At 40.8% G+C, this 144,179-nt stretch overlaps 1 protein-coding gene, 1 long non-coding RNA gene and 1 pseudogene across 4 annotated transcripts; 2 read left to right on the top strand and 1 right to left on the bottom strand.

The window, feature by feature from the left end:
• Nucleotides 1-23,802: 23,802 nt before the first annotated feature.
• LOC119243729 (aldo-keto reductase family 1 member B15-like) lies at nt 23,803-48,586 on the top strand (annotated as a pseudogene).
• Nucleotides 48,587-57,750: 9,164 nt separating this feature from the next.
• Nucleotides 57,751-124,161, top strand: GRAMD2B (GRAM domain containing 2B). Its single transcript, XM_037509436.2, has 14 exons — nt 57,751-57,932; nt 93,170-93,289; nt 96,689-96,800; nt 99,335-99,401; nt 101,018-101,121; nt 104,569-104,664; nt 106,713-106,784; nt 106,882-106,962; nt 109,434-109,545; nt 110,021-110,143; nt 111,213-111,300; nt 112,122-112,226; nt 120,658-120,751; nt 122,914-124,161. Exons 1-14 carry the CDS (start codon nt 57,850-57,852, stop codon nt 122,953-122,955), a joined length of 1,299 nt encoding a protein of 432 aa, XP_037365333.1. The 5' UTR covers nt 57,751-57,849; the 3' UTR covers nt 122,956-124,161.
• On the bottom strand, nt 104,049-122,360 carry LOC119243535 (uncharacterized). 3 transcript variants are annotated; one of them, XR_008551488.1, is made up of 4 exons: nt 122,325-122,360; nt 109,998-110,134; nt 107,025-107,153; nt 104,049-104,595 (listed from the first exon to the last, which is right to left on the bottom strand). It is a non-coding gene; the product is annotated as an uncharacterized LOC119243535 (long non-coding RNA). The 3 variants fall into 3 exon arrangements; XR_005124740.2 differs by having other exon boundaries at nt 122,298-122,333; XR_005124741.2 differs by lacking the exon at nt 122,325-122,360 and adding an exon at nt 113,023-113,169.
• Nucleotides 124,162-144,179: the final 20,018 nt, after the last annotated feature.

Raw genomic sequence — 144,179 nt, 5'->3', positions numbered from 1 at the left:
TTAGTGGAGCATGACAATTCATTTTTTCAGTAAAAATACATCCTACAGAACTGCAGGACTAATCTTGTTATCTTCTCCTTTGCTTTGTACTGTTTTTGCCTGTTTCTGATTGCCACTGATTTATTGGATGTTTTGGCTTATTAAAATTGGTTTATATGGAGATGGAACCCAGTAAAATCAAAATCAACACTGCAGTACAGTAGGTCTGACAAAATGAATTAGTATTTCAACTTAATAATTCTTTCCTTAATATACCTCTCACAATGTCTAATAAGAAATTTCCCCTGAGAGTTAATGACAACCATTTTTTCTATTGTCCCACTTTTAAAAAAACTGTAACAAAGTAAAAGAAAAAAATACACAAATCTTAAGTACACTAATTCGACAAATATTCCCATAGCAAGCCCACAATGTAACCAGTATCTACATCATAAGTAGCAACCCCAAAACCCCACTCATGTCTATTCCCAGTCTACCCCCTTAACCTGTTCTAATTATAGATGAGCTTTGCCTGTTTTCAAATTTTACATAATGGACTGATACCATGTACAGTATATTCTTTTGTGTCTAGTTTCTTTTGTCCAAATACTATTTGTCAGATTCTTTGATTTTACATATGATGACAGCTTGTTCATTGCCACAACTGTGTAGCATTCCCTGTTTTGTTTGTTTCAGAAGCATCTAAACAAAACAAGTGTTCTAAGGAAAGACACTTTGAGACACACAGATCCAAAGTTAGACTATAAAAGCTTTAATCAAAAGAGAACACAGTGAATAAGATGACCTTTTGAAATAATCTGAAGTCAGTTGTTAAGAAGCAACTGCTTGAGAAGTGAAATAGTAAAAAGGAGCTCTGTGAGATAAGGCAGAAAAGCAGTCTTGGCAAGAAATGCCCAGAACTGAGTCAGGGATTTTAGTTTAAAAGAAAATAAAATATGGCCTTCTGAACAGATTTTGATTCAGGCTGTCTTTGCTCTCATCTCTACAGAAATATCTTTCCTTTCTGCCTGTCTAGCTCTACCTTTAGAGCCTCAATTGTCGGGAAGGCAGCACCTCTGATAGAGATCAGGTTTTTGACACGCCATTTTATATGTTTTATGATATTTGACCATATAATTGCGCACCAAAAAAGGCATATTTTTTTTCAGGTTCAGAATCTCTGAGTGCAGACTTCCACAGAGCAGGGAGGTTTTTCTGATGACTCAAGCCAAACACATATAATCACAATATGAATTTCTTGGAAGGGTGAAATCTATATTACAGTAACATAAGCATACTGTTCATGCTTATGAAAATATGGGGCAAAAATGGGGAGAAGGTTACACACCTCTTGGCAGAGCTTTGGAGAGTATCCACACAGTAGTGAGGGCCTGCAGGGGAGGTCCTGGCACAGCCTCTCTGCAGGGAGAAGAAGGCTGCTTCTCTTCTCCCAGCGAGAATCCTAGAGTTTCTTAACAAATGCTGGAGAAGGCATCAGGTCTATGGGTGTGGAGTCCATAAACATCATGAATTGCCTTAAATTTGGTGCTGTATTTGCATCACTTCAGAGGCATGTTTTCAGGACCACTTGTTAATTTTCACTTATGTGGGGCTTCTCACCACAGCCACTTGCCATTTTCAAGTCCATTCATCAGTGTCTTAATAAACAGGTGATTGCTTCTTAATTAACAACTTAAGTCACTCTATCTCAAGTGCCCAGCCTCCCTATCAGTCAGGAGCAATACAATATCAATACATATGATAGCATTTACATTCTATTTCTACTTCTTAAGCGCAGGTAATCAAATCTCTTCTAACTATTTCATATTAATAGTTAATAAACTATTGTTACTAGCTAATTCTAATATTAAGATACTGGAATGTTTACTAGTACTTCATAAAACTACCTGAAAGTAAATTATCAATTATTTTTATTGTTTTACAGATGTTAACCAGAGCAGTTATCAAAATGGTCCCATAAATATGGATGCTATATTCTGAAAAAAATAAATATCCTTTTCTTCCCACTTAAAAAGAAAACAAATTCACAAAAAAAATGTAGGTAGTTTTATGAAAACAATTCATTTGAAGTACATTTAACATAGTTTTTAAAGTATTAATTAATTGATTCCAGTGAATATGGAAAATATTTACTAGGAGAATTTAAGCTTTCTCCCTAATTCCTTATACTTTCAGAATTTTAGTCAAACAGATTCTTGAGAGTATTTGGAACATTTACCAAAGATGTTAGAGAGAGGAGTGATTTGTCAAAAATAAATAGTTTAAATTCTAGTTTTAAAACCAAATCCAGATTTAACAGGACACCCAAAGTTCATTTGAATGCCTTCCAAAATAAACTAGTAAATTACAAGTGGTCATAAATTACGTTGGCTCCTTCCATCGAGAGATTTCATTCTACTTTCCCACTATGTGGATTTGAGTTAGTTTTGTGATTGCTTTTGACTGCAATAGAATGAGGCAGAAATTACATGTGACTTTTGAGCTTAGGCTTCAAGAGGTCTTGCAACTTTGCTCTCAAATCTCCTGGACCCATTTGCCTTCGTGGGAAAGGGTTAAGGTAGCTCCCTGGAAGAGAGCAAAGACAGGTTATCTGAGCTGAAGTCCCTGGTTGTGGTGTTACTTTTTTTTTTTTTTAAGATTTAATTTATTTATACAAGAGCCTGGGAACAGGCCAGACGCATGGGAGGCTGAGAGGATTCACCAGAGACAGAGTGGGAAATAGAACGGGCAGACTGACCGAAATACACTGCTGAGGGGAGCAGCGGGCGAGACAGGAGAGGTCTGCTCGCCATGTGGGCCACTCTGAGGCCAGCGGAGATCAAACCGGAGCTGCAGAGGCTGCGGACAGCCTCACAGCGCCACGCCCAACCGCCTGCGCCACCAGGGAGTCCCTGTGGTGTAACTTTTATGTGTCATTTGTACTGACCTAAGGGATGCCCCCATAGTAAAGCATTTCTGGATATGAGTGGGAGGGCCTTTCTGGAAGAGATTAGCATTTCATTCAGTAGACTGAGTGAGGAGACCTGAGTTCACCAATGTGGGCAGGCATCAGGCAATCTACTGGGAGTCTGAATAGAACAAAATGCTGATAAAAAGGAAATTCCCCTTGAGCTGTGACATCCATCTTCTCTTGCCCTTGGATATGGAGGGTCTTTGGACTGAGAAATTACACCAGGATTGAATTGTACCACTGATTTTCATGGTTCTATGGTGCACGCATAGCAAATTGTGGGGTTTCTTGGCCTCCCTAACTGCATAGGCAAAATCTTATTTGTGTTATATATATTCTTTCTGTATATATATATATATATATATATATATATAGACACACACATTCAATTGATTTCTGTTTCTTTGGAGAACCCTGACTAATGCATTGACCAACAAGCTCCCAGAGGACAACCACTTAAATGTACCCTAGGTAAGAGCAGCAACTGAAACCACCCAGCTGAACTCAGCCCAACTGCATGAACAAGTAAACTGTTTACTTAAACCACTAAGTTTGGAAAGATTTGTTACACAAGAAATAGCTGAAACAGGCCCCAAGTACCCTTTTCATTATGTAACATAGCAACTCAGTAAGGGAAACAGGCTAAGGTAATTGGTGTTCTAACAAGTTTTCCTTCTTCAAATTTCTACAGCATCACCCTGACTAGTTTCTAATCAGGACAAGTATAATTGACTCCTGATATTAGTCTCTGTCCCCATTTACTCCCCACATCAATCATACCTTCTGTTATCACCAAAATATTTTAAGATCCTAATTAAAATTCTCCCCACCCCCACTCTCCCTTTCAAAAGCACTTCAACCTGTGGGATACAATCCAGAACCTAGTCTTGTTTTGTTAAGATTTATTTATTTATGCATACAAGAACTGGGGTACAGGCCAGTGGTGTGGGGGGTGAGAGGATTCACCAGAGACAGAGTGGGGAACAGAACAGGCAGAGCTGATGAAATACACTGCTGAGGGGAGCAACAAGTGAGACAGGAGAGGTCTGCTGCGCCATGTGGGTAGCTCCCTGGACAACTGGGGCTCAAACTCATGCTACAGTGGCTGCAGATAGCTTCATAGGTTGTGTCTTAACCCCTTGCACCACCAGGGAGGCCCCCAGAACCTAATCTTCATAACACTTTTTTAATAAGACCCTGTGTGAAGTAGGAGAGGGAAAAGGATTTACCAGCGGCAACCTTGCCCCCCCTAATCAAGGGTTGTGCCCAGCCTCCCATAAGCTCCATGCTGGGTATATGCATGACCTGTGAAGTTCCATACAGCATCTGTGGCACCAAAGGAACCCCTGGGGAAGTAGGTAACACATTTAAAAGGAGAATATCAACTTAAATTTAGTGAAGCCTGCATGGAATTATCCAGTACATCCTCACTGAAAGCAAAGGGCAGCCAAGCACCTGTAAATCAGTATGCCTGCTCTAGCTGCTCTTCCATGTCTGAGGTCATATATAAAGGTTTGTTTCCTTGGGACGCCTTATATGAAAGGCCTCCTGAGAAATGCCTGGAACCACTTGATGTATGATTAGTTTTTTAAACAACAGACAAACTTTAATTGGTTGGGGTAAGGAACCTCCATAATTTCAAGTGACCAAAATTAATGTCATCAGTAATGGGACAAATTGACATCATGAGTTTCTTGATCTGTTGCACCGAGAACAGAAACATCACTTCTTGACAAAAATACAGAAGCTGAGTTTAATTGAGAAAAAAAATAACAGAAAGCCCAAATTGAAGTACATTTTTAAAATAATTATTCAATATTCTTTGAAAGAGTCAAATCAAATTTAATGAAAGACAAAGAAAGATTAAGCAGCGAGTCACAAATTGGAGACTCAAGAGACATGCTAATTAAATACACTGTGAGATTCAGGATTGGGTTGCAGACCAGAAAAAAGAAAATTTATGGAACTATTAGAAAAGCCAACTAAAGTCTAAGTATCAGTTAAGTAGTACTACATCAATGTTAGGTTTCTGATTTTGATAGTTATGTTATGATTATGTAAGGCATCATCATTTGAGGAAACTGAGTGAAAGATATATAAAATCTATTGCTATGTTTTCAACTATTTTGTAAGCCTGAGATGACTTTTGTCAGTCTCCTAAATGAAAAGTTTAAGAATGTTCATTATTAAAAATCAGTAAGACAGAAGATGATGCACCATTGAAAAGGATCCTTGTAATTATATATAATGCAGATGTCATCTGTCACATTTAGTTGGATAGTAACATATTAAACCAATCATTTGTGAAACTGATTTGGGGCTTATCTACTCTGTCACACACACACACACCCCCACACACACACACACAGAGACACACACACATTTGAACAAGTCACACAATCCTCACAAAATTTCAAAATAGCATTACTCAAAATTCACTTTGGTTTGACAGTGTAAAATATCCTCTATAAATACATTTTACAAGGGAGAAAGGAAAGGAGAGGGAAAATCATACAAACAAGAGGTTAATTTCCAGAAAGGTAGTTCTGAGTTTTAAAGGCCTCAGCTAAAGCAGAATCACCCAGGAAACTGGTTTTAGAAAGCTTCACGCTAAAATGTGTCACCAAATCTATAGGATCAGAGGGCCTCCCCGGTGGCGCAGTGGGTTGAGCGCAGCACTGTGAAGCTGTCTGCAGCCTCTGCAGCACCAGTTGGATTCCCAGCCAGCCAGGGAGATTCCCACATGGCGTGGCAGACCTCTCCTGTCTCGCCCTCTGCTCCCCTCAGCAGTGTTTTTGGTCATCTGCCTGTCCTGTTCCCCAATGTGTCTCTGGTGAATTCTGTCACCCTCCCGTGCCTCTGGCCTATACCCCAGTGCTTATATAAATAAATAAATCTTTTTAAAAAAAGTCTATAGGATCAGAATATGTACTTGTGGTGTTTATATGTATTTATATAAGCTTTCTGAGTGATTCTGAGCTGTACTGGCAAGATTGGAGAACCACCATTTTAGAAAGTGACTGGTTTCTAAAGCAAGATGCATTAACCACTAGGTGGTGCCAGGATTTTAAAGATGGAACTTCCTGGTACAGCTTCCATTTCCCCTGAGTAAACAAACTGTATATCTATTTCCTTCTTATCCTCATTTGTCCACACCTTCCCAACATTTAAGAAAGAAATGTAGCCCCCTGGAATTAATATTTCACTTAGTATTAGTGTGGTACGTTCTCCCTGAACTTACTTCGTTTGGGACAGACAGGCCGTTTGGAGGAGATCTTTCAGACCACTTGAAACTTCCTTTCCCTTCTTACTTTCCGAATGTGAGTGTTTGAGAAAAGGAACTCCACTGCAAGTAGTGACCTCATCAGCAATGAGTGGTTGGAAACTAAAGAATTATGTGACAAGTTCCTGAAAGCCATATTGAACAATTTGTAGTTTTGATCCTTATCCTTCCCCCAAAAAACGTAACTTTAAAAAATATTCCAAAATCATCAGTTTATTTTTTTCCTAACTCCTGTTGCTGCTTCAATGCTAAATCATTTTATAATGGTTTTAATAGTTTTATGCTTTTTTTCTTTCTCAGATTGTTTGCACATTAAAAACTCCTGTGCAGATCAGATCAGTTCAAGGATCCAAGTATGAACAGGGAGCACAAAGGATGCTGAGCCATAGAGAAGAGTTGGGACTGGTGTAGCTCATTCTATGCCAAGAATACTTGGTTGGCATTCAGCAAAAAATGCCACCTTTCTTCAATTAAATCACTTCTTAGAAGCCTTAGGTAGCTCACTCTTTCCAAGGAGAGGTAGTATGGTCAGTTCTAGTGGAATGGAACTTGCTCTTTAGTAATTGATAATTAATATCCAAAAACAAAAGAAAAAATAGATCTAAAAGAAGCTGTCCACAGCCTCTGCAGTGCCAGTTCAACGTCTTACTAGTACTTCTAAGAAGTACTAGTCTTAGTAAGAAGTCTTACTAGTACTTCTTAATTATTAAGACATGAGAAGAACTAGCAGAGTGTTCCATAAAGGGCTCTGGCCTGTATTGAACTCTTTCAATGTGCAAGTTTGTAACTTGCATGCACCACTCTATTGTCAATACATATCAGAGCATTAAAACTGCTAACAAGTCCTACAGGGAATAAATTCACTTAATTTCAAAAATAAATTATGAGTATGGCCCACACCCAAAAGATCAGAAACAACAAATGTTGACAAGAATATGGAGGAAAAAGGATCCCTCATACATTGTTGGTGGAAATATAGACTGGTCCAGACACTGTGGAAGACATGTTTCTCAAAATATTAAAAGTAGATCTACCACATGATCTAGCAATTCTTCTCCTAGGTATCTATCTACCCAAAGAATGCAAAAACATTAATTCAAAGAGATCTTTGCACTCCTATGTTAATTGCAACACTATTTAAAATAATCACTTTATGGAAACAACCTAAATGTCCAGTGACAGATGAATGGATAACCAAACACACACACACACACACACACACAGAGAGAGCACTGGAGTATTAGCTGCGAACAACAACAACAAACAACAACAAAACATGAAGTTTTGCCATTTGCAACAACATGAATGATACTGGAGGGGATTATGCTAAGTGAAATGAGTCAGAAGAAGAAAGACAAATGCTGAAATATTTCACTTATACGTGGAATTTTTAAAAAAGACAAAGTAATAGACAAAAACAAACTCTTGGAATCTGACAATAGAAAAGAAGCTACCAGAAGGGAAGGGTGGGGAACAGTGGAGCAAATGAGGAAGTGTGTTGAGTAGACTATAGTAGAGAATTATTGGTGCCTTGGTGGTGGGTGTGGTGTGAGATAACATACATGAGTAGAGGTATGGACCTATTAACTTAAAATATATGCAGTGTGCAAACCAATGTTACTTCAATAAGGATTATTTTTTAAGCGATAAATAAGTAAAAATATTTTTATAATCCTCTGCAAAAACAAGCCAATAAAATAAACATTCCTGTGCGGATGATAAGATTCTTCATACAGGGAGTTTTCAAGATCCCTATTCGGTTAAGCTGAAATTTAGAAATCTGTCCCCATTTCTTGAATGCAGACCTTCTCAATAGGCACAGAACTTGTCCACAGCATTTTCCAGCTTTCATACAAGCTAGAGAAATTGTCCACAAACCACAATTTAGGAAAAGACTGATTTACGCCAAGCCAACATTTTATAGTTGAGAATATTGAGAACAAGGGAAATTAAGTCCCCTAGTTGGGACATGTTATCATGGCATATACCACTATTATGATATTGATTGTTCTTAAGGTCACCCCAACTTTCCTATCAGCCTTAACTAGTTAACAATCTGTTCCTCCTCTTTTCCTGAAAGCTGAATTTATGAGGTGTCAATAGTAGGCTTTGAAATGCCTATGGAAGGAATCAAATTCCTTAATTTGTGTGAAATAGAATCAAGTGGTTCATGAGAAATTGCCTAAGAATGACTTTACTACATGTTCATAATAAAGAGTAGGAAGTAAAATTTTTTCTAATTTAAGCACAAATTAGATAAACTATTCTGTACTTATGATCATCTCTAATCATTTGTGACTTTGGATCTCCCATAACATGTAAATTCTCTGACCTTTAATTTCTTTTCTTGTTAATAATAAAGGCAGTAAAATAGGGGTTAATATTTGCTAAATCTTTGAACCATGATTCAAAGTTTCTAAATCAGCAGAAAGTATCTGGGGACAAAAAGAACCTTGGACTAACTTTTTAAAAAACAATAGCTTCTGTTTTTACCTAATTCCTTTCTTTAACTATATGCCCAAGCAGCAGAGAGAAAGAACAGCTTTGCTGAGAGCCTTTTTCCATCGCTGTTTTGCTGAGGAAACTGGAGCACTCAGCTGCTAAACCCTTAGCATGCCTGAGGGCTTTCAGCACGTTAGGCATGAGGCAGGGCTGGAAGCTAGCTTTGTCTACATGAAAGGGGTGTTACCACTTCAGTGCAAAAACCTGAATGCAATCATTAGAGGGTGAGAAGAACTCCTATTTCAGACCTGAGAATAGTGAGTAGTGGGTATTGCCCTTGGCTTTTCCTAGGAAGTTAAGGAGGGCGAGGACTGAGAGAGGGACTGGGAGGATACAATGGCCACAGTTTGTAGGTCTATCAGATGTGATTTTGAGATCTTTAACAGATGTCATCTACACTACACTAAACTACTTTTTCTAATTTGTAATGATGATAGGTCTCTGACAGGTATTAGATTATTATCTGGGAAGATTCCATAAAAGCCCCCATGTTCACCTACTGAAACTGAAGACACTCTCAAAGTCACATTAATTTAACTCAACCGTTAACAGTAGTTAAACTGCAGTTGCCCCTGGGAGAAACTATTATTATCTTACCCCAGGAATATGACTATAGGCTCTGAAGTAGTTAGCTACTGCTGCATAACAAACCACCTCAAAACATGGATTTGAAACAACCATCTATTATTTCTCATGCATTTATAGGTTGGCAGGAGGTTCTGCTGATCTCGATCAGTTGGATGTTGACTGGGTTTACCTGAGTCTGTGGTTGGATGGCAGCTCAACTGGGAGCCGAGGGGGAAAGCTGAAATGATTCAGCCCTGCTCCATATGGCTGCAAGGAGAGTATGCCCTAATTCATCTTATCACAATGACCACCAAGAAAGCAGAAACATGCAAGGTTCATTGACTCAGACTGTCCCAATTTCACTTCTGCCATATTATACTGATCAAGCAAGTTACAAAGCCAGTCCAAGTTACAGTGATGACTACAAAGAGATCGGGCAAAGAGCATGAAAACATGGAAGCCCTTAATTTAATGGGTCAGATGGTAATTTTTGATTGAAAGAGGAGGAAAAGGAAAGGCAAAGAATAAAAATTATTTACATTCTTAATAATCTCATGAATGAAAATTTGTTCTGTTTATTATCTAGTCTTGAACTCAAGCAAATTGTATTCTTCCTTCTTATTCATAAATACATGCACACACACACGTATTCTGATTACAGAATGAACAGAAAAGGCACATGGGTGGTAAAATATTGATAATATTATTTAATAATGAAAGTCAAAAAGTTGTGTTGGGTATGTTTAATGTAAATAATGTGTGGTTATGACCTTTCAGCATTAAAGAGAAGAACATTTAGGGAAAATTAGGAGGAAATCTGATATACTCACTATCTTTTTTTTTTTTTTTTTCAAAAATCAAACAATTGATTTTTATTGTGGGTTGTTATGTCACAATAGTTATTGTTATTGGTAGGTTCTTAATGCATGACAAAACACAATTTGAATATGGGTTTCTCACCAATCCTTGTAGTTTTTCTGGCCCTTCTTTTTTTTTTTGTGGGTAAAATTCTACATTCCACTTTGACCTTTATGTAGCATTTTCTTTTTTTTTTTAACTTTAATTTTTTTAATTTAAATATTTTATTTTATATAATTCTTACATCTTTTTTCATCTTTGCACAATGTATGCATTTTCGTTTTGGTTATATTCCCCATACAATTGTACCCCTCCTTATTTTGACTCTAGTCTTTCCTTTCCCTGCCCCTCCCTGCCCCCCTGCCCCGTCGTGTGTCTCTGGTTTATAGTTGCATATTGATTTTGATTTTTACTTTGTATTGATTAGTCTTTTTCCTGGTCTCTTATTTAGGTTTTCTAAATTCCTGCTATGAGTGAGACCATCCGGTATTACTATCTTCTAAAATGAGGAAAGAGGGCCTCCCTGGTGGCGCAGGCAGTTGAGCGCCGCACTGTGAAGCTGTTCGCAGCCTCTGCAGTGCGGGTTCGATCCCGGCCAGCCGGTGAGAATCTCACATGGCAAAGCAGACCTCTACTACCTCGCCTGCTGCTCCCCTCGGCAGTGTGTTTTGTCAGTCTGCCTGTTCTGTTCCCCGCTCTGTCTCTGGTGAAACTTCTCACCCTCCTGAGCATCTGGCCTGTACCCAGGTTCTTATAAATAAATAAATAAATAAATAAATAAATAAATAAATAAATAAATAAATAAATAAAATGAGGAAAGACCTCAGGTTTGGGGCAGAACATAGGTCATTGTGAATAAGACATCAGTAATAGCAACTTCATACCAACATCAAGATGAGATAAAGCTCTAGAGGCAAGGAGGTATTAGGTCTCCTATAGAATGTTTCCATAGCGCATTCTGACACACAGATGTTCATTCAGGTATGACTGTTTAAATCTCTCTGAGATCCTTTACCTCTTCTGTTAGGTTTATTCCCAATTTGATTTTTTTGTTTGTTTCATTAATAAAAGGGATGGTTTTTTTGGATTTCTTCTTCACATTTATTGTTTGTGTATAGGAAGGCTACTGAGTTTTGCATGTTGATTTTGTATCCTGCCACTTTACTGAACTGATTAATTAGTTGAATTATTTTTTCTGTGGAGTTTTTGGGGTTCTCTCTGTATATTATTATATCATCTGCAAATAGTTATAGTTTGACTTCTTCCTTCCCTATTTGGATTCCTTGTATGTCTTTCTCTTGTCCTGTTGCTCTGGCTAGGACTTCCAGTATTATATTGAAAAGCAGTGGTGAGAGTGGACATCCTTGTCTTGTTTCAGATCTTAATGGAAATGCTTTCAGCTTTTCACCATTGAGAATGATACTGGCTATGGGCTTGTCATATATGGCCTTTATGATTTTGAGGTATGTTCCTTGTATCCTGAGAAATTCAAGGCCTTTGTCATAAATGGGTGTTGTACTTTGTCGAAAACTTTCTCAGCATCTGTTGATAAAATTCTGAAAGAGAAACCTGATGTGGTAAATTGTGAGACACAAGCAGGCCACTGATGAAAGTTCTCATTGGTTAGATCAGAAGCAAATTCAATGTTCCTTACTGTTACACCACAGAGTTTCTTGAATATCAGCTGGTCTCTAGAAGAATCAGCAGACGCTACCAGTGAAGAAGATATCCAGCAGACAATGAAAGCCTGGCTCATGTCTTGGATATGGAAGAATATATTCTGGGGGGAAAGGAAGCCAATGAATCCACACTTAGAATTGTAAGTGACAGGTCTTAGACCTGAAAAATACCACTTGAGACTCATGTATTGCCTCTTTGTTGTATAAATAGTCATTTCGGTATCTCAAAGGCAGGAAGTCTCCACATGGAGGAGGAGGTCTCTGGTTACCCATTGGAGTATTTTCCTTTCTCATCATCAAGAACTTGAGGAAAAGAGAGGCAATCCCACAAGTCTTTTTTTTTTTTTTAATATTTATTTATTTATTTATGCATACAAGAACCGGGGTACAGGCCAGAGGTGGGGGCAGAGGACTCACCAAAGACAGAATGGGGAGCAGAACAGGCAGAGTGACTGAAGTACACTGCTGAGAGGAGCAGCGGGTGAGTCAGGAGAGGTCTGCTGTGCCATATGGGTAGCTCACTGGCCGGGGATTGAACTCGTGCTGCAGTGGCTGTGGACAGCTTCATAGGTTGTATCTTAACCCCTTGCGCTACCAGGGAGACCCGATCCCATGAGTCTTAATGTCCTCAAGAACCTGTGAAGTAGTGCAATTTGCAAATAGGGTGATTGCAGAGCAGAACTAGCAGTTTGAGGTTTTTTGTGTTATTCAAGCTGAAAAAAGACATTACAAGAAGAGGAGGATGGTAAGCAATACTAGAAAAGTCTTGAAAAACACAGTTGCAATCTAAGACTCAATTTTCAGGATAACTCAGTATTTCACACTTTCATTAAGGTAAAATGGTATCATAAGATACACTGTCACGCTTGCCATATCAACTCTATAAGTATTGGTTTCAAGTTCCTTTTAATCTGGACAGATGAGTTTGGTTTTAGGTTAAATATCTTGGACTTCCTTGTAAATGGGTGCTATGGGTTAGGCTTTGGGGCTTTTAGCCAATGCTTTGTTTTCTATTTTAAGTTTTGTGAAACTGGTAGTGGAGCACCAAGTATGAGGTATTTAATTTTTTTAATTCCTTTTAGAATTCTAACTACAATTTAAAAATCCCTCAAAGAATCCTATCTTCAAAAGAAAGGGAATTTTGCACAAAGGTTTTAGGTTCAGCCCAGATCTGTGGCAATAAAGAGAACAGCTCCAGACAGATACTCGCAGGCATTACCATGGGGATAGGTATACTGAGAAAGCAAACACTGCACTTGAAGCATGGCAGGAACAAAAGCACAATATAGAATATAAGTGAGTTGAGGAAACTAGAATACAAGTACTTTATTTTTTTAAAATATTTATTTATTTTATTTTTATACAAGCACTGGGTACAGTCAGAAGCACAGAGGGTGAGAGAATTCACCAGAGCCAGAGCAAGGAACAGAACAGGCAGACCGACGAAATACACTGCTGAGGGGAGCAGTGGGTGTGGCAGGAGAGGTCTGCTTGCCATGTGGGACCCTCACCGGCAGCCGGGGATCGAACCGCCGCTGCAGAGGCTGCGGGCAGCTGCGCAGCCCGGCGCTCAACCGCTGCGCCACCAGGGGAGGCCCAGAATCCAAGTACTTTTATTTTCCTTTCCGGGAAACTCTGCAAAATAGTGATAAGACATAGAACTATGGATTCTGTAGACCTGCATTTGAATCCCAGTTTCTGTTGCTGCTAGGCTGAATGCATAAATTAGGAGACGAAGCTATCTTGGGCTTGACTTTCTATCTCCAAAATGGTGAAAAATGTATCTATTCCCTAGCACTATTAGAAGATTAAATAAGTTTCTATATGTAAACTGCCAGATATAAGGAAAAACACAATGAACATGTTTCCTTCCGTTCTTCATCTTCCTTCCCTGAAACCCTAACAAGAAATACTAGAACATGGTTGCTTGGAGAAACAGCCTATATCTTGACAGCCCCCATGTTGGCACAACCCAGTCATCAAATCCCTCCTTATTTTGTCATTTTCACCAGTACATAGAGTGAATGTGGGACTTAAACTATGGTACCAGAAATCTCAAAAAGACATCTGACCTGTCTGCTCGGTGTGGCTGTGGAGCAGGTGATGAGCATCTATATCTGTGTTTCAGTTTCAGCTTTGTACTCACAAGCTGTGAGACATGAATTCATTAAATCTTTAAATCTCAGCTTTTCCCTCTGCAAAATGAAGATAACTCCCTTTATCATTTCCACATGGCATATAAGCCTGTTAAGAAGCATACCACCATCACCACAAATCTAGGGACTTTTAAAAAATTCAGCCTGTTTATTACTTAATTGGGTAATCTGATTTTTTTGACAGTTACTATCCTACAGTATGTTTTTCTTTATTTGCCATGTTCATTTCTTCTTCATTTTTTTGGTAAGATTTATTTATTTATGCATACATGAGCCAAAGATGCAGTGGGGTGAAAGGATCCACCAGAGACAGAGTAGGGAACAGAACAGGCAGACTGACTTAAATACACTGCCGAGGGGAGCAGCGGGCAAGACAGGAGAGATAAGCCTCACCATGTGAGTTGCTCCCTGGCCAGCTGGGGATCGAACTCATGCTGCTGAGGCTGCAGATTGCTTCATAGTGTGGTGCTTTAACCCCTTGCACCACCAGGGAGATCCCACTTCTAATTTTTTTTAAAGATTTATTTATTTGTGCATACAAGAACTGGGGTACAGGCCAGAGGTGTGGGTGGTGAGAAGATTTACCAGAGTCAGAGTGGGGAGAAGAGCAGGCAGATCTACTGAAATACACTGCTGAGGGGAGCAGCAGGCAAGTCAGGAGAGGTCTGCTGCACCATGTGGGCAGTTCCCTGGTTGGCCGGGGATCAAACTTGTGCTGCAGGGGCTGTGGACAGCTTCATCAGTTGCATCTGAACTCCTTTTGCCACCAGGGAAGTCCTGTGCTCATTTCTTCTGTAAATTGTGTGCGTATGAGCTGGCTCACATCTTAAAAGATGGTATGAGCTACATTCTCAAAATGAAACTATCCCAGACAGCACCATGTCAGCTACCTAAATTCAGTCCGACCTCATTGTTCTTCATTGTTTTTAAAAAATCACAGGATGAACGCTACAACTGAAGAGATGTAATCAACAGTAAAGTAGATATGTACTAGTATATGAATCTCTTTGTTTTTATCTATCTTTAAGAGCTGACAGCTCATGCTCTTCTAAATAGCTGAAGACTTTGTAAAGAATCATCATTATTAGTATTCTTTGTTATTACCATGGTTTCAAATAGGTAAAATAAACAGCCACCTAAACAACATGATTTGAGGATTATCAAAAAAGAATAAAGAGGAAATGGCAAATGGCAAAGCCTGGATTTATGTAGGTGGACATAAAAAGGATAAAAAAGCATGGTTCTTCAAAAGGAACAATGATGATCAAATTCAGCAATTGTGAATGCTTTTCAAATTTTATTGTTTAATATAATTACTCAAAAATAAACTCTAACATTTATGGTCAATTCATCTTCAACAAAGCAGAAAAGATAATTCAATGGGAAAAAAATAGTCTTTTCAACAATAATACTAAGGAAACTGACAAAAGAATAAAGTATAAGGACAATATACAAAAGGATGAGTTGGACCTCTATCTCACAGGACACACAAAAATTAACTCCAAATGGATGAAAGCCCTTATACCTAAGAAAATGCTAAAACGAGGGGCCTCCTCTGGTGGTGCAGGGGGTTGGGCGTGGCGCTGTGAGGCTGTCCGCAGCCTCTGCAGCTCCAGTTTGATCCCCACTGGCCTCAGAGCAACCCACATGGCACACAGACCTCTCCTGCCACCCGCTGCTCCCCTCAGCAGTGTACTTCGTCAGTCTGCCTGTTCTGCTCTCTGCTCTGGCTCTGGTGAATTCTCTCACCCTCCTGCGCTTCTGACTGCACCCAGTGCTTGTATAAATAAATAAATAAATAAATAAATAAATAAATAAATAAATAAATAAATCTTTAAAAAAATATATAATGCTAAAACTATAAAACCTTAGAAGAAAAACATAGGAGTAAATCCTCATGACTTTTCATTAGGTATTTCTTAATTACAAGTGATAAAAGAAAAGATTAACAAATTGGGTGTTATCAAAATTTTTTGTGTGCTTCAAAAAACACCATCAAAAAGTGAAGAGACAATACACAAAATGGGAGAAAATATTTGAAAATTGTATATCTGATAAAGAGACTTGCATCCAGAATTTATAAAGAATTAATAATAAAGACAACCCAATTTGAATGATTTTAATATTTTTTCTCCAAAAATGGTATATAAAGTAGCTAATAAGCACATGAAAAGATGCTCTATCTCATTATTCATTAGGAAAACACAAACCAAAAACACAATGAGATGTCATTTCATATGCACTAGAGTGGCTATAATCAAAAAGAAGGAAAATACTGGATTAGCAAGCATATGGAAATATTAAACCCTCATCCATTATTGGTTAGAATTTAAAATGGTACTACAAATTGAAAATTGTTTGACAGTTCTTCAAAGAGTTAAAGCAATTTCACTCCTAGATATATAAGCAAGACAATTAAAAATATGTCTACACAAAACTGACATGTTTTCATAGCAGCATTATTCATAGTAGCCAAAAAATAGAATTTATCCAAATATTTATCAGCTGAAGAATGGATAAATAAAAATGGTGTGTGTGTGTGTCTATTACATATATAAGACTATAATACATGCATATATAAGACTATTATTGGGTCATAAATGAAGTATTGATACATGCTATAGCATGAATGAACCTCAAAATGTTATGCTAGGTTAAATAAGTTAGTAGCAAAAGGTTGCATACTATTTATGTGATCATTCCATTTATATGAAAGAGTAAAGGACTTTCTCTCTATAGGTGAGATATGAATGACTTATGTGTAGAGGCAGAAACTACATGAATAGATTAGTGACTGGCTGCAGCAGGGTAGAGATGTGGGGTGGATGAAGAGTAACTGTTTATAGGTACAAGGTTTGTTTATGGAGTAATGAAAAGGTTCTAAAATTAGATCGTGGTGATTGTGTAACTCTGTAAATATACAAAAAAATTACCAAATTACACTCTTTAAACAGACAGACTTTATGTTATATAAATTATATCTTAAGCTGTTTATTAAGGCCTTCAAACACAGATAATTACCCACTTTAAATAAAGCCCTGTGGGGGCCTCCCCTAGTGGCTCAGTGGTTGAATGCTGGGTTGCAAAGCTGCCCGCAGCCTCTGCAGCGCCGGTTCTTCACCCGGTTCAATCCCCAGCCGCAGGTCGAGGGTTCCATATGGTGCGCAGGCCTCTCCTGGGCGCCCACTGCTCCCCTCAGCAGCATATTTCATCAGTCTGTCTGTTCTGCTCCACGCTCTGTCACTGGTGAATTCTCTCACCCTCCCATGCTTCTGACTATACCCAGTGCTTGTATAAATAAATAAATAAATATTTTTTAAAAAATAAATAAATAAAGCCCTATGATTTTATTATAAATTTTGGTAAAAGTAATTATAAATATTGATAATAATAATAATGATAAGAGCTTATTGAGTGTTTATTATGTACCAACAATATTTAAAGCTATTTTCAGTATAAACTAATTTACCTTCCTAACATGCATTTAAATGAATATTTTTATTATTCCCATTTTACAGATCAGAAAACTAAAACCGTTAAGTGCTATTAGACACAGAGAGTCTGTGTTTTAGAGTATGTATCCAATCACAAAATTTGAAGAGTAAATCCCTTCAATTCAGAGAACTGGAATTTTTTTTTAATATTTTAATTCATGATAGAGACAAGTAAAGGTAATGCCTATGAGTTAAAAAAAAATTTTGTTAACTTCACACAGTTGCAGTGGGAAATGAAAAGCTCAGGATTGTGTGATGGTGTCCCTTTCTTGGCCTGTATAATCACAGTACTAAGCAGAGAGTGCCTGGTATGTTTTCATTCTCCCAAGAGCTACAGGAGTAGGAACACATGGTACACAGGGATAGGTTACCAAGCCTGGAGTGAAGAGTCAGGAGGCAGCCCTGGTTTTGCCCCTAATTATCTGTGTGACCTTGGGTATCCGCTCTAACCCCTCAGGACACAAAAGATCTGTAACACAATGTATTTTTAGTAGATTCTTTCTAAGACCCCTATTTGCTTTTAAATCTCATCATCAACCATCTATTTTCTTAGTGTTATGTTGACATCTAAAGAAATCTTCCTCAAATCTGTCTCTTAGAATTTACCTCAAGTATCTTTCTGGTTCTGTGTCAACTCTAGCCCAAGTTGCTCCGACTGTAGCAAGTAAACTGGGATATGTCCCTTTGTTCCTCATTTTGATTGGTAAGACCTCTTAAAAGTAATTAAAATCTATGTAGTAAATGTTGGACACACTTTCAGGATTGCCAAACTACTTTAGGTAACCCTGAAATCCTTTCTAGAAAAACATAATTTTCATGATGTTGAAATGTTAGTTTTGATTTACATTGTGGTATTTTGTCTTAAAACAGAATATAGTGAATGTGTTGGACTGTTTCATCTGTTGCTGATTTCAGTTCTCTTTGCCATTATGGGTTCATCCTTTTGAGAACTACAGGCTTTTACTTATTCATATTTGATCAGAGGTAAATATGGATGTTCTCTTTTCCCCATCTTAAACCTATGGTTTTTAAATTTCTTTAAATAAATCCTCATAACTGTAGTTGTCATTAAAAAAAAAAACAGAATATAGTATACTTGAAAAACTTTGTGCAACTCTACCCTTTAAAATAATTAAGACAGTTAATTTTATGTTATGCATATTTTACACAATGTAAATAATACCCAAAACTCCCTTATGGAGATACTAAAAATCATGCAATGTTTACAAATATTTCTCCAGAAATAATTGCCAATTTGTATAAAATCCAACAGAGGCAAAATATGAAATAACTAGTATGCAGTTTGTCAGATGATAATGCTATTTAAATCAAAGAACACAGATTTTTAAAATCACGTTACTCTGGGGCCATAGTTTTGCCAGACACTCTAATTATTAGAATGTTTAAAAGCTTACAATTGTGTAAAGGGGTCAGTTTAAACTGGCACATAAGCACTAATTGTCAGCACCCCTTTTCAAATCGAAGTTCAGTGGTCTCATTTGACAGCTGAAAATCAACCACAGTGGGAATATTAACACTCTGGAACTTGGCAAATCCTGGAAATAGTAGCTATCTTTTTTTCCCTTGAAAAATCAGTTTACCACAATATTAAGATTTAATAATATATACATCAGTGGACAGAAATGTATACTAACAGAATGTTTAAAATCAACTATTTCAACTTATTTTTATAAATTTAAGCAAGTACAATAAGAGCAATGAAAAGACTTGCCCAAGTGGGTGATAAACCTAGAATAAAAATTTGTATTTTTAACCTTAGTTGAAAACTCTTCTCGGTACCAGACATCTATTGCCATTCTTTCTGACATATTTCTTATATGAAATATACAAGACATTTTTTAAAAATTCATAAAAGAGGGCCTCCCCGGTGGCGCAGTGATTGAGCGCTGGGTTGCGAAGCTGCTGCAGCCTCTGCAGTGCTGGCTCGATCCCAGGCCGCCAGGCGAAGGTCCCACATAGCGCACAGACCTCTCCTGCTGCGCCCACTGCTCCTCTCAGCAGTGTATTTCTTCGTCAGTCTGCCTGTTCTGTTCCCCGCTCTGGCTCTGGTGAATTCTCTCACCCTCCCGCACTTCTGACTGTACCCAGTGCTTGTATAAATAACTAAATAAATCTTAAAAAAAAAAAAAAAAAAGGAAATGACCAAAAAAAAATTCATGAAAGAAATTTCTACTTAGAAAACTTGGTATAGGCCATTCTAGCCTAATATCTCACCAGTTGGAAGAAAAAAAAGCGTGCAGAGATGTTGACTGCATTTACCAAGTAGGAGTGTCCAAATTCATTGCTTTCTTTTCTATGTTTGACTATCTTTTATAATCGCTATAAATATATTAGTGTGACTTTCTGGAGTGCATCAGAAAAATAAGATAATTAAATCACTGGTGGTCTTAGAACTGCTAATTGTCAGTTTTTGTCTTGGTTTTGTTTGTTAATCTCAATTTCCCTGGCAGTGTATAAAAGGGTCTTTGCTATCTTTATTTCAGTCTATTTATTATCATAGATTTTTTTTCTAATTTTTTGTCAGTGCAAACATAACTGAATCCTACCGCGAGGCAGGGTGAGGTGGCTCCTCCTACCAGCATAATTTGCACTTAAAACGTGAATGCCCCTAGGAAGCATTAGGTAGAGGGCTCTACTCCATTTTCTGTCACTCCCTGTGGGTTTCTGTCCCCACCTCATTGGTTTATTTATCTTTCTGGTTCTTGAGGTCATCAGAGTTCACTACCCCTGCACTATACTTTCAGCAAATCGCATCTTTGGTACAATTTCTTATGATAAGGAATTAACTCAGCATCTTACATGAGTAGAGTCAGTATCATTTCCATTGCTTCTGAACTGTTCCCCATAGCCAGACAGGCGCTGTCTAAATGAAATCACCCTGCCATGAGTTGCAGTAATGGTCGTCTTCTGCTTCCAAACCATCCTGCACATGGCCATCCAACTAAATCTTTTGTTATTTTATTCCCATTATCTACAAGATAAAACATGAACTGCCCACTGGCATCCAGGGTCCTTCATCTTTCAGCCACCAGCTGAATGGTAGCTAGTCCCCTGCCTCTCAAACTCTCCACTCAGGTATGCACACACCTGATTGTACCCATTTATATGCTCATGAGCTCTACTCCCCTCTCTTTCTGCCTTTTCAATTTCTTCTCTTCTTCAGAGCTCACCTCAAACAACTGTACCTTCTCACCCCAGTCTCTTCTGAGATCGACTTCTTCAAAGGTAAATAAATGCTCAGTAAACATTTGTTGAATTAATGAATTCTGGCATGACCACATTCTGTGATCACTAGATTATGGCCAAGTTGTTTAGCCTTTTAAAGATAGTTTCATCATCTGCAAAAATGCGGTTTGGGCAAGGATTACATTGAATGTTATTATGAAGTTATATAGCAGAGATGCTACATAGATTCATAAGATGTTAGGCAGTACAAAGATATGACCCTGATTTACTGTCTTCCTCACTCTTTTTTTTTACTTTTCAAATAAATATATCATCTCTTCCTACATACTTAATTGGAGCAAGGACCTGTTTCTTAAAATAACATATCGTTCACTGAAGCTAGCATACGGCCTTGCTAACAAATATGTGTTAATTGATTACTAGGAGAACTTCTCTATTAAAAATATGTCCAACACATACTGCAGGGGAGGAGGAGGGAGAGGGGTGAGAGGGAGGGAGGGAGGAGCACAGGGGACTGAGGTGATGGTGCACGGGTGCCTTGGTGAGGGAAACTCTATGGGGACTGCACCTGAGGGGGTGGGGGGCGCAAATATTATTTAAAAATGAACCATGAGGGCCTCCCCAGTAGCGCAGTGGTTGAGCGCTGGGTTGCGAAGCTGCCCACGGCCTCTGCGGCGCCGGTTCGATCCCCGGCTGCTCCCCGGCCACGGAAGGAGGGTCCCACGTGGCGCGCAGACCTCTCCTGCCGCCCGCTGCTCCCCTCAGCAGTGTACTTCGGTCCTTCTGCCTGCTCTGCGCCCCGCTCTGGCTCTGGTGAATTCTCTCACCCTCCCACGCTTCTGACTGTGCCCAGTGCTTGTATAAATAAATAAATCTTTAAAATAAATAAATAAATAAAATATAAATAAATACATAAAATGAACAATGATGTAAAAAAATTAAAAAATAATATAAAAATAATAATAAAATAAATAAAATTTAAAAAGGTAAAAAAATTTAAAATATGTCCAACATGGGTAGAACTGGGGGGGATTATGTGAAGTATAATAAGTCAGAAGGAGAAAGACAAGAACCAAATGGTTTTACTCATGTGGAATAGAGAAAGCAAAGGAACTAACAAAACTAAACCAAAACAACCCCCAGAAATATGACTGCAGAATTAAGGCTTCCAGAGGCGGGGGGGATAGGGTGGGAATAAAGTGGAAGGGGACCCAATGGCCCAGGGCAAAGGATTGTGGTGCTTTGGTGGTGAGATCCATCTGAGGATGTGTGAGCCTAGTCCCCTAAATCATGTACAATGTTGTAAACCAGTGTTACCTCAGTAAAGAAAATAAATCCAAAGATGAAACAAAAACACTGAAATTCCTGCTCTAGAGACATTTTATTCTAAGTTAAACACTGTCCCCAGTTAAAATACAAAATTATGAGAAAGATAGTAACACATTAGTTATTAATATCTGTACAGATTATTTTGTTTACAAGGAACAGAAACTATTTTACAGGCCTGTGCTATTATATGAGCTTCAACGATAGATTTCATACAACAGTGGTGATGCTTAGCTTAATTAATGTCTTTCCAGCACAATTGCAACATAGAGTTAAGTAATAATAGAGAAACACAGATATCATATCGCACTGTAGAGGAAGGACTCGGAGGTCAGCTGGGTGCAGTGAGCCACTGGAACTGTAGCATTGACAGCCCTGGGAGCTCAGGTGAGCACCCGTCACAGTTAGCCCAGCCCTAAAGGATAAGGGGCATTCAGTGTGGAAATAGAAAGTCAGATAAACTAGAACAAGCTAGTGACCCTGTTGTATACCCATAAAATCCCACTGAATGACACGTTTTGTCTAATTTCATTTTCTTGTCTCCCCTCAAATGCCAGTGCCTTTAGACTTAGGCTGCACAAACCTCCCTCTGGCTGGTTATCAGCTTGTTGAGGCAAAGTGCTAATGAGGCCAAGGCTAAAGGTTTGATTTCTCTGGAAACTTTGCTCTTGTCTACAATCCAAATACATGTGTTTCATCTAAGCCTGTCATTCTCCAATGCCACTGATTCATCACAAAGGGAAGAGGAAGCGAGTATAGCTACCCGGGACTCCATCCTTCACTGCTGCTGCTAGCATGGGTTGGAAGGACACTAATGTTTACCTAATGTGTGAATATTGAGTAATTGAAAGTCCACACAAGGAAATTCATTTTCTGAACTTCCTGCTCTGGGTTAAAATGGTTCTAAATGATAAGAATGACCCCTAGATAATCCGTCGCTTAATGGGAAACTTCCATAGCATATTCTTCTGCATGATTTCATTCTAATTTTATGAGATTGGTATGGCAGATATGAAGCTCAGCTAGGTTGGGATCACCTGTGGTTACCTAGAAACTAAACAGCGAGATGGAGCTGGGGCCCTCGCCTCCTAGAATTTTTTATTTGTTTTTGTGTGTGTGTGTGATAGTGGTGGTGATGGTTTCGACATAGCTCACACCTCCCGTAAGCAGCAAATATATAAACATAATGCTGAGGCTCCCCTGACTTTGTACATACCCCCTCCTTAGGAATTCCAGAACTCTTCAGGTACCAAGGACCAAGCAGTGCAGCCTGGAAGCCTCTGTGTTCCTTGCCATACATTGGCTGCCACCTGAGGTGGACAGGTGATTTCCTGTATATGTAAAGGCATAAAGCATCCACATTCCTCACCTTAGTGTACAGGCTCAGGGGGGTAGAAAAACTATCCCTGTGTTTAATGTTTAGTTACTGCCAGTCTCTGCACCTCATTATTTTAAAGCTTTGCTTTAGACTCTTCCACCTAAATCCAGAGTTAGGGGGTATTCCTATGAGTAAACTAAAAGCTAAATTTCCCAAATACATTATTTTCCCTCTAGAGAAAATGCTGGTAGGATGAAAATCACCTGTGTCTTACTTATATGTTACTCATTAACTGATTTTAAAAAAAATAGCCTCGGCCAGATTAGGAGTCATGTGAACCAAATGCTTCCTGCAGTGCAGAAACTGTGTAAAGCTAAAACGCAGAGATTTTCACATTATTGGGAAGATTGAGCCAATGAGTTTTTGATCGTATTTCTTGACTGGGTGATTGGCGAGTACACAATGGTGAAGAAATTAGTGCTTTCCAATGACTCTGTGTTCCAGTTTGAGGTTCCAGGCAGCCCGAAGAAGGTAGGCGCTGAGACTCCACACAGCTCCACAGACAGCCCGGGCTCTGTGTTTCTCAGGTACGTCCATCCTGTCTACCCCCCATGTCCTTGGCCGTCCCACAGTATTTCTTGGAGTGTTTCTTCCTCATCCCCAAGGTAGCAATCTGCCACAAGGAAAAAGAAGGCATAACCTAGGCGTCTGGGCTGGTGGATTTGTTAAGGGTACATAGCAGGAGATGTGATCATCTTTTATTTTTATTTTAAAGATTTATTTATTTATGCATACAAGAACTGGGGTACAGGCCAGAGGTGCAGGAGGTGACAGGATTCTCCAGAGACAGAGTGGGGAACTGTCTGTCTCGGGTAAGTCAGGCAGACTGACTGAAATACCCAGCTGAGGGGAGCAGCGGGCTGGGGATCAAACTCATGCTGCAGTAGCTGTGGATTGCTTCACAGTGTTGACACTTAGCCCCTTCTGCCACCAGGGGGTTCCCCTGAGATGTGATCATCTTTTAAGGAAAAATCATTATCAGTGTTTTCTTTAATATTTTTTAGTAGTAGATAGTCAGCTATGCATTTGCTCAATTCCTGACTCCATCTCAAGTTCATAGGAAAAAAAGTCAATTAGTTAAAACAACTCTATTCATTTTGTCTCATAAGCATTATCTAGCTCCTTATATATTGTAGAAGTCAAGTGCCAGTGGATGTCACTTATAGGAAAAAGCTTGTGATCCAATTTTGATGTAAACTTTAATGTAAGTTTCATGTACAGTTCTCAAGTGAAGACAGAGGCAAAGCCTCCACACCTGAGCTGTGCTTTTATATCACAGTACACCAGAAATGTGATGATTTATTTTATTTTTAAATCACTTATACAAAAAATGCTCAAAATCATAGTTTTTAAAAATTAAATGGGAAACACAGAAATTTCACTTTAATGGCATTCACATATGAGAATGTCAGGTCATGAAAACAAATTAAGTAATTTTAAGAAGCAGTTTTAGAGACCAAGCTTCTGAATTTATGCAAAATGTTACTTAATATATCTGTGTTAGCAGTTGCTTGAGTAAGAGCACAAGCCCTGTAATTGGAAATGTAAAATTCTTGTATTATTTCCATGTTTTGTTGAGCATAAAGTGTTTCACAAATCGCTTTGTCTGTTTACTCCACCTTTTATGTAGACTGTAATACAAACTCCTGTTTGGGATTCTAACCAAATTTAGAAGCTCAGCGCCTCCCTGGTGGCGCAGGCGGTTGAGTGCAGTGCTGTGAAGCTGTCCGCAGCCTCTGCAGTGTCAGTTTGATCCCCACCGGCACGGAGATACCCACATGGTGTGGCAGACCTCTCCTGTCTCGCCTGCTGCTCCCCTCAGCAGTGTATTTCAGTCAGTCTGCCTGTTCCCTGCTCTGTCTCTGGTGAATCCTCTCACCTCCCGCACATCTGGCCTGTACCCCAGTTCTTGTATAAATCAATAAATCTAAAAAAAAAAAAAACAAATTTGGAATCTCAAACCAGAAAACCTCACTTGTTTATAAACTAAAATATACAGACAGGTAATATTTAAAAATATATAAAACATACATTCTAATTTAGGTAAATATAACACATATAATTTCAATAAGTATAGCTACTTAAAATAGAAATAAAATCCTGCATCAACCTAAAACAAGCCTCTTTAAGAGGAACCTCAGTCTATTTATCCTACATTTTTGGATATTCAATATCAAATCTCTATATTAGTATCTATAAGTGTTTTTTCTGATGTATACCAGAACTAACTTAAAACACTACATGTATCTCAGTTTCTATATTGGAGGAATTTAGTCTGGTAAAATGGTATATTTAATGCATTATGTATAAAATCATTGAGTATAATTTGTAGAACTATTTAGACACATATTGGTTAATTGTTTGAAGTCAAAAATTAGACCAGGGAATCACTTCCCTTTACCTTCTGAATAAATACTAAGAATTTATGTGGATGTTGTGGCATTCCATTATCCTTTCCATGCACTAGAACTAATAAAATGCACTCTCAGATCAACAAACTACTTCAAATAGACACAAATACAATTTATGGAGTGTTTTTATTTAATCATTCACTTCAATAAAGTTTTATTATATACTGGTCTATGTGGAAGACGCAGGGGATATAATCATTAGTGACAAATGCCAAGTCCCTCTCTTCGTAGAGATTATTAATAGCAAAGATAGGCCTAAAATGTTTGATGAATGAATGCATATGTACATACAAAATACAAATATTAATGTATGTTATTATGGGAAACTAATAAAAGACAACATTAAAGAAAAAGATGGAGAAAACTATTTTAGCTGAGGTGATAAGCAAAAAACTCTCTGAGAAAGTGGCATTTTAGTCCTATTTATAGGGTGAGGAAGAACCAACCATAGAAAGATTGAGAAGAAGCATGTTGCCCTGAGGTGGGGGAGATCTTTTGTCTTGAAGAACTTGGGTAGAATAGGATCAGAGGAAATCAGAGAGAGAAGCAGAGGAGGAAGAGGGTTAGAATTCTATTCTGATTGTGATGGGAAGCCACTAGAAGGTTTCGAAGGCCTCACTAGGGTTACTTCTGGCCTCACTCTGGGTTACTTCCATTTTTGGCACTCATCCTAGCAATACTGCATCTTGCTTGAGTCTCCCATGTCTTTGTTTCTGAGATTTCCTCTACACCACATGTCTAAGAAAGGCATTGCTGAGTCATAGAGAATGGACTTGCTTAAGTTTAGTCATTGTGTCAAATTGTGTTCCAAGGTTTTGTGTCATTCACGTTACTATCAGCAGTTATACCACCTCAATATTTATATTGTCTGACTTTTTTTCAACTTGGAAGTTGTGCAAGGTATCTCAGTGTGTTTTCAATATGTACGTCCCTTATTACTAGAGAGAAGCACCTTTTCGATCTGTTTATTGGTCATTTTGTTTCCTCTTCTGTAATATTCCTGCTTACAGATTTATAATCCTTTGAGGCAGGACAAGGGGAAAGAGGCACCTAACTTTTTCTTATTCTTAGTTTTTTAGGCATTCCATGTACTGATCATTTGTTATTTGTATGTGTTACAGATATTTTATTCCAGCATATGACCTGTCTATTCACACTCTTTGTTATAGCTGAGTTCTTATTCTTATTTTTAACTTATCATTTATTTTCCTAATGAGTCTGTACTTCCTGTGACTTGTTTAAGAACTACCTACTTCTAAAAGTGTGTTTTTTTTCTTTCAAGCTAGGGCCCCTTATATATTTGGAATTTATTTTTGTTTCCGGTGTGAATTAGAACATTTTAATTTTCTGCATAATTGATTAGCCCATGTTATTTATTGAATCGTCTTTTCTTTATCCGTAATCTACAGTGCCAGTTCTGTCATACCTTGCTGTCTTAATTACTGTCACTTTATAAGTTTTGTTTTCTAAGACATAAGACTCCTTTACCTCACTCACAAGGATTTGGCTATTCTTGAAAATTTCTCTTTCCATTTAAATTTTAGAATCAATTTGTCAAGTCAGACCTTTTTTTTAGTTGAAATTTCTTTGAATCTATTGTTCAATATGAGGCAATTTCACTTTTTATGGTATTAAATATACCTAGTCATACGTGTGTGCATGCCTCCATTTATTAAGGTCTTCTTTAATATCCCTTGATAAAGTTTCAGAATATTCTACACAGAGATTTCACACATCATTTGTTATATTTATTCCTAGCTATTTTATGTCTTTGTTCGTATTGAAATTATATTTTTATTGTATTTTCTTTTGTTGATGTTATACAGAAATATAAATTTCTAAATCAAACTTAAATTCAACATCCTTGCTAAATTTTTGTAATTTTAAAAATTAATCCGTAACCCTTTCTTGGTAGACATTAATATTACTTTAAATAATTTAAATATCATTTTTTTCCTTCTGATCTTATGCCTTTTAAATCTTTTTAAATGTTATTAGAGAGAGAAGCAAGGGATCCCACAGTGTTAGTATAAGTAGTAACTCCAGGCAATCTTGCTTTGTTCCTGATTTTAAAAAAGGGAATGCCTCTAAATTTTCTGGTTTTATCAGACTTTCTCTAGTTAAAAAGTTTTCCTAATTGAGGTTTACTGAGAGGTTGTTGAAATTATTGATTGCTCTCCCAAGCTCCCTTGAGATGATCCTTTGAAAATCTTTGACATTCATAATGCACACAGTTTCTAAACTCTCATAAGAAATTATTTCCCAAAATGTACAGAGTATTAGGCAACCTTTAAAAACATAACTTGCTGTAAGCTGTATAAGTGGTTGACTGGAAAGACTCTGGTGAATTAATAGTTTCATAAATTAGCCTTTCATCAAAGAAAAATGAAGACTTTCTAGTGAATGAATTAGCTCTTGGACATCTTTAGTACAAATTAGCCATTAGATTATTGCTTTTAATAAATTTTCCCAAAATATTTCTAATAGATATTTCTACTAATTTTAATATTTTTAATAGAGTGTCAATCTATTTTAACTTTAGGCAAAAGCGAATGTTACCCACTGGAGCTAATGTGTGCAATGAGATAACATGGGCTTTGCAGGTACCAAGCAGGTGCAAGGCAGCAACCAGAGAAGGCAAAGGTGAGGCAGCACATGCTCTGGGTTTAGGACCAGTCCAGCCTACATTCAGCAATGACCTTGGCAGGTCAACTCCACCTGACTTGGAGCACCCTGCTCCTGCTTTTCTCTTCCAAACCACCAGTGAGTAGTGGAAGGGAAAATGTTAACCCTCTTCCCTTCTGCTTTCTCCTCCTAAAGCCTTGCTTTTTCTTAGGTAAACCCACTTCAGCTATTAGGAAAAGGACAGGAGCATGTTTGGAACCTGAACAACAGAACGCTACCTCAGCCCCTGGACTCAGCTCCTGTTCACAGGAGTTGTAAAAAGAAATGGAGTCATGTCATTTGCAGGAACATTGATGGAACTGGAGGGGATTGTGCTTAAGAAAACTCAGAACAAGAACAAATACTGGGTGATTTCATTCATATGTGATATATAAAGAAACAAAGCAAAGGATCAGACAAAACTAAACCAAAACAAACCTTAGCAATCTGGCTGTAGAATTGAGCTACGAAAAGTGAAAGGTGGGGGGAGAGGAACACAAGAAAAGGGACTCAGTGGGCTACGGTAGAGGATTTGGGGTGCCTTGGTGATGTGATAACATACATCTGAAGAGGTGTGCACCTATTTCTCTAAAAGATACACAGTGTTGTAAGCTAATGTTTTCCTGAATAAAAAGAAGTTATGGAAGGGGGAATATTAAATTAAAAAGAGAGTGATGTTTAGAAGTTGGAGGCAGGCTGAGTTCTAGGAAATGGCTTTCTCTTCCAGGAGCAAGATTGAGTAGGTGGCATCAGAGAAGCAGCACCGTGTTTAGGTAATATATAATCTTTTTAGTAACCTCGGTGACGGGCAGGTCTTTCAGAGAATGGAGTCAATCTGTTTTTAGTTGGTAAGGTCCGGGTGGCCGGACCTGTGAACTCAGCCACGCTCAGAGGGGAGAATGATGGGCAGACTGTCGGGGGGCTGAGAGAGAATGAGGTGAGTCAGGATGTGGACACAGAGATGTGGAAGTTAGAACAAGGAGGTGAAGTATAGAGGAATAGCTCTCTTTGATAGGAGAGTGAGAATTTTCCAGGCAGAAATGACTAGAACTCCCTAGCAACTAATGTTGCAAGGAGAGAAGGGACCAACAGTCTCTTCCCCAAATTTCCCCAGATACTTCCCCATAACCCACTTATACAAAGAATTCAGTATTCTCACAATACTCATCCTCTGTCCTGTCACCAGGCTTTTCAGCATGCTCGCTATATACCCATTGACTTTCAAAAAAAAAAAATAATAATAAATAAATATCCAGGGCCTCCCCTGGTGGCGCAGTGGTTGAGCGCTGGGCTGCAAAGCTGCCCGCAGCCTCTGCAGAGCCGGTTCGATCCCCGGCCACAGGTGAGGGTCCCACATGGCACGCAGACCTCTCCTGCCGCCCGCTGCTCCCCTCAGCAGTGTACTTCTTCAGTCTGCCTATTCTCTTCCCTGCTCTGGCTTTGGTGAATTCTCTCAGCCTCCCACGCTTCTGACTGTACCCAGTGCTTGTATAAATAAATAAATAAATCTTTACAAAAAAAAAAAAATCCACAAAACCCTATTCATCTAGCCATATGCACCTTTTCAAAAAGTGTAGCATAACATCTGGGGAGATTTCCCTGTGGCCTTCTATCGCCACTAGAAGTAGAAGAACTAGCGCCTTTTCCTTTTTGTTGGCACCATCTCTCATATTAACCATGTAGAGAATATACTGCTATAGGTGTATATCATTACAAATCAATGAAGTTTTAATATCTACCCTCATCATATGGGCCCTTTTAAAGGCGGTGGGTGTGGTCTCAGTAAGATATTCACAAAGTCACACACTTTTGTAAACTTTTCAAACAACATTATAATTTTATGTATTATCTACTCCAGCTTTCTCTCTGTCCCACTTCCCAGTCAGGTAACCAACAGCATTTTTGGCATTCTGACCTTAGAAGTTGTTTGGAGATACATTTAGTTTGTGATTAGTGGAATGTGTTTATATGATTTGCTGTCATTCCTATGTAAGTTGCTAGCCATCCTGGCTTCCTGGAATACACCCAGCACCTGCCAAGCCAATTCATCCTGCTCGGTGACCCAGAAGAGCAGAGCCAGAGATGGTATCAGGATATGAGCATGCCCTTCGGGTGCCGTGCATCAAAAGTACATGGGTAACGAAAGAGAAACAAAGTTGGAAATGCGTGGAGCTAGACGCCAATCTCTGACTGACTCTCCCACTGTTAGATATAGAAATTGGAAGCGGAAGATTTCATTCTCATGAATGCCAAGTCAAAACAGAAGTCCTTCCCTGTTAGAACTGTAAACATGATAATGCAGCTGATAAAAATATAAGTATATCGGGCCTCCCCGGTGGCACAGTGGTTGAGCGCTGGGTTACGAAGCTGCCCACAGCCTCTGCGTCACCGGTTCGATCCCTGGCTGCTCTCCGGCCACCGGAGGAGGGTCCCACATGGCACCAGACCTCTCCTGCCGCCCGCTGCTCCCCTCAGCAGTGTACTTCGGTCCTTCTGCCTGCTCTGCTCCCCGCTCTGGCTCTGGTGAATTCTCTCACCCTCCCGCGCTTCTGACTGTACCCAGTGCATGTATAAACAAAACAAAACAAAACAAAACAAAATAAAATAAAATAAATATATATAAGTATATCATCTTCAGGCCCACAAAACCTGGATCTGCCCCTGTTTCTTCTCTCTCTATCTGTGTGTGTGTGTAGAAGAACTGGGGTGTAGGCCAGATATGCGGGGGTTTAGGATGATTGAGACAGAGTGGGGAGCAAAACAAGCAGATCCACTGAAACACACTGCTAAAGGGAGCAGTGGGCGTGACAGGAAAGGTCTGCTGCACCATGTGTGTTAGCTCCCTGGCCAGGGATCAAACTCAGGCATTAGAGGTGATAGCCTAAGACTTAATCTCTAGGCCACCAGGGAGGCCCTGAGCTTGTTTCTGTGTCTCTGTTCTCTAACTGCTCTGTGCTTTTTGTATCTGTGGAACTGGACTCAGGTGTGTGCTGGGCAGTTCTGGGAAGCAGCAGGTGTGATTCTGCCAGCATAATGGAATGGATTCCCAAGTGGAGTGCATGTTGACTTCTAAGTAACAGCCTGTTATCGATCCCTTATTTGACAATTTTGAAAATATTTATAGAAAAACTAATTTAACAAAAGTTTTATTCATCCATATTCACTTCATTCAGTTTTTTAGAACACTTAATATTGGCTTTTTAAAATGCAATTTTATAAATTGTGCTTTAATTTTTTTAATTTTTTTTAAGATTTATTAATTTATACAAGCGTTGGGGTACAGGCCAGAGGTGCCGGAGGGTGAGAGAATCCACCAGAGACAGAGCAGGGAGCAGAACAGACAGAAGAACTGAAATACACTGCTGAGGGGAGCAGCGGGTGAGACAGGAGAGGTCTGCCTCGCCATGTGGGTATGTCCCTGGCCGGCCAGGAATCGAACTGGTGCCATGGAGACTGTGGACAGCCTCACAGCGCTGCACTCAACCCGCTGCACCACCGGGGAGGCCCTATGCTTTAATCTTTAGCTGGCATTTAATTGAAGTTTTCAGACTTCATGGAAATCTATTTCTAAATCTCTATGAGTTCAACATAAAGTCCCCACTTAGATTAAACATAAAAGGTTTTTTCTTTAATGATTTCAGTTCACTTACATGTTTCATTCCTCTCTATCTCCCTCCATGTTTTTTTAAAGAAATAAAATTGGGCAAGTGTAATTGAAGCGCAAGTTCTAGGAGTTGCCTCTTTATATAACTATGTGGTGCTGCATGAGGACAATTTGGGAAACCCCACCAAGAAGTCCATTAGTGATAAGTAATCAGTAATAGTCATAACAGTTTCTTCTGTTTGCAGAGTGGCTTACTCATGGCAGCTTTTTACAGACATGACCTTATAAACCTTGTTGGCTTTTCACTGTGGCAGATGGATTATAATTATTCTCTACAGCACTCAGAAAAGGAAGGCGAATAAAGGAATTTTCTGTTGATATTGTATGACAAAATTAAGTCAATGAAATTAGCTGTGGTAGTGAATGCACAGCCAGGACATGACCAAAATGGCATTATCTAACTTTATTGCCAACTCATTCATCAGGCGTGGCTTCAAATTATTTGAGCTATTTCCAAAAATCAAATCCATCTTCAAGGATCATTTAAATTCCATTTCTTCATCTCACCCAGGGTGAGTTTTATAATCACAGAGGGGACACTGTCTCAGAAGTAGGTCTACTCAGTTTGAAAGAGCAAAGTTAAGGAGACTTATCTGGGATTCTCAATTCTACACTGACTCATTGTGTAATTCTGTAAGTTTCAGTGAAATTTACCTGTGAAAGGACAACTGTGTTTGCGCTGTGTACTTTGGAGGAGTGGCAAAAAACAAGTATGGTAGGTAATTTAATTATCAAACAGTTGTAGAATATTTTCTGTAATCTTTGTAAAGGGGTCGATAACTGGTGTGCTTTTGGTTTTGTCTTACTAACTATGCAACCTCTCTGTGTCTCACTTTCCTCCACTGGAAACTGGGGATAATCATAGGATTATGGAGAATGTTAAATAACATAAAGTTCTTGGCACACAGCAAATGTTCTAATGCTAGTTGTAGTTATTATAAGGCAGTGGGAAAGATCCAGGAAAGAAAAATGGGTACATTCACTTATCATCTAGAGCTCTTCAAGGCTAACAATACATTGTTTCCTCTCTTTCTCCAGTACCTAGCACATGGAAGAGATTCTGTGAGACTCTCTGGAATAAATACACTGTTGAGACCCAACTCCTGCTTCTAAAGGCTCTTATCTGTTGGTGAAACACACACACACACACACACACATACACACACACACAGAGGCTTCTAGAGAAGGCAGGCAATGCACATACACTTTGAATATTAAATTATTAGCCTAGCTCTCCAAATTATAATTTCCCACAATACGTTTCCTGTTAATCCCCATTTCCAATACTTAGATCTGAAAATAAATTACACATTTCAAATCCTTCGTGGAACATAATTAAATTTGCCCAGTGTAAAATATTAGCAACTTCCAGTATGATCCGGAGAAAAAGAAACTTCTTTTATTTCTTCCAGTAACCCCATAGGGGCCGAACAATGTGTGCTGTGAACAAGCCTCACTCAGCACACACGCCTGTGGAAGGAGCAGGCAAGCAGGTGACCAGCAAGCTCATTTATCTTAGTTACCCTTTGGACTCTGAGGAGGACTCTGTGACTTAGCCTCACGGGTCACATCTCTCGCCCATTTTATATGCCGGGAAACTTCCAGCTGCGCATATTAGTTCCAGACCTTTGCACCTTCTTCGCTGCCTCCAACACTCTGGCAGGGCCAATTTTGACCTGTGCTTCAAAACTGATCCAGTTATCACTGCCCTCAGAAAGCCAGCCCTGAGAGCAATCGCTCTTTTTCTGTGCTCACATTACACATTTCACTTCCTTCCACTGTAGCATATGGCACACGCTAAGTCATATTTGTCTTTCTTCTTTTTCCTTTTTGTTGAAGTCACCTTAGTTTACAGCACTGTATAGGTTTCAGGTGTATAATTTCTCACCACACCCACCACCAAATGCCCAGTCACCATCCACCTCCAACAGATCACTTCCCTTAACCACTCCCCCCAGGCAACCTTTTTCCCCTCTAGGAACAACCTTTCTCTTGTCAGAGACTAAGGGTTTGTTTTTATTTATTTATTTTTTTTTTTTTTTTAGTTTGCCTTTTGTTTCTAACCAATCACTCAGCACCGTTCTGGCAGAAAGTAGACAATGATAAATATTAGATGAACAAATTAAACATGGTGGGTGATGGAAAAATAAAGAGAGTCCTTTAGCTGACAGGCAAGGCTGCCACCAATCAGAAGGTGCTGCTGACCTCACCCCACGAAGGCTGAAACTCGCAGAACAGTCAGGGCACACAAGACAGGCATTTGTTCAGTTTGGGGAGAATGACAAATGGAAAATCAAATGGCATCTCAGACCTTCTGACACATGGTCCGGGACCTTTCCACTGTTCCATAGTGACTCATGATTAAATCTGAACTGGCATGTGTCTCCCTGTGGCCCCAAATATTTTGTCCTTGAAATTGGGAGAAAAATGACACAACAAAAAGGCTACAAGGAGCAATCTAGGCTAAAACTTAGTTTAATACACTTCAATATAAATTTCACTTAAACTTACTTTCACACAATGTTAAGTTTTCAAATAAATTTAATTACTATAAAATTGAATTAATCTATACATGAAAGAAATAAGAATTTAATAAAATACGGATTTTTTTTAATTTAGCAAATTGTCCCTGACACATGCCACAAATTTCATATCTTCATGCCTCTGTGTTTGTTCTCTCTCTGTCTGGAATAAATTTCCCTCAAGCAATACCTACTGAATCAACAAATAATAAAGCTCTAGAGATTCAGTGGGGACTATAACAAGGATGATCCGGGTTCCTATGTTGCTCTAGTCAAAGGGAGGCAGGCATTCAACAGGATGCTGAATTCCTAGCATAGCAGAGTACAGAGGGAGTAGATGGAGTGAGGAGAGTCACCCCAGCCCCCAGGATATAAACCAGTCCCTGAGGGAATGCTGTTTCAATACAAAAAAGCAATGTTGATTATGTGACATGATAAAGGTCTTAGCCAAAGCTACTGTAGTAATCATATAGCAATATAGGAATGTAGCAAATGAACACTTTGTACACCTCAACTTTATGATATGTAAATTATATCTCAATAAAACATAGTTATTTTAAAAAGGAGTGAAATATAAGATGAGCACAAAGCATGAGGCAAAGGAAGGGTGACAAAGAGAAGAAGAGATAGAACCCCATGTTGAAGAGAAAGCATTTTCCCTTCTCTGTGGAAGAGAAAAAAACCATTTCAAGATGCAGAAAGAATGCTGAGTGTCCAGATAAACCAAGGGACAGGGAGAGTCAAGGGGAAATGAAGTAGAGACCAGACATATTATCCTCAAAACAAAAATGAAAATCAAAAGCTTAATCTTGTCCCAACTTCGCAACACAACAGATACCCTCAAGAAATAATATCATCCTATTTGAGACAGGATCACCCGTTCAGAGATATTGTCCAGTTAATATAGACTTTGAGAGAGTAATTCTTTTATTTTTAATTTTTTTTATTTTTTACATCATTGTCCATTTTTAAACAATATTTGCTTCCCCCACCCCCTCAGGTGTAGTCCCCATAGTGTTTGCTTCCCCAATGCACCCGTGCACCATCACCTCAGTCCCCTGTGCTGCTCCCTCCCTCCCTCTGGTCCCTCTCCCTCCTCCCCTGCAGGATGTCTCTGATTTATAATTGTTTGTTTTTGCTTTGTTGTGTTTTGTACTGTTACTGTTTTTTTTACACTGATGTCTTACCTGGTTTCCCTATATTCCTGCTATAAGTGAAACAGCAATTCCTTTCTTAACATCCATCCTTTGGAACAAAAGGCAGCCACTTCTCCTTCATAGTTGTGTATCACCATCACTACCCAAGATTTGCCCACTGATCCTTGACCGATTTCATGCTACCCAACATTCAAAGGCAAATACAAATTCCAAACCCGTCATTAACATGAATGTAAAATCACTAAACAGGCACATTCCAAATTGAGTAAGAATGTCTGACAAAAGCTATAAGAGTTATCAGTTGCTTCACAGTACATGATGCCAAATTGAAGCTACTGTTAGTACTTAATATCTCACACGGTCTTAAGTGGGTTCTGAATCTGGAGTGAATTAGCTGAATGGTTCTGGCTCGGGAACCCTTATGAGGTTGCTGCCAGAATGTCTGCCAACACTGCGTTTGTCCAAAGGCCTGACTGGGCCTGGAGGATGGTATCCAATGTGACTCACTGACATACATGGTAGGTTAGTGCTGGTTGTCTGCAAGGGACCTCATTTGCTTTCCAAGTAGATAGCGAGCCATTTGTACCTACAACATGGTGGCTAGCTTCCCCCAGAGCAAATGAGTCAGGAGACATTACAATTGTCCCTTTGGGTGGGTCCATTCACACACAGATTTTTTCCAATAAATCTATTGGAAAACTTTTTACCGATTTGCAACAATTTGAGAAAACTCCCAGATAAGCCATACAGCCTAGAAATAGCAAAATAATAATAATAATAATAATAATAAGAGAAAGTCATATCTTGAGGACATACATTTATGTGGCTAATTGTCTATTTTATAATTTACTACCATAAAATATATACAACTGCATTATAAAAGTTAAACTTTATCAAAACTTATGCTCACAAACACTTAACAGGCCATACGTACATGGTGCTAGAAATGGAAACAAACACTATCAGTGAGGCTTGATACCGCAAGGTATCAGTTGTTAAATTTGGGGGAAGTCAAAAATCACACGTGGATTTTTGATTACATGGGGGTAACACACCCTTAACCCCCATATTGTTCAAAGATCATCTGTACTGTGAAACCACAATCCCTTTTATGACCCAAACTCGGAATTCATACATCATTTTTGTGATACTCTTTTAGGTACATTGGTCAGCCCTACACATTCATTGTGGAAAGGGATGATACAAAGGTGAGAATGTCAAGAGAAAGGGATCATTGGAGGCTGGTCACCATAATAACTATGGAATGATGTCAAAACTGCCACATATTTTTAATCTAAGAGGTGGTATATGATGCAAGGGCTGTACCTGGGAGTTACTCAGACCTGTATAATGTTGATAAGAAAAAGAAATAACACCAACATTGACCAAAATGACGTTATTCAAGGAGCTGCTTTGGTTATAATACGTTTCGCTTCGTGGTAGGTTTCTGAGAACCTATTGAGGATGTTAAGTGAGGATTTACTCTACCTGAATCTCAGCGCTGCTTTTTTACTTGTCACCTTAGATCACTTACCTAATCTTTCTCAACCTCAGGTTTCTCTTTTATAAAATGGGGCAAATACCATGTACCTTTTCAGACTGTTTTGAAGATTAAGTATGGATACATATTGTACTTGGCAAGTAAGAGCTCTCAAGAATAGCTATTATTATAATGTAAACGTAGTGTTACTATAGAAACAGGGTTAGACGGCATTACCCCAGCACTCCTATGTGAAAATTTAAGAGGCTTTTTTCCTATCTGTTTTATTATTCCAAAACATTATTTTATAACCTACAAATGACTAACAGCTAAACACCAGGGAGGCAAAGTACATGAAGTTAAAAAAAAAATATTTCCATGCAAAATATATTTGAAAACATGTAGAAAGCATTAGGACTTGAGGAGCCAAACAGCTGTCAAGCTATTTCATTTCTCTGATATTGCTGGTCTGTATTCTAATAACTTAAGGAAATATGTAATAAGGTAGAGAAAAAGACACCAGGACTGAGTTGTCATTTTCTCAGGATTTTAGCTCTTCTGGAAAAAAGTGTGATTATCTCTAGAAAAATGACCTGTTCAAATGGTCATTTTCTGTCTCATATCAACATTGCTACTGGTTTACAAGGTTAAACAGTTTTATATGCAGAAATTTGAGAGTGTGCGTAGGGGCAGGAAGGACACAGGGCAGGTTTTCTATGACCCAAGCAGACCACGGTAAAGGAGGAGGGAGTCCTGGAGCCCTCAGTGGCTTTTGCAGGCTTTTATTGGGATTTACCAGGCATACGACAGGCAGGGATGCTGGGGGGCCGGGAGGCTGGCAGGCCTCCCATGGCCCAGCAAGTCTTCACTCTATCTGGGCTCTCCGGCCTTCTCTGGTGGTCTCTGCTCTCTGCTCTTCCATTCGTTTTGCTTCTCTCTTGGCTTCTGCTGGCGTCCCCGTGACAGCGTCCTTAAAAGCCCAGTCTCAGCCCAGGTGAATCCCATCTACTATGCCCACCCCCTACTCCAGGTGCCCGCCCTCAGGCATGCATTCAGGACCACAGGGTTCCCTCATCCATCCTAATGGTGGGGGGCAGAAAAGCCTGATACTTTTACCTTACCATACATAAGGCTTTCTACATTTATCCAACCCGAGTTTCTCTACAGAAAAATAAAAATAAAGACACAAGGTAATGAGGCTTCTTCATATCAGAATCAAAATGTTATTTCTGAAAATTCATATACTGAGATTCAGACACTACAAAGCTGAATCTTCCCCAGTTGTGATTGTTAAGTTAAAGATGCTTTTTTCAATCAAGACCAATTTTCTAGCTATTTGCATCTGAGTTCATAGCAGTAAATGGGGTATTGTTTACTAACAGCTAATTTAACCAATCTATACAAGAAGCTATAATTATATATAAAAAGGTATGTAGAGTCCTGGAAATTATGGAAATGAAATGTATCCCCAGCACAGACAAAATTCTTTTGGAGCTTTCATATTGATACTATACAGGATAATCACATGATATGAATCTTATAACTATATGTATTAGCATATATAAAATATTTCTAACATAGAACTTAATTTTATAGTAAAACAGATAAAAGTGGAAAAATCTTTATTTTCCCATTTTTTTATATATTATTTTATTTTACTTTCCCTCTTTAAAGAGAAAAATTACTATTGAATCTTTTATTTAACTACATGATTGCACCCCACATTTGGGGGATTTTGAAGAAATTGTTTAGAAATCCAAAAGCTACTCTTCTCTTCTACTCCTATGGAATTGAGAAGTGGCTTCATAATTAAGAGCTCCAACTCCTCGGTCAGACTACTTGTGTTCCTACCTCATTCAAATCTCGTAGTATCTGTACCCAGTTGCTTCTATTGTTAAAGGTGAAGTGAGTACCTCTTCCTCGTAGGGTTTGTGTGAGGACTGAATGACTTACCATATTTGTGACGTGCTAAGGAAAGTCCCTAATAAATTTATTGGCATTATTTAAAACATCTCTGGCTGATTTCTTACTTGGGCTGTCATTTCACTGTTTTCTCAACCGAAGTAGTAATGGAGAATTTTATCCCACTGTCATTCACCCAGTTGACAATATCTTGCTCCTCTCTCACCTACTAAACTTCCATATTTTTAGTGGAAGAGGCTGTTATCTAGCCTTGCAGTCCCCTAAAGTACTGTTTAGTTATCTGCCTTAGAAGATTCCCTAAATGTTTATTTTTTGGATTGCCAGTTCACATGACATAAATAAAACAAAAAACTGTGTAACAATTTAAAGTAAAGTTTTTACTGCATAAGAGTGTTGTTGTTTTTCAAAAGTATTTTCAATAGTTGCAAAATTGCCCGCGTTAGGAAATACAATTATACTGATTACTGACCAAGAGTTTACATTTTGATGGTGAATAAAGTAGCAAAGTTTTAATTGGATTGTCTAAATAAAAGTTGCAGAAAGGTCTCTTCCTATTAAGTACAAATTTATTAGTCTACTTGTCACAGGAGCAGGCTACCCTGAGAAGATTTGACTTTGGACTTTCTCCAATACCTAAGTGTATAACAATAAAACAGTATGTTTTATTGTGGCCCTAATCTACACTGTATCTGTGAACACCAAATGATTGGGTCATTAATATGGAAGTTCTGAGGTAGTGCTATAAATCATGGTAAATATTTTACAGAAATATCATGTAACCTTTCTTGAGGTCTCATATCTAAGTGACAGGGAAGGAATTTTGTTTATTTAAGTCCATGTAGATATATCAAAGACTATTAATAATAAATAACATGCACACACCATGAGAAAACATTCACTTATGATGACACCGTAGTTTTTTCATCCAGGATTTTCTTAGGATACCAAAGAGCAATTGCATTGCTTATCCCTGAATTCAAAAGAAATAAAACTCTTCTGTTGTGAGTTTATCAGGTTTTTCCATGATGAAAAGTCTATCTAGCCATAAACTAAGCTGTAGTTTCATGTAATTTTAATAATTTTTCAGAACTGCATGGTTAAAAGCCATGTGACAGTTTTAATTCTATTGGATAATTCTTCATTAGGTCCAGCCACAATTCCAAATCTCTCAATTAAAATGACAATAACCTGTGCACCAGGCATTGTGATAAGACCTTTTCACACTTTAGCTAATTCAATAGCCTTATGAAATGGGGATTGTTATTACCCCACTTTGCAGAGAGAAAACTGAGACATGGAAAAAATACACATTTAGTTTCCATGGTGGAAGAACTGCACTCAATTTTAAGACTCTAAATCTCATGTGTTTTCTACTTCAACACCTCCCACTCTTTATCGCCAAACTTCATGGAGCAGTAGAATTGGATATAGACCGCTTAAAGTAAGTGGGTAATCTGATGTGAGATGAAATCTGATGTGAGAGATGTGATGCCAAAAGCATAAGCTACAGGACCTCCCCACTGGCGCAGCAGGTTGAGCGCTGTGCTGGGAAGCTGTCCGCAGCCTCTGCAGCACGGGTTCGGCACAGCAGACCTCTCCTGTCTCGCCCACTGCTCCTCTCAGCAGTGTCTTCAGTCCGTCTGCCTGTTCTGCTCCCCCCTCTCTGGTGAGTTCTCTCACCCTCCCATTCCTCTGACCTGTACCCTAGTTCTTATATAAATAAATAAATCTTTTAAAAAATTTTAAAAAGCATAAGCTACAACAGAATTAATAAATTAAACCTTATCAAAATTAAATACAAAAAAAATCATTAAGAGAGTGAAAAAACAATCCACAGAATGGAAGAAAATATTTGTAAATCATATATTTGATAAAGGTCTAGCATCCAAAATATAAAAGAATTCTTACAACTCAATAATAAAAAGATAACACATATAAAAGTGGGTAAAAGACTTGAATAGCTTTTTCTCCAAAGAAAATTTGTAATTGGGCCTCCCCTGGTGGCGCAGGCACTTGAGCACTGCGCTGTGAAGCTGTCCACAGCCTCTGCAGCACAGGTTCTATCCCAGCTGGCTCTAGGAGATTTCCACATGGCTCAGCAGACCTCTCCTGTCTCACCTGCTGCTCCCCTCAGCAGTGTATTTAAGTCAGCCTGCCTGTTCTGTTCCCCACTCTGTCTCTGGTGAATCCTCTCACCCTCCATACCTCTGGCCTGTGCCCCAGTTCTTCTATACATAAATAAGTAAATTAAAAAAAAAGAAAATATATAATTAGCTATTAAGATGTAATATGATTCTTAATATGATTAGTAATTAGGTAAATGTACATTAAAACCACAATAGATACTAATTCACATCTACCAGAATGGCTATATACTTGGAAAGTCAGAAAATAACAAGTGTTGGTAAGCACGTAGAGGAATTGGAACCTAAATCTATTATCTATGGGGATGAAAAATGGTGTGGTTGCTTTGGAAAATAGTTTGACAGTGCCTCAAAGTTAAACACAGTTACCGTATGTACCAAAGAGAATTGAATACCTAAGTCTACACAATAACTTGTACATAGTATTCTGAGTAGTTGAAACAACCCAATTGTCTATCTGCTGATGAATGAGTAAATAAAATGTGTTGTTTTCACAGAATGGAATATTATTTGGCTGTAAAAAGAAATGAAGTATTGTTATATGCTATAATGTTGATGATACAAGATCATGACAAAAGGCTACATGATTCCATTTGTATAAATGTCCAGAAGAGACAAATCTATCATTAGGGATGAGAGGAAAGGAACAATGGAATTGAATACTAATGGGAATAATGCTTCTTTATGTTGAGATGAAAATGTTTGGGAGTTAGGGAATGATGATAGTTGTGCAACTCTGGGTAGTGGTGATGAAGCCTCTAAATTGTATACTTTGAAAGAATATAATGTAACATTTAATATAAATGCTATCTCAATAAAACTGATATTTTTTAAAAGCTAGTAACAGATACTTAGAATCCATTTCCTCTTTTTGAAAGCTTATATTCTATAAGTACGGAGTATTTAAATAATTTTTCATGACTGATAAATTAACTTACTGATTTTCAAAAGCTTACACATTTTTTTTCTTTTGGTTTCTTAATTGAGGTAACATTGATTTATAACATCATGTATTGTATACACCCTTCATGTGTGTGTTACACCACACTCCCACCAAAATACCCATGTACCTAAAACCCTAGTCAATTGTTCCCACTCCCCACTTTACTCTCCTCCATCCCTGGTAGCCTCAATTCTACAGTCAGATTTCTACATTTTGTTATTGATTTCATTCATCTGACCCTTCATTTTGTTTCTCTTTATTCCATAAGTAACACCATCCAGTATTTGTTTTTCCCTTTCTGACTTATTTCACTTAGCACAATTCCCTCCATTTCCAACGTTGTCACAAATGGCAAGAGTTTATCTTTTTATAGCTGAGTAGTGTTCCATTGTGTATGTATACCATGTCTTCCTGATCCACTCATCTGTCTTTGGGCACTTAAGTTGTTTCCATAGCTTGGCTATTGTGAACAGTGCTATAGTGATCATAGGAGTGTATATATTTCTTCATATTCATGTTTTTTGCATTCTCAGGTAGATACCTAAGAGTGAAATTGTTGGATAATATGGTAGATCTATTTTTAACATTTTGAGAAATATCAATACTGTTTTAAGGAAGTTCCATACTGATTATAAACTGAATAAGTCAACAATCCCATTCACAGTATATGAGGTCTCCTTCTTCTCTGCACCCTCACCAACACTTGTTAGATTTCTGGTCTTTTTGATGTGGGCCATTCTCACGGCGGTGAAGTGGTATCTCTTTGTAGCTTAAATTTGCATTTCCCTGATGATGTGATGATGAGAATTTTTTTCATGTGCCTGTTGGTCATCAGTATATCTTTTTTGGAGATGTGACTATTAGCTCTTCTGCCCATTTTTTGATTGGGTTGTCTTCTTTTTGCTGAATTGTATGAATTCTTTGTAGATCATGGCTATCATTCCTTTGATGTGAGGCTAAAAGCAATATCTACTTGTCTTGCTTAATGGGAGTATTCACACATTTAGCTGAAGAAAATTATTGTGTTGAATTACAAGCTAAGGATTTTATGTAATCTGCACCATATGTGTTATATTACCTTTCTAAAACCCAAACATATCTCTGAATTCCAAAACACATCTGCCCTATGGGTTTTGGATTAAAGCCTATGGATCTTTAGTAGGTTCAAAATTATTTCCAGAGTTTCCCTTCACTATTTTCCATACAGGATGTGTGGCTAAAACAAGAAGGTCACATGGAAATTAGAAGCCCTCATAATTTGGTAAGGAATTTAAATGGGAGGAGTGTCCTTTTACAGAATCAGAAGTTAGAGTCTCCCCTAAAGCCCTGGAGAAGACAGTAGTTACCCCTGGTGACCAGTTTCTCATCACTCTGAATCCTTCTAACTAATATTCACCTAGGAAAAAGACTATATAAAGAGAAACAGATTTGAATTCAGGGGGAGTTCTGCTTAAGAAGTGTCTTCAGAATATAAATAAGTTTTAAAATGATGATTTAATTCCCATGCTAACCTAGAAAATCCTGCTTTTGGAGTAAGCAAGGGAATAAACTCACTTTTAGGAATGAACATAGGCTGCTAAGTCCTTTTCACATGACTGTTTGTATGAGAAAAGATTCTGCCTGCCGGGCCTCCCCGGTGGCACAGCGGATGAGCGCTGGGTTGCGAAGCTGCCCACAGCCTCTGCAGCACCGGTTCGATCCCCTGCTGCTCCTCGGCCACCAGAGGAGGGTCCCACATGGCGCGCAGACCTCTCCTGCCGCCCACTGCTCCCCTCAGCAGTGTACTTCGGTCCTTCTGCCTGCTCTGCTCCCCGCTCTGGCTCTGGTGAATTCTCTCACCCTCCCGCGCTTCTGACTGTGCCTAGTGCTTGTATAAATAAATAAAAATAAATCTTAAAAAAAAAAAAAAGATTTGCCTGCCAAACAGAAATACAAAAGACTGCTTAGAATACACTATGTTGGATGTTTCCTATGACACATAGTGTTTCTCTAATTGTCATCATTTATTGTTCAAAAAATATTTATTGTGCATTTGTAGTAGAAACTGGGAATAAAGGACTCAAGAAGAGATGAGCGCCTCACAGTTTAGTAACTAGAGGAAGAAACAGAAAGGGGGAAAATGTAATATAGGTAATGCATGTGAATATAAAATTAAGTATTCAATAAATTTATATTTTTCTTGTAATCTATACATTAAAACTTCCCCATGATGAGTTGCATCTTGTTTAAAGGCAGCTTTGTATCACCAAAAATAGTTTGTCACACACAAAAATTCACATTCAGCAACATAAAAGTCTCCAAACCTTTGCAAAGGTCAGAGAGAATTTCTAATTACATATATTTTTCTAAGTTCTGCTAATGAGGAAGAGACTATCTGGAAAAAACAATTTACAAAGCTCACAGTAGAATAACGGCACCTCTTTTCTGAATATTAGGCACTGAACAATAATTGAATGTTAAAACAATATAGCTGAAATTTGTCACTGAAAAAAAATGCACAGCTTTGCCAAAAAAAAAAAGATTGGAATGCTAACATCCGACATCCTAGAGCTTTAGTCCACATTTTTAGAAAGCTTGTCACGAAGCTCTACATGTCATAATTTTGAAAACAATAGTCTGGTGCTATTGAAGTGCTGAGGTTCAGTTTTCTGAGTTGAAATAAAAACAATAGTGGCCTTCCCTGAAACCTGGAAATCCCAGCATTTCATTCTCATCTCAACCTGAGGAAATGAAGCCTTGAATTTATGCTCATTCCTTTGTGATGGCAACATTTTATTGGGGAGGGAAATGTGAAAGGAAACAAAAAGAGTTAAAGCCTTTATTCTTCCCAAACTCTTGACTGTGTCCTGAAGCTATCCACCCTGCATCCGGATGCCTGGAATCTGATTTCAACAGAACATGAGCTTTGAGTTGTTTTTCAAGTGGTGATAATTTGATGTTCTTGCATATATTTGTTTTCACCCCACTGTTTGGATAAATTTGGGGTCATTTAATAGAAGTTAAGAGTAGATCTGTGACAGAGGGTAGCCTAATGGGAGCAAGGCAATCCAAGATCCAAGACTTTGGTTCATTAGAAGCCTTGTCTAAACAACTGAGCTAGTATGATGTTTTCATAGGTCAATACTAAAGATGCTATGAAAATTTTTCAAATGGAGATACCTTTAGAGAATTAAAGAGGATTCTATTGTAATTATACCAGCATAGTAATCCTAAATCAATTCTGTCCCAAACAAACCAAGACATACAGTGATTCTAGATACCATAAACTTCCACTCCCTGAGAATTCATATTGATTAACTCTTTTTTTAAAGATTTATTTATTTATGCATGCAAGAGCTGGGGTACAGGCCAGAGATGCAGGGGATGAGAGGATTCACCAGAGACAGAGTGGGGAACAGAACAGGCAGACTGACTGAAGCACACTGCTGAGGGGAGCAGCGGATGAGTCTAGAGAGGTCTGCTGCGCCATGTGGGATGCTCCCCTTGCGCCACCAGGGGGGGCCTTGATTAACTTGTAATTGCAGTAACTCCTTTATTAGTTCAGCTTTGTGGTGGCAAAGATGTCTGAGAGAGGAAAAAAAAAGAGACATGAGAAATTATGTGTGAGATCTAACTAGTTAAACATATTAGGGCTTCTGATCGAAGGTTGTACACTTAGTTTCTGATGCTGGGAAATCAGCCTGAGGAAGATAAAGGACTCAGAAGGGAACAGAGGTTACATCTTCCATATCTTTATTACTCCTTCTAGCATGACATACTATATGATATTCTATACTCTGTGGGTTATCATTAAATGTTAAGGACTGATGATCTAAGGGGGGAGGGCAATACTCTTAATTTGATAAAATGTTCTGGTCAATGTGATGATGCTATTCAGCAGTTTATCATGGGCCTGGCACACTGAACCAGTTCCTTTATATACATTATCTCTTTGAATCCTCCAAAGATGCTATAAATAACTACTACCACATTTCCCTGTTTTCCTCCCACAGATGAGGAGACTGAGGCTTAGAGGAAGTAAGTTACTCCTCCAAGGTAGTAAGATGCATATTCAGATTCTCAGATCATGCTGATTCTTTTTTTTTTTTTAAGATTTATTTATTTATGCATACAAGAGCTATCGTACAGGCCAGAGGTGTGGGGGTGGGGGGGGGTGAGAGGATTTACCAGAGACCGAGCAGGGAACAGAACAGGCAGACTGACTGAAATACACTGCTGAGGGGAGCAGTGGGCGAGACAGGAGAGGTCTGCTGTGCCATGTGAATAGCTCCCTGGCTGGGAATCGAACTCATGCCATAGTGGATGCAGCTAGCTTCATAGGTTGCATCTTAACACCTCGTGCCACCAGGGAGGCCCACACTCTGATTCTTAATCATTCCCTCCTTCTAATCTTTCTAACTCCCCTTCCCCAGTCAGGACAACTCCATCAGCCAGCATGAAACAAGGGTAGTCATTTCCTGAGAGGTTACCAAAGGCAATCTCTTGGATAGCAGGGGTGGACAAGCACGTGCTGTACAACCTGGGAGATATAATTGAAAAGCTAGGGACCAAATGTATTCCCACTAGTTTGTATCCGTTTCTTTGCAGTATATGGTACAACTTTATATAATATTTTCATTCTCGGGGGTTAGGTTTCTACAAGACCAAGCATTTCCAGTCTCTGAGTCTCTCTCTAATATATGTCTTGTAGGAGCTGATTATGTACTTTTGATATGAAGGCAAGATGAACTTTTAATTTCACTTCTTTGATATACTACTACTAAAAATGAAAATTAAATCTGATTTTAATTAGTCTTTGATCAACGCACAGGGTAATAGTCTTTGTCCAGCTAGTATGCTTTTGAAAATGCAAAGAAGCACAAAGCTCTGTAGAAAAAGAGCAAATGCACTTAACTTCCCAGAGAATAGATTTCAATAATTACTCTCTGATCATGAAAGTTATCGCAGATTTCCATTTCTCAATTGATGGGATCCCTCCCCTCCTTTTTATGGTCTCTGTAAAGTAGGAAGTGATACTGCTGTAACCTTGACATCTAGGATCCTCTCCTTGAGGCCAGCATTCTGATACTTCAGTGCTATATTCCATTAATAGATCCACATTCCAACACAAAGCACAGTGCTTGGACTAGAGCCCACTTCTCCTGACTTCCAGCCTAGAGCTTTTTTGACAAGTTGTGTGGATGTTGGGGGAAGGGAGAGAAAGGGAAGGGGTAAAAGGGTGACTTATATGTGACCCAGAACAGCACTGGAAGCATCATAAGGCCGTCTGCTGCCCCCTACCCACCACCCCACCACATTTTACAACATGATGCTGCTTGGTCCTGGTGTCTGGCAGTGATAGATGAACATATATAATATGATATATGATAATGAATAGATGCCACATAGAAACATGATAGTTTTTAACTATGATTCTGTGTGTGTATATTCTGTAAATATCTGGTCACCTTCATGGAACTCAGTACCAAAGCCAAGGTGCCCATCATGGGCATCTAAAGTCCCTCCCATGCAAAGTAGAAGAGACTGCGAAGGTGGCCATTGATGCAGGCTGTCCCCACGTCAGCTGCATCTATATCTGTGAGAGTGAGGTGGGGGAAGCTATCCAGGAAAAGATCCAGGAGAAGACTGTGAAGAGGGAGGATCTCTTCTTCGTTAACAAGGAACCACCCACCCCTTTGAGAGATGGTAGTGAAGAAAACCTGAGAAAACCTGTTGGTACACCCTTAAGGATCTGAAATTTATCTTATTTACTGGCCACAGGGACTAGAGGCTTGGAAGGATTTTTCCCCAAAGATAATAAAGGCAATACCCCATCTTGGATGCTCGGGAGACCAGGGAGGGGCTGGTGGATGAGGGGCTGGTGAAATCCTGTAGGGTCTCCACCTTCAATCATTTCCAGACCAAAAGGATCTTGAACAAACCTGCATTGAAATACAAGCCAGTGACTAACCAGAGTGAGCGCCACTCATCACACAGGAGACACTGATCCAGTAGTGCCACCCCAAGGGTATTGCTACCACTGCTCATCACCCTCTGGATCTCCCAGCAGACCATGGGTCAAGCCACATGAGCCTTCCCTATTGGAGGAGCCCAAGAAAGAGACTGAGCTAAGCAAAACAAGAGCACAGCCAGGTTCTAATCTGGCTCCACGTCCAGAGGAATGTGGCCGTGATCCCCAAGTCTGTGACACAGCACACATCACTAAGAACTTTAAAATCTCTGACTTGAAGCTGAGTGATGAGGAGATGGCAGCCATATCCAGCTCCAATAGACACTAGAGGTTCTGCAACATACAGCATATGTCTCATTTGATGACTTTCCCTTTCATGCCGAATACTGAAGCTGAATGACTTGAGAAGATTACACTGCAGATTTCCTCCCTCTTTATTGAAGTATAACTTTCTCCACCAGAATCCTATGTTAGCCAAGCTTACTTGTAATCATATATTCTTTAGGTCAGAACCTCGGTGGTGGTGTCCTAGATCAACATGTTCAACCAGGAGCAGATTATCACAGGCACATATGACCCACATACAAATTACAGGCTTGTTTTTTTTTTTCACTTATCTGATCTAATTAAAAGGAACTGTGCCAACACTGAGGATGCAAAGAGGTTAAAATGAATAAAGAAGAACAGTAAAAGAAAAAAGAGAATATATAATATGTAGAAACTCCTTGAACAACACTTAAACATTAACTGCTTCAAAACAGTGCTTTGCTGCACTGCGGGGACTGCACTGTCAAAACATTTCACAGAGAGGAAAATGGAACATGCCAAACAAGGGTGCAAGGAAGGAGAAAGGCCAGGCCTCATATTGACGGTGCAATCATCAGTTCCCAAAACAAAGAAAGGAAGTAGCTGTATGAGTGTTTCTCCAAGAAAATGAGAGATCCCATAACTTCAGTGGTTGCCTGTGAATTATAAACAGTGATTCTTGGACTTGCTCCTGAGCGAGGCCATCTGGGAGTCACAAACCTCTGACTTGTTGGAGACACTTGCTGTCAACTCGCAGACAAGTGATAAGAAGCATGAGGGAAGATTTCCTTTTTAGTTGAGGGGTTGTGAGTAGAATTCTTTCTTTTCCATTCACTCTTTTTCCCCCCCTGCAAATGGGGAGGAACAGGGGGGACGACCAAAATTATCCAACATCAGAACATCTCAGGTGAGGCAGAGTTCCAAGGGAATATGGCTGAGAACCTGAGACTCACTCGTTGGAAACAACCACCACCGATTCATTCATTCATTCAACCTATTTATTGAGCATCTAATATGAGTTAGGCCCTGTGGATGCAGTGATGAGCATAACAGACAAGTCCGTTTTTGAGATTTTAAAATTGGGTTTTGAAAAATCACTATTTTCAAAGACTGCTATAAAAGAAGATTCTATAACTTACTGTAGGTTCCCATTATAATGTTTAATGGCTGTATTCATCAGGAAGAGAACAGATAAGACACATGAACGGATGATAATATGTCTGTGAGACCATCTCCTGCCAACCTTTTCTTCTTTCCTTATACTCCATGCACAGTGGAGACTAGTAACCTTGCTGTCCCTAGAATGCCAAGCTCGGGCCTGCTGTGAGGCCTTTACCTACACTCTTTCCTCTGGCTGGAAAGCTCTGCACCCAGTCTTCACATGTCTCCCTCCTTCCTCTCCTTCAAATATCAGCTCAGATGTCACCTCTCAAAGAGGTTTCTCTCACCTTCCCATGTAAAATAGGTCTCCCTCACTCTATCATTTTCTATTTCATTTTATCTATATCTCTTACCTGTTGAAACTGTTAGGGATGTGTTTACTTCTTTTATTTTTGGTATTTACCACTAGACTAAGACAGCATGGATTTTGCCTGTCTTGCTCATTCCTTCACTTCATGCATTAGGCAGTGCTGTTATAATCACCTGATAACAAAGCAAATATTGTCAGAAGACCCAAGCTATTACCAGCATTGTGGGAGCTGGTCTTCAGTGATGGTCCTCAGGGAACTATAGTCCTGGTATTCACACCTGGTATTCGGGGGAGAGTATAGTTCTCTCCCCTTGAAACTGGGCTGGGCCAGTGGCTTACCTTTGACCAACAGAATATCAAAGAGATAAAGATGCATGACTTCCAAAGCTACTTCATAGGAAGCCTTGCAGATTTCACCTTGCTATCATGGCATGCATGCTCTGGGAGAAGGCAGCCACCAAGTAAAATGTCCAACTATACCAAGATCGCCCTGCTGTAAGGAAGCCTAGCCTAGCCAAGGGGAGACCCATCGGGAGAGACTAAAGTGATCAGCTAGTCCACATCTGTTCTAGTTATATCAGCTGAAGCATCTCAGAAGGGAGTAAAAACCCAGCTACAAATGCCTCCAGCCCTGGGTACCATCTGATTGTAACTGCATGAAAGAACCCCCCCAAAAAAGAGAATCATCCAGCTGAGTCCTATCAAACCACCATACCGTGAGAGAATGTAATCACTTATTATTTGAAATCACCAGACTTTGAGGTGGTTAATTATGCAGCGCTAGCTCTTTTCCCACAAATACAATAAAAATCCAAGATTCCTTGGGCCTTCCCCACCAACACTCTCCTACAATGCCTGTCTCTACCATTAACAAAATTTGTTTTGCACTGTTCAGCCTCCTGTATCTCTACTGGCACACTTTGGAAATCAGGAAGCTGGGTCTTCATCCTCATGAAGTCACTGTAATGTTGGCCAAGTCGTTGAACTCTAAAGCTCAGGACACTTCATTGAAGAATGATGGCAGGGATTTCAAGTCTTAATTTTGTTTAGTGTGTGGCAGGCGATCCTTTCAAATAGGAAGTAATATAGAACCCCCAAATACATGAAAGATGTAAGAGGAAGAATTCTAGCTGAAGCAGGAGTGCCCATACATTGTAATGGTAAGAGGTGGGCACTAGAGTTGAACCAGCTCTTCCCCTCACTAGCTCCAGAGCTTGGACTCCCTCAGAGAGGGAGGGGGCATGTAAATCCCTGTGATGAGCATGTAAATCACTATGAAGGGTGATCTTGAAGAACTCCCTACTTCACATATTGGGTTCTGTAACATTTACCATATAGAATATAGACAAAACTTTGGGGTCACTTTTAATTTATTGTTTATGTTGCATCATTTCCTTTAATTTCACATAAATGCATTTTTTGGAAGAGTTTTTATTGCTTCTGCTTTCTAACAAACCATTTATGCTAGTGTTTCTCAGCCTCCCTTCCCTCTAAACCAGTAAGCCCTCGACATCTTGCCCTTTTTCCTCTCCACACAGGTGCTAGGCCTAGATCTTGCCTCATCCCTAGAGAGAGTAACAGACTATTTCAAATTTCCCATCTGTAGTATAACTTGGCTTAATGAAATTCTGCCTCAAAAACATTCTATTTAATATATTAGTTGCTAGTTTTAAAACTTTAATTAAAAAAACATTATTTTCAAAGGTTGCTATAATAGAAGATTCTATAGCTTACTGTAGATTCCCATTGCACTGTTTAATGGCTGTATTCACCAGGAAACTTTCCTTCATATTTGCCAGAAATCATTTAATCAAGGTCCCCTTCCCATATGCTTCTCAATTTCCATTCTTATAACATTTTTTAAAAGTCTTGTAATTAGTTCTTCAGTGTCACCATATGGCTGTCTTTTGCACTCTGTCAATTTTTTTTCCAATGCTCTTCTTCAGATTGAACTTAAAATGAAAACAGGAATGGTCTCGTGAGTGTCCCTGGAAATTCTTTGACACGACAGTGACATATTAAATATTATGCATAGTTAAATCAAGCAACTATAAACCAGAGACACACTATAGCGTGGAGAGGGAGGAGGGAGTAGGATCAAAACAAGGTGGGTGGGAATTGTATGGGGACTATAACCAAGATGAAAATGCATACATTGTGGAAAAATGGAAAATGATGCAAAAAATGTATAAAATAAAAAAAAGTTATAGAGCGTACAAATTACATCTTGATAAAGAATATCAACATACTCTAAAACATATGTCATCAGACAATATACATTACTTTACAGGCATGTGATGACTTTACGTGTACTTATATAGCCAAATAAAAACATATGTAGCCACATGTTGTAAATCAATTATCTACTTAACCATACATTGCAACCAAATCTCACCTCAAATCTCTGAACATATTTGAACTCTGCTCCTGAGACCATGGACAGATAGATAATTTGTTAAAGAGACCAACATTTGAGCAATATTCTAAGCTATTATATAAAAAAAAATCTTATCTCCTGAAAGGTGATAGGCATTTTCTACCAAAGCTGCTTCAGTAACTAAAAAAAAGTATTGGTCAAAACTCTTCTTTGATATTCAAAACAAGAAATTGTGTTCCCAGAGGTTTGGCAGGAGAAAAGCAAAGGGTCTTTTATTGGTGCAAAATCAAAGTGCAACTAAAAATATGTGTCAGACATGATCTTATGCCTTTGTTTTATCATCCTGCTGTGAAATTTCCTCTATCATAGACTGCAGCTGCCTTTTACATATTGCATTCCATTTTACGGTACAATAACCCCAAGAAAAAACAAATTGGGAAGGATTTTAACAATGTCTTTTAAACTTAAGCAAATGTCATTAGGTAAAGAATGTAGTTTATTTGCTGCTTTCTAATTCCTCACAAGTCTAGGAAAGGACAATCTGCTATTTGTCCCACCTAATGCTTCCCCTTCCTTTCTCTCCTCCTTTTTCACTTAAAACCACACCTTTGGGAATCCTTACTCCATATACTAATGAACAAGTTTCAGGTATTGCTCTTTAACTGAGCTGTAAGCCCATGTTGGGGAAGCTCTAAGTACTTGGCCTTACTCAGGCATCAAAAGAAATCTAACTATGGTTTCTCAAAAGGTAAAACAGAACTGCCTTGTGACCCAGCAATTCCACTTCTAGGTACATATGCTAAAGAATTCAGAGCAGGGTCTTGAACAGATACTGGTACATCAATGATCATTGCAGCATTAGTCACAATAGCCAAAAGCTGGAAACAACCTGAGTGTCCACCAACAAATGAATGAATAAACAAATATAGACTATACATGCAATGGCATATAATTCAGCCATGAAAAGGAATGAAGTACAGCTATGTGTCACTTAATTACAGGGATACATTCTGCAAAATGCATCGTTAAGTGACTTTGTTATTATGGTAATAACAAAGAGTGTAATTAAACCTCAATGGTATAGCTAATGGGCCCACTGTCGTTTGTGGTTGTTAAGCACCTCATGACTATACTATGTATGCATTAGTTGTACCAAGGTGAAACATGTACAATACAGCTTGGAAGGACCTTGAAAACATTATGTTCAGTGAAAGAGGCCAGACACAGAAGGAAAAATAATGTGTGATTCCACTTATATTAGGTACCTGGAATAGACAAATGCATAGAGACAGAAAGTAAAATAGAGGTTACTGCATGCTGTGGGGAAGGAGTATAGGAAAATGATAGTTGAATGGATGCAGTTTATTATGGGGATCACAAAGAAAAGTTCTAGGTATAGGTCACTCTTAGGGCTATATACTCTGTGAATGTATTTAAAGTCACTGGTTTACCAGTGCTTATTATGATATTATGCTATGTCTGTTTTATCACAATTACTTGCGGAGCGAAAAAGTCCGTTCTGGGCTAAGCTGTGTCGGGGGAGGCTTGCAGAGCGTCTGAGATTGAAGGAAAGTCACTACCCAGAGACTGGGACGGTGGCAATCCCATCCAAGTGTGGTCAGACGCTAGAGAAGGGATGTGGAACTTAAAGGTGTCAGTAATATCCCAGGAAGAGACAGTTATGCACATGGATAAAACAGCCACCAAGCCTCCACAGCACACAGAGAGGTCACCTTGAGCCTTCCCCCACCCCGCACAGCCTGGCAACCACAGGAGGAGAGCCGGAAAACAATCTCTCAGGGCGTCTATGGAAACTTTTTCCTTTTGCTAATTTTTCAAGCGTCGCAAGAATTAATTTTGGAACAAGAAAGCTGCAAAAGGTGCTTTTATTCTCTTAGCCTAATGATATGTAAATGGAGCACATGTAAGAAAACTTTAAAAAGGAGTCTGTAGGGCCAGCAAGGCATGGAGCAGTTTCTTTATGATCCAAGCAGACGGGTAAAGGAGGATTCCTGGAGCCCTCAGAGGCTTTTTCAGGCTTTTAATGATCTTTCTACACCATTTGTAGTGAGGCAACCAGGTACACGGCAGGCAGGGGGATGGAGGGAGGCGCAAGAGTCTGGCAGGCCTCCTAGCCCTGGGCAAATTTTTACTCTCTCTGGTGTTCTCTTGTGATCTCTTCATGGATCTTGTAAGGGGCAGGAACTGGACGCAGTGCAGGTTTTCTGATCCCATGCAGACCGGGTAAAGGAGGAGTCAGAGTCCTCAGTAGTTTTGCAGGTTTTTTATTTGGGGTTCACCAGGCATATGGCAGGCAGGGGTGCAAGTCTTCACTCTATCTGAGCTCTCTGGAGTTCGTTCTGCTGCTTCTCGGCTTCTCTTTCGGCTTCGGCTTCTTCGGCTTCGGCTTCGGCTTCGGCTTCGGCTTCGGCTTCGGCTTCGGCTTCGGCTTCGGCTTCTACTTCTACTGCTGTTTCTGCTGCTGCTGCTGGCGTCCCCGTGATGCCGCCCTTAAAAGCACAGCCTTAGCTCAGCTGAATCCCATCTACCTATGCCCACACCCTACTCCAGGTGCCCGCCATCAGGCATGCATTCAGGACAAGGATCCATCATCTATCCTGATGGAGGAAGGGCAGAAAAGCCTGACATTTTCTTTACCCTACAGATCTCTACTGCACTCTGTGGCTCTGTCCTCTGTTGGTGCCCTTATAAGCTCGGTGTCTTAGCTCAGGCGTGCCCGGTACGCACACACACCATACTCCAGGCGCCCGCCATCAGGCATGCATGTAAGACCACAGGTGTTGATCACAGATGCTAATGGCAGGAGGGCAGGGGAAAAACCCCTGGTAACATCCATTTACCCATCAGTGTCACATGTCTGAAATAACTGAGGCCATTTAGAAGGTGCTTTCTTTTACAGACACGTTGATGTGTATATGTGTGTATACATATATATGTATAAAATGTATATAGGTACTATGGTGGACTTTCTTGTCATTATTCTTAAATCTAAAATGAATCTTTTTTTTTAAATAATAAATTTTATTTTTATATTCCCCATACAATTGCAACCCCCTCATTCTGACCCCAATCCCTCCCCTCCCGCCACCCACCCCCCCAAAAGTGTCTCTGGTTCATAGTTTTTTGTTGATTTTGATTATCACTTTCTTATAGTTATTCATTTTCCTGGTCCCTTATTTAAGTTTTCTAGATTCCTGCTATGAGTGAGACCATCCGGTATTTTTCTTTTTCTTTCTGGCTTATTTCGCTGAGCATGATCCCTTCCAGCGCCATCCATATTGCTGCAAATTGCATGTGTTTATCTTTTTTGATTGCTGAGTAATATTCCATGGTGTCTATGTACCACATCTTCTTGATCCAGTCATCTATTTTTGGGCATTTGGGTTGTTTCCAAAGCTTAGCTATTGTAAATAGTGCTGCTATAAACGTAGTGATGCCGGCGTGTGTAACAACTGCTGCCGCTTTACCAGGAGTTCTTGTCTCGCGAAACCGTAGAAAGGAATTCACAGACTTTTGGAGTAAGTAAGCAGAGAGAGACAAATCTTGTCTTTGAAAGAAAAGTTTATTTAGGAAGAAAAGAGACAAAGAAGAAAGACTCCCAGGTATAAAGTACCTGGGAGGGGCCAAGATGAGCCGGTATGGGATATTATGTTGGCAATATATACTTTCTCTCCCTCATTATGTTTAAATTTTACTCTTTCTCTCCCTGATTGGTTAACTCCCAGAGGGTACTAAGCAAGGAATTTCACATTCCTTAACAGTATTTCCTTTCCCCATCTGTTATGCTTATCGCTTTACCTTTATGGTCTAGCCCTCCCGGTGAACATCTTCACACTTCATCTTATCATCTGAAGAAAACCAGGACCATCCTTAACAAGATTACCTGTGGTGCTAGGATGTTTGTTTTCCCCTAGTGTTTAACAATGGTGTTTGTTTTTCCCAGTGGAATTGGTTGTATTTCCTTGGTTATCCTTATCTCTGAAGACTTCCTGATTTCTTCAGAGGTCCCCTCCTGCACTATCCCTAAAACTGCCTAATAACCCTAGCTTGCCCTGTCTCAATAGGGGTGCAGGTGCTCTTTGGAATTGATGTTTCTGTGTCCTTTGGGTAAATACCCAGGAGTGGAATTGCTGGATCATATGGAAGCTCTATGTTTAGTAGGTCCAGAAATCTCCACACAGCTCTCCATAGTGGTTGGACCAGTTTGCACTCCCACCAACAGTGCAGGAGAGTTCCTTTTTCCCCACATCCTCGCCAACATTTGTTGTTGCATCAGTTCCACCAGTACACTGCTGCAGGAGACATGTTCCTTTGTTGCTTTTTTGTTGCTAGTTTTTTTTAACTTGTGCCATTCTCACTGGTGTAAGATGGTATCTCATGGTAGTTTTGATTTGCATTTCCCTGATTACAAGTGATGTTAAACATCTAAAATGAATCTTTTTTAAAAAAAATAGACTTTGCAGCCCCAAAGCATAGTTATCTTTACCCAGCCATAGGATGCTCTACTTATAAAGCTACTTATAATTGTTTAATTGTTTTAAAGTTCGGTTTCCTGACAATAAGGTTTTACACTGGTTGTTCTCCTTCTCAGCTACTCAGTAACAAATTAGAAAACCATGCAAAATTTCAGAGAGAACCAGCAAAGTCAAAACCTCACCAAAAGGCGCAAAGCAGGCTTTCGCTTTATTAGTTGGGCGCATAGGGAAAAAGTTGCTAATGAGGTTTTGATGATGGGCCCCCACCCTTACTCCAAGGAAAAGCTGTAAAGGGTTAATCAGGCAACTACTAAAGGCAGTTACCTCTCATTACCATTGTTATTGAGCAGAACCTGGCGGTTAAGCCCCGACGAGGCAGTCCACCAGGAGGCCACATCCTGTTGAATAATTCAGGCTGGGGCAGGGGCCGGCCCTCACAGTGCAGACGTGGGAGGCAAAGCCTCGCTCGGGAGTATCCATTTTCGGTATCTGCAGCCGGCTGCCCATTTTAAAACTCCCCAAGTTACAGACAAGGTCATGAAAAACCCCACTTTACCAGGTGGCTAAATACCCCGCGCCGCGTTAGGCAAATGCTTCACCTGCCTGGCCAATTAGCTTCCTCTCCAGAAAGACTCGTTCAACAGGTTTCCTCTTTCTATTCCTCGGCCTCCTGGGTTGGGGAAAGAGGCTGTCACTTCGCTTCGACCCTCCCCTTCCCTCCTGCCTCCTCCCTCCCGGCCGTGCCACGCTCACCCGGACCAATCGCGCGGTCTCGAGCGCGTCCAGGTTGGCCGCCCCGGCGCTCGCGGGGCCTGGATGAGGCGCGCCGCCCTGGGCGCAGCGGAGGGCGCAGTGGGGCTCGCTGGGCCTGCGTCCCGGACCGCGAGAACCGCACGGACCAGGAGGAGACTGCGGGCCCGCGGAGGTCTGGAGGTGCCCTGATGACTGAACTACAGCAAGATGTGGAGGACCCCAAGCCTGCCAAAGCGCTGGGGAAGAGAGAGAGCAAAGTTGGCTCAGCCCAGTAAGTGCTCTCAGCTGCGACCTCTCCGTGGCGAGAGGAAGCGCGCGGCCCCAACTTCTCTGCCGGGATGAGCGAGGAGCGGAACGGGTCTCTGAAACTTTGTCTGCCACCAGGCTTGAGGCTTGAGGGCTTTTTGAGGCGCCCAGTCGCTTTTTGCTGTCAGATACTTTAGTGGAGACAGGGCACCACGGGAACATTTCAGGAATGTGCTGGTAGCTGGCAGGCCAGCGGGGAGGTGGATTATTATTTCAGCCGAAACCTCTGCTGGTGTCTCATAATTCCCAAGGGAAGTCTGGGGAAACCTTTCTGACCTCGAAGCCAAATCAAGAAACAGCGTTGATCTTTATTTGTCCTACTTCCTAATGACGTGCGGGTAGATGCAGTTTTCTCGGAGATGCCATCTGGGTAGGCGGTGATGTGTGTGTGTCAGTTGATTCAGAGCTTGAGGGTTTTTTCCCCCCTTCATTGTTTTCCTCCCAGAGAAGGGAAAAGTGGTGGACAACATGTAATACTCTCTTTTCCCTGTCTTTAGCTGGTACTTTCCACAAACTTTTTAACCGCCCTGTTTTTGGAGCTGTGGGTGAGGGCGAACACAACGACTATATAATAAAACACTTCAAATAGTGGCTTATTTCTGTTCTCTTCAGTCTTGAGTCACAGTGCATACTCGGATTTGCATTGTTTGGCATATAAACTCTTCTGGATTAAGAAACTGAAAACTCAAATATTTTGATGACAAGGATTAGCTTTCTGTAATGAAACTTTCTTTTTATGTCTATTACTTTGTTTTTCTTAATCCAAAAGTGTTGATTATTTACATGATTGTATTCCCAAACGTTCTTCTTTTAAAAATGAAAAGAATCATTATTTGCTGCTTTGTTGTATTACTGTAACATGATGGGAAGATAAATAAATCCAATCACTGTTATATTTTTATGGTACCAAACTTTTGGTGGCACCCAGAATTCTTGGTACTAGCATAAAAAGGTGATAAATTCTTAGCTGTGAAGATTCATTTTCCATCTTTGACTTATTTCAGCATAGACTGTTCCACGTGGGCTGTTGTGTTTGTGCGTATCTGTTGGAGTTTGGGCTCAAGTGTGGAAGAATAGCTTTATTACTTGCTTTGATTTCTTGTTTCAAAGGCTTGTTTCTCGTCAAGTCTCTGTTTTGAACTTGGTAACTCAGGTCGTCACTAAGTTCAGAGGTGTTCAAGTCCAGGTGCCTCAATGGATATTTTCTTCCAAGAGTGTTAAACTGGCCTGTCCGCTCCCAGTTCCCTGTCCCCATAACTACAGCCACATGCGCCTCCTCACCTTAGACCCTAACTTCCGAAGTGTTAACAGCTGGTATTTATTGAAAACGCTTGCTAGGAGACTGACTGGTAATGAACACTTTACGTGCATTTTCATACAAAATGAAGTAGAGGCTGTCATCTCCATTTTACAGGTAAGAACTTTGAAGCTATAAGAAGTTAAGCATAAAGAAAGCAGCTTAAATTCAAGTCCCGACCGCTTAATTCTAGCGCCTAAACTTGAATACTTTCTCTGTGCCCCACTACTCCAGAATCTATACTGGCTCCCATGACCTACTCAAAAAACAAGCTCTTCTGCCAAGTGTGTACCCTTAGTGAGGTACACACACACAAATCATTTCAACCTGACGTCCTAATTCTAGCAAGCATGCACATCTTTTAGCCGAAGTATTTTATCAGAGGTCTTATACTTAAGAGATGATCATACAGACAATAGGTGTGCAAAAGTAGCACTGAATGAAGTTCCCTCCATTTTTCCTTTCTCCTCATTTTCATTCCTTTGTTCAAGCAGTTTTCTCTCTTCTTTCTCTCGGTATCTTTCTATACGTCAACTCAAGTTTTCCTTCCGTTAAAACCTTCCCTTATTGCTGGTCATACTCAATTTCCTATCAGTGCTCACCTTGCATAAATCTTCTATGGTCAGCACCATAGAATTTAGCTGCTGCTATTACTATTAATTAACAATTAACATTTATTGACTGTTTATTATGATCAAAGTACTGTTTTCAGCTTTTAATGTATACTCACTCACTCAGTGTATATTAGTTAACTTTTCCCTAAATAGATTACAAACTCCAACCAGGCTTTATCTACCAAATTTCTCAGAGGGCCCAACAGATAATCACTTTCAGTAACCACATATTGGTGATCTGTATTGGCTGCACCCAACCCCTCAAATGAAGGTTTATCCTATGCTTAGCACTGATACTCAGTTTGAACTAGTTCAGGAAATTCTACCCTTTTAAAATTTCTTTTTTTTTTTAAACTATTTTTTTTTTAAATAGAGGCATGTTTTATTTATTTATTTGTTTGTTTGTTTGTTTATACATGCACTGGGTACAGTCAGAAGCGCAGGAGGGTGAGAGAATTCACCAGAGCCAGAGCAGGGAGCAGAGCAGGCAGAAGGACCGAAGTACACTGCTGAGGGGAGCAGCGGGCGGCAGGAGAGGTCTGCGCGCCATGCGGGACCCTCCTCCGGTGGCCGGGGAGCAGCCGGGAATCGAACCGGCGCGGCAGAGGCCGCGGGCAGCTTCGCAACCCAGCGCTCAACCGCTGCGCCACCGGGGAAGCCCTTAAAATTTCTTATCCAAATTTTCCACCAGTAGCAGTTAGAATTTTTAGGTACATTTGCTTGCCCCACAATTATAGCTTATTCATTCCCACCCTGCCACCTTTCCTCTCTGGTTGCCTGAGTTTTGTAATCAGCTGTTAAAGTTTAGTCTTGATTTGTTTTAACTGACTCTTTGTTATGTGCCTCTATGTTCCACATATAAGTGAGACCATCTAATATGTCTTTCTCCATTTGATGTATTTAACTTAGCATAATGTTCTCCAGGTCTATCCATGTTGTGGCAAATGGCAGGAGGTTGTCCTTTTTATAGCTGAGTAGTTGTCCACTGTGTGCATGTGTGTGTGTGTGTGTGTAGATAGATAGATATAGTTCTAGTTACAAAAACTTAGTTATGGAGAAACAACCTAAGTACCCAAGGACAAGAGGTGTAGATCAACAAATAGTGGTCTGTGTACACAATGGAATACTCAACTTCACAGATTTTCAACAGGGTGTAAGGTGCAAGTCCTGGAGATAGATTCCTCCACAGCCACTTTCTCCTTAAAGAAAGAGTATTTTTATCCAAACTTAAGTTTAATTATCCTTCAAAAAGAGGCCAAAAAAACCCCAACTCACTTACACTGTACTCCTTAAGGTAAACTAATTTACCTACTCTCATTTGTGTCAGAGATTCCCACATCCATAATCCGACATGATGTTCCAAGACAGATTTTTAGTTTTTTAAGGATTTATTTTTTTTTATTTATACAAGAGCAGGGGTACAGGCCAGATGTGCAGGAGGGTGAGAGGATTCACCAGAGAGAGTGGGGAAGAGAACTGGCAGATTGACTGAAATACACTGCTGAGGGGAGCAGTGGGCGAGACAGGAGAGGTCTACTCGCCATGTGGGTTGCTCCAAGGCCGGCGGAGATCAAACCGGCACTGGAGAGGCTGCAGATAGCTTCACAGGTCTGCGCTCAACCGCCTGCACCACGAGGGAGGCCCAGATTTTTTTTAAACAAGGTTATTGAGATACTATTTTACATATGAAATTTACCCATTTCGTGTGTACAATTTAATGACTCTTAGTAACTGCACCAACTTGTGCATCATCACCCAATCTAATTTTAGATCATCCCCCCAATAAGATCTCTTGACCCTATTTATACTCAGTCTCCATTCCCACCCCCTGTCCCCTATATACCAGCCCCAGCTAGTCACTAATTACTTTCCATCCCTATAATTTGCTTTTTTGTGTGTGTGTGTGGGACCCTCGCTGGTGGCCGGGGATCGAACTGGCGCTGCAGAGGCTGCAGGCAGCCTCGCAACCCAGCACTCAACCGCTGCGCCACCGGGGAGGCCCCCTATAATTTGCTTTTTCTGGGCATTTCATATAAATGGAGTCATATGCTATGAGGTCTGTTGTATCTGGTTTCTTTCACTAACATCATATTTTAGAGTTTCATCTGTGAGGTACTTTATGTCAGTAGTGTATTGCTTTTTGTACTATTAAATTTCTATATTCCATATACCACACTTTGTCTTACTCTTTACCTTCTCATAAACATTTAGGTTGTTGCCACTTGTTGGTCATTATGAATAATGCTGCTATGAATATCTGTGTGCATATCTTTATGTGAAATTATAATTTAATTTCTTTGGACTTAAGAGAAAGGGCTTTCACATAACAGGGAAGCGAAATTGTAGGCACTTTATAACAAATATCTGTTGAATATTGACTAAGTGAAATTTATAGTTTGGATTTTCAAATCCCCTTCCCCCAAACTACATTTTAAAGAAAACTCAGGCTATCTTTCCTTGGCACTTTTTGGTTTGGATTTTTCTTTTTCTTTTTTTTTTTACAAGCTCTTAAAATTTTGCATGTTAACATTTAGTACTTTTTTATGATAATATAAAGAAGAGATTTTTAAATTGTACTGTTTCTTATGTAGGCTGGAAGTGCAATGAAATACCTGTATGACGTTAGAAAATTAAAATAGTGGGCCTCCCCTAGTGGCGCAGGCGGTTGAGCGCCATGCTGTGAGGCTGTCCGCAGCCTCTGCAGTGCCAGTTTGATCCCCGCCGGCCGGCCGGCGAGGGTCCCACATGGTGTGGCAGACCCCTCCCCTCACACCTGCTGCTCCCCTCAGCAGTGTGTTTCGTCAGTCTGCCTGTTCTGTTCCCCGCTTTGGCTCTGGTGAATTCTCTCACCCTCCCATGCATCTGGCCTGTACCCTGGTTCTTGAATAAATAAATCTTTAAAAAAGAAAATTAAAATAGTATTGAATATGGACAAAATAAAAAGTGAGGTCCTCCTCACCTTTCAGTTCCTTGTTCACTTAACAAGTTTTTGGGTTTATTCTTATGTTGTTGTCATTTAAGGCCAGAATCAAGTTTGTTGTTGATTTGTTTTGCTTATCATTGGCATATGCACTTCCCAATACACATGTAAGTGTGTTGTTGGACTTGGAAATGAAGCACCTTGTGGTTATCATAAGGACTGATGTGATCATGCAGCACTGGCCCGCTCACCAGAAGAGGGCTCAATGAATGGCAGACGGTGTTCTCAGAAGCCACATCTTTTTTCTAAACTTCTTTGCAAAATAGTTATCTACCCATAATGTAGCCTACACAGATTTTCACATTCATCAGAGCACAACTTTCTTAACATGACCTTAGTAAAGTGGCCTCGTGGTGTTACATCAAGGGGCTGATCCTGGCTGAGCCATTCTTAAGTGATCAGTTCCATCTTCTAACCTTTCCTAACTGGGTGAAACTAGACCAGCCCTTAATCACATGAGGTGGCAATAACGCAATGAAAAACTAGTTAGTGGTCACCATAGTGATGAGACCTATTTTTCAAAAAGAGACTAAACTGAGACGTGGAAATGTGGCGTTGCAGACGAGTAAGAAAATAGAGAGAAAAAGAGTGTGTGTGGGGGGGGGGGAGGAGAATACTGAAGCCTTTCCTCCTTAATATAGTTATTGATCTGTGTATAAATGTTGGTATTTTCTTACAGTCCATATGTAACAGGTTTATGATTATATCCTTATTTGTTAGAGACTTTTCAAACTATGCCTTGCAGCCTGTGGATTGAGTTAAAAGTTAAGAAACTCAGAATATGCTAATTTTGTGTCATTGACTATGGGAGACTTGTCTAAAAACCATTATCTTGTGTTCCTACAAATGACTTTCAGACTAGAATGTAGTGCTGTAAAAATGTATTGTGAATTAGTTGCCATATTTCCATAGTGATAAAAAATTATGACAACATAATTCATTATCACTACATTGTTGCAATACTTCATTGCAAAGCAGCTCTTCATTTGATCCTATTAAACACTGCACTTCTGTAAGGTGTAATGCAGAGTACTCTGAGAGCTTGTGTGAACTGGCATGAATGTATTTTTCTCTTCCTCATAATCATAATACGTTGTAGCATATAAAGGCGGGCTTGTTTTGACATGAAGTTTGTAGATTTCTTATGCATGGTCTTGATTTGATCAGAATCTTTTCTCAAAAGTTTACAAATGTCATGAGTTAGGAGGGAGACAATGTAACAACTGATAATAATCAGAGAGATCTGCTCTCAACTGACATTTACTAAGCTGGGCACCATGCTGAGTATCTTGGAAACCCCAAGATAAGTAGATAAGCCCCAGAAGGAAAATAGAGTAGAAAATGGGGATATTTTGTCTTGAGATTTGGTCTTCTTTCAAAAGGTCAAAAAATCTATCAAAGTATATATGAGATGAGGTATTAGCAATAATGCTATGCCTAATCACTGTCCACACTCCTTTTACATATATGTAATGAGGTAAGAATGCTCACATTTTATCAAAACAGACACAATGACTTGCACAAGGTCATAACAGCTGTTAAAGTGTTAGAGCCAAAATTCAAGTGCAGAAGTCTAATCTGAACCGCCTCCTAAAGTCATTATTTATAGAACCTCGGAAGATTTAGGAAGAACAATGATGCAGAAAGCAGACACCTCCCTGCAAGTGTCTGTGCTTCCCTGAGTAGACCTCTTGGCTTTCATAGGCTTGTTTCGTTGATTTTAAAACCAAGGCTCATTTCCATCCCACAATTTTAACATTGAAAGGATTTTCAGCGTTCATAGAGAACAGGATAGAGAGAGCACTTTTAGCTACCAGTTGGGACTGATACTTTCTTTGCCTACTGTGAACTTTCTCAAACACAGCTCTCTGGATACTTTGTATTCTACTGTAGCCAGGCTTGATAGCTAGAACTGTCTCAGTTACAGTTTTATGTTGATTGGCACAATAGTCATTAAAAAGTTCCGATTTTTTGAAGACCTTAATTGGGTTTCTTCTTTTCACAAGTACAGGGTGTTTCTGTAAAGCGAAATGTCTCTGATTTGTTGAAAATACATGGGAATGTTGTCTCTTTAATAGTAGTCACCAACGAAACCTAAAAACTTTTCCAAAAATGCTGCAATTGCACAAAATCTTTTTGAAATTCTTCTTGCAGAGTTACTTTCAAAGTCGGGAGCCTATTCTTTGACTAGTCATAAGGTTGGCAAATTCTCTTCCTTGCAGAATGAATTCAATTTTTGGAAACAGCCAGGAGCCAAATTTGGTGAATAAAGTGGATAAGAACTGTTTAAATACCTTTAATCCACTCTGTGGAATATTTTTTGTAATCAAAAACAAAATGTGATTATAAAATGCTCAGACTTCATTTCTGATGAGTCATATAAACCAATTTGTGTGTTTTCAAAATTAGGTTTTTCAGTTTGTAACCTCATTATAAAAACAGTGAAATATTATCGTTATGATTGTGTCAAAAAATCACCTTTCAGTATTTTAAAATCACTTCCCAGGTAGGTGGGAAATATTAGAAATATGCTGAGGAGGCAAATATAACATATGATAAGTCTTTTTTTTTTTTTAAAAGAGTGTGTCCTATGTATTATGGAAAACATAATTTTGAAAAAAAATTCTGTGAGTTTGGACAGTCAAGTAAGTGAAAGTTCAGCCATCAGTCTTCTTGTACTATCTTCTACAATATGATGCATGATACAAGTTACATATTTTTAGGTCCTATCTGCATTTCATTTTTTAATATTGTTTGTGAGACACTCTGTATTTCCCACATGATAGTTACCAGCATGAAGCTTCCTCATCTTGTTTATATCATCCGCTAGTTAACATGGATGGCCAGATTGGTCAACTGCTTGGTAATCCCAGAATCTGCTGATGGACAAGCATGTTTTCCTGACCTTCCTGACTTTTGGTCAGAATGGATTGATTGGCATTTGGTGCCTAAGATCTGATTTTAATACAGTATTGTTTATTAACTTGATGTGATGTGATGCGACTGTCCTCTAGTCCAGGGAAGTTCAGCAAGTATTTGCCTAAAACTTAACCTGCGCTGAGAACACAGTGTGTGCTTGGAATACAAGCTAAGAGGGATGAGTGTGGTGTCCTTAGGAGCTCCCAGTCTGGAGAGAGGAGAGTAGACACAGACACACACAACTGTGTGTTGCAAATTGCGCAGTGGTTACCAAACATTTGTGGGAACAGATGTCGGCAATTTGTTTTCCTTGAGGTGAACCGAGATAAGAAGTACTGTTTGAGGTGAGGTTGATGAGTAAGGAAAGCATTTGACCTTGAGTGGAGGGAGAAACTTATTCCAAGCAGAGGGAAGAGCAAGGATAGAATTCCAGGAACTTCAAATTAATGCTTTTGATGAACACTTGGGATCTCCTGTGGCTATGCTGTTTGGACGAGGACTTGCAAGAAGAGCAGAATGGGGAAGGACTTGGAACCCCATTTAGAATTCTCATCCTTGCTTTGTTCTCTTGGCTTCATTTCCGACTTTGACTCTACTACTGATTCTTTGAAACGTTAGGGAAGTCATTCTCTTCTCCAGTCTACAGTTTCCTCTGTAAAGACAGGGCTGAATGACCTGATTTGTTAGATCCCTTCCAACCTGAAGAGTACCAGTCTTTGAAGAAACTGCCCTACTTCTCTGGGCTCTTTCGTAGCTTTTGTGTAAAGTATTTTATCAGACTGAACAAACGGAGGAAAACTTTTTCAATATGACTAGAATCCTTGCTTTCTTACTAGGCTTGGTCTCTTTTATTTTTTCTTTCATTTCTCTTCCTAGGTAAACTGAAGGCAGGACTGCCTCTGGAACATACCTAACCTCTCTTCTAACACATTTCTAGATGGTATCAGCATTCATATTGCATTTAGTCAACCCTGCTTTGCCCTTTGGCTGCACTTAACAGGGCCACAGTGCCTTCTAGACCAAGTTTAAATTTAAACTTAATTTAACATCTATAATATAAACAGGAACCGAATTGATTATTAGTAGAGCTGTAACTTTCTCTGTGTATCAGCTGTGAAAATGTTCATATATCACACTTGAGTACAGGATACAATTTAAGATTTAAACCTTAAGCTCTTTTTCTGAGAAATGATGTTGAGGATACTAAGTTTACATTTGTACTTCATTGTTCCAGTAGAGCTTTTAAAGCACTTTATATTCTTGAAGTACTTGTATTTACATCAGTACTTGATTCTAGCACACATTTTTGAGGACCTACTTTTGATAGGTGCTACATGATGTTACAAGGATATTAGGATGTAGAAGACATGAACCCTGCCCTCGAAACATTAGAGCACATTTCAGTAGAATTTTAGCCATATCTTAATATGATATAAAATAAGAATTTCAAGGCCTCCCCGGTGGCGCAGTGGTTGAGCGCTGGGTTGCGAAGCTACCCGCAGCCTCTGCGGTGCCGGTTCGATCCCCGGCTGCTCCCCGGCCACCAGAGGAGGGTCCCACATGGCGCGCAGACCTCTCCTTCGCCTGCTGCTCCCCTCAGCAGTGTACTTCGGTCCTTCTGCCTGCTCTGCTCCCTGCTCTGGCTCTGGTGAATTCTCTCACCCTCCCGCGCTTCTGACTGTACCCACTGCTTGTATAAACAAAAACAAACAAATAAAATAAATAAATAAATAAAGCATGCCTAAAAAAAAAAAAAAAAAAAATAAAATAAGAATTTCAATCTATGGTGATAAACAAGAATCTGTACAGGTGTTTTTAAGAGAAGAGGGGCAAAGAAACTAGCCCGGTGTGGGAATTGACAAAAGATTTCTTAGAGGAAATAATGATGCCTAAGTTTTAAAGTAGGAATAGCATGCAGCCAAAGAGAGAGGGAGATCACTCTGTTCAGAAAGAATAGTCTAGATGAAGACACAGTGGTATGAAACAGCTTGATGACAATGAGAAGTAGTGTTACTAGAACATTAAATGTAAAGATTGAGTAGCAATGGATGAGGGAGTAGCAGTAGACTGGAGAGAATGCCCTTATAGGCTGGTACATAATTACCTATAAGGCATAGGGAGCCACTGAAGGGTTTATCCAGAAAGTGGTACCATCAGATTTGCTTTTTAGAAATGATCCCAGTGGTCCTTGAAAGATAGATTCAGTGGAGATCAAAACAGGCAGTAGGGATTAGCTGGCTTTGTAACAATCCAGATGTGATTGTTTTTAGTAGGAAAAACTGGGGTTGGGGGAGAGAGAATAGGTTGAACAAATATCAAGGAAATAAAATTGGAAGGACCAGGAGATGATTGGATTGATAGAGGGACGAAGCTGGGATGACTCTTAGTTTCTCATTCCAGCAAGGCTATGTGGGTTGTGACATTATTAATTAAGTTACGGAACATAGAAGGTGAAGGAGATTAGGGTATTAAAATGATGACTTCCCTTTTAGTAAAAGTTGAGATTGGGCTGGAGGTGTGTGCTACAGTAAGAATATATTTGGTCTTTGTCCCCATTTCCTTGGTAGGGAGCTCCTGAAACCCTTGGAATTTCCTGAGTGAAACTTGTTTTGATCACTACTGAGTTTATACTAATAGGTGACTTATGACTGGATGCTTAGATAAGATGAGAACAGGGCTGGTCACTGGAAAGGCCAAATGTAACGGAGAATAAACAACTCAGCAGATAACAAACAAATAAATACAATAATAATAAATTAAAAATAAAATTTAAAAAATAGAATAGAGTCATGAAAACAAAGTGGGGGTGGAGAACCTCAGGAGAAAGTCAACAATGGCAGGTGCTACCAAGAGCAGCATTAAGGAAACTTTGTTGAAATTTCAACTTTGTTGAAATTCCTTGGCATTTGCCAATATAAAGATTACTAGTGAACTTTGCCAGAGAAACCTTAGTGGAACAATGGGAATGGAGGCCAGGCTGCAGTGCACTGGGCTGATGAGAAAGGAAGAAGTGGACCCAGAATAAGTAGATTTGGCTTCAAGAGACTTGGCCGAGAAGTGAAGGAGGTAGAGGAGAAGGTGACTGGAAGATCTGAGGTCAAAGGAAGTTTTGGTTTTTAGATAAGAGAGCTTTGTGAGTCTGATAGACTAGAAAAAAGAGTATAGCAGCAGAAAGGGCAAAGAGGAAGATGTAGCATGAAGATAAAATAACTGATAGAACAAGCCCAGATGCATCAGGAAACAGAATTGAACGTCAGTTGGAGTGAAACATTGGCTTCTGAAACTATAAATCAGAAAAAGGCATGTGGCTGTGCATTTGTGCAGAGTTTTCCTAGCAAAGTCATAACTGGACTGCTTTCATCCACGGACATGAGTTAGTTGCATTTGGTTAGGGGCTTGAGGAACATAGAAAGTGTTTGGAGAGCAGATTGAGAAACTACTGAGGGCCAGATTTTCAGCAAAGGTACTTAGCCACAATAAAGAGTAATTTTCTCCCCATCAACAGTATGGGGATTAGAAATATAAAGATTACTAGTGAACTTTGCCAGAGGATTAGAAATTAAAAATCTAAATTTGAGCTGATCTTGGGATGTTTGTTGAATGGGTATAGCAGAAGCTCTCAGAAAATTGAAAACTGAATGTGCTCAGCCATGTAGGTAGTCTGACCTGATTCAGGAAATAAGTTCAGATGATTGAAAGACTTGAACATGGGAACGTGAAGGACTGTGGTCTATCTCCAAGGCCTAAAAAATACATGTGGTGGGTGTGGTGAGGGGTGGTGATTGGAAAGACAGATTACAGGTATACCGTGAAAGGTGAGAGATGTCCTATTTACAGAAGATTTCTGCATGGAGCAATGACGAAAGCCAGGCATTGATGATTATTTATGTAAAATCAAAGTAAAGGTCACTGGAGTTAATGCCAAGTTGTTGGATACCATTCACTTGGACATTGGAGGATCCTTATATCAAAGTCTTCAATAAAGGGGAAATGATCAATACGTTAGAAGACGTGGGCACTAAGGAACATTAAAAGCAGCTAGATTGGGCCTCCCCTGGTGGCGCAGTGGTTTAGCGCTGGGTTGCGAAGTTGCCCGCAGCCTCTGCAGTGCCAGTTCGATCCCCGGCCACCTGGCGAGGGTCCCACATGGCACGCAGACCTGTCCTGCCGCCCGCTGCTCCCCTCAGCAGTGTACTTCATCAGTTTGCCTGCTCTGCTCTCCCCTCTGGCTCTGGTGAATTCTCTCACCCTCCCGCACTTCTGACTGTACCCAGTGCTTGTATAAATAAATCTTTAAAATAAAAAATAAAATTTAAAAAAAAGCAGCCAGATCAAGAATAACTCATGGAGACTGATGGATTACCAGAAAAAAATTTTTTGAGCTGATTACCTCTTTTATTAGAAATAACAAAATAAAATTAATTGGAAGAAATGGTGTAACAAAGCAACAAAATCATACAATACTCAAATTTCTTAGAACTTAAAGTAAAGCAATGTATCTACTAAAAAGACTATTAATGAAGAAGTTTACTTTCTTCATTAGAAAAACATAGCATTACAAAGATAGCAGTAACTTAAATATCTAAGTTAAACGTAACTCCAAACAAAATCTCAGTGACACTTTTAAGAAAGGATTACTGAATGATTTGGAATTCCTCACAAAGAATAAGCATGCACGAATATACAGGCTAGATCTTAATGAAAGAAGGTAGATTTATCATTTGTTGTGTATACACAACTTATCATTTGTTGTGATCTATTTCTAAAGCTAGCCTAATGATGAGTCAGAAGAAAATCCAAATATAACTAGAGCTATTTTCAAATCCATGAGGAAAAGATGGAAAATGTGGTCAGCCATTTGGGAAAAATTAGAGTTGGGAACTTTTGTTTCATGATTAAAATAAGTCCCTGACTGAGATTTTTAAAAAAGATTTATTTATTTATTTTATGCAAGAACTGGGGTACAGGCCAGAGGCGCGGGAGGGTGAGAAGATTCACCAGAGACAGAGCGGGGAGCAGAACAGGCAGACTGACAAAATACACTGCTGAGGGGAGCAGCGGCCGTGACAGGAGAGGTCTGTCATGCCATGTGGGACCCTCGCTGGTGGGCCAGGGTCGAGCCGGCACTGCAGAGGCTGTGGACAGCTTCACAGCCCGGCACTCAACCACCTGCGCCACCAGGGGAGGACCCGCTGATTGAGATTTTACGTACAATAAAGAAGCCATGGGCTTTTAAGATTTATTCTCTCTGCAACTTTTAAATATGTAAACAGCATTATTAACTAATTTATATATTCTTAATGGTATATTCGTTCATACGGTTTATTTTTTTTTAAAGATTTATTTATTTATACAAGCACTGGGTACAGTCAGAAGCACAGGAGGGTGAGAGAATTCACCAGAGCCAGAGCGGGGAGCAGAGCAGGCAGAAGGACCGAAGTACACTGCTGAGGGGAGCAGCGGGCGGCAGGAGAGGTCTGCGCGCCATGTGGGACCCTCGCCAGTGGCCGGGGATTGAACCGGTGCTTCAGAGGCTGTGGGCAGCTTCACAGCCCAGCGCTCAACCGCTGCACCACCAGGGGAGGCCCCATTCATAGTTTAAAGCACAAGCTGTCATAATGCTACAAACATTGTAGATATAGGACATTATAAGTAAAAGGCTCAAAAAAAATTTTAAGAATATGAAATACAACTATCTGAGTAAAGTTAACCAATAAAAATCATAATGTAATCTGTGATTCCATTTACTTGAAATATTCAAAGTAGGCAAATACATAGATACAAAAAATCTCATGGTTGCTTAGGTCTGAGAAATTAGGGAAATTGGGGAGTGAGAACTAGAGATAACAGGGTTTCTCTTATAGTGATAAAATATACCCTAAAATTGTTTGTTGTGACGTTTACATAAAGCTGTCTCCAAAAAAAAAAACTTTTAAAAAGAATCTATAAAACTACTAGCAGAAACCACTATATAATCTTGAAGTCTTATTTTTACATGCAATTAAATTCAGAAATTAGGAAGAAATTGTGATAGATTGACTAAAACAAGAATTGTGTGTGTTATCCTTGATCCTAGTAATAAAAGAAACTCTATCCCCCACCATAAGGGCCAATTCAGGAAAAACAAAAATATATGCATTTGTTTGGGGTTTTTTTTTTTTTTGTATTTAAAATAAAAACCTTTATTTAATTCTACAAGGGTACTCTTTCTCCCTACCTATAGATATATCCCCTTAAACTTAGATCCACTGTTTATAGAGGAGGTAAATGCCCTGGAACACTGTTAGCTGGGCTTATTTGAAATGTAGCAACAGGAAGTCAAATTTCTACTGTTCTGATCATTGACCAGGAAATTAGGTCTCAGATCTGACTGTGCACATCTCCCAGGCTCTCTCTGCTTCTTCCTATAAGCCTTTTTATTTGGGTCATTTGATCTTGCCACACAGGAAGAACTGTAAATAATAATGCTGACATACAGACACATTTCAGAATTACCATTGCACTGGGTAGTCCTTATATTAAACCCTTATAGTAAACAAATACACAGTTCTAATTATAATAAAAGCTTGGGCCTCCCTGGTGGCGCAAGGGGTTAAGATGCAACCTGTGAAGCCATCTGCAGCCACTATAGCACAAGTACAATCCCCGGCCTGGGAGCTACACACATGGCGCAGCAGACCTCTCCTGACTCGCCCGCTGCTCCCCTCAGCAGTGTATTTCAGTCAGTCTGCCTGTTCTGTTCCCCACTCTCTCTGGTGAATCCTCTCACCCCCCACACCTCTGGCCTACACCCCAGTTCTTGTATGCATAAATAAATAAATCGTTAAAATATATATATATAATAAGAGCTCCCCAATGACATTTTTCTTTAGCATATGTGAACCAGATTATTAGAGACTTTTAATAAAATGTTCAAATTCCTGGCATTTCAATACTAAGTGGGAGAGAGAATTCCCTGAAAAATATGACAACCTTTGCTGTTCACAGGATTAGTGTGTTTAGGTCTCTTCCATTATAGTGCATTGAGAATTTTCACATGGAATCAAAATACTTCTTTTTCTGGCTAAAACAAGTTTTAGGGTATGGATGTATTTATCTGTTTATGTAAAGCATCTGTGAATTTTATTTTTTTTTTAAGATTTATTTATTTATACAAGCACTGGGGTACAGGCCAGAGGCACGGGAGGGTGAAAGAATTCACCAGTGATGGATGAGGGAGCAGAACAGGCCGAAGGACCGAAATACACTGCTGAGGGGAGCAGCAGGCAAGACAGGAGAGGTCTGCCATTCCATGTGGGAATCTCCCTGGCTGGCCTGCCGCGGGAATCGAACTGGCGCTTTAGAGGCTGCGGACAGCTTCACAGAGCTTCACTCAACCTGCTGAACCACTAGGGAGGCTCTGTATCTGTGAATTTTATTTTTTAATTTAATTTTTTTTTATTTTTATATTCCCCATACAATTGCACCCCCCTTATTTTGACCCCAATCTCTCCTTTCTCCGCCTCTCCCCCCCTCCCCATAGAGTGTCTCTGGTTCATAGTTGTTTGTTGATTTTGATTTTTTCTTTCTTATAGTTATTCTTTTTCCTGGTCCCTTATTTAGGTTTTCTAGATTCCTGCTATGAGACCATCCAGTATTTTTCTTTTTCTTTTTGGCTTATTTCGCTGAGCATGATCCCTTCCAGCGCCATCCATGTTGCTGCAAATTGCATGTGTTTATCTTTTTTGAATGCTGAGTAATATTCCATGGTATATATGTACCACATCTTCTTGATCCAGTCATCTATTTTTGGGCATTTGGGCTGTTTCCAAAGCTTAACTATTGTAAATAGTGCTGCTATAAACATAGGGGTGCAGGTGCTCTTTGGAATTGATGTTTCTGTGTCCTTTGGGTAAATACCTAGGAGTGGAATTGCTGGATCATATGGAAGCTGTATGTTTAGTAGGTCCAGAAATCTCCACACAGCTCTCCACAGTGGTTGGACCAGTTTGCACTCCCACCAACAGTGCAGAAGAGTTCCTTTTTCTCCACACCCTCGCCAACATTTGTTGTTGCTAGTTTTTTTAATATGTGCCATTCTCACTGGTGTGAGATGGTATCTCATGGTAGTTTTGATTTGCATTTCCCTAATTACAAGTGATGTTGAACATTTTTTCATATGCCTGTTGGTCATTTGCATTTCCTCTTTGGAGAAGTTTCTTTTTAGCTCTTCTGCCCATTTTTTGACTGGGTTATTTTGTTTGTTTTTCATCTGTGAATTTTAAATACCTCTCACAACATCCTAAAAAGTAAGGAATTGCTACTGCTAATATAGATGGAGACTCAACAGAGGGTTAACTATCTCATTCATGAACACCAAGCCAGAAAACAAGTAGACCAAAAAGCCTATCTTGTTTTTAATTTAGCACATTAATCTATTAACTCCTAACTCACCACCAGTCACCTTCTTCAGCTGAATGTTTACATCAGTCATAATTTTGAAATAAACTCATTTAAAACTCTGAGGTGCATTTTCCAGGCATTTTCCTGCTTAAAATCCCTGCCTAAACATTAATTTGAAATCTCTTCTAATTTAAGACATCTCACATATTTAGTGTCTGAAAATCAATTTTTTTCACTTTTCTTCTCTTTTAAAAGAACTTTTAAGTAAATCTAACAGTTATTATAAGGAACTTAGCACCCATGGTCACAGCAAAAAATAAAAATAAAAATCACCAGTAGTTGTATCTCCCAAAGAAATTGCAAACGTATATTTTGATTTTGAATAGTATGTTTAAGTAATATGGAAACTCCACTCCTGAGGTTAGTTTTATGTCTGCATCATTAAGGGGTTTGTTTTTTCTGATGGAGGGGTTTGTGCTGATAATTTCTTTTTTTAAAAAAAAAAAAGATTTATTTATTTATGCATACAAGAACTGGGGCACAGGCCAGAGGTATGGAGGATGAGAGGATTCACTAGAGACAGAGCAGGGAACAGAACAGGCAGACTGACTGAAATACACTGCTGAGGGGAGCAGCAAGCAAGTCAGGCACGGTCTGCTGTGCCATGTGGGTAGCTCTCTGGCCGGGGATCGAACTCATGCTGCAGAGGCTGCGGACAGCTTCATAGGTTGCATCTTAACCCCTTGCACCACCAGGGAGGCCCTGTGCTGATAATTTCACTCCTCTTTCCTGTCTGCATTATAAGACTGTCCCCCTTTGTCTCAATAGTCTCCACTTAGTTGACACTCAACTCAGTAGTTCTCAGATTTTAGTGGGTACAAGACTTAAGTCTTAAAAGGGAGTGCAGTAAGGCTAAGGTTGTGACTAGAAGGTCCTTTGTCCATAGGTTGGGAACCACCATGGAATTCACCAGCTGGTATACAAGGAGCTGTATGACTCAAGTTCACCCATCATGAAGGAAAGTCAGCTTCCTCCACCTTATTTATATTCTCAGTTCTGACTTTTCTAATGTTGTTTCTGTCTGTGTATTTGTGTCCTGAGCCAGGTTCCCATTTATTTGTGAAGAGCAAGTAGGTCTCCCCTAACAAGACCTTGAAGCTGCAGAACCTCCCACATCCTTTTTCACACCCTTTCCCTTCTGTTTCCAGAGACGCCCTTTACCCAGTCACCTCCCTCTCCCAGCAGAGGTGTTGACGCAGTAGCTGGCTTTCCCCCACTGTGCTTTGCTGCCTTCCCTTCGTCAGACCGGCTTTCTCGCATCTGTCATGGGAAGTTGCCATTGGTGGCTGCATCATTAAGGGGCTTGTTTTTTCTGATGGAGGGGTTTGTGCTGATAATTTGTTTTTTTTTTTTAAAAAGATTTATTTATTTATGCATACAAGAACTGGGGCACAGGCAGGCCAGAGGTATGGAGGATGAGAAGATTCACTAGAGACAGAGCCGGGAACAGAACAGGCAGACTGACGAAATACACGGCTGAGGGGAGCAGCGGGCGAGTCAGGAGGGGTCTGCCACGCCATGTGGGTAGCTCCCTGGCTGGGGATCGAACTCATGCTGCAGAGGCTGTCCTCTGCATTGGGGTTTTTACCTTCTTAACAGTAAGAGGAAGATGCCCACCATTACTCCACCACCCCACCCTGGCCGACCTTTTCAAAGATTTTTCCAGAGAAATAGGGCTGGGGTATATGGGAGAGGGGCTTTCAGGGCATTCTGGGATGAAGGTAAGGGCATTCAGGGACATTACAAAAGAGGGGCCCCTGCCTCTCTCTCTCCCACAATTGAGCAAATCATACAACTGATAGCTCCTTTAAAACGGGGAGGAGAAAGGGGTAAATTATCCTTTTAGTTTAAGAAACAAGTTTCCTCAGTGCCCTTTTAAGGTAACCTGTCTGTTTGACATCTGAAGCTATTCAAGGGAAGGATAGAAATTATTGTTTCATAAGAATTTTTTTTCACTAAAGGCTAAGAATTGGCAAGAACCTCTTGTGAGGATGGAAAGAGGCAGAAACCATTTATGGCATATATTATTGACAGCCAAATCCTAATACTTCTGAGAGAGCCAATGTTTGCAGTCAGATCCCCGTATGTTGTTTCAAATCACACAGTACTTGCTTTTTAGATGGACGCAGAATTCTCTCCGTCACGTATTTGAGCAGCCTGGCCTGAACCTGCAGTTTCTCAAAGGCAAAAGCGTGTGTCTGTGGGAAGGCTGACACGTCATGTGGCTGAGCCAGAGCACATGGGCCGCTGAGCTGTCCCATCACCACCTGTGACTGCTGCTGCTCAGGTGTCTCTCAACACTGCCCCTTGGGTCTAAGCAGGCAGATGGAGGGGTTAGAGAGAAGCTTCTGCAGCGTGTGGTACAGGCAGGATGTGAGTGTGGCTCCGTCATCCTACCTGGAGTCGCAGTGGCTCAGCCAGTTGGATGAATTCTGCTTACAATTATAAGCTTCATGTTGCCTCATGTAACTACAAATCTCTTTTCTTTCATCCTCCTCCAAGCCCAGTATGGCCCAGATGTTGAGATGAGGGAATGTCATTTCTGTTTCTTCCTTTCCCCAGAGTGCAGCTAGGCCCCCCAGAGAAAAGGGCTCCCCCAGACTTGGCAATATGAAAGTAGGTACCTCCTGTTCACCTCATATCAGACACTCAAACAGCCAGCAATTTGCCTAGTGCTGTCTTACTCACTCCCATCCTAATACTAGAGAGGACAAATAATTTCCTCTGTACCCGGACTTCTTTGCTAAGACCCTGGTCTTAAAAGCCATATTCACAAGGGAAAAAGAAGTTTAATTGACATGTACACCTCACGAATACATGAGAGACACTCAGGGGAAAAGCAGTAGCTCCCCAAGGTGCACTAGAAGTCAGGCTTAGATATCCTCTTACTAGGGAAAGGGGAGAGTGTGTGTAGGCCTCAGGGCAAAGTATAAGATTGTAGGGAAAATGAATAGGTGGGACAGAAGACAGTTAGTGACAATGTAGTCTGGGTGTCCCACCTCGAGTCGCCTCTCCTGTGATGAGTCAGTCCTCTCAGGTTGATGAAGCTCTTGAGGAGGGATTTATGACAGTTGAGCTCCTTTTGGAGGATCTGTCTTCAGGCAAATACAGTGAGTACCGAGAAAGCCTCTCCCTACATTCTTCGAGGGCCTACAACCCAAAGTAATCAGCTCCTGAGCAGCATCCTCTTAGTGCTCAGTAATCCATCAGGCTACTACCATACCTTCTCTGAGGAGCACCTAGATTTTACTGGTTCTTTTAAGCCAATTACAATTGTTATTGGGTTTGTTATAGGTATCATGTTTATCTTTTAAAAATATGAGTCTTTATCTTCTAGAGCTACCTACTGTAATAGTTACACAAAGATACTGTTGGATTTGGTTCAAAATAAATAGGAGGTGACACAAACTTCCAGTTGTAAAATAAATAAGTCACAGGGTGTGATGTACAGCATGGGAATGATGGCCATAGTGTCCACTGCAAATTTGAAAATTGCTAAGAAAAGATGATAGTCAATTTTTGGTCGTGACTGTGTAGACATTGTCTACCAATGTCCAATCACTTTGTTCTATACCTGAGATTAACATGTTGTTTCTGAATGGTACAACAGCTAAAAAAAAGTCACTGATTAAAATAAATAAATAGAAGGTGGGAGGTATAGGCAGGAATGTAGGTAAAGTAGGCGATCATATTTCTGCCTTTCTGTATATCATACAATTTTCATGCTAAGTAGTTGGAAATTTTTTCCTCATCATTCATAAAACTATGTAGGTATGGGCTCTACTGTAAAGGAAGCATTAATCGCAAAAAGTAAACCCGTCTGAGTTTTTCTAATAAAATCTATGACTGATTTTCAAACATTGCCTCTATTTCTCTTGTCCATGCCTTCTAGCTTCCTAGGTTAAATAGAACGTGTGCATTCCCCTAAGGTCCCTCACTCCAAATTTAAAAAGCAAGTATTTTCTTTTTTTTTTTTAAATCTTTATAAATTATAGCTATTTGAATACTTCCTGGCTTTCTTATACAGATTATGTCCTGAGCAGATTGGAACCTTTTCTTCAAGCTCAGGGCTAAGATTAGCAGTCTTTCAGGTGGTTTGGGGAATATAGTGTTTTGTTTTGTTTTGTTTTTTAATTTTATTTTTATATTCCCCATACAATTGCAATCCCCTTATTTTGACCCCAATCCCTCCCCTCCCGCCCCCACCCCCCATAGAGTGTCTCTGGTTCATAGTTGTTTGTTGATTTTGATTTTCACTTTCTTATAGTTATTCTTTTTCCTGGTCCCTTATTTAAGTTTTCTAGATTCCTGCTATGAGTGAGACCATCCGGTATTTTTCTTTTTCTTTCTGGCTTATTTCACTGAGCATGATCCCTTCCAGCACCATCCATGTTGCTGCAAATTGCATGTGTTTATCTTTTTTGAATGCTGAGTAATATTCCATGGTGTATATGTACCACATCTTCTTGATCCAGTCATCTATTTTTGGGCATTTGGGTTGTTTCCAAAGCTTAGCTATTGTAAAAAGCAAGTATTTTCTAGCTGGAAGTCGGTTGTGATAGACAACATCTCCATGCAGGGCAGCCCTGGAGGGAGGCAGGAGCTGTAAAACATCCCTTTTGAAGAAGCTGCTTCCAGAAAGTTCGCATTGGGCTCCTCGTAGGCAGAAACAGCTGCTGGCTTAGATATTCTCCTTGAGGCTTACCTTCTTTCAGGGAAGATCTAACATGAAGAAAAACAATCCTGTTTTCTTTCAGTTTCTTGGAATACTGTACTTGAAATACTTGTACTTTAAACTCGTCACAAAAATAAAACCAACTGAGGCTTGCCGGCCCCTCCCAGCAGTGATGATGGCTCATTTAGCCTCTAGCAAGGCAGACTCCACTACCTTTCCCCCAGTTTTCCTGGGCACAAATGATGACACTTCCTCTGTGGAATTGTCTCATCTCTACCAACAACCTTTGCAGGCTGGATTTGTCAGGTGTTTGTCTAGAAGAATTGGAAGGGCGGGCAACTGCCTCACCAAAACCCTCCTGCCAGAACACAACCCAACCCCCATCGGAAAACTTCTCTTGCCGTTCCCATGCCAGTCTTCCCAAGTGCAGGAATTCCAAGTGAAATACTTCCCTTCCTGTTACTATTTATATTGCCTGGTGTAGCCAAAAAGCATCCTGGACTAGAAACTAGAAAGCGTGGCCTCCGGCACTGGTCTGAGCACCTTTCCCTCCCCCTTCTGCCAGGAACCCAGAAGTGACCATTCCAGGACCCTGACCCCCGGGGCTTACCCTCTAAGGAGGGGAAAGACAAACAGTGGCTGTTCATAATTTTAAAGCAGTTTTTAAACAAAGCTTCCAGTTGCCATGATGATCAGATCTTGTCAGTGCTGGATAGGAATGCAGAAAAAGGGAGGGTCAGTCCTGGGGCAAAAAAGGTGTGGGGAGGGCTTGTTCCGGAGGTGACACCCTCCACAGTAAGTCGTGGAAAATGAGCAGTGCTTGCCCAGGACGCAAGAGAGGGTTTGGGCAGCCCAAACATGGGCTTGGGGTAAATATGGCAAGAGGTTGAAAGCCAGAAATGGGGCTTGCAGCTTGCAGAGGCCTCCCTTGCTGTGCTCATCTTCAGCTTTAGCCTGGAGACAGTGGAGAACCAAAAGGGTTTTAAGTAGGGTGGGGGTGGGGAGCTGATGTGATCTTTTTTCGATGTCTCCAAGATCACAGGGTAAAGTGATCTTCCACTCAGATGCAATTAGACTTGAGATGGGAGAAGGAGCACGTATAAGTCACATGAGGGAGGGAGAGGAACATATGGTTCAGCAGGAGACATTGCAGATTGAAGACATTGAAGGAGGGAATGTGGGTGGAAAACACTAAGGAGGTAAAGTCCACAGGTCTTGGTCCCTGACTGGCTTCTTGGGAGACGAGGGTCAAAGTATGAGAGTGACGGAGATTCCAGCCACTCAGATGATTGTGTGGTTCCGCCACACTCTCAGCTTAGTTTCAGTTCTTGTGAAATATGGATAACCCCTGTCCATGTCTCATCAGGTTGGCACGAGGGTGACCGTGGCATCGTGGTAGGGGTGTGAATGCTCTTTGAGTACAGCACGGCAAGTGTAAAGTCATCTGGGAATGTCCCGAGGAAGGAGTGGCAAGGAAGTGGGAAGATGTTTTCCAAAGCAATGTATTTTTAGCGTAGGTAGAGAAAATGCATGTTGACAGGGGGAGAAATGAAGGCCAAGAAATAGGATGTCGGAAGTAAGATTTATTAACATCTATGTAGACACTGCTGATGTCCCCGAAAGTAGTGCTAGTTGTCCTGTGAAAACGAGATGAATTATAATTCTTCTGTCCTGTGCAAGTTTGTTGTCTTTAACATATGGGGACAGGTGTTTCTTTGAAACAGCAGAGAGGGGCCTCCCTGGCGGCACAGGTGGTTGAGCGCCACACTGTGAAGCTGTCCGCAGCCTCTGCAGTGTGGGTTCGAGCCTGGCCGGCCAGTGAGAACCCCACATCGCCCAGCAGACCTCTCCTGTCTCGCCCGCTGCTCCCCTCAGCAGTGTGTTTCATCTGTCTGCCTGTTCTGTTCCCCGCTCTGTCTCTGGTGAATCCTCTCACCCTCCCGCGCATCTGGCCTGTACCCCGGTTCTTGTATAAAAATAAATAAATCTTTAAAAACTAAAATAAATAAATAAAACAGCAGAGAGGAGTTACCCTATGGTTATTCCCTATTTTGATGCAATAACAAGTATACAACTATATGGTATGCTGGAAACAACATGGTATATGACGTGTTATATTATAACATAAGTAATAATGTAGAATAAGTTCCTATCACTGACACTAACATGTACAAAACAGAGTCCAGGAAAAAACAAATAACATAAGGTAAAAGAGACGGTCAATATAAGGTAAAAGAGATAAATAAGGTAAGAGAGACAGTAGGTTTTACTTTCCTAAGTACGTTACATTGAACACTTGAGACCTTACAACTTAAAATAACTGAAAAGGTATCCTTTGTTAAACTGTTGCTGTAGGATAGCCTGAACGGTTCTTTCCTTCAGTCAGTGTTCCTAGTCTGGAACCAAGACCTTTGAGAGAAAACTGTTTTCTCTAATGTATAGATCGTCTGTCTTTCAGAAGTGGTTCTACCTTTCTTCTTTTTATTTTTTTTATAAGATTTATTTATTTATTTATACAAGCACTGCGTACAGTCAGAAGCGCGGGAGGGTGAGAGAATTCACCAGAGCCAGAGCAGGGAGCAGAGCAGGCAGAAGGACCGAAGTACACTGCTGAGGGGAGCAGCGGGCGGCAGGAGAGGTCTGCGCGCCATGTGGGACCCTCCTCCAGTGGCCGGGGAGCAGCCGGGGATCGAACCGGCACCGCAGAGGCCGCGGGCAGCTTCGCAACCCAGCGCTCAACCGCTGCGCCACCGGGAAGGCCCTCTCCCTTTCTTCTCTAGACATTCAGTCCCCCCCATTCTCATTAGCGTGGCAGTCTAGAGTTTAATAATACATGGCATTTAAGCAAAAGGGCATTTTCCAGTGTGAGAATGACATCCTCCGGCTCCACTGCCCATTCCGACCCCCAGGGGTGACGTGGCAGGAGTCTGAGGCTGTTCTGGAGAAGGTTCCATGTGGCACAGCCCTGCGGGCATCCTGAGCTGTCCTGATAGACGCAATTCACAACTGGAGACCCCGATACAGGCGGCTGAGCAAGTTGAGCTGCCAGGTTTGAGTGGGAGAGGAACAACAGATGGAGTTTGTGGAGCCTCTCTGGAGCTCTGTGGCAGCCTTTCACTCTGCTGCCATGCCCGCCAACGCCAACCTCTGACTTTTCGTTCCTAGCTTTTGATCTTTTTTTCTTTTTCTTCTCCTACGTGGAACAGAGAGACAGAGTTCCAGGAAATGCAGGGCTTAAGGAGAAAGAAAGGACTTGACTCATCCCAGACGATGGCCAGGGCGGCGGGAGGTGGCTCACATCACCGGTGCTGCAGCGCTCCCCGGGGCCAGGGCCTCCCTCAGAGCAACAGTAAATATTTCTCATTTCCCAAGTCTGCCTCTGAGGAATTTTTTCTTTACCTAAAATGTTTCTGTGCTATTAATAGATAAAGTGTCCCCTTGTGGATAACTCCATGTCATTCTGGCAGGAGGCGCCCTACCCTGCCTGCTCTCTGGTAGAAGTTGTCATCATAGTGATGCTACCAAGGGACGTGAAATCTAGTTCAAGAGGAATGTGAATGAACATGAAATGTTCCGCCCCGGACATTCAGTACCGATGTCTTGCTGCGGGGGTGCCGGCCTCCTCCCTTTTCATTCCTCTCAGCACCTCCTCCCTGGAAGACTCCCTCTCAGTCTCATCTCCCTGCCCTTGCTGCCTTCCAACCCCCATCTGCCAGGGGAGAGACAGTCATTTTCTCAGAAGCAGCATTTTCATAAGGCCGCGCAGCATCTCCGGAAAGCGTGACGAGGCCTGGTGTTCTCCTGCACTCAGAGTCCCCCAGCTCAGCTGCACCCTACGCCCCGCTCTGTCCATGCAGCCCTCAAGCCCTGCGCCCTTCTAATTCTCTTCACTTCTTGAATTCTCCTGCTAACCTTCTCCTTGGCATTCCTGGTGATGCAGGTTACCTAATCCCTCCTTTATGTAATTTTTTACAACATTGCCCCAAAGCCTTCATCCTCCTAATTTTGTACTATCCTTGGCCCTCTGTGCCTTTACAATAATTCAAATGACAGTCTGTGACGGACCCCATTTAATTCTGAAAAATCCGGAATAAGGCATTAGCATTTTTTGTTCTGGGTCTTAGTCTGGCTACTATGACTACGGAAACTCAGCTTTTGCTCTGTGTTAAGCTGGAAATGTCACCATAACAGGGCCTCCCCAGTGGCGCAGCGGTGGAGCGCTGGGTTGCGAAGCTGCCCGCAGCCTCTGCGGCGCCGGTTCGATCCCCAGCCACCGGGTGAGGGTACATGAGCCTCTACCCAGAGCAGGACCCCTAGAATTTAGGGATAATTAAGAAGTTCTTTCACTTAGCTTGCAAGGTCACACCTAAAATGCTTAAATGGGAATCTGATCTATTTTTAACATCTCTACACCCAAAGAAGTCTTAGGCCATGATAAGTAGCCAACAAATGGTTTGTGAAGCTGCCACAGCCTGAATATGAGGAAAAACAAACACCTAAAGGCTCTCCCTGTTATGGTGACTTTTTTTTTTTTTAAAGATTTATTTATTTATTTATACAAGCACTGGGTACAGTCAGAAGCGCGGGAGGGTGAGAGAATTCACCAGAGCCAGAGCGGGGAGCAGAGCAGGCAGAAGGACCGAAGTACACTGCTGAGGGGAGCAGCGGGCAGCAGGAGAGGTCTGCACGCCATGTGGGACCCTCGCCAGTGGCCGGGGATCGAACCAGCGCTGTAGAGGCTGCAGGAAGCTTCGCAGCCCAGCGCTCAACCGCTGCGTCACCACGGGAGGCCCTGGATATATTTTATATCCAACATTGGAATTAAGAGATGGGAGACAATATCAAAAAGATATATACAGTTGACCCCTGAACAATGTGGGAGGGTCAGGGACACCCACCCACCCACCCACACCCCATACCCACATACTTCCCCACTTCTACCCTCCCCCAATTGAAATTAGAGTATAATTTTTATTCAGCCCTCCATATAAGGTTCAGCATCCTTGACAGATTCAGCCATCTGACATACAAGGTTGATTGAACCCCTGAATGTGGAACCCTCAGATAGAAAAATATCCAGGTTCAATGGACTGGAAAGTTCAGAGTCCAGTGGACTCTGGTGAGTGGGCTGAGTGCTTTAGTGACAGGAGCCTTGGGGTAACTTCACCTGAAGAAGGGGATCCTCTGCTTCTGAAATAACAACAACAATGTAAACCAGTGTTACCTCAATAAAAAAAAATTCTTGTCCAAAGTTCATCTCTAATTGGACATATCCCAGGCACGGAGAAGTGAGTAGAAAGGGGCGGAGGGGATAATCCAGCCTAGAAGAATCAGAAGCAGTGCCCAGAGGGAAGACAGAGCACAACGTCACTGAGGTTGTGTTGAGAAGACCAGCGTGGCTAGAATGGAGAATTCTTTTTGAAAAGTGGAGGGAGACGGTAAAGCTCTGGAGGGTGTCGGCTAATATCCAGATGCTTCAAGCAGATGCGCAACAGAAAGGCATTGTTGCCCCTGGAGCAGTGGCTGCACATAATGCGCCTGTGTCTCCTGAGGATGAATCGGGCATTGATGTCCCAGGAGACTCGGAGAGGGCCACCCTGCGCATCACCGCCGCGCGTTCCAGAGCTCGAGGAGGTTGACGTGTCTGCAGCTGCAGCTTTCCCTACTGTAGACTTCATCTTACAGCAACGGCAAGAGTCCTGGTAGGGACTGGGCCTATTTTCTAAGCATAATCTTGTTTGAGCTGGGTTTCTGACCCGTGGGAATCAGAATCCTGACACAGGTTTTTGCAGGTATATGAGTTACCTTAGGCTTTGAAAGAAAAACTGATTTAGGAAGACAGAATTGGGAATAGATAGTGGCGGTGAATCCCAGGATTGTTAGTGGGACAATGACTTGTCCATTTTAATGAGGACCGAGGGGAGCTCTGAGACAGGTTTGGGGCCAGTGGGTGGCCTGTGCTGAGCCGTTTCTCCAGCCCTACTCTTGCATCTGAGATTTAAGTTTTACCCCTTGCTATGACGGTGTGCTTGGGACTCAGCAGAATTACTTTGCAGCTGGCAGAACCCTCTTTCTGTGCAATGCAGACTCTTTTTCTGTTGCTGTTTTTGTCTCTTTTGGTTTTCTGATACAGTTTTCTATCTGCTAACAATATATGTCTATTATATCTACAACCACACTTGCAAAACACCTCCCCTCAAACTACACATAGTCTTGTGTTCTCTGTAACTTAGTGGTAATGCCACATTCTCCAACCCCCAGATGGCCTTGGGTTATCTGCATGGTTCTCTCTATTGCTGACTCAGTGCTCATTCTTGTGATACTTCTGGATTATTTTTCCAGTGCGGTCTCTGCCTCATGCCTTCAAATTTGTTCCCCTACCTGCCTCCAGCACACACACACACACACACACACACACACACACCATTCTTATATACTGATACAAGTGTAATCCTCCTGCTGTATTTGTGAGAAAATGTGGGCTCTTAATAGCTTGTCACTTCATTCCTTTTGTGTAAAAATTATCAATTACTCCCTACTGCCAACCCAATGAAATGTGAAAGCAGCCCTCTCTCATTAGGAATAAAACTTCACAACAGCCTAATTTCTGCCTCTCTCTGCTGCCTGTCCTTCAGAAACCCCCCTCCCTGCTACATTTCCTTGTGCTTGTCTGACTCTTCTTTGTCTACATGTTTTCACTTCTGCCTTTCCTTGTATTTCTCACGCCCTTTCTGTGTTTCCACAAGTCCAAATTATAGGTACCAGCTCAAATGTCAATCCTTCCATGATAAGCTGTGCACAAATACAATGTTTCTTGGGGCTGAGAAGTGGTGCAGATGGTTGCAAATGGATAAAGGAAGATTTTGATTTTTTCCCCCCATGCACAGGAACTGTTTTATTTTCGTTACAGAACACATAGAATTTGCATTTCTCGTTTCTTGTACATACAAGAATATCCTGTGCTGACAATCACAGTATTTTTCAGCTAAATAAGACATATTGCCCCACCCCACACATTGTTATGCCTTTTTCCTCCCCAAAACTCATCTAATTCTCCTCTTTACAATGAGAGAGATGTCTGAACTCCCCCAAGCACTCTCTTTACAGTAGATGCCCCTTATACCCCATATTATGCCTTATTTATGTGCTAAACTAAAATTCCCAATAAAGGGGACATTCCCTAATCTACTCATATTTTATATTTTCTCTACAAGGATATTAATGTTTTAAAATGTTTGTCAAAATAATAGAGCATATTAAACTTTATAATGAACTCAATCCTACCTCTCCATCTACCTACCCAGAAGCTACTTTTAATTGTAGCTGATTTTAGTTGTTGTAGTTACCTCATTATCCATAAAAAAAATGTATACACCCTGCAGTTATTGCTTATTTATTTCAATTCTTCTCTTTAAACTTCCTGTTTGTAGAAAATAAGAGTCAACTCATTTATACTAACTACCTGCCTCCTTCCCTTCCGACTCCCAGTTTTAAATAGGCATATCTCTTTCTGCTTCCTACTTTCATGCATTTGTCTCTATAAGTCACACATCTACCTTCATCTTCTGTGAAATCCACTTGATGTCACACTTTTTAGGATAAGAAATAACCTCAGCCCTTCTTGCACCCTTTTACCTCATACTTTTTCGTTGAGAGGTTAAGAATATCTTTTCCTTTTTTTTTAAGAATTATTTATTTATGCATGCAAGAGCTGGGGTATAGGCCACAGATGTGGGGGGTGAGAGGATTCACCAGAGCCAGAGCGGGGAGCAGAACAGGCAGAGTGACCGAAATACACTGCTGAGGGGAGCAGCGGGCAAGTCAGGAGAGGTCTGCTATGCCATGTGGGTATCTCCCTGGCCGGGGATCGAACTCGTGCTGCAGAGGCTGAGGATTGCTTCATAGTGCGGTGCTTAACCCTTTGCGCCACCAGGGAGGCCCTGTTCTTTTCCTTTTTTAATGTATTTGGAACTCCTAATCATTTGAGATAGATGTACCCGGTATAAACACATCTATTTCCCTCTCACTTTTTCGCCCTTTCAAATTTCTGTACCTTTGTGCTCTCTTCCCACCCTGTGGTGAAATACCTAGGTCTCATCAAAAAGGTGAGAGAGGATCCTGGTGTCAGGGTGGGGTGGTGCCTTTCAGGCGGGGGGCACAGACAGTGCACAGATTTTCTCAGGGAGCAAGGAGTTGGCTACAGTAGAGCCCAGGAAGGGGGTCAGAGATCCTGGGGTGCACAGGCTGGTGATGGCAGGCCTTCTTGGTATTAAGGGTCTGAACTCTGTGGAAACTGAGAAGTGGAGGCAGAGTTCCTTTTCCATAACGCTGTGGTCTGACTGAAGGGGGCTGACCTCTTTCTCTCTCAAGATATTAATTAGACCGTTTGGAGGTTTGGTTTTTCTTGTTCGTTGGAGTTGTCTTCTGTTCTGTGAAATCCGTTTCCTAAGGATTTTTCTTGTGTGTTTATCTTGGGTGTTAGACTTAAGATTTGTTCCAAAGGTCTGACACTCCTTTGTTAATAGTTCAGATTTAAGATTGAGGGACAGGGGAATGAGAGACCAGAATAGTTCTCTCAGCATCTTTGGGAGAATAGGGATCAGGAGTTGACACTGGACCTAGAATCTACCTTCCTCAACATGAAAGCATGAGAAAGGATTTCCTTGTGACTGAACCCCACAATAGGTACCTGGGTGTTCTGCACTTCTGTGCTCGTTTGCTGACAGCCCCTCTGATAGTTTTTCCCTCATGGGTTAAGGGCCTGGCTGCCTTCCATTTGGATCTGAGGTTTGGGGCTGGGGGAAATCACAGATTTCTCCAAAGTGCATACATATCTCATGTTTTCATCACCTCATACATCGGTCTCTGACAGCGGACCTGCTCCTCCTCCACGGACGTCCATCTTCTGAACTACTGCTTCCTCTCCTGCAGGAAATCATGGTTCTCTTGATGGTCGGCCCATTCCAGTGGCAGGATTATTACTTCTTCTTTTACAAGCACTCACTTTAGCAAGTCTCAGGAAAGACAGGCACACGTTTCTGCTGCTGTTCTCCACCCTGAACTGGAAGATTTCATTAAAGGTTTTGCTGAAACCAAAGAATACCATGTTTTTGATAATTTTTTAATCTATCTGCTATAAGCCTAGCAAAGAAAAAATAATTTTTTAATGTCATGCTGACCTCTAATATGCTCTGAACATTTCTAAATGTTTCCATTATTTATTTAAAAAGTCAGTTCTTTTGGCTTTGGCGATGGCACTTTAAGTAAGAATTGTCTTCCTGAAATGTTCTGGTCAACAGCCCGTTAGAAAAATTGGCAAGCTGTATATATACACAGTTAATTCACAAACCAGAAAATTTAAAAACTCTTAAATAATGAAAATAAATTCAGTCTTACTCATAAGAAGAAAAATTTAATGTAAAACAATAATAATAGGATTTTATTAGTCTCTAGGCCACAGTCCTCTACTGGGCACTTTGAATTTTTGCTTCACACTTCGGTAGTGAGAATGTGTGAATTCTGTTGTATTTTGTGGGTTTGGGTGTCAGACCAAATGAGGGCGGTTTGTCAATGTCTGTTAATCTTTCAAAAATCCTGTAGCTTTTGATACAATAGCTCCAGTCCAGGAAATTATCCTGTGGATACAAGAAGTGTACCAGGACCTTCATTGCAACATTGTTTGTATTTGTGTTAGACTGAAGTTTCCCCAGATGCCTTTCAATAAGGAAATGGTTAAATTCTAATTCATCCCTAACAGTGGAGCTCTGTGCAGCATTAGAATGAGGAAGCTCTGTGTGCGCTGACAGGGAAGGACACCCAGACACACCAAGCTTTGAAAAGTTACCTTTAAAAATCCAGGTGTACAATAGCATGCTATGTTTCTGCTGCACACACACACGCACGCACGCACGAACCTCTCTTATGTGCACACAGACTGTCCCTGGAAGGACGCGCAGGGACTGGCATGGTCGGTGCATCTCTGGGGAGAAACGGAGCCACCATGAAACAGGGTTTTTAATTTTTCCATTTAAACTTGTACACCGTGCTCCTATCTAACTATTCAGAAATGAGGATGTAGATAGAGAAATAAAATGGAAATTTCCCGAAGATTTACTGCCTCGTAACTACATGAGAGGCTGTTCTTCCTGACTTAGAAAACTCGAGTTTGAGAGAGCCTGACTTTATTCAGGCTGCGGCATCTTGGTCTCATCCCAACTTCCGTACCCCTTTCCTTGGGTCACTGTGACGCCTCCACTTGTGGGCTACTGCCCGGCAGGCCCCACAGCCCTCCTCTGTCCCTGGAGCCCAACTCTTGGCTTCCCCAGTACAGCCCTTGCCTCCCAGCCTTGGGGCCAGTCGGCAGGCCGGGGGCCAGCAGCACAAGGTGAGGCCAGGCCAGAAAGTCCAGGTGAAGCCTCATAGCCAGTCCAGAGTTTCCACAGGGCTGTTGACCGCCTGCCCTTCGCACCATCCAGCATTTATCCTAAGGCCACTCTTCAAGTTACTTCTAAACCTGTGTTGCTTAAGAAAGTTTTAGAAGATGACATGGACTTTTTGAAGTGATAGAGGGTGGAAAATGGCCATCACCCCCCCTTTCGTAAGGGAGTTGGTGATATTTTTATGCCTTCGTTTAGACGAACTTAAAACAATCGGGTACACTCCGACTCAGGGCTTTCTCACTGACCAGAAGGTGACCCAGCTTTCTGGACTGATCCAGGGCAGGGCACTTGTTTTCATTTACCTGAGACACAGTTCATTCCTTCACCCGAGATGCCTTTTAATCATCCTGCCCACAAACTACTTACCTTGACCTGCTACTGTTGGTGTCTGAGGACAGCACATCCTCAGCAGCAGGAACAGGGGGCCCGGGAGACCGGTGTGGGGAGAGAGGAGAGCTGACTTTTCCTGAAGCTCATTCTCTCCAGGATGGATGATAGTTGCTCCACGGAAGAATTCCAATTCTGCAAACTTGCGAAATCCGAATCCTGTCCTGACCAGGCTGTTGAGGACTGGGAGTTGACAAATATTGGACTGGTGATAGGGATTGACCAACCTGTTTTTTATTTATAGATTGTGCAACAGTGTGTGGCAGTGTCTTATTGAAACCAGTACTTCCAGGCTGGTTAAACAAATGCTGTCCCCAGTAGGTGAAGCCAGGCTTAGTTGGCATCAGTCAGGCTCCCTGTCTTGCTGTTCTAAAATCCCCGCTAAAATGTGCTCAGGGCCTGTAACTGAGGCTTAAATTTGTGGTGGGGATGGAAGAAGAAATAACCCGCCAAAGTGAAGTGAAGGTCGATCCCGGGTTCCCAGTGTCCACTGCTGCGTGTGTGGCTACTTCAACTGTCCCCGACCTACCTGTCTCGCCCAGGCCGCTCCAAGCGTCCTACCTTCCAGCCAGGGACCCGGCCAGTAGCCATACGTTGAAAGAGAATTGCTTTTCCTTTATTTGTGTTTCTACTTTTAGTTGACTCTCAGACAGTGTCCTTGAAAGTGCCTTGTCTTCTTGAGTTTTTTAAAAAAAACAGATTTCCTTATTTTCATGATTTAAATGAGACCTGAGACTTGCTTTTTCATCTACCTGGAACCAGGAGCTCAGCTTCAGTCACAGCAACTTCAAAGTTCCCGAGAGGCCTTGAGAAAGGCTTCTCCTCCTCCTCCCACTCTGCTCCTTCAAACACGGGCCAGTCTCTGCCGTTGGGGTGGTGCGTCGTTTCTGTGGGCGCCTGGCAAGACCTCTGAGGTGGGGGCGCTCGCGGGAAGAAGCTCTCCTGTGGCAGAAATTAACTTGCCTGAGTTTCGCCGCATCTTTAAGTCAGCAGACACCTAAAGTGGACTGGTCCATAGATAAATTTCACTTCCTCTCTGAGACACTTCAGAAGTAATCTCACACCTGTCAACACGCAAATGGCAGCTGTGAACAAAATGCTGAGCTGAGTGCTTTGCAAAAACCAAAGTCGAAGTCCCCAGCTTTAAAGGGACTCAGGCTAGTAGTTGGTTGGATAAGTAAGACATTTGGACGAAGAAACGAAGAAACGTCATTCACTGATGAGGAGCCTAGCGTAAAGCCGGCAGAGCCAATGGAAGGCTTGGTGGAGCCTGTTCCCTAGGGAGTGCCTTCAAGGCGGAGGTAGTGCTGGAGGCCAGGTGCGAGTTGAAGGAAAAGTGAGATGGAGACTGTCAAGAAAGAAGCCATTTAACTTGTCTGTCAAAGACAGTGCTAAGGTTGGCGGGGAGAGAGAGACCTGAACTATCATCTTTTTGGTGCTCCAGCCAGGGGCCCAAAACAGGACCACCAAGTATGGGTACGCGCTCAGGGCCCGCCTGCACAAGCCTGCTTGGCCAGGAAGGGACACCGGGCGAGGAGGGGCTGAAATCCAGCCGAACTTTGCTTCTCTTGGACCTTGGTGCCGGCCTGGTCATGCTCAGAGCCAAGGGCAGCCTATCCCTGCCCGCCGTGTTTGTCTGTCTGGAGGGCTCCATCGAGACAGAGGGGCACCTTTTGCGCTCAAACAGGAGCAGCAAGTCCAGAGTTGTGCTCAGGGACAGCCAGGGCACTGCCTCTACATTTTAATCTGACCCTCCATAAAATCCAGTAAATGTGTGAATGAATTTGAAGCATTATTGAGGTTTCATAAACACTTGAGTGGATTTTGCTGGATGCTTTTGAGAAATGGGATTATGTGTGTCTTGGAGGGGAGAGGCAGAAAGTTCTGAAATTCTTTGAATGCATAAATTGAACTTGATGTTAAATTTAAAATCCTATCTTTTAAGCCAAAGCGGTATTTCTTGATAATGATTCAAGACCTCCCATATACCCTTGCACACAATGGGGTTCACTTATGGACTGAGATCTTTTAAGCACTGAGGGTGCTTTCAGTACTTTCAGAAGAGCTGAAGACGTGGAAAGTTGGGCCTCTGTCCTCAGATGTTACCTGCTTAGGAAAAGGGAATGCCAGCTACAGAATGAGAGCAGTGACCATTCATAGGGACTATTAACTGGATGACTGGTCAGATGTGCTTGGTCTTGATTTTGACCCTCCAATAGGACTCCGTGTCTGGGCTGGAATTTTCATATGCTGCGAAAAGTGTTAAGCAAGCACAGCGCTTAGGCTAACCAATAATGCTTCCTGTCTACGAGGTCATTTGCAGGTGAAGATACCAAGTGGGTGGTAAGCCAGGCTTAAAAATAGCTAACCTGTCATAGCAATGCTCTCTTAACATGTCTTCCTCTGTGCTCGGCGACCATGGGCTTCTCAGAAGTAAGTTTTCAGTTCTTTGCTGTCCGGCTGGCACCAAAGAAAGTCTCAGCCATGTACATAACACCGTACGTTCTGTGCCACCACCTGCCTTCCCTCCTCTTTTCTCCACGGCAAATGGTTTGCTCTGTTCGTGAGACTGAGGGAGTTCAGTTCTGAGTCCCCCACATCGCTGACCGCCATTCATTTGTGGTTCGGTGTGCCAACCCCTCTCGACTTACTGTCCCCTCTCCTCCCTCTTTTACCAAGGTCTGATCTAGTTTTCCCAGAGCCCCGTGATCACATTATAGACCAGCACTATCCAAGGCCCTTTGTGAATATCACAAGAAGATTCTGGCCCCAACAAAGGCCTTACAGATGGACAGACCTGAGTTTGAATCCCAACTTAGACTTTATTGGTTCAGGGAACTTGGGCAAGATACTCAACATCTGGGAGCCTGAGATTCCTCCTCTATAAAATAGGGGTAATCATTCCCACCCAGCCTGGGTGGATGTAGATGAGAGACTATAAAGTGGTTAAAATAACAACACCCAATGTGGAGCCTGTGTAACTACAACAAAAGTTGATCAGTGATATAGGAGACTGGCAAACAAAGGGCCTGGGGTTTCCCAGCAGGAAGGCTCACACCTGCAGTGGGCCTCACGTGACTGGGTATGTGTGAGCGTGTGTGGAGTGAGTGTGCGCGGAGGCCCTCCCACAGCCTGCAGGTGATCAGCTGCCCCAGCACAGCAGAGCAGGGCCCACGCAGGACACAGAGCTGGGAGCCAGCCAGTCCCCACAAAGTCTGACGTTTACCTGAACATAAAACTGGACATCTACCTGATGAAGCAAGCATGACCTGCAGCTGCTTTCCTTGAGGCACCAGTGAAAGAGGTTAGAGTAGAGATTTGAAACAGCCACAGCTGTCAAAGTTCACTCCAGAAGATCAGTCCACTCTGCAGAGAGTGAGGTCCCTGCAGCGTTTATCCACCCGCCCCTTCTGGATGTCTAAGGTGAAGCGTCTTTGTTTCTTCTCCAGCTCAGAGGCTGAGAATGGTGTGGAGGAGAAGAAGAAGGTCTGCAAGTCGCCACCACCCCAGTCCCCAACGCTGTCCAGTGAGGCCGAGTCCCCGGACCAAAGGAGAATCATTTCCCTACGGTGAGTTCTCTCGTCACATCTCTTTTTCGGCTGGATTGGAAGAGGGGTTGCCGGGAGGAGCTGGGGTTTCTAGTTTTATGGTGGTTAAGAGTGAGGACCTAGAGAGGCAAATAACGCCTCTGAGAAAAAGTGGGTCCTTTTCCCTGACATTCAAGCCCTGGTGGTCACCTTCATCTCCAGCTCTTCCAGCACCCTCTTTTGCTCCCTCCAGTCCCAGCCTTCTACAAAGTGTCTACTCATAAAGCACTGATTTTGCTGACTGATAAGGCCCACTTTCCCACAGAGATTTTAAAGCACCTGGATAGGCTGGCCAGGTTGCCCATGAGGTCCTCTGAGCCCGGAGTGTCTGCTCAGCCCCTGGTGGGGCACCCTGCTCTCTCTCTCCTGGTAGCCACGAAAACAGGTGGAGGGAAACCCCGTCTGGGCTCCCCAGGGCAGCATGTACCCCTAGTTTCTGGGGCTGGGAGCCAGGATGCATTTGGTTGTGGAGGCTGTGAGGTGGCTGGAACGGTGGTCCCCATCGCAAACAGAAGTTACAGGCTTCTTTCCAGGGAGAAGGAAAATGTAGGTTTGCTTTTTAGCTCCTCAAAGAGAATGGTTAACCCGATGATCCATTTCAGGTAAATGTGGCGGTCTGTCTGCACCGCACGGTCGAGCGGTCGCTCTCCTCCCGGGGAGACCTGCTTCCCCCTCTGGCCCGCGGCCCCTGCTGCGTGATGACTAACAGCTCCTGCTTCCCCTTCCTGGCTACCCAGCTCCTATCTCCCCTCTAAATCTAGCCTTCATTCAGAACCAAGCCTCCCTCTTCGCCTAGATCTTTCTTTTCTAGCACTCTCGAGTATCTCTGCAGCTTTTCACCGGCCTGTTTTGACGCATCTCACATTTACCCTGTTTTTTTCCCTGTAGCTGTTTCCTGTTAGAGCACCCTGCTTCATTTGCCGCCGGAGCCCCTCCGCAAAGGCACAAAGCATGTTGTTTCTTGTGTCGTGGCCTATAGTGGCTCGCCGCAGCAGGCACTTGAAAAACACCGTTGGTTTCACTCCAACTTTCCCCAGGCTACAGATGAGAATAATACATTCATCTTCAGGGCACGCACCTTAAACTTGGGGGGCGTGTAATCTACATGCTGTGAACAGCCCTTGCTGTATGTAATGCTCTGCTCTCGCTGTCTGGGAGTTCTTCATTTTTGAATGAGGAGCCCCGTATTTTCATTTTGTACCAGGCTTCTGGTACCACAAGTCACCTGTAGGAAGTGGGAATAATGTGGTCAGGAGGCCAAAAAAGAAATCAATACTATGTAAATCAGCACCTTCCTCTCCCCAGAGACCAGGGCTGTGCAGACAGGGCCCTTTACTGCTGTTCCTCTTGGAATGACCAAGGTACAGCTGCCCTGCTTGTCACTGGCTCCCAGTCCATGGTACTTCAAAGATTCAATTATTTCCTTGGTGACTCCATTAATATTTATTCATTTGAAGCAGTAGAGGTGATAGACTCAAATTAGTGGATAGTATAAATAATAGGTAACTTCATATTTTTTTTTAAAGATTTATTTATTTATACAAGCACTGGGTACAGTCAGAAACGCGGGAGGATGAGAGAATTCACCAGAGCCAGAGTGGGGAACAGAACAGGCAGACCAACGAAATACACTGCTGAGGGGAGCAGCGGGCACAGCAGGAGAGGTCTTTCGCGCCATGTGGGACCCTTGCCTGCTGCCGGGGATCGAACCAGCACTGCAGAGGCTGCGGACAGCTTCGCAGCCCAGCGCTTAACTGCTGCGCCCCCAGGGGAGGCCCAACTTCATATTTTTTAAAACGATTTTCAAAGGGTTTACTCATAATTTGGAAGGGGCGGGAGTGAGCCCTGGAAGCCTAAAGGAATTTGTATCTGTGAATATGTTTGATGGCTGGTCTGTGCCTTGAATTGCTGAGAGACTTTCATGTGTGGTTTGAGCATCATGGACTCAAACTGGCAGGACTGAAAGGGCCTGGGACAACACAGAGTGTGTGTCTCCCCAGCTGAGAAACCAAAGCCTAAAGTCTGTCTGATTCCACCATTTCTGTCCCTTAGTGACACTTGTGTACCACCCAAATTACTTGATTCCTCAATCCACTTTGAACCAATTTTTTTAATAAAAATTCATTTATGTATGCATACATGAACTGAGGTACAGGCCAGAAGTACATAGGTGAGAGGATTCACCAGAGACAGAGCGGGGAACAGAACAGGCAGACTGACTGAAATGCACTGCTGAGGGGAGCAGCGGGTCAGACAAGAGAGGTCTGCCATGACATGTGGGTAGCTCCCTGGCCAGGGGTTGAACTTGTGCTGTGGTGGCTGCCTACAGCCTCATAGTGTTGCGACTTAACCCCTTGTGCCACCAGGGAGGCCCCCAAATTTTGTTTTTAACTCAGCCTCATCCTAAGAAATCATATTTTGGAATACAAGCTTCGTATGCCATTTTCCCCCAATAAATCAACATGATTGTATCATAAAATTCACTCATATATACTTCTAAAAATCGCACATGCCTTCCACTTTGAAGTGACTGTATGTAGGGTTGAAGATAAGTGCAATCTCGCATGTCTACTCCAATGGGGAGTCAGGACTGGAATCACCTTAGAATCCTGGAACTCTGAGCGCTCCCCTTTAGAGAACAAAGGAGAACTTGACTTCCAAATATGTACTTTTCTTTGTCCTGATATCACTTCTACAATTTTCCCAATCTAGAATGTTCTGCCTCTCTCTTCTGCATACCCAGTTCCTGCTCACCCTCTTATGCCCGGTGTAATAAACCCACATTGTCTTGTTCGTCTCTTCTTCTCTTACCTCCTGTTAGGCTGGTTGTCTCTGTACCACCTCCTGTTCCAGTAATCTTTATTGTTTAGCTGCTAAATCATTTACTGCCTTTTAAAAAAGATGTTTCGTGTGTGCACGAGCTCCTTGAGGATAAAGAGTCTTGTGTACCTGAAGGCATGTAACACAAAGGTGCACTCTATTAACACTTGTAAAATATTAATGCAATTCTGAAACAAAATATTCTTTGATTGAACTATAGCTGCAATTTTGTTGAAAACTTGCCTCTAGTATTATCTTTATACTGATTAAAATACTTTTGAGATGATATAATTACTTTCACAACTTGGTGGTTACTTCTCCCTACTATAAATTACAATTTCTGCAGTTTGCTCACACAGCCTGCTGAAATCATTCCACCCTTCTACAGCACATGCTATGTAAATGCCCGTGGAGTATTATGAGTGATTATTGAAGTCTAGAAGAGCGAGACTACATCAGGTTTTCTTGCGAGATGGCTTAATATTCAAGATTTATTATAATAAAGTGAGTGAGTAGCATGAAAAATTCTTCTTACAGAGTCCCTGGATTTTCTTTCCTCAGGTCAAAATCCAGTTGTGATGGTGCCTGTTCACCAAATGATAAGAGTGACTGTAAAACAGAAAGCAAAAGTGATTCTAAGACTGAAAGGAAAAAATCTTCGTCTTCCAGCCAGGTAATTTGGGACTGCGGTATGTGCTGGCCCAGCAGGCATCAAAGTCAATGGAAAATAAGAACCCCAGTGTGCAGCTGCCTCCCGGTCAGTACTGCCTCCGGGGTAGGTTAGAATGGAGAAGAAAGGACAGGCTCCGGTTGCTTGGGACAATTTTGTCATCATTATTGTAACTCACAACTGATCTTCTACCATATACTGAGGGGTAGTGAGCCCTACCTGAGAAGGGTCAAGAGTAGGGTTGTGTGTTTTTCTAAGAAATAGCTGATGTGACATCCTGTAGGAAATGAAAGAACCGGTGTGAATAGAACGCCCTGCGGCTGCACACGGGGCAGGAATACCTGTGAACAGGGACGTGATTCTCCTCCAGAGGTAATTTTAGTAACAAGGACCAGTTCTGTGTCAGAGTGTGACATAATTACTGGAGCCAACAGTTTGGGGATTTTTTTTTTTTTTTGGATAATTTACCTCTAAATATTTGAATGTTTGATTCCTCATAAGTAGAACAAAACCTTTTGGCACACGCAAGCACTTTAACTAAATAGTAAATATGCAAAAGTATTCTTAATGTAAAATCCATTGTCTAGTTTCTGTAATTACCCCAGATGTCACGGTCCTTTGTAAAGTCTTTTTGTTTTTCCCTCTCTAGAATCAGTCAAGGACCATGAATTGTATCTGTCATGTTGCTTTTAATTTAGATCAGCCCCACTATCTTTTTTGTATTATGCTCACATTCTTGAAGATTCCATGATCCAGAATATTTTTAATCAAGTGTGACCATTTTTAGACATTAAACCCAAAAGCTCAGTAATCCCCCATAGGTCATTTAGCTTTAATGAAGGTCGCTTTCTGGATGCAAAATGTACCCCTAGAGAGCAATGTGAGGTGATGTACTTTATTGGAGGTGCTTATCTATAAAATCACTAACTTTTGGGGGACATCTGCCATCCATCTACATGACCTGTCTGAAGCTCTCCTTTACAGCAGAAATAGGGCCAGTCAAGCGCCTACTTGTGCTATCTTTCTGCTCTGCTCATAAGATCCTTGCATCAAGGGACCAGGAAAATGAATAACTATAAGAAAGTGAAAATCAAAATCAACAAACAACTATGAACCAAAGACTCTCTATGGGGGATAGGGGGTGGGAGGGGAGGGATTGGGGTCAAAATAAGGGGGTTGCAATTGTATGGGGAATATAAAAATAAAATTTATTATTAAAAAAAAAAAAAAGCTCCCTGTAAGGCAGAATGGTCTCATGGAAGGAGAATCCACATCTACCTCTCGGTAGCTGCGTGGTGCCAGTGAGGCCACTCATATCCCTGAGGCGCTGCCTGAACCCTTGGAATGGGGACAGCAGCACCCTGGTCATTGAGGGGGTGGTTTTTGTGAAAATATTTTACAAACAGTAAACAATTGCTGTCTGTACGTGGTTGTTATCACAGTTGTGGAAACAGATATTTTGAAAATGGAATGATCTGCAGCATAAGAAACTCCTGGGCCTTCCACTGCCCTGAGAGTTAAGAGCTTTGTAGGAACTCCATGTCCTGACAGTCATCTCCCTCTGACAGTGGCTCAGGACACGCCTTCAGGGTAATTACAGTGATAGCCATGCACACACTTACAGGCCTGTACTTGTGGGTGATGTATAGACGCACACCTGTATGTATAAGCATACATATATATATGTGCTGAAAAGTGTGAAAAGTGAAATTTTAGTTAAACTGTATATTACTGTGATAGTTATAATAGCAATAAAATGAAAAATATGGTTAATTAGGAAATCACTACATAAATTATGTTACAAATTGTTACTTTAATATAATGGAATAGACTACATTTGTTAAAATATCTTTGTGGGGAATTATTTTATTGATGGGGGAATTTACCTTTGATATGTCAGACTTTAAAAAGTAGGGTGCTATCATCTCATTTCTATTTAAAACACATTAAATTAGAGACTGGAAACATAAACAATAATAGTGATAGTGATAAAAGCAGGCGGTAGGTCTTTTAAATGAGGCCTTACAGCATCATTTAAACAGCTGCTATTTTTGATCTCTGGCTCACAAGGGAAAACTGAGGCCCCAAAAGTTTTAAGTAACTAGGCCGTGATCACAAACCCAAGAGGTTCCGCCAAGACTTACATGCAGGCTTATCTGCCCTCTTCTGAGTGTCATTTGTATCTTGAGCGCCCTGGGATCCACCACTTTCCTCAAATTGCATGTCATTGACTCTCGGGGACATCCTCGCCCAGTCACCTCAGCAGAAAGCTCACCACCAGCTGCGTGGTGACGACAGACGTCTGTCCAAGCAGCTAGTCCAGAATCTGTTTGGAAAGCAAGACCTGGGTGCCCTGCCTTCCACTCTCTGCCACGGAAGGGTGGTGTTGGATTCTGTAAGATCAGAGAAGGGATTCCAGAAGATGCTCTAATAAGGGTGAGGGAGGGAGAAACTGCCAGGCAGTCTGAATCGGAGCTGAGGTGTATGCTGCATCTCAGAAGTGGGAGCAGTGACGCCTGTTTCTGTTCTCATTGCAGTACAAGGCAAACATGCAGTTTCACAAGTTGTTTGTTACGGTCCCAACTGATGAACAGCTGAGACAAAGTAAGTTCTGACCTGCTGGACTTTTGAAGTTACATTTTTGAAAAGGTGTTGATGGATTTGGGGAGGGAGAAGCGGGTGCAGTCTGGGGACTGAATCACCCAAATGGGTAGATTTTTCTTTAAATTCAAAATGGTTCCATAATTGTTTATTTTCAGTTTCAAACAATAAAAAGGCAGCATTTCAAGTTGGGAAAAAAAAAATTAAAAAAAGAACTCAACTAGACCCAGGCAATATATAGTTAATCCAAAGGAAATTCTGCACACATGTAACCTTATTTGCTTGTTGGGAACTGTGTGCAGCACATTGTGCTAAAAATATGGGCCAGCTAACACTTTGCGCCATTTACTGAAAATAAACATGTAGAAATTAAGCAACAAGTTAAATACAGTAATGCATAACTCAACAAGTGTTCGGCATGGAGCAATTAAGCAGATAACTGAATAATTTAAGGAGATGCACATGAGCTCTCTTCATTCATAATTCTTGGCAATCTACTTAAGTAGATTTCTAAAAGTCAGGATGTAACCAACAGGCCTGCCAGCTTCATTTCGGTTTCCCGGTCCCTGGGAAGACAAGAGAGGAGAAGGGGAAATTGCATCTCTCCTTGTGACAGGGTATCATTCGGATCATTCCAGAATGGTATCCTCGCCTTCCACATTCACTGCAGAAATGCACTGTGCTTGGAGTGTCCTGAGATTAACGGGCCTGGAGCAAGAAAGGCAACTAGAAAGACACTAAAAAGTGAACAGAGATCAAAGTGGACAGACACATTGGCCCCTTCACTGTGCAGGGTGTGATGATCGCACCCAAATGTCATATATGAACATGCCAGCTAAGCTCCTGCTCTGCCCCACTGTGTGTGATCAAGGGATCAGTGTCTCATCCTGCCCCCTTCCATGCAAAAATGTGAAGACAAGCTACTAGATTCTGCCATGACCTCTAGATAGCGAGGTATGGGTGGTGCGCTCTTCCCACTGAGACACCATCTATTTCAAAAGGAGTCATTGGTGACAATCTAGGAAAGGGGTCAGGAGCCTGACATCACCCAGGATAACATGTCCCCCTAAAGAGAAGAGATCTTTGAAATACTATTTTTGAGTTCTCATTTGCAGTGATAGACTTGCCTTGGCATTTTGATTTTTTTTTAAAGATTTATTTATATAAGATTTATTTATACAAGATTTATATTTATTTAGGCCAGAGGCGTGGGAGGGTAAGAGAACTCACCAGAGACAGAGCAGGGAACAGAACAGGCAGACGGATGAAATACACTGCTGAGGGGAGCAGCGGGCAAGACAGGAGAGGTCTGCTCACCATATGAGCTGCTCCAAGGCCGGCAGGGATCGAACCGTCACTGCAGAGGCTGTGGACAGCTTCACAGGGCTGCGCTCAACCGCCTGCGCCACCAGGGAGGCCCTGCATTTTGATTTTTATACTAAGGTTGTTAAGACTTAAAAAAAAAATAAGTCTTGTGGCTTTATTCCACTGATACTGAGGTGATAATTTTTTTGAACATATGACCCTATTATCTCTGCCCATCTGTCACCAACATACGTACAGAATTTTTTTTAAATGGAAAATCTAACCGATGGTATACCTGTATATTTGTCCCCCAGGTTTTACCTGTGCTCTACAGAAAGAAATATTATATCAAGGAAAACTCTTTGTATCAGAAAACTGGATTTGTTTTTATTCCAAGGTCTTTGGGAAAGATATTAAGGTTGGTATAATTTTCTTTAAAATCGCTAACTCTTACTTTATTACATATTGTGAATATTGATTAAGTGTAACAGTATTTATAAATATTGTCTTTATTAAATCTTTACACCAACTTTCCTTTATTGTAGTTGCAAAAATTACAGGTTCTCAGTGGCTCAGGATAGAAATAACTTCTCTTTTTCCCTTAACACCAAAGTCATTTACTTTCTTATACAACTCTCTCTCCCACAACCTTACCCTAAATGAATCCTTTTTATCTAGCTGTTATCATCCTGTTCTCAAAGATATTTAATATGGAGGGTGCACAGTAAGTTTTCACAAATATGTACATTAAACTCAAAATAATTGTTTCAAGAAATATCCATTTTTATACTGTATTTATACCAGTTATCATTGGATACATCTAGGAAAACAAACCTATGGATAAGCTACTTACTAGAATTCTTTGTACCATCACCAGCACAAAATGAGCAGGAACTGGCACATTTCAAGTCTACCCTTGGACAGTCTCATACCACAATCCCCAGGGCACACTGATGGACATCTTTCTTACTCATTAAGTACATGAGTGGGCGGGAAGCAGAGGCCTGAGCTATTAAGGAGAATTGCCTGAAGGAATTGGCAGTTTTCCTAAGTCACCATTTCTTTTTCTTTTTTTTTTTTTAAGATTTATTTATTTATTTATTTATTTATACAAGCACTGGGTACAGTCAGAAGTGCAGGAGGGTGAGAGAATTCACCAGAGCCAGAGCAGGGAGCAGAGCAGGCAGAAGGACCGAAGTACACTGCTGAGGGGAGCAGCGGGTGGCAGGAGAGGTCTGCGCGCCACGTGGGACCCTCCTCCAGTGGCTGGGGAGCAGCTGGGGATCGAACCGGCGCTGCAGAGGCTGCGGGCAGCTTCGCAACCCAGCGCTCAACCGCTGCGCCACCAGGGTGGCCCCTAAGTCACCATTTCTAAAAGGAGGTTCTTGGGACTGTGGCATAAGAAGGGAAGTTAATTCCATCTCACTGGCTTTTTTTCTTTTGAGTCATGATATCATGTCATAGTTCATTCAGGCCTCCAGCATGTGGAGTCAGAGAAACACCCAGGGTTTGCATGACCTCAGTGAGTTTCCAGTCACCTGAGTTATGATTATGAAAAGCCACTTTTACATTCAAGAAGCAGCTCATTAAAAATTCCTATTGTTTTGAGCTGATTATACATTCTTTGTTTTGAGAATGTTTACGTAAGAAGAGAATGTTTAAATAGAGGTAAAGACCATGAAAGAAATACCAGGGAAGTTGGTTTTGGCTCAGTGGACTAGTATACTGTTTATTCTCTGTCAAATGTGTTTTTATATTAACCCTTCATTGTGTGTTTAAACATATTCTGAGTAACAGCTTTATCTGAATCCATAAAATGCAAAGCAGTATGAAGTAGTATTGCACCATATTTCTAGATTGCTGGTTTATAGGAACCTGTTCATGGAGTGGGGGCGGAGGTGGGTAGTACTGATGTCCAGTTCACCGTGATAAAGGTAATTCTCAGGAATGCAGAGGGAGCCAGCACTTTCGATCAAAGCAGCAGGGGTTGAAGACATTAGCAGATGAAGAATTACTTTGTTAGAGATAGAAAAATTCACAAAGCTGCTAGTTAGTTTCAAGCTAATAAGATTCTAGTGATGGGTTCAAAATCAAAATCCTGCTTCTACCTTAAGCAAGGAGTGACCCTAGTTTCGTAAAGTCATGGACATAATGGGATTGCTCTTGGATGTGCTTGTCTAATCCAAGACACGAGGTTAAAAATTAACAGGGGCTGGGAAGACAAGAACCATGGTAGTGAGAGTGAACTAAGGGCAACCCAAACAATTCGGTCTTAGAAGTGGAATTTTCTAAGCGCCCTGAAAAAATACTAATGTAGCCTTAATTTAATCAGGAGCATTTAGTCAGCCTGTCAGTATTTTCAGATGTGAGTAAATTATAATGTATCACATTCCACGTAGGCTCAAACTGGAAAGTGAGTTAGGCTACCTCACTGTTATTTCATGTTAAAGAAGCAACTGATTGAAAACTTAAGGGTACTCCATGCTTTAGATTACAAAATAATCCAAATTGATAGTCCTGTGCTGCTGCATTTGTGTTGCCGCTCAGAAGAAATATTAGACTTATTTTTACATCACCATCTAGCTTGGTAGATCTGGAATTTTTTTTCTCCAAAGGTGTCCTAACTTACAACTTCTGAGTTATGACCTCACTGCAGCATTTTTGTGCGTCAACTTCTTTGGCTAAATAGTTTTCATAAAATGTTTAATTTGGACTAACCCCTATTTTTCCAGAGCTTTCCTAGCTGGAATCCTAAAGGGCAGTAGAACTCCAGCTCACAGCTCTAAATATTCAAAATTAAAAACTCATTTTCCTTCCTTCACACTGGCAGTACTAACGTGAGCACCTCCTCTTCCTCACTGACCTGTTAATCGCTTTCAGAATACACAAAGCATTTTCACAAAATAGATGTTCAAGTGAGTGTCAGGTTTTAGTTCAAATGTTCATTACAGTAATGTTTGTACTAGTTGTGAAAATCACAGCGTCATTTTCTTTTACCATGGATGTGTCGGACTCTTTGCAGGGATCAAAGTGAAGCGATCCTTTTTTGTGGAGACCAAACCTGGCTGGTGGGATATAACAAACATATCAGAAAAATCCACTATTCATTGTGGCCTCTGCTACATTCTTTTATTACATTGAAAAGGAACCTATTATATTTATGACCTGGAGCAAGTCATATGCCTTTTTAAACAGATGTGCATTTCTCTTAGAACAGCTATCAAATTATCAATTAAATGACATTCTCATCTGGTGACTCGATATTAATAATGATAGCTGCTGTAACTCTTATCGTTTTTACGTTTGAAGCAGAAAATCCATGGCCAGTCGTGGAAGGTAGTTAGGATTATTTTATTTTCCATTTTACAAATCAGGGAACTGGCCTAGAAAGGACAGCGTGTAAGGTTGTATAGGACATGTAAATAGCGAGAGGAGTGAATTGAGAAGTAAGGGCCCAGATTTGTTTCCAGTGATGCCTCTACTGCACCACTGCTTCTCAGCACTCCCCACCACACGTGCAGAAGACAGGATCAGGTGTGTGGAGGTGAGCCTAAAGTGAATGACCACAACCACGTGCATTCTTTAAAACGTGTACATTTGCATGCTATTCTCTAAAGATAAAAGGTTTCGGCACCAAGCCTTCCAGTAAAATCAGTGCTCTCGGTTTCTCCTCAAGTCTTGCAAACACCACTGGAGGCGCTCACTGGCACAGCCACGACACTCTTTAAGATTCACTTTTCTTCATGGAGGCTGAGAGCTTGCTCACTTAGATTCATTATGATTTTTGATTTTTCCTTAAACATGAATACTTGGAGTGTTGTTCTGTGAAACCTGAAGCAGCATTAACGCAGACATTCTATTTCAGATCTGTATTCCGGTGTTCTCAGTAACCCTAATAAAGAAAACCAAAACAGCCCTGTTGGTGCCAAATGCCCTGATTATAACAACAGTCCAAGAGAGGGTGAGTATCCCACAACGCGAAGACACCTTTGCTTTGTCTAGCTTGGGGCTCTGTGACCTTAGGGGCCTCTTGCTGAGGACCAAGATCCTGAAGCAAAAATGCCATTTTCTGTGGTGATCCAAGAAATAGAAGACTATTTTTTAAAATCATAGCCTTTGAACATTTGTGTTCTTTTCCCTCATAGGTTGATTTATTCTAATGTGATTATTGCCAATTTTGAATTTCCTGATAACAATTATATTTGCTTGACCAAGGTCAAGAAATTAAAATTCCTTCCCTACTTACCTTTCCCTAACATCTGTTAGGTCAGGCTAAACTAATATAATTGGTTTCTTTAATATTAAAATCACCACCACTGGGGAATCCCTGGGGTGGGGGGACCTGGCTTCCCATGACCTCAATTGTTACTACTCTAAAGTCACCCCAAAACATAACACTTCCAGGTTGTCTCAGTTACCCCTCTTATATACAGAAATTCTTGATCTGTTATCTGTTGGACTATCCCAGACATACAAACCCAGAAATAATTGCATCGCTCATGGTCAATTTCAGCTTGGCAAGAGAGGGAGTGGGACTTTTTGGTAACTTGTTTTTCATTTCAACTTACTATTTTAATATCTTACCTACTTTTTTTTTAATGAAGGCATAAAAGCTACATTCTATTTCTAACCATACTTCTAACTTGTTGAGGGAAATAAGGAGAAAGATAAACTAGGAAGCTTATTAGTATGTAATTTGAGAACTTTTTTTTAATACTAATGACAAACAAGTAGTCACTTCTTGCCAGGTACATGCTAACTATTTTCTTTTACACAATTCCACTCTGAGGAGTAAGTATTAGTTTTCTTTGTTACGATTTTCATTTATTTATGCATACAAGAATTGGGGTGTAGACCAGAGGTGCAGGGGGTGGGTGAGAGGATTCCCCAGAGACAGAGTGGGGAGCAAAACAGGCAGATCTACTGAAATACACTGCTGAGGGGAGCAGCGGGGGAGACAGGAGAGGTCTGCTGCGCCATGTGAGGTTAGCTCCCTGGCCAGGGATCAAACTAATGCCACAGTGGCTGGTGATAGCTTGAAAGCGCTGAGACTTTAACCCCTGCAACACCGAGGAGGCCTGAGGAGTCAGTATTTGTGAAGGACACTAAAGCTAAGAGGGGCTATGCAATTTACTCAATGTTACCCACTGTGTGTCAGGGCCAAAATTTGCACCTGGGTCTTATGCTAGAGCCTAGAAAGTTACCTATTTTGGGGTATAATACTTCCTTGGAAATTACATCAAATTATCTCATTGGTGAGTGAGAGTGATATTACAAGCTTGTGGAAAGTGAAGAGACGCTGTGGCTTAACTAAGTGGAGAAAGAGTAGGTTTTTATATTAACAGCACTTACGGGCAAATCCTTTTTCCACATGTGATTTGTCTCCAGGTTATTTGTCTCGCTCTAGTTTTACTTTCCCATAACTTAATAAGTACCCACTGGAAAATCTCCCTATTTGTGCCAGGAAGAATCTGGAAGTAGCTTGAAAAAGAAATGGCCTATTAGAGCCCCTGGGAAGTTTTCAATGGGAGTCAAGTTCAGCGCAGGGACAGTAGACCCTTGGGAACTGTTAAATACATTTGAAAAAAGACAGACTTTTAAAAGGACCTAAAGAGGATCTAGCAGATACCACTAGCTGAAAAAAAAAATTTTTTTTGAGATAATGTTGGTTTACAACAAACACTATATATGTTTCAGGGGTATAGGTTCGTGTTTGCTAGCTTTTTTTATACCTGGTCTTCTATGTGTGTGTGTTTGGGACCCCAAAGTCAGGATATTAGAATCTTCATTTTGCTGTGCATTTATTACATAAAGTGGGCTTTTGGGGGTTGGTTGCTAGTTTGGGAAAATATTCTATAAATAAAAATGGAGTGGGTGAGCAGAATGAGAATATAGACCAGAGAATGGCCTACATTGTTTGAAAATAATAAATATATATACAGATAAATTTTTGAACTCTGAACTTACTTGTCAGGAGGTAACTGTTAATTATTCCATCTTATTTTTCAGTACATATTTGTCTCCTTACTCTCCAGAGATTCAACTTACAAACTAATAAAATCTGTGTGTGGACACTTAGATGTAAGTATGACATCCCTTAGTCTTGGTTGCTTTCTCTTTTCTATTTCTTACAGTTTTCTAGTCGATCTGGCTTTTCACTTTGTTTTGATAATTTCAGAATACAAGTGTCGCTAACAGTCCCAATCCGTCTCCCCTTGAAAACAGTTTTCGGGCAGACCGCCCTTCATCGCTGCCTCTGGTGAGTTGCCTACGTAACTGTCTAAAGAAAGGAAATCTGTCCCACAACTCCCCTTTACTCACCTTGACCAGGGAGTGGGAGAAACTTGGGGCCATAATATTTCAGACAAAGGTAAAGAAATAGGGCATTTCTGTCCAGAAGACGGGACCATCGGAGGCCATAAACTTTTTTCAAATAACTGAAGAATTGTCCTGTGAAAGAAAAATGTGATAGTGAACCAGCTTGGTGAGTTTGAGGGTATTCTTAAAGTCTTATGTTTGCTTGTCAATGTTCTCTTAGAAGGATTCACAAATCTATCTGGGGTGAAGTATGATTCATCCCCCAAATTGGCTATCATCTACATCAACACACTGTGCTAGTGAACACTATAAGGACATCAGGTAAAGTCAAAAGTATTTCTTGTCTTTAAAAACTTTACAACTTAGGGCCTCCCCGGTGGCGCAGCGGTTGAGCGCTGGGTTGCGAAGCTGCCCGCGGCCTCTGCCGCGCCGGTTCGATCCCCGGCTGCTCCCCGGCCACCAGAGGAGGGTCCCACATGGCGCGCAGACCTCTCCTGCCGCCCGCTGCTCCCCTCAGCAGTGTCCTTCGGTCCTTCTGCCTGCTCTGCTCCCCGCTCTGGCTCTGGTGAATTCTCTCACCCTCCCGTGCTTCTGACTGTACCCAATGCATGTATAAACAAAACAAACAAACAAATAAATAAAATAAAATAAAACATGCCTCTATTAAAAAATAAAAAAAAAAAATAAAAATAAAAAAAAAATAAAAACTTTACAACTTAATGGAGAAGATAAGAAATACCAAGAGATAAATGTAGAAGAAGAAAGTTATAATGCCCAAGCAAAAGGTAGACATTTTTTAAATTCCTTTAGACTTTGTTGACTACAGATCTCCAGTACCGATAATGTTGGCCCAATAGAGTTCGAGCCATATAGATCAAATGACTATTCCCAAATGGATTATTGTGAAATGTTGAAATACTTCTGGTAAAGCAGTATAAGACATGGTTTCAACATCTAAAAATCTCTTTGGAGAGCTGTTAGTAGTGGGATGGAAAGCATGTCCACACAAAAAGTTGTACAAGACGTTCATAGGTGCATTATTGATAATACCCCCGAAATAGAAACAACTTTGGAAACAGGATGCTGAGTGAAGACCATAAATGAGTCCATTTATACAAAATGTATAAATAGGCAAATCCATAAGGAAGAACATAGATTAGTGTTTGCCCAAGGCTGGGGGAAGGGGAGTAGGGAAATTATGATTGCTAATGGGTAGATGGTTTGCTTCTATGGGTGATATAAATATCATGATGATTGCACAACATTATGAATATCCCCAAAACTAGTGAATTGTACACTTCAAATGGTGAATTTTATGTTGTATGATTTTTATCTGTTTTTTAAAAACTCTTTAAAAAAAAAGTAGTGAGTAGTAGAACAAAATAGAATTAAACTCATGTGATTTGGAATCCAACAAACCTGGTTTCAAATCTGGGTGTAGCCCACATGAGCTCTGCCAGTGGATGGGCTCTCTCTGCTATTTCTTATTTCAGTAAAATGTCAAGCTCCTGATAAGGCTGCAAATATTAAGTACGAACATATCTATAAAGAGCTTTGCTTACTGCCTGATAGATGTAGGCCATCCATCATTAAATTAAAGGAACTTGAGTTTTTCAAGTTTCCTCTCCCTGTAAATTTTTTTTGTGACATTGAAACGACCAAAAGAAATGGTAGTGAGGTGGAAGGTTGGTAATTTACTGACGAGAGCAATCTCCTTCATTTGACAGCTAACTAAAGTGTGAAAAGCTCAGCCTAAATGTAGCTTTGCCAGGACATTTTAATGATACCTCTTGTTTCGTAAGCTCTAAAGTTCTTTGGGAGAACAAGTAGACTACAAAAGAACATTCGTACTTGTCACCTACCCCTCTGTCCTCTAGCAACTCTCTGTAATTTAAATGTAGTATCACTGACCAACCCTGGTTTGATTCAATGAAGAAAAAAAAAGCTAAAACTTCTCTTTCAGAGTCTAACTTGCTAAAGCCATTTTCCTTTTTCTGTTTCCAGATTATAATTGAATACCTTTGTGTCTGTCTGCATGTTCAAACATGCATTTAGAGCTTTCTGTCTGTTCTTTTCTGCTATGTATGTAACTACTCCAGTCACTTTTTCTCACAACAAAAAACTAATGAGATTTTTCTGACCTCACCCTGGAAATTTTTCAATCATCAGCATTCCAGTTTTTTTCTAGACATTTGTTGTTTGAAACAGGCTAACAACTGTTGGCGACAGAATTCTAACTGCCCAGAGAAGTGGTAGTCAGATCTGTTGGGAAAAGCCCAGTAGTATAGGGTATTCCTTCCTGCTCTTCCGTAGTTTATAGATCAGGCCTAAGTGAAAGGACTGGGGTTACAAAGGCCTGCAGGTTTTAATAAAGGGAAATGAGCCTCTCTTCATTTCATCATTTCCCTTTAGGATTTCAACGATGAATTCTCAGATCTAGATGGAATAGTTCAACGAAGAAGGCAAGATATGGAAGAATACAGCAGTTCTGGCTCTCAGAGTCCTGAATCCGAGAACTCTAGAGGTCTGAGAAATTTTTCCTTCTTCTATTGTGACTAAATTAATTCTTGTTCATGGAACAATCTTAGCCCATCCCTTAAACCAGCAGTCACCTTGTCTTCCTAATGAAGGAAATCTAGAGAAAGTAGTTTCAAAGTTCTAGGAAAAGAAACTGCCTGTGTGGTAAAAATCCATTTCCCTTTTTGTACATTTAATAAATGTCTCTTAAATAGACATAGTTGTGGGGTGGCTGTAAGAGGGAAACACACTATTTTCTTACCCCTCATTTCAGCAATATTATTGTCATAACTGAATCGTCCCCATGAGTCAGAGGGTAAGGACAGACTGTCCTTACAGTTTTATTATTTGCTCGAGCATTGGATTTCGATTTCCAATCATTCAGCCAACTTTTGAGAAGATCCACTTATTTTCTTGGCCATAATATGTAAGAGATTGCAGTGGGGAAGGAAAACTTACCCAGCCTCATTTTGACTTGATAGATTTCCATGTGACCGATTCCCAGACAGTTCTGAATGTCTCCAAAGGAGAAGCAAAGCCACCTCGGGCAGATCCCCATGTGAACAGAGTGGCTGAAGGCAAAAGCAAGAGTCTCCCTGCACATGGTAAGAAAGAGATTGTTTCGTATGGGTTGGCAAGGGAACATATGCTTATAACTTTTAAAGAACACTTATGTTTTATATTAATTCATTTATCCATTCAGTAGACAAAACTCAATGCTGTGCTTTACTACAAAGGAAGAGAAGATTCATAGAGGCCCCTTCACTATTCTCAACACTTTGAGACTACAGCATAGAAATTGCTAGCAAACTCAAATTATTGAATTATTTCTTATTTACTAAGTACCCTAATTACCACTCATATTGGTATGAAAGCAAACATATTGTTCACCATTCGCTCCAATGCTTGACATAGAAAAGGATCTCAATATGTTCTGAATGAAATGTATTGGAAGAATTATGTCTACTGGTTTCAAATGACACCTCTCAGTATTTTCTCTGATTTCTAATACGTAGGAATGATTGTCTCTTTTAAGTACCTCTTTCCCTATAGGGATATTACTGGATGAAGGAAGCGTATTCTAATTATTGAATTATTTCTTATTTACTAAGTACCCTAATTACCTCTCACATTGGTATGAAAGCAAACATAGTTCACCATTCACTCCAATGCTTGACATAGAAAAGGATCTCAATGAATATGTTCTGAATGAATATGTATTAGAAGAATTATGTCTACTGGTTTCAAATTACACCTTTCAGTTAGTGTTTTCTCTGATTTCTAATACGTAGGAATGATTGTCTCTTTTAAGTACCTCTTCCCCTATAGGGATATTACTGGATGAAGGAAGTGTATTCTAATTTTAAAATTGGTGCTTTCTGCAAATTAAGTCAGAAGGAGAAAGATAAATGTCTTTCTTTTCAAAGATATATTTCATTCCTCTCACTTATATGGGGGATATAGAGAAAACAAACCAGGGGCAGGAAAAAGACAAAACCTGCCAGCTGGCCATATCTGAGGCATACCGTGGGGAAAGTAGGAGCGGGCAGAGCACAAGGGACGGTGGTGATGGGTCACGGGTGCTGTGGGAGAACAGGGCCTACACGTGGGGACAGAATTCAAATGAACCGTGATGTAAAAAAAATAAGTGTTGCTCTGTTTTATACTCAACAGGTCAGCTAGAAACCAGTGGAATCTTACACAAAGTCAAGGCTCAGAGCTGTCTGTCTCTGCAACATATTCTTATAGTCTATGCAGTTGTGTAAGTAAATGAATCTATGGGTTCTACTCACATTTCCCAGAGCCACTGTAAATCTCAGTTGTCTCTAATGTGTCCAAGATTTTGACAAATTTTGTCTTCAGTGTATTTTTTTTTCTTAGGCTTAGGTCACATTTTCATATTCATCCCCTTCTTATTTAAAAAAAAAAAAAAATAGAAGGGAGGAAAGAAAAAGCAAAATGTGCCAAATTCAGCAGAGGACTATGTTCTGACTGGAGACTATCAGTTGTCAGATTGTTGTGTGAACTGTTTATTTAGAGGACATGAGTTAGAGGGTAAATTGGAGGCATAGATGACATTGGCTGTCATTCCGTTTACTGTAAGTTCTGGCATTGACTTTCCTCCTCTGCTTCAAGTCTGTGACCAGTTGTTTTTTTTGAAAATAGTCTGACCCAATTCTAGGCTGTTCTCCACAACCAATGGCCCGGTTCGGTTTCCAGATAAAACAGAATTTGTGAGTCACAAGAAACAAGACTGGACACTCAGTGGCCAGGCCCTGGGGGAGACAGTGGCTTGTGCCCTGGCTTGGTAATCTAACTTGGATGGCCTTGAGCAATCCCATTATAATGCCCTTTATTTGAAAATTGAGGAATTTGGACCAAAGAATTTTAAATCGCCTAGCTCTATAAAGTTTTATAACAAGCATCAGCCTGTTGAAAAATACCATTTCAAGTCTCCTTGGCCATGTTCTTTTAAGAAATATCTTTTCTTGAATATAGCGTTGGTGCTGAGCTTATTATTTTTGTTAACATCAGGTCCTGGCTAGTAACCAATTGAGAATTTCCCTTTATATCCTCTTGCAGTGTCTGTGCACTAATCATCTCGACCTTCTACATGAGATACAGAATTAATACTCTGGAGGACCGGCTGGGGTCACTAACCTCCTTTGTGGACACCCATCATACCGAGTAAGACAGTTCCCTCCAGTGTTGTCATTTGCTTGTTATTGAGACAAATATAATGTCTGGTCTGAGCTCAACCTCCTCCTTAGCTCACATCAGTGCAGTTTTCACTCTGAAGGATAAGTGCATACATGGGAAATAAAGAGGTGGGACAGTCCAGAAATGAATGACCTGATTCTGCATGTTCCTGAATTGCTATAGTGTTGCCAAGTGACAAGGAAAAAAATAAGTCTATATTTTCTATTTCTATTGCTGTAACACCTTTGACCTTGTCCCATTTATTAAATATACAAATTTATCTTCAAGCAGCTCAGCATATTTCATCATGTATCTTTTTATTTATTTATACGAGCACTAGGTACAGTCAGAGGCGCGGGAGAGTGAGAGAATTCACCAGAGCGGAGAATAGAAGGCAGAGTGACGAAGCACACTGCTGAGGGGAGCAGTGGGCGCAGCAGGAGAGGTCTGCACGCCATGTGGGACCTTCGCCCGGTAGCCGTGGATCGAACCGGCACTGCAGAGGCTGTGGGCAGCTTCACAACCCAGCGCTCAACCACTGCGCCACCAGGAGGCCCATGTATCATTCCTTATAATAACTCATTCATTTACAAAATTCTTGAATGCTATAAAGATCCGTGTGGCTAATAATTAGTGTAATGTGTCTCTTAACATTCAGATCTTAGAATAGTTAGGGAAGGCATGCAAAAAATGACTGTTAGCTTACTTTTAACAAGCTTTTTAAAGAGGTATAATTGACACATAACTTTAAATTACTTTTAGTTATACAATATTAATTCCTTACCTGTATATATTGTGAAATGATTATTATGCACACACATATATCTTCATTCATTCATCCATCGATGGACACTTAAGACATGGGAAAAAATCTGTTAGAAATAATTAGCACATTTCAAATTGAACAGCATACTAGATAAAACCAAAAAATAAATCATAAGATAAAGCAATGCAGCAGCACAAATAATGTTTAAAGAAACCTGAAGGGACCTATAAGGATGGCGGGAAAAGACCTATTCAAAGGAATAAGACTATCTGCTTATTCAGAAATTTTGCAGAACAGAAAACAGTGGCATAATATATTTAAATACTAAAAGGGAAAAATTTCAATCCCAAAATACTTTCCCCAGCAAGATTATTATTCAGAATTGAAGGAGAAATTGTGGCTATTCCAGAAAAGCTAGAGGAGCTCATCACCTTTAAATGGGCCTTCAAGAAATGGGTGGGAGGGTGGGTTTCCCCAGTGGCACAGAGGGTTGAGTGCTGGGCTTCGAAGCTGCCTGCAGCCTCAGCAGTGCCAGTTCAATCCCAGCAAGGTTATTATTCAGAATTGAAGGCGAAATTGTGGCTATTCCAGAAAAGCTAGAGGAGCTCATCACCTTTAAATGGGCCTTCAAGAAATGGGGTGGGAGGGTGGGTTTCCCCAGTGGTGCAGGGGTTGAGTGCTGGGCTTCGAAGCTGCCTGCAGCCTCCGCAGTGTCGCCGGTTCGATCCCCAATCCCCGGCCCCTGGCGAGGGTCCCACCTGGCGCACTCCCCCCAGCAGTGTTTTTCGTCAGTCCGCCTGTTCTGTTCCCCACTCTAGCCCTGGTGAATTCTCTCACCCTCCTGTGCTTCTGACTGTACCCAGTGCTTGTATAAATAAAATCTTTTTAAAAAAAAAATCCAAAAAATATAATGTAACAATGAAGAGCACAAACAGGAACTACCAAAACGAGATGGCTATAACAAACTATCAGTCATTACCTTAAATATAATTATGCTAATTATCCAACTCAAAAAACATGGGTAAATAGATTTTTTTTATTTTTTTTGGTAAATAGATTTTAAAAGCGAGGCTCATTGTATGTTGCATGCAACTCACCTCAGACTAAAGACTGAAAGAGATGGAAAGACATTCCATATAAATGTTTTCAAAGGTGATGCAGCCATACTTACATCACATAAAAGACTATCCACAATTCCAATGAAAGAATTTAACATTTATAAATATATATGCACCCTATGTGGAAGCACCTAAATATATAAAGGGAAAATTACCAGCAACACAGTGAAAGTAGAAGGCTTTACTTACAAACATAGACAGATCATCTGAACAAAATCAACAAGGTAACACTGGTTATAAACATACTAGAGTAGATGAACTTGATATATAAAGAATATTTCATGCAAAAATACATTCCTCAAGGGCTTCCCCTGGTGGTGCAGGTGGTTGAGCGCAGCGCTGTAAAGCTGTCCGCAGCCTCTGCAGTGCTGGTGCGATCCTGGCTGGCCAGCGAGGGTCCCACATGGTGCAGCAGACCTCTCCTGTCTTGCTCGCTGCTCCCCTCAGCAGTGTATTTCAGTCAGTCTGCCTGTTCTGTTCCCCACTCTGTCTCTGGTGAATCCTCTCACCATCCCGTGAGTCTGGCCTGTTCCCCAGTTCTTGTGTAAATAAAAATCTTTAAAAAAAAAAAAAAACATTCTTCAAGTGCACATGGAAAATTCCTCAGGATCTATCATATCTATAAAAACAATCTAAATGAATTTAAGATTAAAATCATACCAAACATCTTTTCAATCACAATGGTATGAACTACACCTATTATATGTGGAGATTGACCCACTACTGGGTCAATGAAGAGATTGAAGAAAATACAAAATTCCTTGCGACCAATGAAAATAGAAATTCGGCATACCAAAGTCCCTGGGGAGACAGCAAAAGCAGTTCTAACAGAGTTCATAACAATACAGGCATAGCTCTAGAAAGAAAAATCTCAAAAAAATCTTCCAGGACTGAATCATGAAGAAAATTGAATGTGCCCATTCCTAGTAAGGAGATTGAATTAGTCATTAGTCATCAAGTTGCCAAACATTCAAAGAAAATTTAATACCTATCCTCAAACTTCTCCAATATTGGAAGAGGAAGGAATACGTACAATCTAGTTTTACAAAACTGATAGCAAAACCAGAGGACACAAAAAGAAAAAGAAAATCACATACCCATATCCCTGATGGAGAGAAAGCAAAAGTCCTCATAAACACAATACATCACAACAGGAAAAACAAAATAACATGACTATCTCAACAGATATAGAAATACATTTCACAAGATTCAGCATCCATTTGTAATTTTTCTATACCCATCTCAAAAGATGGGTACAGAAGGTTTGTGCCTCAACTGGCAAGTGCACAGCCAACATCATACTCAATGGTGAAAAGCTAAAAGCTTTTCCTCTAAGATCATGAACAAAACCAGGTGTCCCTCTCACCACTGTTAATACAGGGATGGAAGTCTTATCCAGAGCAATTAGAAAAGGGTATAAAAGGTATCCAAATTAGGAAGTAACAAGCAAAACTCACTATTTTCAGATGACATACATAGAAAATCCCAAAGACCCCAGTAAAAAGCTATTAGAAATAATGAGTAAAAGACCTCTCCTGGTGGCGCAGGTGGTTTAGTGCAGTGCTGTGAAGCTGTCCGCAGCCTCTGCAGCATGGGTTCGATCCTGGCCAGCAAGGGTCCCACATGGTGTGGCAGACCTCTCCTGTCTCTCCCACTGCTCCCCTCAGCAGTGTATTTCATCAGTCTGCCTGTTCTGTTCCCAGCTCTGTCTCTGGTGAATTCTCTCACCCTCCTGCACATCTGACCTGTACCCTGGTTCTTGTATAAATAAATAAATCTTTAAAAAAAAAATGAGTAAAGTGGTAGGCTATAAAATTAATAGCTATCAAATGACTATACATTAAATCCTTTGGAATAATTTTAACCAAAGAGGCAAAAGATCTGTACACTGACAACTAAAAGACATTATTAAAAGAAATAGAAGACACAAGAAAAATGGATACTTTGCTCATGAATTAGAAGAATTATTAAAATGTCTGTTACCTAAAGCAATATACAGATTCAGTGCAATCCCTATTCAAATCCCAGTGGCATTCTTCACAGAAATAGAAAAAAAAAAAATCATGAAGTTTATTTGGAACTACAAAGATCCTCAATTGCAAAAGACATCCTGAAAAAAAGAAAAATAGTGGTGTCAAGTTCCCTGGTTACAAAACAGTAATAATCAAAACATCCTGCTACTGGAATAAAAACACACAGATCAATGAAACAGAACTGATAGTTCAGGAATAAAGTCACAAATCTATGTGCAGCCAATTCTCAACAAAGTAGCCAAGTGCATACGATGAAGTTAATATACAATGGAGTAAGGAAAATCTCTTCAATAAATGGTGCATGGAAAACGACAGTCACATGCAAAAGAGTGAAACTAGGCCACTGTCTCACACCATACACAGAAATTAACTCAAACTGATTTAAAGATATAAAACCTGAAACCATAAAATGCAAGGGAAAAAAGGCAACACACTACTAGATGTCAGCGGTGAGAAATCTTGGCAGACTCAAGTCTAATGAGTAGAAAAAGGAAAGCCAATATAAGTGGGACTCCATCAAACTGAAATGCTCCTGCACCACTAGAGAAGCTATCATCAGAACAAAAGACACCATACTAAATGGAAGAAGATAGTTGCGAATCATATCCAATTAGGGGTTTCATCAAAACATGTAACTCATAAAACTTAACAAAACCTGTTTTTAAAATGGCTAGAGGCCCCAAATAGACATATTAGCAAAGACAACAGATAGGCGACAAGCACATGAAAAGGTATTCATCATCTCTTACTATCAAGTAAGAGCAAATCAGAACCAGTGTCACCTCACGCCGTCACATCTATTAGAAATGACTGTTGTCAACAAACAAGAACAGGTGGTAGAGGAGAGGTGTGTGTATATGTACACAGTGGAATACCTGCTCCGCTACAGGGGGGGAAAATGGAATGCTGCCATTTGCAACAATATGGATGGACCTTCAGGGTATTGTGCTTAGTAAAATAAGACAAAAACGCTCTGATTTCACTCAGAAAACAAATAAGCAACTGAACTAAAGATAAACTTTTAGACTATAAGACCAAATTAGTATTTACCAAAAAAGGGGGGTGGGGTGGGAGGGTAAAAGGAACCAATTGCTTGTGAAGGATAGAATTGGATTTTTAGTGGTAAACTTAATGGTTCACTTAACATGAACTGTAACATGATTTTAAATGACACATATATACAAACCCTGTTACAATGCAATGTTATTCAAAGAAAAATGTTAACAAAATGGGTTTAGAGGGGCTCTTTCAACATATAAAGGTCATATGTGAGAAGCTCACAGCTAACATTACACCATGATGAAAAGATGAATACCTTTCACGAAAGATTGAGGAGCCCACTCCTATTCAACATTGTATTGGAAGTCGTAGCCAGATGGACAGGAAAAAAATTAAGGCCTCCAAAGTAGACAGGAGCAACTACAACTGTCACAACTTGCAAATGATATGATTTTATTATAGACAGAAAATCATACCATAAATAGTCCAAAAAATTATAAAAACTAATTTCACAAAGCTTGAAGGATATAAAATCAATTATACAAGTTTGTTGCATTTTTACAAAATGTAACAAAATATCTGATAACAAAATGTCAGAATGAGAAAGAAAACCACCTCATTACAATCACATCAAAAAGAATAAAATAGGGCCTCCCCGGTGGCACAGCGGTTGAGCGCTGGGTTGCGAAGCTACCCGCAGCCTCTGCAGCACCGGTTCGATCCCCGGCTGCTCCCTGGCCACCGGAGGAGGGTCCCACATGGCGCGCAGACCTCTCCTGCCGCCCGCTGCTCCCCTCAGCAGTGTACTTCGGTCCTTCTGCCTGCTCTGCTCCCCGCTTTGGCTCTGGTGAATTCTCTCGCCCTCCTGCGCTTCTGACTGTACCCAGTGCTTGTAGAAATAAATAAATAAATAAATAAATGGATCTTTAAAAAAAAAAAGAATAAAGTACCAACAAATTTAACCACGGAAGTAAATGACGTATACACTGAAAACTAAGACACTGATGAGAGATATCGAAGACACAAAGAAATGCTCATGGGTTTAAAGTATAGTGGTAAAATATATTACCCAAAGCAATCCACAGATTAAATGCAATCACTATCAAAATTCCACTGGCATTTTTCACAGAAATAGAACCATAACATTGTATAGAACCACAAAAGGTTCCAAATATCCAAAGTATTTGAAGAATTTCTCCAATTTAGTATTTTAAACAATGCTAAAATACAGAGAGGAAAAATACTGCATGATTTCACTGACATGTGGAAATCTAAACTAAATAAATCTCATGCAGAAAACAAACTGGTGGTTACTACATGGGTTGGGGGGGGGGTTGGTCAGAAAGGGCAAAGGGAACAAGAGGTATGAATTTATTTATGAACTAAATAAGTCACATGTATGCACTGTAATACAAATGTCAGAAATCAGTTGTATACCTGAAATTAAGAGTGTATGTCAATTATACTTCAGTAAAGAAAAAAAATAGCACCAGTGCTCTTTAGCACAAAGAAAGAAAATATCAAAATCAACAAACAACTATGAACCAGAGACACTCTATGGCAGGTGGGGGGCAGGAAAGGAGGGCTTGGGGTCAAAATAAGGGGGTTGTAATTGTATGGGGAATATAAGAAATAAAATTTAAATAAAATGTGAAAAAAAAAAAAAAAACATTTAAGGCCAGTTTATTGGCAGTGAATTTTTTTCTGGAATACTTACTGTCAGTTATGAATGATAACTTTGGTGGATAGAGTTGCTTTGCTGGAAGTTTCTTCCAGTACTTTGTATACCACAACTCCTTTCTGGCCTGCTGTATTTCTAGTGAAAAATGTGCACATGGTCTTATGGGGGTTAAGTCTCAGCACTGTGAAGCTATCAGCAGCCACTGTGGTGTGAGTTCGATCCCTGACCAGGGAGCTGACCCACATGGCGCAGCAGACCTCTCCTGTCTCACCTGTGGCTCCCCTCAGTAGTGTATTTCAGTTATCTCCACCTGTTCTGCTCCCCACTCTGTCTCTAGTAAATCCTCTCATTCCCTGCACCTCTGGCCTACATCCCAGCTCTTGTATGCATAAATATTTTTTAAAAAAATAGATCCACCCTACCCTTACTCTCTCCCATCTTGTTCAAAATGTTAACATTTTGGAGATGACTCTGGATTATTGCAGATTAGTATTAATTTACTATCATAAGGGATTGCTTTTATTAGGAAATGAAACTATATTCTGTTATTTAAACTAGGTGATAATGTGGGAGAAATTCCACTAACAGAAAGCAAGTGGAATATCCTATCATTACAACCAACCCAGGACAAAGTACAATCAGAAAAATAATCCACCTAAAGAAAAATGACAGATCACAAATGACATGAGGCCAGGGAACACCTATGATAAGAAGATCTGTTAAAAAGTACTTTTATAGGACTTGGGTGGTCCATAATATCTTACCGCCCCAGGGTAATGCATCCATGCTGCCCAGGTCACTAAACCTGCTCTCATAATCTGGCTCTTCAGTTGTTACAGGGCTATCATTTTAAATGCAAACATGGGGCCAAATTGTCAGAATTTCTTCTGGTTAAATCCATTCTCTGGGCCTCAAATCTCTCTTCTAGAAAGTAAAAGATTGAAATTGTTTTCTTTTGGGGATCTAAAATTCTGACAGAATGGATGAACGATAAAGAATCCACACTAGTACTTCGGTATTAGTAAATAACATCTGATTGTTTTCTTAGTGTTTAGATAATCATCAATTTACCAACTGCCTAGATCTCAAAATAGGACCCTATGTAAAATAAAATAGGCCATTTATTGCCCTCCAAAAACTTAACAGCTACAATTATAACCATCACATATAGAGAAAATAGAGGCCACGGTTCTAAACCTTGACATGAAACACTAATAAATTTAGACCAGCTCTCCAACAGAATGTGCATACATCTCCAAATTTCCTATAGTTTTAGCTAATATCAGACCCCAGAGGCAAAGCCCATGCCATCTAGTCAAATGGTAAATGATGACATCAGATCAGCAGATGAAGGCAAATTACTATGACATGGCACGTCTCAGAAAAGAAATTATAAAGTGTCAAGAGAAATTTGATTAAAATAATTTCCAACATTCTAAAGATTCTTGTGTAAATGGGTCCTTCTCCCCTAGAAACAAAATGTGTATGACTGAGAAGAGCAGTCATTCTTACTGTAGTGGGAAGAGAGGGGACACTAAGGGTTAATAACAAAGGGTCTAAGCAACCTCACACTGGAGTCCTCTGCACAGCACAGCCACTTAAACAAAAATAGCTTGAGCGATTTCCAGCTGGGCTTTTAAGAAACAGTCCTCTAAACAAGTAGTCTGGAGCTGTGGATCACTGCAGGGCCTTTCTAATGTTAACAAGTTAAATGTTCCTTCCTTTCTATCACAACCTAGTTTTCTGTTCAAATAAATTTAAAATGTCTTCATTTCACGCCTTTCTTTTTGCCCACCATAATTTTTTCTCTTTGTTCTTACAGACAGACAGCACCATCCGGCCTGGGGTCACAAGTACAATTAAATGCGGAGGCCCTCTGCCAAGAGCTCACAGCTAACATAATGAAATTAGAAAAGGTGACTCATTTCTTTCCTGTATTTGGGACCAACTGTGTCGTGCCTGTCGGCTACCATACATCAGGAGTTACACACTCCAGCGGGTGTGCAGCAGGAAACCTGCATGGCCAAAACCAGCCAGAGGACGCATGATACATGTGAAATAGTATTTTTCCATGAAAATTAATTGGGTTTAACCTCATTTTTCTTGTTGATCTACCTTTTCACTTTTCTCTGTGGTTAGAAATATTTCTCTGCACCACAGGGCATGATGTCTGCTGCAACAGGCTCATTGAGGGACACTGGAAGTTATGTCCCAGTCAGAGAGTACTGCCCTAACTCTACCCAGACTGATGTCACCCCACATAAAGTATTGCATTTAATCCCTATCAGAGATGTCGTTGCTCCTCTCTAAAGGAGGAAGACTCGAAGCTTCAAATTAACGTGCTCAAGGAAGCACAACTGGGGAGTTGACAGATCTGGAATTGGAAGGTCTTTCAGACTCCAAAATTCTGCTAAGACACCCTCTGTTTTACTGCCTCTTGGGCCTTGTTGATGCATCCTTACCTCTAAAAGCATTTTCCTCCAGGGAGACCGTAGGGGAAACCTGTTCGTAGGCTTGTGGCACTCTTAGAAGTCAAACGGACATGAACAAGAAGATAGGCACATAGGAAATAGCTTAGTTTAACCTGATTAACCTTTCTTGCTTGTCCTTTCAACATTTTCATCCCTTCCAATCTGATAATTTGATGTTATACTAATGCTTAATGAAAGGTTTAGAGTGAAGTGTTCAGTTAGAACTGCTACCATAAATGCTCAGTATTTGGTAACACTCCTTAGAAGCGGGGTTATGTTTACTTGAGAAGAAACGTGAAACACAAATAAGTCAAATTATCCGTTTTGCTGTACCTGATGTTATTTAGCTTTTAACCAGTAAAGATTAAGAGTGAAGGAGTTCGCAGATTTCTCTTCTGAACCAAGGCTTGACAGATCCTCCCCATTAAGTCATTCTCTCTATGGGCACAGTTGGAAACTTTTTCTTTTCTAAATCCAAAATCAACCTCAAGAAAATGGGGTTTCAACCAGAATCTTCCTTTCTTTAATGTTACTGTTTCTCAGAATTGAAGACACTTTTTGTAATGAAATGATTACAAATGTTTCATGTCCATGCTGACCTAGCAAATGGAATGACCGTAAATTTCTGTTTTGTTCACTCTGACATACAAGTGGTAGTATTTGAGCCAGAAACACACAGAATCCAGCTGTCTGCTTTCTCAACTGTGTGGGGCTTAAGGGCCAACCGCATATTTACTGAACAAAATCCACATGGGAATGGATGCTTGCAGGTCAAAATCAGCTGTATTTGGACATCAGCCCTTTTTTTCATACCTGTCTTTCTACTCCTACAATGGAGTGGGCCATTGTTCTTATCCCTACCCTGCTATTCACTTGCTGTGTAACTGGTATAGTGATGTAGCCTCTCTGGCCCTCAGGTTCATGTATCAGAGTGTCCTCTGTGTGGTCATGTTTGCTGGAGATGAACACATATCACAGTCCTGGCCCATACCTGTTAGACCCTTCCTCCTCTCCTAACCTGTGTATGCCGGTGGTACTGGTCCCATATTGGCAGTTGAGAATGCCATGCTCTGAATTCTTTCAAGTTCATTTGCTCAACAAACACTCACTGAACACATTTGTCATGCTCAACACCTGACTGTGGTCTTGAGATCTAAAGATATGACACAGTCGCTTTAAAATTCAGTGTTCTGGGAAACATAATATTTCATAGGAGTGTTAATCATCATTATGTGGTGTTTGCCAGATGGCCTGAAAGGGCTCTGTAAAAATCAGGTTTCTCGTGTCTCTAAATGCACTTTGATCACACCTGGTGCATTACCGGGACTTTTATTCTTGTTCTTCCATCCGATTTCACTCTGTCTCTATTGACATTTTCATCTTTGTTGCATTCTTTTTTTAGCGCTGTCTTTCTTCATTGTAAAATGGATCATCAACAGTCTGTTACATTACAAAGAATTTATTTGCCTCATCTAAATATAACCCATGTATAGCTTTTATCTGAGGCAAAATAGATTAATCTCAAGCATTATATAAGCCATAGCAAATATGCCCTTAATATACTTCGTTCTATTAGGTAACAGGTGCTTCTCTTTTATTATTTCAAGATACAAAACAACTTACAAAAGCTGCTTGAAAATGGTGACTGACCGACCAGATTGCTACCTCGCACTTCCCTTTGAAGACTGTGCTCCCCAACGAATGTGCTCCCCAAGAACACATCTTGGCGGAGTGCTCCCTGCTGGCCAGAGGAGCAAGTGGACCCACAACCCCAGCCACGTTTGCACTTGGAGGTCACCCAGCTCAGGAAAATGGGGGAAAGGAGAGTAATTTTGGTTCCTGTGCAATAAAAGTTGACCTTGACTCTGAGGAAGTTTTCACTGCTGCTGCCTGGAGAAAACAGAGCCTTCTCTAGAGGTCTCAGGAAGAGCCTAGTGGACACTGTTGGATGGCTGTGGTTCAGCAACTATGGTGCCAGGTGGGCAAACACTCCACTCCATGCCTTTTCAGTCATTGCCACCCTCCTTTTTTCTCCTTGACATCCCTCTAACAAGCCTTCAGTTAAGAATCTGTAATGTGCCAACAAACTTGATACAGCTCTGGAAAGAATTAGCCATGATTCTAAAAGGCAATATATGTGGCTCTAATGGACAGACTTGCTTCAAGTAACACCAACACTGTCTTTTTTTTTTTTCCCTTCTGCTGTTAAGTTCCATTTTAAAATCACATGGCTATCTTAACTTCTCATTCAAGTACATTATTAACAAGAATAACCGGCAATGCAGACTAAACTATGCCATTTATGTTTTGTCATATTCCTCTAGCTAGTACTTGATTGGACTGATTCTCACCTATCGCAGGCCAAGAATCTGTGAGTCATGGGTCAGAAGTACTAAATTTAAATTACTCTAAAACCAAAACTAATCTCTAAACCAAAAAAGTGTAGCAGTGATTTGACAGGATGAAAACACTGAATTTCTAAGATTATATGTTGACTGTGTTAGTTTGGAAGCAGAACGTCTATATTGAATGCTGAAACCCATTTCATCATGACAATAACATGTTTTATTCTATTGCTGACTAAAAAAAATTAAACGGTGGTTTGCTAACTTCTATTTATCATCTGGGTTGGCTGGTTTTTATTAATTATTTAGGTACCACAAGATCTGTAAGTGTGAAAGATATTCTGTTTCTATCTATAATGCATTTTATAATCATTTCTATGAAATGTATTTTGTTTAATCAGATAAGCTTATAAGTGAATTGGTTGTATCATTTATATTTGTTAGCCTCTTGGACAAGAACTGTGCCTGGTGCACCTCTGGCTTTTAATAAATACTCATTGGTTAAAATGCCCTGCTAAACCTGTGTTTTGTCAGTTTGTAAGTTTTTACTATGACAATATGCTTTTTAGCTGCATCTTACCTCTTCTCTACTACTTTTAACTCTCCCATACTTCTTTCCTCCCAAGTATTATTTTCAAAACTCAAAATATTTGGCTAGTTTCCCCCATTTAACTGATGAGGCTGAAAAGTATTATTGTGAGGATTATGTGTGAAAATGTCTCTTAAGCACACCACCATGTGAGATAAGTAGTAAACTGATAATAGGTGCCATATTAATTTTTTTTAAAAATTGGACATTCTAGTTTTATGCTTGACCAATGCTTCATAGTGAAAACCCACCAGAAATTCAAAAGTTGAACAGCCACCTCAAAAGAAACTCTACAATTGATGGAAGAGACATTAGAAGTTCAAATTTCACAGAACTAGTAACCTGCCATCTAGAAATTTATCTTTAACCACTAATCAGAGACCTAGTCAGTCAGAGATCTCAAAGATTTATATACAAGAATATTCTTTGGAGTTTTATGACAGCAAAATATTAGAGGCTATATTTCAATAGCACAGTAATTAAATGATGTCACTATTTAGAGTTACACTGGCAAAGAATGATAAAATTGCATTCAAAGGTAAGCACAAAACTACATAGTATCCCACTTTAAAATTTCATTTTACAGTAAACATTTCTATATCAATAGCATTTCTGCAACATGATATCTGACTTAGATGTATGATTTCAATTTGTCAACAGATCCAAGATCTTACAAATCATGACTACTACAAAGGGCTCTTAGAAAGTGTATTTCTATATAAACTGTGTTTTTCTATAGAAAAATTTACTCATATGTGTCTGTGTACATACATACAGAAGCGCAAACTCATTGATCTTTCCTATACTCTCCAAACCTTGAATAATGTGAAGCTACTACCTTTTTTTAATCAAAAAGTTGACTTAAAATACTAAGTAATTGTCAAAAAAAAAAAAAAAAAAAAATACTAAGTAATTGTCAGCAGGTGATCACAGAACTGCCCCTATACACATAGCACCAATACTATTTTTGCCCCAGAAGCTTCTTTTTTAGTGATTTTTCCAATATTCACTACAGTTGACTCTTGAAAAAGACAGAGTTTCATCACTTCTAGACCTAGTCATTTTTTCTTTGGGGATGTTGTTCGTTTCGATTTTGTTACTAGCCCTAAATCAAAATCTCCATCATGTCATCCCCTGCTCATGGACTGGAAGAATTAACATTATTAAAATGGTCATCCTCCCAAAAGCAATGTACAGATTCAGTGCTATTCCAATAAAAATCTCAATGACATTCTTCAAAGAAATAGAACAAATACTGATGAAATTCATATGGAACCACAAAAAAACACAAATAGTCAAAGCCCTACTGATGAAAACAAGGGAGAAAGGAAGTATCACACTTTCAAACTTCAAGCTATACTACAAAGCCATAATGATTAAAACAGTTTGGTATTAGAACAAAAACAGACACACAGACTAATGGAACCAAATAGAGAGTCCAGAAATAAAGACATACTTATATGAACAACTAATCTTTGACAAAGGAGCAAAGAATATGCAATGGAACATGGACAGTTTGTTCAATAAATGGTGCTGGGAAAACTGGACCTCCACATGCAAAAAAAAGAAACTAGACTACTCCCTCTCACCGTACACAAAAATCAACTCAAAATGGATAAAAGGACTAGACATAAAACCTGAAACCATAAAATATATAGAAGAAAATAGAGGTAAAACACTACAAGACATACATCTCAAACATCTTTAAAGACTCATCACCCAAAGCAGTGATAGTGAAGGCAAAGATAAACACCTGGGGTTACATCAAACTGAAAAGCTTCTGTACAGCAAAGGAGACATTAACCAAAACAAAGAGACAGGGGACTCTGGTGATGGTGCATGGGTACCTTGGGGAAGGAAATTCTATGGGGACTCAACCTGAGGGGGTGGAGAGAAGCAAATATTGTTTAAAAAAATTTAAAAATTAAAAAAAATTAAAAATCTCCATCATATGTGTACATATTAACTACAACGAAGCCCGAGAAAGCAAGCCCCTGACACTAATTAGCCTCCACTACCAAGACACGAAAGTAGGAAATTCTAACTTACGTAGGAGTTTCAAATTATTGAGTGACCATAATGATGGCAAAAGTCTACCATATGGGCCTCCCTGGTGGCACAGGGGTTAAAGTCTCAGCACTATCAAGCTATCGCAACCACTGCAGCACAAGTTCGATCTCTGGCCAGGGAGCAGACCCACATGGCACAGCAGACCTCTCCTGTCTCGCCCGCTGCTCCCCTCAGCAGTGTATTTTAGTAGATCTGCCTGTTCTGCTCCCCACTCTGTCTCTGGTGAATCCTCTCACCCCCTGCACCTCTGGCCTATACCCCAGTTCTTACATGCATAAATAAAAAATAAATAGTTAAAAAAAAACTGTCTACCATATGCCTTGTCCTTTAAAATTCAAGTATTATCTATTTAGAATCAGGGGGATAAAACTTAAGAGATTGCTGACTAATGCTATTTCTGTGCATTTTGATATTTTAATGTGTGATTAAATGTATACTCTTTTGGTGATTAGAAATTAAAAGTCTAACATAAAGAGGAAATATTTTTAACTTCAAACTTTCATTTATTTAATTCTTTGAAACCATCAGACATTTTTCATGATGCCTTTTCCTTGACTTCAGCTCATGCTAATTCATAAATTCATGGAGATAGACCAAAAAATTAGTGAAATTCAGGTGATACTTTCCTTGTTTATGCATGTTTCCTATTGCCCAACACCAATATTATGGATGGCCCGGTGATTTTGCTTTTAAGCATTTTGTAAAAATCAAAATTCTATGTATATCAGTCATACTATCACTGGGATCACAAATCTAATTTGCTCACAAAGGAGCTCAGTGATACAATATTTTTTCATTGGGTTGTATTAAGCCTATCCATGCTAATAATATGACCAGTTCCTGACTAAAAAAAAATGCAGAGACATTAAATCAAGTATCTTTGACCATTGAATTTCCAGCACTTCATGGTTTTAGCCAAAGCAATCTATAGATTCAATGCAATCTGTGTTGAAACTCCAATGACATTTTTCATAGACATCAAACAATCCTAAAATTTGTATGGAACCACAGATGATCCCAAATAGCCAAAGCAATCTTGAGAGACAGAAAAGGCTAGAGGTGCCATATTTCCTGATTGTAAATGACTCCGAGGCCATTGTAGTGAAAACAGTACGGTGATGACATAAAAAAATAGATCAATGCAACAAAATAGAAGCCCAGAAATAAACCCACTTATATATCGTCAATCAATTTACAGTAAAGATGACAAGAACATACTATGGGAAACACTCTCTTCAGTAAGTGGTGCTGGGAAACTGGATGCACACATGTGCAAAAGAATAAAACTGGACCTATCTTATGCCAGACACAAAAACTAACTCAAAACAAAGACTTAAATAGAAGACATGAAGCCATAAAAATCATAGAAGAAAACAGACAGTAAGTGACTTGCTATCAGTCTTGGTGATGATCTTTTAGATTGACAGCAAAAGCAAACAAACAAGTAGGATTATCAAATTAAAAAGCTTCTACCCAGCTAAGAGGACCATCATCTAAATTAAAATGTAGCATATACAATGAAAATATTTGCAAATCATGTATCTGACATGGAGTTCATAATCAAGATATATAAAGAACTCATACAACTTAGTGCTTAAAAAATCTGATTAAAAGAAAAGTATTTGATAAACATTTTCCCAGAGGAAAACATATAGATGGTCAACAGGTACATGAAAAGATGCTTAACATCACAAATCATGAGGGGAATGCAAATAAAACCGAGATAACAGTAGTGACAGTTGTGGGCAAGGATGTGGAGCAAAGGGAACCCTCATGCAGTGTTAGTGGGACTATAAATTGGTTCAGTTACTATCTAAGATGGTATGGAGGTTCCTAAAAAATTTAAGATTGATTTATTCATGTTTATTCATGGATACAAGAACTGGGGTACAGGCCAGATATGCGGGAGGGTGAGAATATTCACCAGAGACAGAACAGGGAACAGAACAGGCAGACTGACTGAAATACACTGCTGAGGGGAGCAACGGGAGAGACAGGAGAGGTCTGCCGTGCCATGTGGATATCTCTCCGGCTGGCCGGGATCAAAACTGCACTGCAGAGGCTACGGACAGCACTGAGCCCAACCACCCGCGCCACCAGGGGAGGCCCATAAAAAAAATTTTTAAATAAAGCTACCATATGATCCAGTGGGCTCACTTGTGGATATTTATCTGAAAACAAAAAACTAACTTGGCATTTATCCAAAGAATGAAAAAAAAAAAAAAAAACACTAATTCACAGAATATATGCACTCCTATGTTCACTGCAGCATTATTTGCAATAGCCAAGATACGGAAATAATCTAAGTGTGCATCACAGGGTGAATTAGTTATTCCAATTAAATGAATATTATTCTGTTATAAAAAAAAAATGAAATCTCACCATGTGAGATAACGAGTACAGTCCTTGGGGGCACTATGGTAAGTGAAGTAAGACAGAAAAAGACAAATACCATATAATCTGACTTACATGTGGAATGTAAAAATAATAAATGAAAAAACAACCCAAGCCCATAGAAACGGAGCAGATTGATGGTTGCCAGAGGCAGGGGGTGAGGAAGATGGGAGAGGGACAAAATGGGTACAGGGAATCATAAGGCACAAATTTTTGGTTATAAATCATATGTATGTAATGCAAAGTATGTAATGCAAAGCATGTAATGCAAAGCATGCAAAGCCTATAGTTAACAATACTGTAATGCATATTTAAAAGTTACTAAGAATAAATCTTAAAAGTTCTTATCACAAGAAAAAAATGTAGTTATGTATGGTGATAGATGTTAGCTAGACCTATTGTGATGATCATTTCACTATATATATATATATATATATAACTAAATACATACAGATACACATAAATATAAATATATATATACCAAATCATCACGTTGTACACCTAAAACTAATTTGTCGATTATACCTCAATTTAATAAAAAATAATTTCTGTTAGTAGCTACTCTTGCTAAGGCAAAATTTTTTTTAGTATCTGCTTTTAACCTCCTAAGTGACTGTTATATGTCCATTTCTAACTAGTAGGAAAGTTTTATTCCTCAATCAAAAAGCAGCAAAGATATATTCAAAGTTATAATGTTCAGAAATTCAGAAATAAATTTGAGTGCAAAATTATTGGACAGTTTCTAAGTAAAAATATTGAGCCAGGGCCTCCCCGGTGGCGCAGCGGTTGAGCGCTGGGTTGTGAAGCTGCCCGCGGCCTCGGAGGCGCCGGTTCGATCCCCGGCTGCTCCCCGGCCACCAGAGGAGGGTCCCACATGGTGCGCAGACCTCTCCTGCTGCCCGCTGCTCCCCTCAGCAGTGTACTTCGGTCCTTCTGCCTGCTCTGCTCCCCGCTCTGGTGAATTCTCTCACCCTCCCGCGCTTCTGACTGTACCCAGTGCATGTATAAACAAAAACAAACAAACAAATAAATAAATAAAACATGCCTCTATTTAAAAAAAAAAAAAAAAAACCTATAAAAAAAAAAATATTGAGCCATGTGGTCAAATTCCTGGTAGGGAACACAGTCATGAAAATACTTGCCTTGTTGAAGTAGTGAAATTGTGAATTACAAAGAAGTTTTCTTTAATATTGCTATTATCCAATAATTAAAGATGATATTTTTTAAAAAACTAAGCATTTTTCCTCTTTTGAAAAAAAAAATCCAGAGACCTGAGTGTTGTCACTTTACTTCCTGTTTCTCTTCTCTCTTTATGTTTCTATTTTCTATAATTACTCTTCCTAGCACACAAGGTATCCACCATAGTAATAATGCCAGCGTGTGGTATTGAGAAGAGGGAGACAGATGGCCCTTGCTTTCCACAGGCAAAACCACTCTTCTCAGGGCCTCCCCTGGTGGCCCAGCTGTTGAGCACTGGGTTGCAAGGCTGCCCGCAGCCTCTGCAGCCCCGGTTCATGCCCCAGCTGCCGGCGAGGGTCCCACAAAAAAAAACAAAAACAAAAACAAAAACAAAAAAAAAAAAACCACTCTTCTCAGAGGCTCCACTTAACACAAGCAGCCCACTCCCCATGGGTCTTTAAAGAATTCTTACAGTAAGCCTCACTTCCATTGTTCTGTCTAAACCTGACCTTGATTATAAAAAGCCTTGTGAGGTGACCCACATGGCACAGCAGACCTCTCCTGTCTCTCCCACCGCTCCCTTCAGCAGTGTATTTCAGTTGATCCGCCTGTTCTGCTCCTCACTCTGTCTCCCCCCACACACCTCTGGCCTACATCCCAGTTCTTTTATAAAATAAATAAATAAATAAAGAGGATCTTATAAGCAGCAAGAGAAAAATAGCATGTCACATACAAAGGATATCCCATAAGGCTCTCAGCTAACTTCTCAGTATAAAAAAAACCCAGTAGACAGTAGTATAACATACTCAAAGTGCCAAAAGAAGAAAACTTTTTTGTAGAATCATATGTTTACTTTTCAGTTGTTTTATGTATGTGTGTATGTATATGTAAATGTAGGTATGTATGTATGTATGTATATTCTTGCACAACGTATGCTAGAATGCTTTCTCCTTGTAGGTGTACTCCCCATAAAATTCCTACCATCAACTTACCCGTGAACCATTACCATAGTCCCTTGAGCTCTTCTCAGAAGAAAACGTTCAAACACGAATTTTAAAGCAGCAAAGTTGTCATTCAGATTTTAATGAAAGAGCAAGAGCTTTACTGAGAAGCAAAAGTTAAGGAGAGCATGCTGAAGAGACTTCTCTAAAATGAAAAGGCACTGAATAAAAACAACAAAAACATACAAAAAAGAATAAACTCTCACTGGGAGAGATAGATTCACATTAAAAGTAATGGCACAATCAACTACAAAGCAAGAGTGAAGATTAAAAGAGAAAAATAATGGGCCTCCCTGGAGGCGCAGGACTTAAGTCTCTGCACTATCAAGTTATTGACAGCCACTGTGGTCTGAGTTCAATCCCCGGCCAGGGAGCTACCCACATGGCGCAGCAGGCCTCTCCTGTCTCACCCACTGCTCCCCTCAACAGTGTATTTCAGTAGATCCGCCTATCCTGCTCCCCACTCTGTCTCTGGTGGATGCTCTCACCCCCACACCTGTTGTCTGCACCCCAGTTCTTCCATGCATAAATAAAAATAAATCTTTAAAAAATTATACAGTAACAAAAATTAAAGCTACAGCAATTGGTTATGGAAATTATATAAGACATAAAATGAGATCTATGTGATGATTTTCTTTCATATATGAAATACAATGAAACAAAGCAAACAAACAAAACAAACACTTAAGACTCACAACAGAATGATGGCTACCAGAAGGATGCATCAAACATGTGAAAGAAGTCAAATGGATTTTGGTAGATATAAGCAGTCGTTTGGTGGTAGGCATAGTGTAGCATGTACAGTGGTTAGGGTGTGAAGCTGTACACCTGAAACTTAGTGTTGTAAACCGGTACTACCTCAATTTATAAACAAAGCTACTACAAACATTACTGTATGGCCTCTGTATGAATATACACTTTCATTTCTCTGGAATGAACTAGGAGTGGAATGGCTGGGTCATATAGCAGGTATGTGTTTAATTTGTTAAACTGTCAAGCTGTTTTTGTCAAAGCGTACCATGAGACTGCCAGTTCATCTAAATGTTCATCAATACTTGATATAAACAGTCTTTTAAATTGTAGAGTTTCTGGGCCTCTCTAGCAGTGCAAGGGGTTAAGCACAGTACTGTGAAGCAATCCGCAGCCTCTGCAGCACGAGTTCAATCCCCAGCCGGCCAGGGAGATACCCACACGGCCTCTCCTGTCTCGCCCTTTGCTCCCCCCAGCCATGTATTTCGTCAGTCTGCCTGTTCTGTTCCCCACTGTCTCTGGTGAGTCCTCTCACCCCCAAAACCTCTGGCTTGTAAACCAGCTCTTGTATGCATAAATAAATCTTTTAAAAAAAAAAACCCGAATTCCTTATAGCCTCAAATTTTAATAATATTTAAATTGTAGAGTTTCTAATACAGGTGTGATAATGATATCTCACTATAGTTCTCATTTGCAGCTCCCTAATGACTATTGATGTTAAGCATCTTTTCATGTTCTATATGACATCATCTGTATATTTTCTTTGATGGGTCTGTTCAAATTATTTGCCCATTTTTTAACTGGACTGTTTTATTACTGAGCTTTGAGAATTCGTTCTATAGTCTAAATAAAAGTTCTTTAGCAGATACGTGATTTGCAAATATTTTCTTTTAGACTATGGCTTGTTTTTTCTCTTTATGTCTTTCAAAGAGAGATGTTGTCCTCTCCAGTGCTTTGTTCTGCAAATTCTAGCCACCTGGCCTTAGTCCCAGCTCTATTTCTGTAGCTCATTTCTTCTCCAGTCTCCTCCCTGAACCACAGCCTAAAAACTCACTCGAGGCCCTCAGCCTGGGGAAATCACAGAGCTATTCTCCATTGTTTCTCTTCTCTCAAGCACAACTGTCCTTCATTAACTGATTTCCAAAATGTATTAATCACCAGTGTCATATTTTGTGGGGATTTTTTTGGGGGGTTGCTTCAGGTGAAAAAATAAAACAAATGGAGACCAGCCTTGGAAATTCTCTGAGCAGACAAAACTGGTTTAGTCACACAAGCAAAGCTTAACTAAGCTTATTTTGCATGACTACATGACTGGGCTTATTTCTCCTTTATGCCTGGCAATCATAAGCAAAACTCAAACTGTTTTCCAGGATTAATACATTAACCACTGACCAATTCCCTATCATTTAGGAAAATTCTAATATTACGACCAATCACTATGAAGAATAGTCACTGTCTCCTCACTCTCCAAGTTGATTTTAAAAAACCATGCCCCTGGGGCCTCCCCTGGTGGTGCAGCAGATGAGCCCTGGACTGCTAGGCTGCCCGCAGCCTCTGCAGCGCCAGTTCGTTCCCCAGCAGCCGATGAAGGTCCCAGCAAAAAAAAAAACAAACAAACAAAAAAAAACCCATGCCTGAGCTTCATTCCAGGTTTGGTCTGAGTGCCCCTGGTTTATGAACTCTTTGCAGTGTGAGCGCAACAAATCTTTACTAATTACTACTTCAGCAGGTCATTGTTTGTATTTCAGCTCTTTCTGAATTTTTCGCACAGGTAGGAAGTCAAAGCTAGGCCATGTGACTGCATCTTGAATGGAAATGGAAATCCCACACCATAGGAAATATGAGGACAAGGAATGTGAACCAAGCAGTAAGAAGTGTTAACTTGGCCAACAAAAAAGGGAAATAGAGCACTTAGGTAGTAATGAAGGTAGCAAAACCTATGTTTGAGGAACTAGAAAGACGTGGTAGAAACTAAAAGCTTAGCAATCAGGAGGGGCTCCATGGAGCTGAAACTCAGCCCCAGAAGACAGGGCATACCAGGTGGCGCTCCTATGGGGGGGGGGGGGGGTGGTGGTGGTGGTGGTGGTGGTGGTGGAGAGAAAGGCGTGCTGAGGCCGGTTCTGTAAATGCTGAGCAAATGGCAAACTGGATTCAGCTGCTGCTGCAGAAATAAACTGGCATCCATTCTCAGGGTGAAGTGAGAAGGTGACTCTGGAACAGGGATAAATCAACAAGGTCTTAGGGAGCAAAGAGCAAGGAGCAACCCTTTGCCCCTTCTAGCCTCAAGGCTCTTACTAGGGCACCTCTTAGCAAAATCTAACAGGGAACAGCTGGTCAAACAGAAATGTGGTTTCAAGTCTCAACATTTGCGTCACAGAGCAGAATCTTGAAGGGAGGGCTTAGGGCTACGCCATAATAACTTAGTAACAGCCTGCTCGGGTGGTTACTGAGTTGGGCATCCATGCAGACCATGCACCTACACACACTTGAACTCTTACACAAGAAATACAACTCTGTTTCCACGTGATGCAACTATACTTTCTACAAAAGAAGATAGTCTCACCTTTCCTGAAAACGATGAGATGCCAAGTCCCGACATTCTTGGTGTATGTCTCTGCTGTACAGCGTCTTCCCAGAGCTGCGTCTTCCCCGAGCTGCATGGAGAGCCACCGCCCTCGCTGCCGCCTCCCGAGGAGTCGCGGCTTTCCCGGCTTTACTGGCGCGCAGGCTTTCCCAGCGCCAGGTGTTGGGTGGGTTTGAAGCCTCAAGGAGCAACACCAGGGGAGTCTGATGACTTGTTTGGCTTCACTTGGCATCCCCGCACCCAATTAAAAACCTCCAACTCAAATTCTTCTGGCATGGGGAGGTGATACCGGGCCTTCTGAGGTATTCAGGGACCAGTACATCTCCCAGTCCCTCTGACCCACACACACCTCCCCACGAGCCCTACAGCAGCTTCATGAACCCTGTGAAATGGGTTTTTGATCAGAGGCAATATAATGTGGAGTAACATCACCTGGCTGCAGCAGCAGCTCGTGGAAGACAGGTGAGCTTCAAAAAAAGTTAGGAGGTAACAGCCCTGCAGGGAGGTCCTGGATCTCCCCTGTGACTGGGAGCATGGAGGTGGCAGAGAAAATCCTGGCCCTGCTCAAGGCCCATCTGGGAAGCTGAGTATACCCTTTGGACCCCTTCTCCTAGCAAGAAGGTGCAGACCCCAGTCCTACCCAGTAGGTGAGCTGCAGCAGTGAAGCCAGAGTCTGAAAGACTCGACCAGCAACCTTGTGAAGCCAGGACAGGAGGAGGAAGAGTATGAGGAAGGGCCTGGCCCTGTCTACCTGAGCCAAGACACAGTGCTCCTCATCCAGGCCCTGCTGGATAAGAGGGCAAGAATTTATCCTGCAACTCTGCAGGGCTGCTGGGACAGCATGCACACAATGCTTAGGGGGTTCTGAGTGCCCCACCCCCTGGTGCTGGGGGAGGGTATAAGAAGGTGTAAAGAAGGCAGCCCAGTACCTGCAGAGAGCAAGGAAATCCTGACCCCACTACTGCCACAGTTCTAGCCCTGAAAGGAAATGGACTTTTTTTTTTCCTTTTTATTGTAGTTTTTGGTTGTCTGTAGGTTAAATGGACTTAGTACACCAAAATAGATATTTGCCGGTCTCAGCTTCCAGTTCAATGGAAACATTTGCAAACCAACCTGTCCAACTATTAGAGCTCAAAACTGCAGCCATTCCTGCCTCCAGCCTTGACTCTTGGACCCATGGCTATAGGCACACTTTCTGCTTCATAGCATTTACTACTTCCTGTAAGATAGAACCCCAGGCTTTCAGGATGTCTTTCCTAACTGGCAGCCTAACAGAGTCTTCAGCACGCCATGCCCTTGCTCTCTGAAGCTAGCAGCTTCTGAGTACTGGAATAAGTGGTAAAAATCAGTGAATTCCACAGGTGTTGGGCCTCTGCTAGAATTCTTTTACTGTGAAATGGTTTTTTTGATCAGAGGCAATATAGTGTGAAGTGACGTCACCATGATGGTGAATATGGCAGAAACACTATGGCAAAGAAGGCAGATCAATATCAAGAGCATATTCCTATTCCAAAGAAGACAGATGTCTTTCCTCTCCATAGTGGCAGAAGGCCAATATATTAATTTTGCCACCAAGGAGGCTCAGAGACCATCTCTGCTGTTGTCGGCTTAGGCACGCAGTTGCATCAGCCTTCATGAGGTGAAGTCTGTGTGGTGAAACCCAGAATAAAACATCATAATTGATATTTATTTTCTATTGACTATTAAGGTTTTTTAATTTTTTTTTCAGAGGTAACATTGTTTCCTCACAAAATCCATTGATTTAATTGGAATGGGTTCACCCCTCAGCAGGTCAATGGGTATTTTTTTTTTAAGATTTATTTATGCATACAAGAACTGTGGTACAGGCCAGAGGTGTGGGGGTTGAGAGGATTCACCAGAGACAGAGTGGGAAGCAGAACAGGCAGATCTACTGAAATACACTGCTGAGGGGAGCAGCGGGCAAGACAGGCGAGGTTTGCTGCACCATATGGGTAGCTCCCTGGCAGGGGATCGAACTCGTGGCTGATGATAGCTTCATAGTGCTGAGACTTAACCACTTGCGGCACTAGGAAGGGCCCTCAATGGGTTGTTTTAGATCACAGAAGAACTTAGTCCTGCACTCCCCCAAAAGAGAGAGAGAGAGCTTCACAGGTTCCAGTCTGCTTCCCCATCAATTTTGGACTTGCTAAAATGCTCCTTATTTAGTAATCACTCAGTTAGAAAGATAGTCAAAGCAAGTCAGTTGTCAGGGGCGGGGCTGGGGGGAGTGTGTGAAGGAATTTCCTAGATTGCTTGCCATAAAATGGTTCTTGAGAAAAGAACTGTGGTGAACAAGTAATCTGCATTTCCTCCATGGCAGTCCCCCATTTTTAAGACTGTGGTAAATTTCCATTCAAGGGTTAAACTCTCCCTCAGGAAATTAAGCCATTTCTTACTAACCCAAGAAATAAAAACAAGAGACACATAACACGGGAGCTCTGACACGGTTGGTCTGTGTAACGTTGTGTGGAGGATGGGATGTGCTGTCGGCTTTGCAGACAAGCATATTGTGACCCAATTTGTTTGCCAGGCAGTTGTTCCAGAGACGTAGTTTACTGACAGAAGGAAATTGAAGGCAGAGCACTGATTGCACAGTCAAAGCCAAGCAGCTACTGAACTGAATAAAATGCTGTGTAAATTCAGAAGTCACCCTAAAGAAAATTAAATAACAAGGAGGAAGAGGGATTATCCAAGATGAAACACAAGGTAATTTCCACCTGTATCTCCCAATCCAACGGTGACCTCGTGAGCTAAACCTAGTAAATTGTTCTGCACCGGGGCGCAAATGACTCCCTATGAGGAGAATCCTAATTGGGAACTTCAGTAAAACAAGTAAATAAGCTTTGGGTCAGTATACACTTCATTTTGCTGTCATTGTCTGCTTTGTGGGTTTTTTTTTTTAAACTCTTGGGAAACTATGGAAGATTTTTCAATTGTATTTCATATTCTTTTGCATGATCAGTGAGTAGTGTATGACATTGATGCTCTTCTCTGACACTATTTGCTGCAATATGAAATTCAGCTTAAGCAGGTCTGTCTTGCAGGCTTGTGACACTATTGATCCTCTGCGTGGATGGATCTTTGAATGAAGTTTGATAAGAAAATAATACTACAGGGCCTCCCCGGTGGCACAGCTGGTTGAGCGCAGCACTGTGAAGATGTCCGCAGCCTCTGCTCACGGGTTCGATCCCTGGCTGGCCAGGAAAAACCCACATGGTGCCGCAGACCTCTCCTGTCTCGCCCACTGCTCCCCTCAGCAGTGTATTTCAGTCCTTCTGCCTGTTCTGCTCCCTGCTTTGTCTCTGGTGAATTCTTTCACCCTCCCGTGCCTCTGGCCTGTACCCCTGTGCTTATATAAATAAATAAATCTTAAAAAAAAAAAAAGAACACTATATATGAACACTTTGAGAAGCTTAAGTTCAAGGCTGCTAATCTTTTGCCTTATATTTTCAATGTGAAGAATAATAATTAACTTCAAAGAACAAATGATATGAAAATAGGTCTCCAAAAGTGAGATGAATTTGGTAGTCATCTGGAGTACCTGTAAAACCTTCCTGAACAATTGACTTACTCCTTTTTTTGAAGAGCAAAGTATCAAAGTTGGTGGGAATCCACACTCCAAGCTGAAGTCTCGGAAGTCTATCCCCCTCGTGTTTAGCCATGGGAAGAAGGAACATGACTGACTCCAATCAGAACACAATGAGTCCATTTTCACAAGTGTAGGGTAAATGATTGTCAGGCTTTTCTGCCCTCCCACCATTAGGATGGATGATGGATCCCTGCGGTCCTTGAATGCATGCCTTATGGCGGGCACCTAGAGTAGGGTGTGGGCATGCGTAAGTGGGTTCATGTGGGCTGAGACTGGGCATATAAGGGCGGCGTCACAGGAAACAGACCAAAAGGGGAACAAGCAAGAGACAGGAAGAGAACCAGCAGAGAAGCAGAGGCCACAAGAGAACATCAGAGAGCCCAGAAAGAGTGAAGATTCACCGGGGGCTGGGAGGCCTGCCAGCCTCCCGGCCCCGGGGCACCCCTGCCTTCCATGTACCTGGTAAACTCAATGAAACCCTGAAAATGCCACCGAGGGCTCCAGGACCTTCTCCTTAACCCGTCTGCATAGGATCATAGAGATCCTGCCCTGTGCCTTCCTGCTGCTACAACATGGAATCTAAATATAGGCTAAAAGTTTGAAAAATGTCTGGGGAAGTGATGATGGATAGGGCATAAGGACAACTGTAAAGCCCTTAAAGCTATAAAATGGCATAAAATTATAGTGATGATGGCACTAAGACAGCCACATTTTTTCTGAAATGAGTAACCGCAACAACGTGATTAGATTGACGGGAAAGGCTGCCAGCTTTCTATTTGGTTCTCCTCCCAGTAAATAGTCCCACATGACCACGCCTGCTGCTGAGGTGGATAATGGCTGAGGAACATTGTCTTCCTGGAAAAATAGGAGGGGTATCTATTTCTAAGCCATTAAATGGCCACTTTCTTTTATTACTGTGTCCAAACAAAAATAGAAATACAACATTTGATAGTCTTTTGTTTAAGTACTATCAAATTTTTACATAGGAAAGATTCCCTAGCCTTTGGGTGAATTTTAATACATCAACCCACAATATTTGTAAAGGACAAAATATGTCATTCCCATCTTCTGCTTCCAAATTCACACACAGTACCTGAGACAGCCTAAAAAAATTTCTGGAGATGAGCAGGCAGGCTTGACCAAAGAGGACTTCTTTCAGACTGTTGTGCTTCCTTTCAAATCTGGGTGCTCATCCTGTGTATGTCTTTATTCATACACACCTGTCCAGTCAAGATCTTGTTTGAGAAAATGAACAACATGGCACTTAGTTTTTGTTCCTGTGAAAGTGGTTTTCATTAATTATTTAGGATCCCATAAACACTTTCTCACTTTATGTTTGCTAATATTATTTCTTTACTTTTGGGCACTTGGTACAACATCAAACAGTGTAATGAGACACTGCATTCCCTGATGAGATTCTAATTTAATCATCTAGTATACAAACACTGTCCAAGGTTGAGACACTGGAAGCTTTTGTTGCTCACTTTCCTAGGTATTTAAGTTTCACCTACCTTCAAGCTGTCACAGGCACTCTGCTCTCCTAGTTACTCTGGCCCTGGAAAAAAAAACAAACAAACCAACCAGCCTGCCACAAGAAGATTGCTATCATCGGTCCCTCATTCTAAATCTGACTCTTCCGGAAAAAGAAAATCTGACCCTTCTGAAACCAGAGGCCCAGTCTGGGGAGGAATTCCTCCACAGGACTCTTCCCCTTCAATCCTGGCTTCCCCAGGGATTAACTCCCAATGGGTTTAAAGGCATTGGCCATCCCACCAAGAATATGTACTTGAGGCTAACACAGAATGCCAGGGAGGCAGCAGTTCATTGAAACAGATCCTCAGGCCCCATTTGAATCTTTTTTTGCTGTGCTATAATGTTTTCAATAAGCCTTGGACAAGAAAAATCACAATCAATCAATCAAATCTCTGAAAATTTAGTCCTACACACTCAACAGAGCAAAATGCTAAATTCAAGTAATTCACTAGCCCTGCTTGTAAGTCATGAGGTTCTTTAAAATTGTAAGGGAACATTCATTGCCAGCAAAACCCATGTTCATGTGCCATAAGAAATAGGAAGCAGCAGGGCCTCCCCGGTGGCGCAGCAGTTGAGCGCCGGGTTGTGAAACTGCCCGCAACCTCTACAGCGCCGGTTCGATCCCCGGCACACGGGTGAGGGTCCCACGTGGCACGCAGACTTCTCCTGCCACCCACTGCTCCCCTCAGCAGTGTACTTCGGTCCTTCTGCCTGTTCTGCTCCCCGCTCTGGCTCTGGTGAATTCTCTCACCCTCCTGCGCTTCTGACTGTACCCAGTGCTTGTATAAATAAAATAAATAAATCTTTAAAAAAAAAAAAAAAGAAAGAAATAGGAAGCAGCAGCCAACATTGTGCTTAGCCATCCCAGGTCTGTGTTTCGCCCTGAGGACATGACTTATCTTAATGGTTGCAGCCATCATGACTATTCCAGATTTAGTAAAGGAAGGAGTGGGTCTGAACCATCACTGATAAAAGGTATGAATAAAAATGTTCACCGAGAGATATCAGAGCATGTTTCAAACCAGAAATTTACATTGATAGAAACACAATAGTTATTGAAAATCCAATTATGAACTGAGAGCATCTCCTGAGATAACACAATGTCTGTGCTCCCAACTAGAGGCAGACGTCCTAGAAATCACCGCACAGTTGTCCTCTAGAACCTAGATGAGGCTCTCATCCCACATGACCAATCAGGGCAATTTGTTCTACTTAGAACTGCTCAGGGGTCTTCCGCACTAGTGAAATGTAAATAGATCACATCCACATTAAATACATTTCTTGGTGGAATTTAAATGTTAAGTATCCTGGGAAGTGTTCTCTTCTGCATCAGAAATGAGAATGTACTGAAACAGAAACCTCACAACAGAGAGGGGGCTGCAGAGAAAGATGACTCAGACTTTTTTTTTAATGTGCTCCACTCAGGGTGGGAAGTCCCCCTCATCCTGTGGACCTCATCCATTCCAACTCTCTCATGGGGCAGGGAGGGGTGGAGTGAGGGTGGGAACTTGATAACAAAGAATTAAAGGGAAGGAACAAATCAATCAAAATGGTAAAAACGAACCAATTATACAAGCACAATTACCAAGAGAAAAATGTAACAATAATTTCACATATTATTTAAATAAAAAATATCAGTCCCTTCAGATGATAGCCACTCTAAGTGATAACAGTTCATTAAGGCAATGGCATAAATTATCATTCATTTTATGACATTTTGAAGAGAAAAGGCAGTCCTATTAATAATTTCATTAGGACAATTGGCATAAACTGAAACTGTCCCCAATGACCCAGAATTCAGAGGACATATTCTTTAAGAAAAGCATGGGAATCCCAAGCATCAAAATATGCACTTCCTTAGTAAGGGTTTTGCAGCTTTACTGGCATCAAACTACTGAAAACAAGGTCTTGAACTTCCCTAGCATCACGCCAATCTTACTGCCCAAACATTTGTGATAGTTTTGCCCTTCTTGCACCTCAGATATTTAGGTCAACATGACTTCAGTCCAGGAGGATCCCTATCTGTGTCTGGCTCACTTCTCTTATTATTCACTTGCAAATATTTGTCAATTTGGAATTCTTTTTAAATTTATGAGTTCTTTTTCAATTCAAGATTTCAATAGTAATATTATTTGATGTAACATGTTTAAGCTATTCTTCTGTTACTAAGTTCTACTTTGACAATATGGTCAGAGGACATAGTCTGAAGTGTATTGTTCCCTTGGGAATTTATTTAGGCATCCTATGTGACCCAGTACGTTGTATTAATTAGGGTTCTCCAGAGAAGCAGAACCAGAAAGATACACATATATAGCTATATAAGAACAGATTTATTATGGAAATTGACTCACATGATTATGATGGCTGAGAAGTCCACCATATGCCTTCTGCAAGCTGAAAAAAACCCAAGAAACTCAATGGTATAATTCAGTGTGAATTCAAAGGTCTGAGAACTAGAAATCCTAAAGTCTTAGGCCAGAGAAGATGGATTTCCCAGTTCATGAAAAGAGAGAACAAATTCACCTTCCTCTACCTTTTACTTTTATTAACGGACCCAATGTTTCACCCACTGGCAAGGGTGAAATTACTTACTCAATTTACTTACTCAAATGTTAATATCTTCAAGAGACACCTTCATAGACACACTCAGAAATAATGTTTTAGTAGCTACTTGGGCATCCCTTAGCCTAATCAGCTTGACATATAAAATTAATCATCACATATATAGCTTATTACCTTTTTAATACTTAGTTTTGCTTGAAATGTATTTTTCTGTTTCACAGATTTATTGCCTCATATTGGTATCCATGTTGCCACTTATATCTGTGGGTACTGGTAACCTGGCACTACCATCTTCATCAATTTTGCTGAAAGATCCAGTATAAGAGCCTGAAGGTATAAATATACTGGCATTTTGAGGGATCTTAGAGAGAGGGCTCATCATGCACTAACCAGCACTGCTGTTTCCTTCCTAGTCCCCATGTCTCAGTCTGCTCTTTGCCAGTGCCTTTGCTCATACCATGTGGCCTTCCCTCACCACTGGCAGCAGCCCCTCCAGCCAGACTCCCCAGCATGGAGGCCTACCTTCTGCCCTAAGGGCGCTTCTCCATGTACTGTATTGTGAACATGTTGTAAATGATGTGAGAACCCCTTCTCTCACCAGTAGGCATGAAAACAAAGCAGGCTGCATAGTCAGAGCTCACTTCCTGGTCTACGAAATGCTATGAAGGAAACTACTACCTGCAGGTAAGTCAGCCTTTCAGCCTCTACTAATGACTAAGCAGCCAAGTCAGGAAGATTTAAACTATAAGCAGCTAGTCCTTGCATCTTCACAGGGCATTCTTTAGAAAACAAGGAAGGTAGTAAAGCCCAGAATTTGCCCTTCTCTGGCCACAGACACCATAAACATATCTTTAGGTCAAGATAATTTAGGAAATTGAGAGATCTAAGCCTATAGGCAAAAAAACCAAACCAAAACAAAAAAAATAATAAAAAATAAAAAACCCTTACCCAAAACCAGAAGCCCCCTTTTGCCCAGCCTCCTGCCCAACTCCAATACTCACCCTCCCCACACCATCTCATTAAGAATAATCACATATTTTGTCTTCAACGACTTTTTCTATGTATATAACTGACCTCGAACTTTGTGATTGTCTAGAACAGTTGTTACAGAGTAAAAATCTGGCAGACTGCTTCCCATCCTCAAGTACTCACTTTGATTACCTAATAAACCCTATTGTAAGACTTTTATTTCACTGAACAGTCTCCATAAAGATGAATCCCTCCGTACAAGAGATCTATTTACCAGAAGCACAGTGAATAACTCTAAATATCACATTAACTAGGTAACTTTTAGGTAGTTTTCAGTCAAACATATGGAAGGGGATCAGAATTCCACCCCAAAATATGCTATTTTAGTATAAGAATTATTTTGAGCTGAAAGAGTTTGAGTTTCTGAAAGGCCTTTGTTAGAGGAGGTGGCACTGGCAATTTCAGTCAATGAGTGACAAAGTGCAGCCCCCATCTATGGACTAACATGACTACAACTCCCAGAATGACATGAACCTCACTTCCATAACAGGGAGGTAGGCAGAAGCTACTGGGAACTAGGGGTGGAGTTGAGCAGCCAAGTTGAGCTTTACAGGACTAAAGAGAGGCTGGCTTCAATTTCTTCCCTTCTAGCTTGATTGCTTTGGCAAGTTGGACACCCCAGCTCTCTTCAGAGACGATGGCAGTGTCATCTTAACCTGGATTTTACAGCTTGGATGATGCATTTTGAATTTTGGGCCTCTCTTTTTCTCCCAGTTCTCCCAGCCCTGCCCAACCTATTTGTTTTTCCCTGACAGGAGGTGCCTTGGACTCATTCTCCTGGCAGATCAGATCTGCCCTGCCTCTTTGGCTGAGCATATTTAATGCTTACCAGGGGAAGAGTGATTTCTGAGTTTGATCAGAAATCTGTAGTTTGAAATCTTTCTCTAACCTATTTCTCTATTGAAAATATTTGAGCACAGTAGAATCGATTACTTTCCTTTATGTACGTGGGTAGTGTGGACCCTTAAAAAGAACAACAGCGTTTTTTCCCCTTAACAGTTTGGGGTCCCTCTGTTTCATCCAGTATCACTTTTCTGACTAAAATCAAAATATTCCATAAGATAACAATTATTATAAATCCCCTCCCTATTAATAATTTCTGTCTTCCTAGAAGTCAGCACTACATCCAAACAGACATTATCAGACTAGCACATCTCCCATCTATTTTCCTAAGGGCCCATTTGTCTTACCAAAAGTCATTTGTTTTCCCGTAAACAACCTTTCTCC

This window comes from Talpa occidentalis, unplaced genomic scaffold (assembly GCF_014898055.3).
Source record: "Talpa occidentalis isolate TD23 unplaced genomic scaffold, MPIMG_talOcc4v2.1 talOcc4.13, whole genome shotgun sequence".
NCBI classification, from domain to species: domain Eukaryota; kingdom Metazoa; phylum Chordata; class Mammalia; order Eulipotyphla; family Talpidae; genus Talpa; species Talpa occidentalis.
The sequence above is the reverse complement of the archived record's forward strand: the minus strand, read 5'-3'. Positions and strand labels throughout refer to the sequence as shown.

What these genes read in the sequence shown, in the direction of transcription:
- GRAMD2B (XM_037509436.2), top strand. Translation starts at nt 57,850, where the DNA reads ATGACTGAACTACAGCAAGATGTGGAGGACCCCAAGCCTGCCAAAGCG. An exon ending in TAACAACAGTCCAAGAGAGG is followed by an intron (nt 104,665 to 106,712) that starts GTGAGTATCCCA and finishes CTTATTTTTCAG; the next exon opens with TACATATTTGTCTCCTTACT. An exon ending in CTGTGTGTGGACACTTAGAT is followed by an intron (nt 106,785 to 106,881) that starts GTAAGTATGACA and finishes TGATAATTTCAG; the next exon opens with AATACAAGTGTCGCTAACAG.